The sequence below is a fragment of the Mus caroli genome, unplaced genomic scaffold, assembly GCF_978045245.1.
Source record: "Mus caroli unplaced genomic scaffold, Mus_caroli_1 scaffold_12, whole genome shotgun sequence".
Classification (NCBI taxonomy): Eukaryota; Metazoa; Chordata; class Mammalia; order Rodentia; family Muridae; genus Mus; species Mus caroli.
Genome location: NW_028227267.1, coordinates 73,135,255 through 73,279,433, shown reverse-complemented (window position 1 = coordinate 73,279,433; position 144,179 = coordinate 73,135,255). Strand labels below are relative to the sequence as shown.

General features: G+C 40.1%; 2 protein-coding genes across 9 annotated transcripts; one reads left to right on the top strand and one right to left on the bottom strand.

Moving 5' to 3' along the window:
• Positions 1 to 27,721: 27,721 nt before the first annotated feature.
• Ccdc122 (coiled-coil domain containing 122) lies at positions 27,722 to 93,730 on the bottom strand. 4 transcript variants are annotated; one of them, XM_029469201.2, is made up of 7 exons: positions 93,503 to 93,717; positions 67,651 to 67,744; positions 66,683 to 66,795; positions 60,788 to 60,832; positions 50,607 to 51,005; positions 49,789 to 49,905; positions 27,722 to 30,403 (listed from the first exon to the last, which is right to left on the bottom strand). In XM_029469201.2, exons 2-7 carry the CDS (start codon positions 67,694 to 67,696, stop codon positions 30,206 to 30,208), a joined length of 918 nt encoding a protein of 305 aa, XP_029325061.1. In that variant the 5' UTR covers positions 67,697 to 67,744; positions 93,503 to 93,717; the 3' UTR covers positions 27,722 to 30,205. The 4 variants fall into 4 exon arrangements, with proteins under 4 accessions (XP_029325061.1, XP_029325062.1, XP_021038055.1 ...); XM_029469202.2 differs by lacking the exon at positions 93,503 to 93,717 and adding an exon at positions 93,141 to 93,260; XM_021182396.3 differs by lacking the exon at positions 60,788 to 60,832 and having other exon boundaries at positions 93,503 to 93,730.
• Positions 93,728 to 112,726, top strand: Lacc1 (laccase domain multifunctional purine nucleosidase 1). Of its 5 annotated transcripts, none has more exons than XM_029469198.2 (8): positions 93,728 to 93,977; positions 95,096 to 95,708; positions 96,320 to 96,498; positions 97,147 to 97,312; positions 99,517 to 99,742; positions 100,037 to 100,197; positions 110,966 to 111,010; positions 111,950 to 112,726. In XM_029469198.2, the coding sequence occupies exons 2-6, from the start codon at positions 95,147 to 95,149 to the stop codon at positions 100,194 to 100,196; spliced, it is 1,293 nt and encodes a 430-aa protein (XP_029325058.1). In that variant the 5' UTR covers positions 93,728 to 93,977; positions 95,096 to 95,146; the 3' UTR covers position 100,197; positions 110,966 to 111,010; positions 111,950 to 112,726. The 5 variants fall into 5 exon arrangements, with proteins under 5 accessions (XP_029325058.1, XP_021038054.1, XP_029325060.1 ...); XM_021182395.3 differs by lacking the exon at positions 110,966 to 111,010 and adding an exon at positions 94,520 to 94,671; XM_029469199.2 differs by lacking the exon at positions 110,966 to 111,010 and adding an exon at positions 94,520 to 94,671 and having other exon boundaries at positions 93,738 to 93,977; positions 95,186 to 95,708.
• The last annotated feature ends 31,453 nt before the right edge of the window (positions 112,727 to 144,179 follow it).

The following is a 144,179-nucleotide window of genomic DNA, read 5'->3' as shown; positions in this document are numbered from 1 at the left end:
TTCTGAGCTAGGGCATAACCCGCCGTAGACCACTTTGAAGTAGCTCTTAAGTTGTGTGGGAATTTGTAGTCCCAACATTGGGAAGGCAGAGGTCCAGGCTGACAAAATACTGTCTCAAAAGTCAAAAAGAAGAAGGAGGAGAAGGAGGGGGGAGGAGGAGGAGGAGGAGGAGGAGGAGGAGGAGAAGAAGAAGAAGAGGCACATGTAACTGTCCCCTGAGATTGTCATCTAACCTTTACACATGTGCATACTTGCTTACACACACACACACACACACACACACACACACACACACACAAACAAGGGGTAATTTGGGAGAAGGAAATTTGGGAAAGAATGTACCTTAAGCATTACTCACTTTACACTGATGCTTTCCAACCCAATGGACATATTCTCATTAGAGTTAGGAACCATGTCTTGTTTGTATCTCCCAATCACTCACATAGAACTACACAGTAAATATTAGCTCATTTGATGCAACTTTATCCCTCACTTCTCCTCTCAGACATAATAAATTAACAACAATTTGCTAGCCTGCTCGCTAGCATTGATTAGCCATTCACATATAATCCAGACACTTTGTGTACTAGGCAAAACAGGATGACAGGCTGAAAGCTAGCTCCTGCTACCATATTCATTGTTAATGCACAATGAAAGTCCTGGAAACAGTGCAAAGGAATAAGTTAGACACATGTAGAACTTAGTAATAAGTTAGACACATGTAGGACTTTTGCATCTTCTGAAGATGTGTCACTGCAGAGTCACAGATGGGAAATGTCTCAGGTGGCAGGCACAGTCACTCCCCAGACCAAGCCTTTCTGACTTGGAGATCCAGCAGCCTCTTCTACCACTCAGGATGGGCCAGCAGGCTTCCCCTTATATAGACCTGACAGTCAATCTCATTCTCTGAACATGTTCCACCCATTCTTCGAGTGTCTCAAAGTCATAGCCATGCCTTCTTCTGCATGGCCAGTGGATCTGGTCCAGTGGATCTCCACTCTAGCTATGCATTAGAAACATGACTTTGTAAAATGGTTGTGCTCAGGTTCCCTAAGTCAGTTTGAGTCATTTGGCCTGCAACCTTGCCAAGGACTTAATGTTTTAAACATGTTCCTGGGTGATTCTAATGTCAGGGAACATGGAGAGCACTCTACTTTCTGACTTATACTGTGCTCTGCTAAGGAATCCTGCTTTGCCTTTCTCCTCACACTTGGCCCACAATCCCAGGTGAAGGTTTGCATGTTAAAAATTAATGCATATGAGTTCAGTTATTTACAAAAATCAAGCAAACAGGAATATAGACTTCCTGAAATAAAAAATAAATTACATAAACACAATGTACAATAAGCTTATACTCTGACCTACTTCGGACATCTTCTGGAAATAGCTAGAGTCCTTGGCTACTTTAAAGTTTCAAGGTTTGACTTTCCCAAAACAAGTTAACGAACTTGCCTAGTTAATGTATAAATTATAAACTGATGTGAAATAGTTCTGCTAAAACACAACCTTGAGACTTTCTGCCCATGCTCCTTGTCTTCCAAAGCATGTCAGTCAACATCTACTGTTGGTAGAATCAAAGTTAGGAGATGTGATTTTTTTTTTAGGGGAATGTAACTTAGGCAGAATTTAGAGCCTTTCTCCCCACTCAGATGTCCTGCCCAGCCCATGATGAGGCCAGTGACTGTATCAAACAGGGTTACTGCCCGCTTTGCTCTGTTGCCAGGATTTTAGATGTGAATTGCCACCGAGTACCATAGCGTGGGATAACTCTCAGCCTACCGCTATATCTTGCTTGGTACACAAAGTGTCTAGGGTATATGGGAATGGCAAATAAATGTGTGTATAATGGACTTCATTAGGATAAAATGACTCACATTAAGAAAGAGTACCCTCCTATATAATTTGAAATGGCTTAATTGCATTCAACATGACTAGAACACTAATATTTTGGTCGGTAATCAATTGGAATGATAATAATATAAAATCTACATGTCTAACATCTAGCTTATCAGGAAAAATTAGCTACTATGGAATGCATAATTGGTTTATAAAATGTGTTTTTGAACCATTTCAAGAATGAACATTGATATTTCCCAGTTTCATTGACTAGGCCTTTATATGTGCACAGGGAACTTTGTGCACAATTGTAAAAGAATTCCTAACTAACTGAAGGATGTGTCTTGGAGAGACACATCCACTACTGACCTAAAATGATAGGAAACCATTTCACCATCCTAACATATACGTGTGCAAGCTAAGAACAGCCACTTCTTTCATCTGCTTTATTTTTTTTTTATCCCTTTCTATTTTTTTAAAATAATTTTATCAGAATTTGCTAGGTTTAGATTTTGTTGCCATGCTAAAGATTCAGATGTGTAGCTGAAAAAAATATCAAAAAGATTTGATAAGTCAGAAAGAGGAAAAGACATGAGGCACAGGTGAGAGATTCGCAAGAGGCCCCCAACCACGCTGCTTTCTTTTTTTTTAATTTTTAATATTTTTTATTACATATTTTCCTCAATTACATTTCCAATGCTATCCCAAAAGTCCCCCATAGCACCCCCCACTTCCCTACCCACCCATTCCCATTCTTTTGGCCCTGGCATTCCCCTATATTGGGGCATATAAAGTTTGCAAGTCCAATGGGCCTCTCTTTCCATTGATGGCCGACTAGGCCATCTTTCCATACATATGCCGCTAGAGACAAGAGCTCCGGGGTACTGGTTAGTTCATCATGTTGTTCCAACTATAGGGTTGCAAATCCCTTTAGCTCCTTGGGTACTTTCTCTAGCTTCTCCATTGGGAGCCCTGTGATACATCCAATAGCTGACTGTGAACATCCACTCCTGTGTTTGCTAGGCCCCTGCATAGTCTCACAAGAGACAGCTATATTTGGGTCCTTTCAGCAAAATCTTGCTAGTGTATGCAATGGTGTCCGCGTTTAGAAGCTGATTATGGGATGGATCCCTGGATACGGCAGTCTCTAGATGGTCCATCCTTTCATCACAGCTCCAAACTTTGTCTCTGTAACTCCTTCCATGGGTGTTTTGTTCCCAATTCTAAGAAGGGGCACAGTGTCCACATTTTGGTCTTCATTCTTCTTGAGTTTCGTGCGTTTAGCAAATTGTATCTTATATCCTGGGTATCCTAAGTTTTGGGCTAATATCCACTTATCAGTGAATACATATTGTGTGAGTTCCTTTGTGATTGTGTTACCTCACTCAAGATGATGCCCTCCAGGTCCATCCATTTGGCTAGGAATTTCATAAATTCATTCTTTTTAATAGCTGAGTAGTACTCCATTGTGTAAATGTACCATAATTTCTGTATCCATTCCTCTGTCGAGGGACATCTGGGTTCTTTCCAGCTTCTGGCTAGTATAAATAGGGCTGCTATGAACATAGTGGAGCATGTGTCCTTTTTACCGGTTGGGACATCTTCTGGATATATGCCCAGGAGAGGTATTGCTGGATCCTCCAGTAGTACTATGTCCAATTTTCTGAGGAACTGCCAGACTGATTTCCAGAGCGGTTGTACAAGCTTGCAATCCCACCAACAATGGAGGAGTGTTCCTCTTTCTCCACATCCTTGCCAGCATCTGCTGTCACCTGAATTTTTGATCTTAGCCATTCTGACTGGTGTGAGGTGGAATCTCAGGGATGGTTTGATTTGCATTTCCCTGATGATTAAGGATGTTGAACATTTTTTCAGGTGCTTCTCTGCCGTTCGGTATTCTTCAGGTGAGAATTCTTTGTTCAGTTCTGAGCCCCATTTTTTAATGGGGTTATTTGACTTTCTGGAGTCCACCTTCTTGAGTTCTTTATATATATTGGATATTAGTCCCTTGTCTTTGAAACTGGCTACGCTGCTTTCTTTTTAATTCACAGGCTCCTTTGTGTAGGTTCCTTCTCTTTGCTCTTTGCCTTTGACCCAGCAGCACTTGAGAGCTCTTGAGAGATAAAGTGGACGGCAGTGACACGACGGCAGTGACACGGTAGCATCATATGCTTTTAGGTGTGGATCCCTGCTCCTTTACCACTGTTATTAATATTGGATAAATGCCCAGATTTCCCCCCCCCCCCCCCCAGAGCAGAACAAAGGGCTTCCTTGCTGGCTTCTAAATTAACATAGAAGATAAAGAGAACAGGAAGTAGCTGTCAAAGCATAATGATCCTCTGCAGCCATTTCGAGGACAAGGGAAAGCCAAGAATATACCTGATGAGCAGAGCCAGCTTTGTGACAATTAGTAACTAACAGTGACTTGAAATTTTCAGACTACTGATGAAATGACAGGAAGTAAATGGGGGAGGGGTGCGCAGGAGAGGAGGAGAAAAGAATCAATTTCGGATGAGAGGGAAAAGGAAGCCATTTCTCTCTACCCCATGGAGAAATTTCTAAGATGGGCCCAGTGGTGTTGCCCTGTGATTTAGAAATTTCTAAGATGGGCCCAGTGGTGTTGTCCTGTAATTCTGACCATTCGGGAGGCTGAGGTCGAAGGCTCCCAAGTTCAAGAAGAGCATCAGCTACAGTGGGAGTACAAGGTCAGTGTAGGCAACCTAGACCCTGTCCTCTAATTTAAATACGTAAAAAGGACTTGGACACAGCTCAGTGGCAGAGCTATTGCTTAGGCATATGTTCAGTCCCTAGTACCACAAAAAGAAACAAACAAAAATATTTATTCTTAAGCACCTGAGTGAAAAACTCGATTTTCTTCATTGGCTCTCATAATTTTTAAGGTTACAAACTGGCTAAAAGCATCCCTTCAAGGCTAAGAATGACACTCAGTTGGTTTGGTGTCCATTAAGTGTGCATAACATATTGGGGATTGGTTAATCCCTGCCTGGCTCTAGTAAGTTGATTGTACATGCCTGTAATCCCAGCACTCGGGAGATGGAGTTAAGAGAATTCAGAGTCAAGGTCATCCTTTGCTACATAAAGAGTCCCAGGCCAGCCTTGAGTCCCGGGCCAGCCTTAGTATACACACTTATAATGGAAAGGAAGAAGACGAGGAAAAAGAAAACGCCTTCTTCCTCTTCTTATTAGACAGTGGAAATCAAGTTGTTCTACAACTATGGCAATGTAAGCCAGCGAATGTGTCACTGGTCTGAGACCCTTCTAGTACCAAGTGTGTACTAGAGGGGAGCCAATCACCTGCAGGGGCTGAAATGAAAAGTCTTGGGCAGGAAACCTGTGCAGCTGAATCACCAGGGCAGAAGAGGAGCCAAGGGAGCCACTGGGAAGTGGCCGTGGGAGAAACACCGGACCATGCAGAGGGGAGGAGAGAGGCAACGCTCTTATGACCTTCCAGACAGATCTATAAACAACACAAGTTAAGTGAATGGGCCCTTGCTTTTGAAATCCCAGCCTTCACCCTCCAATGAGGTGGGAGGAGCATGGTGGTGCCTGAAGCTGGGATTTAGAGGACAGCAGTTAGGAGGAGTTTTTCAGTCCCCACTCTTCACAGCCCAACAAATCATGGGGTCAACCCTTAACTGAAAGAAAGAGAGAGTCAGAGTTATATTTAGAATTCTATAAAACTATACTTGAACTGTGATTCAAAATGGCCAGCAATGCTTGGGAGAGCCATATGGAATGTGTCCAAGTGATGGGGGGTGGGTGGTGGTGGGAAACAGTCATCTAACATAGATGAGACAAGTCGTAACTCACTGATTTTTGTCTGTAGAGAGTGTGTGGCCTCTTTCCATACGCATTGCTCCTCTGAACTACAGATGCTGCTCTGGGATGCCTTTGTATCCCCTTTTCTCCCTCATCACAGCCATCATCTGAAGCCATTCCACACTAGGCCTGAACCAAACTACCCCCCCCCCATCTTCTCTGTGAGGAAACCTGGAGATTTGGGGAGCTGAATAGATTCCTCAGTGAATTACTGAGGTCTCCTACAACCTGCCAACTATCAGATGCTTTGTGATTCAGGGCCACTCTGTCATTATGTGTGACCTGCTGCAGATTTCAGGGTAGAGGATGTATCCTGACAGGGTTTGCTCAATCATTTATCAAAAGCAAAACTCCCCACACTATTTCTTTTTGTATTCTAGAGGTAGTGTGAATCCATTGGCTGCTATTTGATATTATGTGAAAACTTCACAGTTTGTTTTTCTTTACCATGCCATCTCATAATACTTATTTTGCATGTTTTAGGACTTCAAAACGAAAGAAGTTTGGGTCTGTTACAGGCCTCATTCCCTGCTCCAAAGTTAGTGAGCTCCCTTTTAATTTGAAGCAATAAGTTACTCAGCCGAGGGTTGCCTTGTGGACAGGATAAGCTTAATAGTGCGAAGTACAGCAACCTTTTAAGATCTCATGTTTGAAGTACAGTCTGACAGAATTATTGGAGGTAGTCATATTCACAGACCACTGTATAACAAGGGATGCTGTGGTTGATTTCTTGTCTGAAACAACCTGATGGCTAAACCTGCTTCTAGCTATTAGCAGACGAGGCAAAGTTGTGGCTCCTCAGAGGCATGCCCCTTACCCTACTCTCTCCTCACTGAATCTCTGACTCAAAGATTCTTTCTTCCTTCTCCCCCATTACACACTATCCAGCCTCACCACCTCCCAACCGCGACTCCACCCAGCATGGCAAACTATGGCTATTCCAGCACACAGAAGCTCTGGTTTGACATAATCTGTGTTTTCTTTTTCATCCAAATATTGTCAACCGTAGCCAATGTTAATTTTTCAGAAAATTCGGGACATACTGGGAATTTCACTCTATTCATCTTTTCTGTGTTGCTGTACTTTTTCAAGTCTTACTAGCACACTAGGGTGTGAGATAAAAGAGAAAAAGGACTAACAGTGTACATCATATTGTGTTATACGGATATGTACTTATTGCATGAGCAACTGCTGAATAAATGACTCAGAACCATACCACTTAACCAGTCAGGCTACATATTTATGTGGTGTTCTTGAATAGTTCTGCAATATCTTAGGTGTTCAGTAAACATTCGTACTCTACTTAGAATCTGAGACATCAGATTTGGTTTTAAAATAAATTGGCAAACTAGCAGCCGAGAGATGGATCAGGCAGGGGGTAAAGGTGCTTGCTGCCCAGCCTGATGATCTGATTGGGTTTCTGGAACTCAACTGTGCAAAGAAAGAACAGACGACCGTAAGCATGCCTCTGAGTTATAGTATTTCAATAACTCCTCTGTCGTCAGAGCTCCCATGCTCTAGAAAGTCCTTTTCTTGATCCATCTTGCTACCTCATAAGTAACTTTTATTTCTAGTCTGGTGCTTACTGTCTAATTTTTAAAAAAATGAACAAATAGAAATCAGAATGTTAACTCCGTTACTGATGAAGTTGATCGGGGGACATGGTGTTAGATAGTTGGTCAAAAGCTTTGTTATATTGAATTTTCTCTGACAATAGCAGCCCAGAATGCACTTGGTGTACAGGGTGCTTTACAGAAGAGTCACGAGCTAAGCTAAGCTAAGCCTTCTTACAACCCTACAAAAACAGAAATCATTCTCCTACTTGAGATAAAAAGGCAGATCCGAGATAAGCTGGCAGCATGCCTCTCATAGTTTCCATCCCTGAGGGGAAGTGTGGACATTCTCTCCCCATTATGGAGATGTGAGTGATGCCTGAGGACTTCATGCTCATGCTCCACACTCTCCAACCCACCCATCCCCTCTGTCAGGGCTTCCCAAGTCCTATTGTGTGGGAGGCCTGCCTTGTCTTGTCTACTCCCGATCAGCTGCACCAGCCTTGGTGCTGTTGGAATACACCCACTACTAGGTCACACACAGGGCTTCTGCTCCACTAAGCCACAAGACCCTGGAGACCCAGGCAGTGGCCCCTTCTGAGGCTATGCCTTATCCTTAGCTCTAAAATATCCCCAATGATCCTAGGAGGAGGCCATGCACAAGGCTCTGAACACAACAGTCCTTGTTTAAATACCACCGTTTCCTAGTCATGAAGGTAACACATGGCCACACAAGTCTACTCTAGACATCTCTACGGTCAGCATCAAGTAAGCCTTGCTCTTTTTACTAATGAAATGAAAAGGTAGGGATTTTGAAATAAAAATAGATTGTAGCTCAGGTTTTAATTCCAATTCTGACACATACTAATTATATGACTTGATTTCTCATTACTTTTGTAATTTCATTTACATGTTGTGGATTAGTGACGGGCAACATTAGTGATTAGCATTAAAGTTTCAACTAGCATTACAAGTTTTTATAACCATTATCATATTTAATATTATAACTTCATGAAATAAATTCTATTTTATTTCTACATTATAGATGTATTTTTTTGAGGCAGGGTCTTGCTATGTAGGCCTGGCTGGCTCATGCTTTACAGATTTAAAGTCTGAGACCTCGTAAATATTAAGAAACTTTTTTCAAATTTGCATGACCATTAGGTGACATAGGTTGGTATTAAATCTAGTATTAGAACTCAGGCAAATGAAACTAAAATGAAAACTCCTCAAAAAGGTTTCTTCGTATCTAAAGATATGTGTGCAGATACAGAGAGCATGTAGAGAGTACCAGGTATAGACTATGGAATCCGAAACTTCCCCTGTCAGCATTAACATTACTATCATCATTGCTAAGGACAAAGGTTGCATTCCAACTTGGTAACAGTCTTTCTGTCATCTTTCCGATCTGCTGTGTTATCGTAGTGTGGTGGTTTAAATAGGAATGCCCCCTGTAGACTCACAAATGTGAATGGTTGGCCCATAGGGAGTGGCACTGTTAGGAGGTGTGGCCTTGTTGGAGTAGGTAGGTGTGGCCTTGTTGGAGAAGTGTGTCACTATGGAGGTAGGCTTTAAGGTCTTTAAGGTATGTTGATAAGCTCAACATACACAGTGTGACATACAGTTTCCTTCTGCTGGCTTCAGATCAAGATGTAGAACTCTCAGCTCTTTCTCCAGGACATGCCCATCTGCACACCGCCATGCTTCCTGCCATGACAATAATGGACTAAACCTTTGAAACTGTAACCCAGCCCCAATTAAACGTTTCTCTTTTTAAGACTTGTTGAAGTCATGGTGTCTCTTCACAACAATATAACCAAAATTAAGACACCTGGATTTACTAAAAGAGGTCTTTTTTTCCTCCAAATACTTTATAATAGAATTGAAAACAGTAATTGTTGGATGAATGATATGGTGGTTTTTATATGCTAGAAGGAAATATCACCACATTTCTTCATAACCCAGGTACAACGAGGAAAGTGATTGTGCAATTAAACTGCATAAATTAAACAAACTTTGTATGGAAAAAGTAAATAGTATAAACAAGGTAAAAAGGCAAAGACAGTCTGAAAAACAGCATTACTTCTGTCACAAATAAAATGATTTGTAGCACCAAAACAGTCAGCTCCCATTGTAATAAGCTCTTAGAAGGAAGCCCTTACAGATACAATGATCTTGGGCAAGGGGGCCAGGAACACTTAATAAAGAAAAGACAGCTTTTTCACAATGGTGCTGAGAAAATGACTTAGACAGATGCACAGATTAAGTTGAAGCCATATGGACTCTAGCTTAGACTTCATACAAAAAATAAATTCCAAAGGTCTAAATATAAGACAGAAAACCTCTGGGGTGGTTAGAATGAGAGGGTCCCATAAGTCCTGGGCATTTGCAGGCTTAGTCCCCAGTTGGTGGCTATTTGGAGAGGATGAGGTGATATGGCTTTGCTGAGGGAAGAATGCCACTGGAAGGGAGGGGACAGCTTTGAGGTTTCAAAAGATGTCTGCCTCCTGCTTGTGGTTCATAATGTGAGCTGTGAGCTGCTGCCTGCTGCCTTCTACCTCAGCTTCCTCATCATAAACTCTAACCTGAAACCTTAAGCCCCCAGGAAACTCTTCTAATGTTACTTTGGTCATGGCATCTTATCTCAATAATAAAAAAGTAATTAAAATAGCTGGGTAGTGGTAGTGCATGCCTTTAATCCAAGCATTAGGGAGGCAGAGGAAGGAGAATCTCTGTGAGTTCAAGGCCAGCCTGGTCTACAGAGCTAGTTTAAGAACAGCCAGGGCTACACAGAGAAACCTTGTCTCAGGAAAAAAAAAAAGTAACTAATACAAACTTAGCTTTGTGCAAAAAGATTGGGAAAGATTTCTTGACTATAACACCTAAGCACAGAAATAAGAAATAGGTGAATTGAACATTACAAAAATTTCAAAATTCAGTAAGTCAAAGGACTCAATGAACAAAGTGAAAGGCAACTATAGAATGAGAGAAAACATTTGAAAAAAAATCCCTTTCCTTAGGAAGAATGCAGTAACAATGGGAAAGCATCCTGATTTTTTAAATAGGCAAAGAATTTGAACAGACATGTCTTCAAAGTAGAATACAAGGAATAGTGTATATCAAAACTTCTCTTTTGAGGGCCACAGCTCTAACGACTTTGTACATCCATGTCCACAGACAGCAGCATTATGCTCAGTGGCTAAAACACAGAAGCAACCCAGGGTCTGTCGAATGCAGATAACCAACAGTCACTGGATAAGCTGTGGACACAACCTGGGAAATATAAATCAGGACTGCAATGGGATCCTGCATCGTACTCAAAACGATGGCTGCCATGGGAAGATAAGTGTTGGTGATGTGTGGAGAGCCCAGAACCATTGTTTTTCTGATGGAAGTATGAGCGGTGCAGCCAGTGCAGGGAAGGTATGGGAGTTCCTTAAAATCAATGAACACACACAAATCTGCAGGAACATTCCAGCATATGATCCGTGCACGCCATACTTGTGGTATTCTAGTCTGCTTTGTGTTACAATGATAGAACTCCTGAGGCTAGATAATTTAACAAGGAAATAATGTTTGTCTCTCAGTCTTGGAATCTGGGAAGACCAAGATAAAGGCCAGGGATTGTGAGGGCATTCTGATTGCATTCTCACATAGCCTAAAGTAGGACACAAGAAAGATATATATCTCTGCCTTCACCCACTCAAGACAGTCCTTTTTATAAGGCTATTCATCTTCATATGAGTTCAATGTTCTCATCACCTAAAAGTTCCCCATTAGGCCTCTATACTGTCCCTCTGGAGATTGAGTTTCCAACGACATGAATTGGGGAAGGGAGCACATATAGACTTATAAACCATGGTTGAAGTCAGGGCTCAAGGAAATATTTGCACATCCATGTTCATAGGGACATTACATCCAATGGCTAAAACACAAAAGCAACTTAGGGTCCATCAATACATGAGTGGGTAAGTAAAGAATATAGCCACACTTGGCCTGAAAGAGGAAGGAAACGCTCATGCACACCTAAGTCTTGAAAGCATCATGCTACATGAAATAGACCAAGCAGTATAGGAGTCTACTTACCAGGGGTTCCTAGCACAGTCAGACCCATGCTGATACAACCTCAAGGCTGGTTTCCAGAGGGACAAAAAAGGGAGCAGAGACTGAAAGAAAGGCCACCCAGTGACCAGCCCAACTTGGGATCCATCCCATGCATGCACACCAAATCCTGACACTATTACTGAGGCCATATCATACGTGCAGACAGGAGCCCAGCATGGCTGTCCTTGGAGAGGCTCTACCAGCAACTGACTGAGACAAATGCAGATACTCACAGCCCACCGTTGGATTGAAGTTGGGGAGCCCCATGGAAGAGTTAGAGGAAGGACTGAAGGAGCTGAAGGGGATTGAAACCTCATAGGAAGAACAACAGTGCCAACTAACCAGGAGCCCTCAGAGCTCCCAGAGACTAAGCCAAAAACCAAAGCATACATGGGCTGGTTCGTGGCCCCAGGCAAATGTGTAGCAGGGGACCACTTGTCTGGATTCAGTGAGAGAGGATGAACTTAATCTTGTGGAAACTTGATGCTCTAGGGAAGAGGGAAGCTGGTGGGGTTGAGGTGGAGGTGGGTGGGCAGGTTGGGGGGTATGGGATGAAGAACTCAGGGAGGAGGGAACAGGAAGGGGCACAACTTTTGGAATGTAAATAAAATAATTTAATGAAAAAGAATATTCCCGGGGCCTAGCAAACACAGAAGTGGATGCTCACAGTCAGCTATTGGATGGATCACAGGGCCCCCAGTGGAGAAGCTAGAGAAAGTACCCAAGGAGCTAAAGGGGTCTGCAACCCTATAGGTGGAACAACATTATGAACTAACCAGTACCCCAGAGCTCTTGACTCTAGCTGCATATGTATCAGAAGATGGCCTAGTCGGCCATCACTGGAAAGAGAGGCCCTTTGGTCTTGCAAACTTTATATGCCCCAGTACAGGGGAATGCCAGGGCCAAGAAGTGGGAGTGGGTGGGAAGGGGAGTGTGGGGGGGGAGGGTATGGGGGACTTTTGGGATAGCATTGAAAATGTAAATGAGGAAAATACCTAATAAAAAATATAAATAAATAAATAAAGAATATTCTTAAACTGTATCTTACTGTTTAGAATAATATTTAGTTTCAAATTAAAATAGACATTATCGGAAACAAAATTTTATTTTCAAACATTTTATGCCACTTGCTCTTCCAAAATGTCTATGGTGAGCTAGTAATATTCCTACATGGCACCAAATAATGCTTCCATGAGCCAGGAAAATGTTAACCCTGTGTATGCCAAAATGACTTGCTGGGGAACAACATGAGAGGGTTACCATTAAAACCCAGGTAAACTTGGATTATATTAATAGAAAAGTAAGAAGAGATAACATCCATACTTGGCTGACAAGACTATACCTTAAGAAGTGCTTTTTATTGGCATTTTTCATAGGATAAATAATGTTAAGACAAAATATATTTATGTGGTAGAAATACTGGAAGTTATACCACACATAGTGTGGTAGAAAACTTGGGAAAACTTAACCATGAGAAAAAATCCTACAAATGGCCTAAATTCCCAGCTCTTTAAAATACAATTTATACTCATGTTTTTAGTGAAAATAAGTAGAATATATATTATTCATAATATATTCAGGATGTTTTATAATCTACTTTTCCTTTTCACTAATTTAATGAGTTCATATTTTGTCAATATTTATAACTATTTACATATGTAATATTTGGACTTTATTTGTACCTACCCTATGAATAGTGTTATATTTTAAATTCAAATTAATATATATTAGCAATTACATAGGTAATAGTATACAATACATATGTTTGTTTATATTAATGTATAAGATAATGTTAGTATATAGCTAGCATATAGTATATGGTATATAGTATATCAATGGTATATAGTCTGTACAGGGTGGGTTACTGATTGGTTATCCATTGTTGTCCCATTTTGCTGTACATAGTATTCCTCAAATATCCTTGATTATAGCAGTTATAATTATACTAAAGTGCATCTGAAAATTAGCACATCTGGGAAACATCCTAATGAAAACCTCAAAATCCCTTTGTACAGACAATTAGTCTCCAAGGCTCAATGAACATACTTAAGGCTCCTGCGAGAGTCTAAACACCAAAAAAAATATCCCAAACCCTCAAACCATTAGCTAATGGAATATTGTTATTTGCAGAAGGGATTAAGCATATTTAAAAGTAATAGAATGAGTTATTTTCAGGGTGCAAAAAATAATGCAATTGGCACAGAAGGCTAATTTCTTGATGATGTTTTTGCTACAGATGTAATTAGAAAATATACAAATTATATCACATGAAAAAACTATATTAGAATTACAGCTAAATTCTATATTTTTCCTAAGCATGTGGAAACACAATAAAACACAGCGATACTTTATGGACTCATCTGAAATATTCAGTACTTTATGATTAATTTATACAATTATATTCAGAGAAATCTCACAACTTCCAGTTTTAATAACCTCCTTTTTACTCCCCTAATGTCCTGTTTGTTCCCAGTATTTTCAGAGTTCATAACAGTTTTCTCTTTGAAAGGATGGAACACTGTGCCTATGTTTCCTCTAAATAAATTCCCTTCAAAGCATGCTTCAAAATGTTTATAATGAAGAAATGTAAAATGCGTATCCTGTGGTTTGCTAAGCACAGCAATCTCACTATAAAGCTACCAGCAAGTGTCACTTCACTCTCCTAAGAGGCGTTCTCCCGAGACATTTTATACTGGTAAATGTTCATACAATTTGGTCTAAAGCATAGAAGTAGTCTTTGGAAGTAGATGAGATTAGTTTTCACATTTTTTAGAGCCTTGTGTTGCTGCTGTGTGTGTGTGTGTCTGTGTGTGTATGTGTCTGTCTGTGTGTGTCTGTGTGTCTGTGTGTGTGTGTGTGGTGTGTGTGGTGTGTGTGTGTATGTGTTGTACTAAGGATGGATCCTAGAGCTTCATTTATGCTAAACTAATGAACAATATTGAGCTATACATCCATAGACTTGGATGCCACCCTTTAGCATTATACCGCGAAGCCCAGAATATCTTTTAATGAAGCACAATATTTTAGGGTTTAAAATATTTTAACTCACTCCAAACAAGAAGTGCTACATCAATTCTCTAGGCTGTAATCCAGTTATTTTTATCCCAGAAATCGTGATATAGATTTCTAGGTAATTCCAAACTGTGAGATTGTAGAACAATTGAACCTTGCTAAATGGTAATTCAGCTTTATAGTAGACATAATTGAACTTGGTCCTAAAGGCTGAGTTGATGTTGACCCCCAGGTGGTGGAGAGAGTAATTTCAGCCAGAGAATAGTTTGTGAAAACATGTACTTATGCAAGAGCTAGAATATTGTTTTGGCTGAATTATAGGGTTTATTTGTTGGGTAGAACAGGATACAGTGAGAATGGCAGGGCCGGCTGCTGACAGAGTTTTAAGTGTTTACTATTTGCTTATAAAATGGATTTTGCTTTCTTTATTGAAGAAGCATTGCATCCATTTTTATTTGAAACCTCTTCAGTATTAACAGTACACTTTGAGTGAGGAGAGGCCAGAGAGGAATGCTGGGAGATCTGTGGAACAAAATGAGTTGAATGACAAGCTGGTTATGACACTCACCCTTCTTCCAGCATACATCAGAACACTTGATACTGCCCTGCCTGGTATCTTCAGCTAGTTTAGAAGCAAAGGAGAATAAAATAGAAACTTTCTGATTTTAATGAGTGGAAAGATCTAGGAGAACAAACACTTTCCTTGAAACAGTTTCAAAAGTCACCTCTTTGTCATAATTAGTTGCTTCTTAATCTGTGTTTCCAACTTAAAAAAAAAAAAAAAGCCCTGGTTCTCTGCATCCTTTCCGACTATGGATACAGTGTGACCAGATGGGTGCCTCACCCTCACTGTCCTGGTGGAACACCTTCCCCACCAGAATGGACTGTGTCCTTAAATTGTACCAGAACAAATTCTTCTTTTCTGGAAATTGTTTCTGGCCAGCTACTATGTCACATGGATGGGGGAAGTAACAAATACAGACTCTGTTTCTGTCTCTCTGTCTCTCCCTCCCTCACTGTGCATGTGTTTGCATATGTGTGTATGTGTGTGTGTTTGCGTGCGTGCGTGCACAGCATATCTATTTCTACAGTTTCCTAACACACAGAAGGTATAATATACAGGAATAATAACTAAACTGTGTGGAGGTCTTCTCCGTCAGTTCTGTCTTAAGCCTACTTCATATTAGTCTGCCTTCCACTTTAGGTTACATAACCAATGATAATAGTCAAGGTATATTCTTATTCCTGTTCCATACTTCTGTGTGACATTGTTAATAGTTTAAAATTATACTATATTACATATATAATTATGTTATATAATTTATATATATAATGTATATATGATCTAATTTTAACTTATACATATATATTTGTGCCGTAGATTTTGAGAACTGTGAAGTAATAGTTTTAAATTATTTTGTATATTATATATATACATACATACACATGTATATATATATATATGTAATCATTAAGAACATAATCTATATAATTTAAAACTCTATATATGCTATAGGTTTGGGGAACTAGCAATGTTAGTGTTTTGTGGTTTAGAACAAAGGTTATACTGAATTGATATAGTGATGAAAAAATCATCCCTACAGTGTGAATTGCTCTCTATATACAGGTGAGGGCAGGCACAAGATAAAGGTGAAAGCCTGTAATTAGGTAGTAGAAAAGGAAGACAGAAGGCTGAGAATTTTAGAGATGAGAACAGAGAGACAGAGGGGGGAGAGGAAGGAAAGGAGAGGAAGAGATAAGATGGATCCTATAGGAGAGAAAAAGGAACCAGAACCACAGAGTCCTGGGAGCCCTAAGTATTGGGGATTTCTTAGATAAATAATAAGTGGGGTACGTTTGCCCCATCTTGCTGTATAGCTTGTGTTTATTTCAATTGAGTTTTGAGTTCATTGTGCGGGTGTTTCGTGGGTTGAGAATTTACTAAGAAAAATCTGACTGATAAATTACAAGCCTCTAGAGTTTTGATTTTACCAGGGCTGGGAATGTGAGCAGAATCTGCAGCAAGAGAACTGCAAGATGGGCGGTCACTGCACGGGGTGAGCTATGGAGCAGCAAGATCGATGGGGCAGAGTGTTGCTGGCAATAGCTTGGGATGGTGCCTTTTTAAATATTTCCCACAACATACAGCACTAAAAATTATTTTTGATAAATCCTTCCTAACGTTAAATTTTGACACAGTAAGAGCATCAGCAATGTATCTGATATTGTTGGCAGTGAATATTGTTAAAGGTGTTGTGAATTGTCTGGTGCTATGATCTTGGTTGCTCTGGCTTTGGCTTTTTTTTTCTTTTTTTGAAGTTCTGCTCTACAGATCCACATTTACTTGTCTTGCTGAGTTCATTGCTCTCGATAGGCACCAGATCGTTACCCTAGTGTTCCTGAGCTAACGTTAAATGGTAGGGAAGATAGGAAGATAGGAGAAACCAGGATGCTAACTCGAGGATACAGTGTTGGGGAATGTGCACGGTTAATTTTGTCATCTAGATGAAATGAAAAGTAGTTGGAGCATTTCCCTAAATATTGCCTTTTTGTAAAACTGCTTGTATAAATTTTCTAACAAATCTATCTACAGTTATGTGACCTTGTCACAGTTGAGAACTACACTAAAGCTTTTACCTTAGAGTTTCTGGGTCAAGATTTATCTATTTAATTTACTGTTTGTCACAACATTGTACTTCTTTAGGACATTAATATTAAAAAATGAAATAGTGATGATTTTGAAAGCTAATAGTGTACTGATTACATATAACACTGTTAATACCTGTCAGCTTGCCTTTTTACTTAAAATAAATAAATCATATTAAAATCACACCAGATAACAGAAGGCCAGTGATTAGACTTCTAAGTTTCACGGGTTTTTCTTGTTTCTTCATTTTTTTTTTCCTGTTGTGAATGAAGCTGACCTGGGGGAGGGATAAATAGGAACAGAACAAGTCATTGCTTTGAAAAAATAGAGATCTCAGTGTGGTATTATTTTTGCAAGGCAACTTAGCTTGGGATTCCCCACAGTCAACCCCGAGATGAAAATTCTTGAGTAAGAGATTTGTTCTTGAGGCCTTCCCAGGAGTAATCAGTGAGAGAAGCAAGACTGGGAAGGAAGGAAAGACGATTCAAAGCTGCAGGAAAGTGCTTCTTGGGGAAAACTCCTTCCTAAGAAAGTCTCAGGCAAGAGCAGCCAGAGGCAAAGGAGCCTGGATTGGGAGGGGGCAGCTCAGAGAGGATCAGAGCAGAGCTGCTGGAATCTGGGAAGAGCACTGAGCCTATTCTGGTGTTTCAGTTGTCCTCTGAGAAGCATTTCAAGTCATGGTCCCTGCCATTGTCCACATGGGCTGTAAATGAAGACAATGCTTGCAGTGTGTGGGATCTAACGCCCTGTGAAGCTTCTGAGTACCTGCTGGGCAGAAGCATGAAAGGTCTGAGTGTGGACGTGCTGCTTTAGATCCAAGCAAACAGACAGGTGTGGAGGAATTAATCATTAAGAATCTGCATAGGTAGCCGGGCGTGGTGGCGCACGCCTTTAATCCCAGCACTTGGGAGGCAAAGGCAGGTGGATTTCTGAGTTCGAGGCCAGCCTGGTCTACAGAGTGAGTTCCAGGACAGCCAGGGCTATACAGAGAAACCCTGTAAAAACAAAAACAAACAAACAAAAAAGGGATGCTTTCTGAGAATGTGTGTGTGTGAGAACGTTTCTGAGAAAGGAATGTGTGACCCATGAACTAAAATGAAAGTGAGCTAATGGTCTGGCCGAGTACAAAAGTGACATATAAGGGATGGACGTGTCCTCAGAAAAAACTCCCCTAAGGAAGACTCTGAAGAATGGTTGTACCATGATAACGTGAAGAGAAGATATTTTCAGCCAAGTAGATGTGCTCACAGCTGGCTACATCTGTGCATGAGAAACTTAAATCTGTTGTCCTAGAGGACAGAATAACTTTACAAGCTGTAAGCTGCTACGTTTTTCTATGTAAAATATACAAAGAACTATAGACTCAAGGAGCAACTATAGATTCAAAGAGCTTCTGCAAGATAGTTTCAGAAAATATCCTGCAGAAACTCTTCAAGGATTGAATGTCTATCCTACGTAAAACAATGCCCAGAGATTAAGAAATGATAGCAGATGAAGCAGATGCTGTGTCCTATTTACTTTTGGAAATGTATTTGGACATTTATCTTAGATTGACAGTGTGTTATCACTGCCTCTTAACTATCTTGTACTGTGTGAACGAGCAGTGCTGGCAAATTCCTGTAATTTAAGGGTTTCGTTCAAAGTTTGACATGATTTTTATGCCGGAGTATACTAGGGAAGAAATCTTTTAGAAAGTATTTATCACACGAACTCTGGCTTTGCTTTTGAATTGTATCATCTCATTAATTGGAGGTTGAAGTCTCCTTACTTTGTGTCTGTCTTCTCAGGATTATGTAAACAGCAACCCTGTCATTACCAAATCATACACTGTTTTTCTTTGTCTAAGGAGCTAGAGCTCATAGCTACCACTTAAAGGTACTATGACAAAAAATAAGAAAGTAATGTGTGGCATCTTGTTCTTAGCTATATGTTGGATGGATCTATTCTCCTATGAGAACCTGCTACCACTTTTTTCCCCTTGGTTTTGGTTGGGGTTCAGCAATACTAAAGAGAAAGAGTTATACTGTGGCTAATATGATTTAGAAAACCTCTTTTCATTTGACATTGCCAGATTTATCAGCAAAGGACAAAAACGATGCAGTTAGAAATGCATTATATACCTTCCGGTCCACTCGAGTATCGGGGTGCCTTGCCAGAGGAGTCTCCGGACACCCGCAAGGACCTGCACAGGATTCCCCATGGGATCCTAAGACTCTTGGTGAGTGGAACACAGTGTCTGCTCCAATCCAATCGCGCGGAACCTGAGACTGCATTAACTAGGGAAGCAGGCAACCCAGCCTGAGGTGGAGCACAAGTCCCTTCCGGTCCACTTGAGCACTCGGGTGCCTTGCCAGTGGAGTCTCCGGACACCTGCAAGGACCCGCACAGGACTCCCCATGGGATCCTAAGACCTCTGGTGAGTGGAACACAGCGTCTGCTCCAATCCAATCACGTGGAACCTGAGACTGCATTAACTGGGGAAGCAGGCAACCCGGCCTGAGGTGGGGCACAAGTCCCTTCCGGTCCACTCGAGCACCGGGGTACCTTGCCAGAGGAGTCTCCGGACACCCGAAAGGACCCGCACAGGATTCCCCATGGGATCCTAAGACTTCTGGTGATTGGAACACAACTTCTGCCAGAAGGCAGGTTCGAACACCAGATATCTGGGCACCTTCCCTGCAAAAATAGAGCTTGCCTGCAGAGAATACTCTGACCACTGAAACTAAGGAGAGAGCCAGCCTCCCGGGTCTGCTGATAGAGGCTAACAGAGTCACCTGAGGAACAAGTTCTAACCAGAGACAACTATAATAGCTACCTTCAGAGATTACCAGATGGCGAAAGGCAAACGCAAGAATCCTACTAACAGAAATCAAGACCACTCACCATCATCAGAACGCAGCACTCCCACCCCACCTAGTCCTGGGCACCCCAACTCAACCGAAAATCTCGACCCAGATTTAAAAGCATATCTCATGATGATGGTAGAGGACATCAAGAAGGACTTTCATAACCCACTTAAAGAAATACAGGAGAGCACTGCTAAAGAGTTACAGGTCCTTAAAGAAAAACAGGAAAACACAACCAAACTGGGAGAAGTCCTTAAAGAAAAACAGGAAAACACATCCAAACAGGTGATGCAAATGAACAAAACCATACTAGACCTAAAAAGGGAAGTAGACACAATAAAGAAAACCCAAAGTGAGGCATCACTGGAGATAGAAACCCTAGGAAAGAAATCTGGAACCATAGATGCAAGCATCAGCAACAGAATACAAGAGATGGAAGAGAGAATCTCAAGTGCAGAAGATTCCATAGAGAACATTGGCACAACAATCAAAGAAAATACAAAATGCAAAAGGATCCTAACTGAAAACATCCAGGAAATCCAGGACACAATGAGAAGACCAAACCTATGGATAATAGGAGTTGATGAGAATGAAGATTTTCAACTTAAAGGGCCAGCAAATATCTTCAACAAAATAATAGAAGAAAACTTCCCAATCCTAAAGAAAGAGATTCCCATGATCATACAAGAAGCCTACAGAACTCCAAATAGACTGGACCAGAAAAGAAATTCCCCCGACACATAATAATCAGAACAACAAATGCACTAAATAAAGATAGAATATTAAAAGCAGTAAGGGAGAAAGGTCAAGTAACATATAAAGGTAGGCCTATCAGAATTACACCAGACTTTTCACCAGAGACTATGAAAGCCAGAAGAGCCTGGACAGATGTTATACAGACACTAAGAGAACACAAATGCCAGCCCAGGTTACTATACCCGGCTAAACTCTCAATTACCATAGATGGAGAAACCAAAGTATTCTATGACAAAACCAAATTCACACATTATCTTTCCATGAATCCAGCCCTTCAACAGATAATAACAGAAAAAAAAAAAACAATACAAGGACGGAAATCATGCCCTAGAAAAAGCAAGAAAGTAAGCCCTCAACGAACCTAAAAGAAGACTGCCACAAGAACAGAATGCCAACTCTAACAACAAAAATAAAAGGAAGCAACAATTGCTTTTCCTTAATATCTCTTAATATCAATGGACTCAATTCCCCAATAAAAAGACATAGACTAACAGACTGGCTACACAAACAGGACCCAACATTCTGCAGCTTACAGGAAACCCATCTCAGGGAAAAAGACAGACACTACCTCAGAGTGAAAGGCTGGAAAACAATTTTCCAAGGAAATGGTCTGAAGAAACAAGCTGGAGTAGCCATTCTGATATCGAATAAAATCGACTTCCAACCCAAAGTTATCAAAAAAGATAAGGAGGGACACTTCATACTCACCAAAGGTAAAATCCTCCAAGAGGAACTCTCGATTCTGAATATCTATGCCCCAAATGCAAGGGCAGCCACATTCATTAAAGACAGGTTAGTAAAGCTCAAAGCACACATTGCACCTCACACAATAATAGTGGGAGACTTCCACACACCACTTTCATCAATTGACAGATCCTGGAAACAGAAACTAAACAGGAACACAGTGAAACTAACAGAAGTTATGAAACAAATGGACTTAACAGATATCTACAGAACATTTTATCCTAAAACAAAAGGATATAGCTTCTTCTCAGCACCTCATGGGACCTTCTCCAAAATTGACCATATAATTGGTCACAAAACAGGCCTCAAAAGATACAAAAATATTGAAATTGTCCCATGTATCCTATCAGACCACCATGGACTAAGGCTGATCTTCAATAACAACATAAATAATGAAAAGCCAACATTCACGTGGAAACTCAATAACACTCTTCTCAATGATACCTTGGTCAAGGATGAAATAAAGAAAGAAATTAAAGACTTTTTACAGTTTAATGAAAATGAAGCCACAACTTACCCAAACCTATGGGACACAATGAAAGCATTTCTAAGAGGGAAACTCATAGCTCTGAGTGCCACCAAAAAGAAACTAGAGAGAGCACACACTAGCAGCTTGACAACACATCTAAAAGCTCTAGAAAAAAAGGAAGAAAATTCACCCAAGAGGAGTAGACGGCAGGAAATAATCAAATGCAGGGGTGAAATCAACCAAGTGGAAACAAGAAGAACTATTCAAAGAATTAACCAAACGAGGAGTTGGTTCTTTGAGAAAATCAACAAGATATATAAACCCTTAGCTAGACTCACTAGAGGGCACAGGGACAACATCCTAATTAACAAAATCAGAAATGAAAAGGGAGACATAACAACAGATCCTCAAGAAATCCCAAACACCACCAGATCCTTTTACAAAAGGCTATACTCAACAAAACTTGAAAACCTGGACGAAATGGACAAATTTCTGGACAGATACCAGGTACCAAAATTAAATCAGGATCAAGTTAACAAGCTAAACAGTCCCATATCCCCTAAAGAAATAGAAGCAGTCATTAATAGTCTCCCAGCCAATAAAAAAGCCCAGGACCAGATGGGTTTAGTACAGAGTTCTACCAGACCTTCAAAGAAGATCTAATTCCAGTTCTGCACAAACTATCCCACAAAATAGAAGTAGAAGGAACTCTATCCAACTCATTCTATGAAGCCACAATTACTCTGATACCTAAACCACAGAAAGATCCAACAAACATAGAGAACTTCAGACCAATTTCCCTTATGAATATTGATGCAAAAATACTCAAGAAAATTCTCGCTAACCGAATCCAAGAACACATTAAAGCAATCATCCATCCTGACCAAGTAGGTTTTATTCCAGGGATGCAGGGATGGTTTAATATACTGAAATCCATCAACGTAATCCATTATATAAACAAACTCAAAGACAAAAACCACATGATCATCTCGTTAGATGCAGAAAAAGCATTCGACAAGATCCAACACCCATTCATGATAAAAGTCTTGGAAAGGTCAGGAATTCAAGGCCCATACCTAACCATGATAAAAGCAATCTACAGCAAACCAGTAGCCAACATCAAAATAAATGGTGAGAAGCTTGAAGCAATCCCACTAAAATCAGGGACTAGACAAGGCTGTCCACTCTCCCCATACCTATTCAACATTGTACTTGAAGTCCTAGCCAGAGCAATTCGACAACAAAAGGAGATCAAGGGGATACAAATTGGAAAAGATGAAGTCAAAATATCACTTTTTGCAGATGATATGATAGTATATATAAGTGACCCTAAAAATTCCACCAGAGAACTCCTAAGCCTGATAAACAGCTTCGGTGAAGTAGCTGGATATAAAATTAACTCAAACAAGTCAATGGCTTTCCTCTACACAAAGAATAAACAGGTTGAGAAAGAAATTAGGGAAACAACACCCTTCTCAATAGTCACAAATAATATTAAATATCTTGGCGTGACTCTAACCAAGGAAGTGAAAGATCTCCATGATAAGAACTTCAAGTCTCTGAAGAAAGAAATTAAAGAAGATCTCAGAAGATGGAAAGATCTCCCATGCTCATGGATTGGCAGGATCAACATTGTAAAAATGGCTATCTTGCCAAAAGCAATCTACAGATTCAATGTAATCCCTATCAAAATTCCAACTCAATTCTTCAACGAATTAGAAAGAGCAATCTGCAAATTCATCTGGAATAACAAAAAACCTAGGATAGCAAAAACTCTTCTCAAGGATAAAAGAACCTCTGGTGGAATCACCATGCCTGACCTAAAGCTTTACTACAGAGCAATTGTGATAAAAACTGCATGGTACTGGTATAGTGACAGACAAGTAGACCAATGGAATAGAATTGAAGACCCAGAAATGAACCCACACACCTATGGTCACTTGATCTTCGACAAGGGAGCTAAATCCATCCAGTGGAAGAAAGACAGCATTTTCAACATATGGTGCTGGCACAACTGGTTGTTATCATGTAGAAGAATGCGAATTGATCCATTCCTATCTCCTTGTACTAAGGTCAAATCTAAGTGGATCAAGGAACTTCACATAAAACCAGAGACACTGAAACTTATAGAGGAGAAAGTGGGGAAAAGCCTCGAAGATATGGGCACAGGGGAAGGATTCCTGAATAGAACAGCAATGGCTTGTGCTGTAAGATCGAGAATTGACAAATGGGACCTCATGAAACTGCAAAGCTTCTGCAAGGCAAAAGACATCATCAATAAGACAAAAAGACCACCAACAGATTGGGAAAGGATCTTTACCTATCTTAAATCAGATAGGGGACTAATATCCAATATATATAAAGAACTCAAGAAGGTGGACTCCAGAAAAATCAAATAACCCCATTAAAAAATGGGGCTCAGAACTGAACAAAGAATTCTCATCTGAGGAATACCGAATGGCAGAGAAGCACCTGAAAAAATGTTCAACATCCTTAATCATCAGGGAAATGCAAATCAAAACAACCCTGAAATTCCACCTCACACCAGTCAGAATGGCTAAGATCAAAAATTCAGGTGACAGCAGATGCTGGCAAGGATGTGGAGAAAGAGGAACACTCCTCCATTGTTGGTGGGATTGCAAGCTTGTACAACCACTCTGGAAATCAGTCTGGCGGTTCCTTAGAAAATTGGACATAGTACTACCAGAGGATCCAGCAATACCTCTCCTGGGCAAATATCCAGAAGATGTTCCAACCGGTAAGAAGGACACATGCTCCACTATGTTCATAGCAGCACTATTTATAATAGCCAGAAGCTGGAAAGAACCCAGATGCCCCTCAACAGAGGAATGGATACAGAAAATGTGGTACATTTACACAATGGAGTACTACTCAGCTATTATAAAGAATGAATTTATGAAATTCATAGCCAAATGGATGCACCTGGACGGCATCATCCTGAGTGAGGTAACACAATCACAAAAGAACTCACACAATATGTACTCACTGTTAAGTGGATATTAGCCCAAAACTTAGGATACCCAAGATATAAGATACAGTTTGCTAAACACATGAAACTCAAGAAGAATGAAAACTGAAGTGTGGACACTTTGCCCCTCCTTAGAATTGGGAACAGAACATCCATGGAAGGAGTTACAGAGACAAAGTTTGGAGCTCTGATGAAAGGATGGACCATCTAGAGACTGCCATATCCAGAGATCCATCCCATGATCAGCATCCAAACGCTGACACCATTGCATTCACTAGCAAGATTTTGCTGAAAGGACCCTAATATAGCTGTCTCTTGTGAGAGTATGCCGGGGCCTGTCAAGCACAGAAGTGGATGCTCACAGTCAGCTAGTGAATGGATCACAGGGCCCCCAATGGAGGAGCTGGAGAAAGTACCCAAGGAGCTGAAGGGATCCGCAAACCTATGGGTGGAACAACATTATGAACTAACCAGTACCCCGGAGCTCTTGACTCTAGCTACATATGTATCAAAAGATAGCCTAGTCGGCCATCACTGGAAAGAGAGGCCCATTGGATATGCAAACTTTATATGCCCCAGTACAGGGGAATGCCAGGGCCAAAAAATGGGAATGGGTGGGTAGGGAAGTGGGGGGTAGGGTATGGGGGACTTTTGGGATAGCATTGGAAATGTAATTGAGGAAAAGATGTAATAAAAAATAAATAAAAAAGAAATGCATTATATATTCAGATAACAGGAGTTATTTGTGACAGACACGTGACATTTACTTTCTCATCATTAGCTTTGGCAATCATTAGCTTGATTAATAAAAATTAAAATATTAACAATACTGAATGAGCAATTGAAACATAAGCATACAGCAGATCAAACTAACACATAGTCCTGAATCAACAGACTACCAATATGTCAGCCCCCAAGCACATCACCACAGGCCTTCAGTAACACTTATGGATGGACAGTCAGTTCTGTACTTGGTATGAGTGGCACCTTCTGAGTGAACTTTAAAAGGTTGCAAAGCAGCATCTATAAACCGAATACCATTTTCCTTAACCCAGATGTTTTCCAGATGCTGACCCTCATGCAGTGTTACTTGTGCTTTTCAGTGCTGCTCAGTTTTAACCATAAAATTTTCTTTGGCTAAATTTGTTTTATGCCTATAGTCTATCAAATGATATAGACAAAAATATTATTGCCTATTATAGTTAAGTTGAAGTTTACTTTTATAATCATTTCCTTATAGTACGTGCATATATACTGGGACTTTGAGCTTCAACTCTGTCCCTCTTGAACTGATATCTTAGGCAAGTCTTGTGTAAGCCTGTGTTTGCCCACCTATAAATCAGAGATAATACTATGTTCACTCGGCATCTTGCTATTGCTTGTGTTATTTCAGACAGGCAGTGTAGTGGAAAATAGCAGCAGTTGTCAATTGCCTGGACGAGATCTGGTCTAAAGATAATATGTAGGAGTCATTTATATCAGCCATAAAGGCATCCGAATATCTGTCATGACTGCCTTTTTAATCTGGAACCACTATTGTTACTAAAATTGAGTTTTCAAGAAAATACCAATCTCTTCACATTGGTTAACTCTAATTTGCCCAAGGAGTACATATTTTGAAAGTTAATATTGTGAGGTAGTAATTGCAGTTTTCTTTTCTTCCCACTGTTTTCTTGCATTTCTTACCTGGTTCTGATCATTTAGGTCTGAGCACCTAGCAGGCTCAGGGCAGATGCTGCTGAAATCAAAGAGCTCCCTCGCTGGTGTTGAGCTTCATATTAGGATGTTTAAAGTCCACAACAGAAATGATACCTAGCAATCATAGTTTTGGAAGATTGTAGCTTTGGGGAAAGAGAAAATTTGCCGAGTCACACAAAGGAAAAAGAACTACAGAAGAGTCAGTTTATAGCAGACATCAGAATAAAAGAATACAAGGATAGAATAACAGTTTTCAGTCAGATGAGAGTTGACAAGCACACCCAAGACCTGAATGGAATGGGGGAGAAGAGCATCCGTGGTTGCGCATATATGGAGCATTTTGGAAAAATCAAACAACCAGTCAAGAGACTGGATGTGAAGAGGCGTGATTTTAGAAAATGGACCATTTCTCTTGTCCATGACTACAGCAGTCACTGCAGGTACAGCACAGCCAGGTGATGTTTGAGGCCAACTGGAAATACACTTCTGCAGAGGTCACCAAGGTTTAAACATGGCACTTGACCCAAGAGCCTCACCCCTGCTGAAAAAGCAGGAGCTTAAACTACCTCTAAAGAGAAAAAAAAAATAAGGAAAGTATAATTATAAAAGGAGTGTTTACACAAAAGGGTTTGAAGCTGAAGTCTGCATGAGAAATGCTTGGTCAGAGTTTGGCTAGCACTTGAATGTGTCCCCAGCAGCTTGGGCCTTGCTATGGTAATGCTGAGGTCATAGAGCCTCTAAGAGATAAGGCCTAGTGGCAGACCCTTACTCCTTCAGTGATATGCCCTCAGAAGAGATTGATACAGTTCTCCTAGAAGTCCAATCCATCCCCAGTGGCTCCTTGAGTTGATATTTGACAGTGTAGTCTGCCTTTCTGCATGTGTTCCCAGCATGAGGCTACACACCATAAGAGGTAAGGAATCCTTGACCAGAGAAGGAGTTGTTCTGTGTGGACTTTCAGCTACCAATACTGAGACCTAGATGATTTTTTTTCTATAAAAAACACTGGCATTTTGTTACAGTAACAAAAAATAGCCTGATATAGTTCCATATGTGTTATACAGGAATAATAATAATATAATTTCTATAAAGTCTTTAAGCTTTATTGATGTATTTAAGCATTACTTTTAATACACTTCAAATTTTAGGGATATTTTACTTGGTTGGTATTCTAGTTTGTGTCTTATTGCTATAGTCAACAGCATAACCAAAACCAACTTATAAAACAAAAGGTTTATTTCATCTTATATCATAAAGGAAAGTTAGGGCAGAAACTCAAGATAGAAACCTGGAGACAAGAACTGGAGCAGAGGCCATAGAAAAATACTGCTTACTGGCTTGCTTTCCATGGCTCGCCCAACCTGTTTTCTTATATCTCTCAGGACTCAAGGGTAGCACTGCCCACAGTGGGCTCAGCCCTCCTATACTAATTATTAATCAAGAAAATATCTATGCACAGATTCCCCTACAGGGAAATCTAATGGAGACATATTTTTTTCAATTGTGGTTTCCTCTTTCCAGATGATCCTAGCTTGCATCTCAAGTTGACCCAAAAACAAAAACAAAACAGAAACAAACAAACAAACCCCAAACCCCAACCAGCAATTTGGTTCTTTAGTTTCTTTGTTTGTTCCTCCATTTGAGATAATGACCCACACTGAAGTTCACTCAGGCTGGCCTGAAATACACATGGCCCACAATAGCCTGAAGCTCCTTTACTGCCCCAGTCTAAAGCCTTGCTAAGTGCTGGGATGACAGGCCTCAGCTCCAATACCCAGTTCCTGTTTCTTCTTGATTACTGTGAAAGGCCTCCATTATCTGAAATAGTTCTTGTGCTTAAAAAGAACAATATGTCTTTCACATAATTTAACTATTATAAATTGAAATTAAGTGCATGTATCATTATACAATATGTTGAACATTGTTTTCTCAAATATGATACCTCATCTCAAATAGCTTTATTTAAAAATGGAGTTTCAAACATATAACTAGAAGGTTCCAGTTTGACTAGACTTCAGCTCAGGTCTTGAATTATAATTACTTTGGTTGTCTCCAAGAAACCCTGGCTTGCCCTCTTACCCCCGGCCCCTGCAGAGTTTCCTAGCATAGTTTTTGTTCATAGATAAACAAAAATATAAGTGTGTTATGTGGAGTTATAAGACTAGATATGGCACCATCAGCAGCATGAGTGTGCCTGATGTTGATGCTAGCTTGAGATAAAACTTGGTCTACCATGGCTTAGAAGAGTAAACTGAGCACTGAACATGCATGTGTTCAATGTCCTTCTGACTGTGGGAGTAATACAGTCAGCCACATTAAGCTCTTGATGCCCTGGCTTCCCTGCCACGATGAACTGTAACCTGAAACTATAACTAAAATTAGCATTTTCTCCTTTACATTGCTTTTGTCTGAATATGTAAACAGATTAATAGGATAAGAGCCGCCAACAACCCCACTAAATCATACTTTGCAACCTCAGATGGACTTGGCTCTGGTTTCCTTAGCATCTTCTGCCTGTACCTGTTCTTCCACAGTGAATTTTCCTAAAATGATAACTCAAGCTGTTAGCAATCACAATTAAAACCTCAAAAGGAGATGAGTAAACTGTAACTTTTATGTGCATATTATGCTAACATACACCTAGACATGCAGCATCTGGTTCAGCCCTGTCTCCAGCTGAGCACAGTGAGCGCTCCCACAGTCTGTAAGCCTAACCATTTCTATTTGGAGTAGCTTGTCTGAGTGATGAACAAAGCTGATATGTTACAGGAGCAGCCATCTGTACTGTTACCTGTGGTAAGCCAGCTCACCTATGCTAAGACTATTAACACCAGGCAGGATGAGGTTCCAGCATTAGGCTTTCTATCAGCTATACACTTACTAAGCGTTAGGAAGGTGAGACGATGAATTCAAAACTTCTCAATGTTGCTTCTTTGAAAGTCTTTAATCCTACAAGGGAATATTTTAAAACTGTATCTATAGTAATTAATATTTTAGTTTTGCTTCTCTGTAGTTATGATCAACAGAGCATGAAAGAGAGCAATCTTATCTTCAGAGGTGTTTTTACATTCAATTTATTGCCATTGACAAAAAAATTGCCTTTCAATGTGGAAAAATCCTCTTTGAAGAGCTTTATTTTATGCCTGCCTCATATGCTGCTATAACTTTATTTTAGTCACAATATAGGAATAAAGAATTTATAGACTGAAGAGTAAACACAAATCTTATGGACTATAACACTCTAATATATGTTATTTAATAACAAAGGAAAATGATTGCTACCTTTTGGAGAAAGGAGGAAACAATAAAACAGATAATGACATTATCATGAATATTAATATTTAAGGGCTACTTTGAAGACAGTTGTAAAAAAAAATTCTTAAACAGACAACTATTTATCTCAGGAACTTACGTCATTGAAAATCCAATTGTTTCTTCCAAATTTTTAATTTGTAAGATAGTGAATTCAACAGTTATAAACAAGCATTCAGGAATGCACATTTGAAATATGCACATATAGTGTTCTGCTAGTTTCCTGTAAACACTGCTATTGTCTGCTATGCACTATCGACAGGAAGACACTTTAACCAACAGATACCTGATTCAAAACAGAAAAAGAAGGAAGAGGAGGAAAAAAAGGAAAAAGACAATATATGTCATTGAGACAGGCCTCTGATACTGTGTGTGGGCTGTTAAGAGTCCAGAGGTTCTTCACAGTATTCTCTCCCACAGTGCTGCAGGCCTGCTCTGTATTTCACTGGCTTCCTTCTCTCTGATCCGCTTTTTTAACTCAGCTGCAGTTTTTTCCAGTTGTTGGATGTTCCATTGCCACTTCCTCCTATTTAACTGAATCTTGTTCATCTGACAATGCAAACGCTTAAGAATTGCATCATATCTCTTATGTTGTACCTGTCAGAAAACAGTGAGAACAAATCAATAGACATAACAGACACTCTGACTCCTCTAGAGAAAGGCACTCAATTAGAAATAATTAGAATAAATAATCAACAAGAATTATGTTAACAGTCAACATATTACCAATGCTGAAAGTTTTCAACATAAAATGACCATAATACCTTACGTTATGAGTACTATTCCCCACCCCCACCTCGTGTTTGTGTGTGTGTGTGTGTGTGTGCGTGTGCGTGTGCATGTGTGTGTGTGTGAAGAAACTGAAAGTCAGTATAATTTGAACACCATTTCAAAGCTTACAAGTTGCAGTGTTTGAATCCAAATTCAGCATGGAGATGAATATCTTCTTCTTGTCAAGGTCGTTGTCCAGTGTTAAGTAAATGTGGCCTGACATTGCCTCTTTATTGGTTCCTATCTGATGAAACGCAGTCTTGATATGTAAACTGTGAGTTTAACTTAAAAGTATGCATTGGTAGCACAGCTGATTCTCACCCAGTGCAGTCGCCTTGCTGCAGTAATTCACAGCTGCCAGCTGGTAAGACCATACCCATTCAGAATGGTGAACAGCTGGTAAGACCATGACCATTCAGAATGGTAAACAGCTGGTAAGACCATACCCATTCGGAATGGTGAACAGCTGGTAAGACCATACCCATTCAGAATGGTAAACAGCTGGTAAGACCATGCCCATTCAGAATGGTGAACAGCTGGTAAGACCATGCCCATTCGGAATGGTGAACAGCTGGTAAGACCATGACCATTCGGAATGGTGAACAGCTGGTAAGACCATGACCATTCGGAATGGTGAACAGCTGGTAAGACCATGACCATTCGGAATGGTGAACAGCTGGTAAGACCATGCCCATTCAGAATGGTGAACAGCTGGTAAGACCATGACCATTCAGAATGGTGAACAGCTGGTAAGACCATACCCATTCAGAATGGTGAACAGCTGGTAAGACCATACCCATTCGGAATGGTGAACAGCTGGTAAGACCATGACCATTCGGAATGGTGAACAGCTGGTAAGACCATGCCCATTCAGAATGGTGAACAGCTGGTAAGACCATGACCATTCAGAATGGTAAACAGCTGGTAAGACCATGACCATTCGGAATGGTGAACAGCTGGTAAGACCATACCCATTCGGAATGGTGAACAGCTGGTAAGACCATGACCATTCAGAATGGTGAACAGCTGGTAAGACCATGCCCATTTGGAATAGTGACCAGTGGAGCGGTTCCTGCATCTCACTTCCATTTATGTCCAACAGTGCTGCTGGCCCACATCTCTCCCAGCTTTCTGCACCTCCTCTGGCTCTGAGGCCTTAGCAGTTCATGAGTTATCCACTGTCCTATTACACTCAGTTGAATTTAATTGCTCTAATGTTTGTCTTATCACTAGTTAAGAGAAATGGTTCTGTTTTCTATATCCAGCTTAAAAGATCTAAGACAGTGGTTCTCACCCTTCCTAATACTGGGACTGTTTAATACAGCTCCTCATGTTGTTGTGACCCTCAACCATAAAATTACTTCCATTGCTGCTACAGAACTGTAATTTTGCTACTGTTTGGATTGTAATGTAAATACATGTTTTCTGATGGTCTTAGGCAACCCCTGTGAAAGGGTCATTCAACCCCCAAAGCAGTAGCAACACAGAGGCTGAGTGCTGGTCTAAGAGATGATGTGGTCTGTTGTTTCCTTGCCATTAAGTAACTGAGAAAATTGCTTCGGAGCCAGACAATGACACACGGCAGGGTGAAGAAGCATTGAAATGGCAAGTGATGTGGTGTCATGATGTGGAGGCCAGAAGAAGGCAAATAAAACAAGGCATTTATCTGCAATTTTCTTCTGTTAACAACTGAATAGAATGCATTGTGTACTGCATTGTCATTACCCATTTATCAGTAAAAGGATATTTAGTTTTTTTCTACTTCCTAGCTAGTTATTGTGAATAGAGCAGCAGTGAACACGGCTGAGAACGTGTCTGTGAAGGAGGATGTGAGGCCTTGGAGCATGTGCCTAGGGTTAGAGCTAGGTCAGATGGTAGATCTACTGCTAGCTTTTCTGAGGCTTTTCCACGCTGACTTCTAGAGTGGCCACACCAGTGTGCGATCTCACCTGTGAGTCTCCTTTCCCACATCCTCACCGGCCTTACTGTGAGTTGTTTCCTTGATTTCAGCCATTCTGACTGGGGTAAGATGACATCTCAGAGCACTTTTAATTTGAATTTCCTTAATTGCTAAGGATACTGAGTACTTTAAAGACTATTCTTAACATATTTTATGTCTTCTTTTGTGAACTCTGTGTTCAGATCCATACCCTAATTGGACAATTGTTTTTTGTTTGTTTTTTAACCATTTTATTTGAGTTATTTGTATACTCTGATTAGCAATAATTTATTAGATATAGAGTTGGCAAGGATCCTCTCCTATTTTGTGTGTGAGAATGTGAAGACACCACACACTTCAGATACAAGGCTTGGAGGAAACAAACCGAAACTGACCTGGAAGCCTTCTCCCGGAGGCCTAGCTCTCATGGTGTCCAACCATGCCAAGAGAGGAAAGAAACTACAAGTCTTCCCCAGCTGTAAACTCTATGAACCGCAGCAGTGACCAGCATGATAAGACATAATCTATGGTGCAAAAGTAACACTCTTATCTCAGGGTAATCAGCAGCCACCTAACTGGACCCAATGCCCGCTCAATGCTTGGAGAGAATTCAGAGATTCACACCTGTCACTGTAAACCTGACCAACTACTTAGAGCTGGTGAGGTCATGAACCCAAGAGGACAACTTACTGATGCTACTTTCCTGAGCCCATGTAATTCCCATGCATTCTGAATATATATCTGTATCCACAGATAAGAATAGCTCTTATCCCTCAAAAAGCTTTATTTTGCAGCAAAATGAATATTTCTACATAACTGATAATCGTGTAGAGAACAATGGAATATGTGGTACCTATTCCCAGCAGATACATCTTAATACAACACCTACACCTAAGTTCAGAGGACAAAGCCACAGAGGGAGAAGAAAGACTATAAGAGCCAGAGGACCAGGGTGTGTGCTACAAAATAGTGTTCCCTATATATGACAGAGTCACGTTCATGAATTCTTAACAATATGGTCCCCTAAAGAAGAGCTACACAGTGAAAACAGAACATGACAATTCAGTATTGATAGGAGACATCTCATAAGGCCTCACTCCTAAAGGAAAAGCTATAGATAATTAATGATCACTAAGAGAGGGAGAATAGGCCTTCTCCAGGGACAAGCTCCCCCCATATGTTATCCAGTCCCAAGCAGTCATCCCTAAACAAACATATTAATAATTACAGAAGAGCTGGTCAAGAAATTGAGAGGGAGTGAGGGGTCCTGGGAGGGCTTAGAGTGGAGAGAGTATGGAAAGGATGTAACTATAGTACTCATGTACGCAGATCCTTTAAAAATAATAATAGCATAACCCCCCAATAATATAAAGTTAAAAACCAAACCAAAACAAAAAAGTTTCTATATTAGAACTGACTATACAAAGAACACCTATCTTATTTGTCAAAGGCAGAGGAAGTGTCAGTGAATGACGTTCTGAGTGAATGTATCTTGTTGAAATGGGTATAGCCCTGTCATGGACACCAGTTCTCCATATGGCCAGCCTGAAGAGGGGTACTAAATAGTGTTTGACTGCTTATGAACAACTGACTAGAGTGTTCAAAGACTAACAACTGCTGCTTTCCCCTCCTGAATGTTCATAGCCAGAGACTGCTCGGCCACATAGAACCCCCCACCAAGACTAGCTAACCCCTTTTCCTGTATCTAGGAAACATATGGAGGACCTGATTATGGTAATAGGAGGTACCCTTCATTGGAAGTAGCAGACTCCCCAACTTCATCCTGGCTATACTGCGCATGTGCTGATGTCCCTAGTCAGGATTTCACAATGCAAACCACATGGGTCAATACTCAAGAAATAGGTTGTGGAAGTTAAACAATTCACATATAATCCAGACAAATTACTTTTAGCATATTCCTAGAACTACACAAACATGAGCACTATCTGTTTGAAAACATTTTCATTATCCTCCTGAGAACACAAGTAACCACTAACAATTTATCCCATTCTCCTACCCCATTCTTTGCACTAGGCAACCACTAATCTAATTTTCCTTTTATATATTTGCATATTTTCAACATTTCATATAATTAGAATCATGCAAGAGGTTTTCTCTGTGACTGGCTTTTATCACCTAGCATAATATATTTAGGGGTCAGCTCTGATGTAGACGCTATCAGTACTTCATCTTTTTTATTGCCAAACAATATTCCATTGTATGAGGAATCACATTTTACTTTGATTCACCGTCCAACTGTTGGTGAGCATTTGAGTTGCTTCCCATTTTTAGTTATCATCATCATACTGTTATGAATATCCATGTATAGGCCTTGATGTGTATATATGTTTTTACCTTTCTTGGCCATAAACAGAGGTATAGAATTCATAAGTCCTGCTTAACCCTCTGAAGACTTATCTTCCAGAATGCCGGCAGCATCTTATATTCCTACTCGTAATATATGAGGGTTCCTACTTCTATATACCCTCAAAATATTTATTACTATTTGCCATTTTTGTTAACAGCCATCCTTATGTATCTGAGGTGATATCTCATAATCAAACATTTATTATTACATTTATTTCGTGGTAGTGGTGGTGGTGGTGGTGGTATGTGGGTGTGTGGGTGTCTGTGTGTGTAATTGTCATGGAGCATGTGTGTGAAAGTCAGGAGAAATTGTGAAAGTTGGTTCTCACCTTCCACCATGTGGATTCTGAGAAATAAGCTTGACAGCAAATGCCTTTACTTACTGAGTTTCCTCACCAACCCAATGTTTATCGTAAATAAAGCAATACAATTATGTAATAATAGGGCCGAGATAGACACCTACTATATATACACACACACACATATATTATGCATAGTTATAAACATATATAATCTCATATAATTATATTATATATGTATAAACACACAGGTGAATACTGCAACAAGTCAGAATGTGGCAGCTTAAGTAAATTCAAAGTATCAAGTTGTCAAATAATCAATTTGCCCAGTATGTGACAATGACTGACTTGCCATGTCTATGTCTAATAGCTGAAGAGAGCTTTGGGGAACAAGGATTCTCAAGACTGTCCCCAGTCTCTCTTTCTTTGTACTTCTCAGTTTTCCTCCTAGGACTCAGACTGGGCCAGGTGCTCACTCTCCCCAGCTTCTGTCTCTTTCTCAGTCCCGCTAGTAGTGCCCAGGAGTTCTTTCCTGTGCTTACAGACTGGAGATTTCTGATAGTAAATCAATACTGTAGACTATTTCATCTTCATAGAAAATATTTTTAAACACACAAAGTAAAATAGAATGACCAAGGGAAGCAATCATGTTGAAATATTACTATGCATCACAGAAGAACTGGAATGGCAATATAAACATTTCATAATACTGATATAATGTTAGTTGTCAACTAACATTTCAAATAAACTATAATGAATTATATAATATATACATATATTCAATTCTTGTTAATTTTGCAATTCAGATAATGCATGCTACTTAGCAAACCAGGTTCATTAATATGTTAGCAAAACAAAACTGACTTCATATGGATTAAAAATAGATTAATATAGATCCTGACCAGGTAAACAGGGACCTCACTGGAGATCTTTACCTCTCCTTCTGGCTCCTCCAAACCCCAAACCCCAGTCTCATCTACAGCTATGCAGCAGACGAACCAGTGGTGGTTGCCTTCCCTCACCCCTGCCCCCTCTCCAAGAGATCACGCAGCTTTTCCACTCCTAACATCTCTCCACATGTACTGCTTTATCTCAGACCCCAACACCATCAGTCATGTCCTGGGACCCAATAGACTATTCAACCAGGGAAGTAGATAGGCTGACTGGAGATCTTCATCTCTCTCCCTTTGCTCCTCCAAATCCAATGCTCAGTGCCACTCCTAACTCTGCCACAGAAAACCTGCTGCAGTCCCCCTTCCTCCCCTGGCCCATTTCCTGTGGGTCAGATTTCCCCTATTAACCTCCTTACCCCACCCATTGCCTTATCCCTGACTTCAACTCTAACAGAAGGCCCTGGGAACCCACAGGCCACTCTCACAAGTGAAGGAAGTAGGCCAACTGAAGATCTTCACCTCTCCCTCCATTCTTCCAAGTCCAATTCCTTGGTCTCATCCACAACACTGTAGAAGACCTTTTGCTGTAGCCTTTCCTCACTCTCTGCCCCATTCCCAGGGAACCAAGCAGATTCTGGTAGAACACCCCACTTCCTCCTTCCCCTCTCTAGCCCAACTCTATTCTTTTTTTTTTTTTTTTTTTTTCGAGACAGGATTTCTCTGTGTAGCTCTGGCTGTCCTAGAACTCACTTTGTAGACCAGGCTGGCCTCAAACTCAGAAATCCGACTACCTCTGCCTCCCAAATGAGTGCTGGGATTAAAGGCATGCGCCACCACGCCCGGCTTCCCAACTCTATTCTTAAATTCAGTTTCTATTACCTAGAAACACATTTTGGATGGAACCTTCATTGGCCACACCTAACAGATCTCTAGACGAATTGCCTACCAGGCAAAACACAGCCAACAAACTCTCCTAAGAACCAGAGAGGAACAATGAACAAAACACTCACCCAACAAAAGCAAGACCTGACAACAGCACCTAGGATTACAATTTTCCTAATCCTACATGCCTAGATGCCAGCATAAACGCACAATCAATAAGACACTAATGTCTCCACGAGAGCCCAGCAAACCTATGACAGCAGCCTTTGAGTATTCCAACATAGCTGAAGCAAAGAGAAAGACTTTAGAATAGCCTTTATGAAGATGATAGAGGCCCTTAAAAAGTAAATGAATGCATTCTTTAAAGAAATCTAGGAAAATACAAACAAATAGTGGAAGGAAATGAATAAAACAGTTCAAGATCTGAAAGTGAGAATAAAATCAATCAAGAAAACCCAAACCAAGGGAAATCTGAAAATTAAAAACTTGTGTACTCGTACAAGCATGTCAGAGGCAAACCTCACGAAATGAATAAAAAGATAAAAGAGAGAATCTCAGACATTGAAGATGCTATAGACAAAAATAGATATTTTGGTCAAGGAAAATGTTAAATCTACAAACTGCCTAGCATAAAGCATCCAGGAAATCTGGGGCATTATGAAAAGAACAAATCTAAGAATAATAGGAATAGAGGAAGAAGAAACCCAGATCAAAGGCCCAGAAAAAAGCTTTAATAAAACCATAGAAAAAATTTCCCCAGCCTAAAGAAAAAATGTCTGCCAAAGTACAACACGCATACAAAATACCAGATGGAATGGACCAGAAAAGAAAATCTCCTCTACACATAATAATCAAAACAATAAATGTATAGAACAACAAATAAGAAATGCTTCAAGGGAAAAAGAGCAAATAACATATAAAGGCAGACCTATGAGACTAAAACTGGACTTCTTAGTGGAGACTCTCAGAGCCTGTAAAGGTGTGCTGAAGACTCTTAAAAGACCACAGACGCCATTCCAGACTATTATATCCAGCAAAAATTTCAATCACAAAGATGGAGAAAGTAAGACATTCTATGATAAACCAAAATGTATGCAGTATCTATCTACAAATCCCGAACTAAAGAAAGTGTTAGAAAGAAAACTCCAACCCAAAGAGGTTAACTACACCCAAGAAACCCAGAGAATAAATAATCTCAGACCAGCAAATCCAAAGAAGGGAAGCAAACACACACACACACACACACACACACACAAAACACATGCATACACACCACCACCACTACTACCCTGATCACCAACACCACCTTCATCACCACCACTACTACAAGTAACAACAAAATAACAGAAACCAACAAACTGTGCTCATTGATATCTCTCAACATTAACGGTCTCATTTCCTCAATAAAATGGCATAGACTGACAATGGAGGTGAAAATAAGCTCCCTCTGTCTGTTATATCCAAGAAACAAACATCCTTTAACATCAAGGACAGTCATTATCTAAGATATTCCAAACAGTGGACTTCAAAAGCAAGCCTGACATAATAGACCTCCAACAAAAACTAATCAGAAAAGATAGGAAAGGAAACTACAAGCTTATCAAAAAACCAAAACAAACAAGCAAACAAACAAAAACCAACCAAACAAACAACACCTACAAATAGGACATTTCAATTCCTGACATCTATGCACCAAACACAAGGGTACCAAAGTTCATAAAAGAAATATTACTACAACTTAAATCACATACTGACACTCACAAGACTGTTATTGGGAGACTTCATTTCCCTCCTCTTGACAACAGACAGGTAACCCAGAGAAAACTAAACAAAGAAATGCTGGAGTTAACTGATGTTGCAAATCAAATAACCTAACATATATTTACAGAATATTTCATCCAAACACAAAAGAATAGACCTTCTCCTCAGCACTTCATGTAACTTTCTCCAAAATTGATTACATACTCAAACTCAAAGCAAGTCTCAAAGCAAGTCTCAACAGATACAAGAAAATTGAAGCACAAAAAAACCACAGGACAGTTGAAAACAATCTAGAATAATAAAAGAACTGAAGGAAGTATCACTATCTCCAATATCAAGTTGTACTACAAAACTATAGTAATAAAAACATCCTGATATTGGCACAAAAACAGACAGTTTGATCACTAGTGTTGAAATGAAGACCTAGACAGAAATCCACACATGCATGGTTATCTGATTTTTTATAAAGAAGCCAGAAACACACACTGGAAAAAAGGGCAGCATCTTTGACGAATAGTGCTGTTATAACTAAATAGCTACATGCAGAAGAATCCAAATAGATCCATACTTATCACCAGACAAAACTTAACTCTAAATAGACCAAAGACCTCAACATAAAGGCAGACACACTGAACCAGATAGATGAGAGAGTTGGGAATAGCCTTGAACTTACTGGTATAGGAGACAACTTCCTGAACAGAACACTGATAGTGCAAGGACTGAGGTCAACAATTAACAAATGGAAGCTCTTGAAGCTGAGAAGCTGCACAGCAAAGGACAGTCTCATTAGGACAAAGATGTAGCCTGGAATATGGCAAAAGATTTATACATCTGATAGAGGGCTAATATCAGGATATAGAAAGAACTTAAAAGACTAGCTATTAAATCAAACAAACAAACGAAAAAAAACAATTAAAAATGGAGTACAGGGGGCTGGAGAGATGGCTCAGCAGGTAAGAGCACCGGACTGCTCTTCCAAAGGTCCTGAGTTCAAATCCCAGCAACCACATGGTGGCTCACAACCATCCGTAATGAGATCTGACTCCCTCTTCTGGTGTGTCTTAAGACAGCTACAGTGTACTTACATGTAATAAATAAATAAATATTTTAAAAAAATGGAGTACAGATCTAAACAGAGAATTCTCAAAAGAGAAAACTCAGTAGCTGAGAAGCCTTAAAGAAACACTCACAATCCTTAGTCCTCAGGGAAATGCAAATCGAAGCTACTTAGAGATTTCATCAAACACCAAAGTGACTAAACAATACAAGAAGCAGCAACTTATGCTGGGAAGGATGTAGAACAAGGGACGGGCTCATCCCTTGCTGGTGGGAATGCAAAGAGCCACTATGGAAATCAGTGTGGCAATTCCTCAGGTGGATGTGGATGAATCCGCCTCAAGATTCACTAGGCAACTCTTGGGCATCTACCCAAAGCACACTTCCTCCTGCTCCAATGTGCTCATTGCTGCTCTACTCATAATCGCTAGAAATTGCAAACAAAGTAAATGTCCCTCAACCGAAGAATGGGTAAAGAAAATATGGTCTATTTACATAATGGAGTATTATCCTGCTATTAAAAAGTGGCATCATGTAATTGCAGGTAAATGAAAAGAACTAGAAAAAATATTCCTGAGTGAAGTATCCCAGCCACAGAAATACTAATATGGCAGGTATGTGTTTACATGTGGATATTAGCTATTAAGTCCATGATAAGCAAGCTACAGTCTGTAGGATCACAGAGCTTAGGTGTAGAGTAAGGGACAAAATGGGTATACAGATCTTGTTAGGAAAGGATAATAGAATAGTTATGGAAGGATGGGGACTGAAGGGGAGGATCAATGAGAGGGGAAAGGGAGAGGTGGATGAAGGAGAGAATACAGGAAGAGTATTGCTTAGCTTGCTCAGCTAAAATTAAGGGACACTTAAGTGGTAATATGGAAACCTAATACAATTCCTGAAAAAAAGATATCTAAAGGCATTCTATATGAAACCAACGAATATAGATTAAATAATGAAACTATATCTAAAATAAGCTTTTCAATATATCGAATTTCTTTAAAACAGTGTAGATCTGTATAGTGGGCTTTCTGCTGCTGTGATAAAACACTCTGACCAAAGCAACCTGAAAGGAAAGAGTTTCTCTGGTTCATCTGTCCAGGCACAAGTCCATCAGGTAGGGCGGGCAGAGCAGGAGCTCAAGGCAGGAACTGAAGCTGAGGCTATGGAGGAATTCATTTCTTCAACTGAGGGTCCTGCTGCTTACTGCCTTGCTCCTCATGACTTTCTCAGCATGCTTTCTTTTACCTCCCAGAACCATCCACACAAGGATAGCACCGCCCACAGTGAGATAGACCCTCCTACATCAATCAGTGATCAAGAAAATGCCCCCACAGACTTGCCTACAGGTCAAGAACACTGAGGTGCATGTAATTGACTTGATTTTCATGCATGTATCAAATCTTGTGATAATGTGGCTTCTAGCAAAGTATTTTCCATAAAGGAGAAGCAGTGACTCACATAAATTACTCATCTCCTTGAAAGTTTGCTTTTTTTGTAATGATATGGAATACCTGACTCTAAGATGCTAACAATGTTAAATTTCTAAGCTTACAGACTGAAAAGGAGTTTTGGCCTAGGGGTGACTTCATGAAGGGCAGATTACCTAGTAAGCTTCTTAAAGTCCCTCCAGGTGGTATTATGACTGATAGCTGTAGTAAAATGAAAAGGATGGGAACAGAGAAAAAAATGGCAAGGTGTGAAGGAGAAGGCAGGAAGATGGGTTGAAGACAGGAAAGGCAGAGAGACTATGTAAGTGGAGAAATGCAGATGAGTAGGTGCAGGAAAGAGAGAACTAGCAAGATGTATATATTCTGATGAGACAAAAGCAAAACCACCATAGCTTAACAGTGTACAAACTGCAAATAACTATAACATACACAACAAGAAGGAATAACTAATTAACTCATTAGGTGGAGGCGGGTGTGTGTGTGTGTGTGTGTGTGTGTGTGTGTGTGTGTGTGTGTGTGTGTGTGAATGGTGGTGAGAGAGACAAAAACACCATAAAACCAAAACTTATAAACATAGATACAAAACAACCAAAAACAAATAACTTGCAATAGAAGACACTGGTCCCACTTTTTCACTCAGTGAAATATGAAATTCCTCCCTTTCCTAGTAATGCCATTTGTAGTACTTTTCACAGGAGATGGGATCAACTATTCCAATGAAGCCAGTGTGGCCTTCCAGATAGGCACTTCTGTAAATGTACATCTGGCTTTGGATCCTAAGGCAGGGCAGTCATGGTGACTACAGGTCTGGCATCCATTGCCCACTACCGGCTGAGGTGGGCATGTCAAGCTCTTTCTGGGAACAGTGGTAGGGAGAGGACAGTCCTTTTACAGCAGAAACTCATGGGTGGTGCAGCTTCTGTGGGCTGACTGCCAGCATGCACACACTTTCTAGGTTAGTTCAGAGATTATCAGAGTGCCCAGGGAGTGTCCCAAATTGCGGCTCCTGCTGCAGCTGCTGAGCTGCAGTATGTCAGCACTCACTCACTTCACTGTCATTAGGTCTTTAAGGATGAGTGGCGGGCATGGTGGCAGTTGCTAGTCTGAGCAGGATAGTGGTCTAGGTGTATCTGTTTCACTTATTATAACCATCCATTTGTTCAGAAGTGGTTTGACTATGTCCTGATACCTTCAATCAACTTCTAAGCAATTCAAGAAAAGTACTCCTTTACTCATCCACATGTTTTCCACTTCAAGTCTTTTGCAGGACCATTTCCTTACTGCATTAAAAATGTTATTTATCATTTTATGCAAATCAAAATGACCCTAAGATTCCATCTTATACCCATCAGAATGGCTAATATAAAAGGAAAAACAAACTCAAGAGATGACACATGTTGTTGAGGATGTGGAGCAAGAGGGAACACTCCTCCATTGCTGGTGGGTGTGCAAACTTATACCACTCTGGAAATCAATTTGGCAGTTTTTCAGAAAATTGGGAATAGGTCTACCTCAAGACCCAGCTATATCTATCACTCCTGAGCATATACCTAAAAGATGCTCCACCATCCCACAAGGACACTTGCTCCACTATGTTCAAAGCAGCTTTATTCATAATAGCCAGAAACTGGAAACAACACATATGTCCCTCAACTGAAGAACAGATAAAAAAATATATGGTTCTTTTACACAATGGAGTATTACTCAGCTATTAAAAACAAGGACATTAAAAAAAAAAGCTGGGTGTGGTGGCGCATGCCTTTAATCCCAGCACTCACTCGGGAGGCAGAGGCAGGCAGATTTCTGAGTTTGAGGCCAGCCAGGTCTACAAAGTGAGTTCCAGAACAGCCAGGGCTATACAGAGAAACCCTGTCTCTAAAAATAAACAAACAAACAAAACAAAAAACAAAACAAAACCAAGGACATTATGAATTCTGCAGGCAAATGAATGGAACTAGATAACATCATCCAGAATGAGATAACCTAGACCCAAAAGGACATGCATAGTATATACTCACTTCTAAGTGGATATTAGCCAAAAAGTACAGAATACCCATGCTAAACTCCACAGACCCAAAGAAGCTAAACAAGAAGGATGACCCAAGCAAGGATGCTTGAATCTCACTTAGAAGGGAGGATAAAATAGTCATAGGAGGCAGATGGAGAGAGGGAACTGGGTGGGAGAGGGGATGGGAAGGTGTGTGTGTGTGTGTGTGTGTGTGTGTGTGTGTGTGTGTTTAGGATCAAGTGTGGGGAGAGATAGAAGAGAGAGGCAAGGGCCAAGAGAATGAATGGAAGTGAGTGGCTGGCTGGAGTAAAAGTGTGGAGGTGGGGCAGGGGGAGGGCATCTTTAAGACATGCCAGAGACCTAGGATGTGGAAGATTCTCAGAAGTCTATGAAGTGACTTTAGCTAAGACTCCTAGCACTGGGGACATGGAACCAGAAGTGGCCACCTCTTGTAACCAGGCAGGATCCCCAGTGGAGGGATCAGGAACCAACCCACCAACAAAACTTTTGGCCCAAAATTTATCCTGTCTACAAGAAATGCAGGGACAAAGATGGAGCAGAGACTAATGGAACAGCTAACTAATAACTGGCCCAACTTAAGGCAAGTACCAATCCCTGATGCTATGAATGATACTCTGCTATGTTTGTAGACAGGTGCCTATCATAACTGTCCTCTGAGAGGCTTCATCTAGTAGCTGACTGAAACAGATGGAGAAACAGACAAACATTGGGGGGAGCTCACAGAATCGTACGGAAGAGTTGGGAGAAGAATTGAGGGACCCAGAGAAGATATGAACTCCATAAAAAGACCAAGAGAGTCAACTAACCTGGACCTTGGAGCTCTCAGAGACTGAACCACCAACCAAAGAGCTTACACGGGCTAGACCTAGGCACCCTCCAAATAAATGTACCAGACTTACAGCTCAGCCTTCATGTGGGTCCCAAACAACTGGAGCAGGGGCCTGTTTTGGATCCCATTCCTCTCATTGGGTTGCCTTGTCTGGCTTCAGTAGGAGAGGATGCATCTATCCCTGCAGACACTTGATGTTCCAGGGTTAGGTGACAGTCAGGGGAGGGCTCCACCCTCTCAGAGAGGAAGGGGAAGGGGATGTTGGGGGCAGGGACTGTGTAAGAGGGGGACTGGGAGGAGAGGGGCAGCGATGGAGATGTAAAATAAATAAATGAATGAATAGGGGAAAGAAGGTTACTTAGCATTTCTTAGTGAAAACACACTGGAAATGAGGTTTATCGGCTTGGCTTATTTGAAAATTTCATTATTTCACCTTTACTTAAGAAAGAGCATTTCATAAAATATATAATTCTTAGTCAATAGATTTTTTCATTTTAATACTTCCACATGCTTTCTGTTGTTTACTAGCCATCAGTGTTTTTGACTTTAAAAATCAATTATCATCATTCTTGTGTAGCTAATGGTTTTATGCCTGCTGTAAAGTCTATTCTTTATATTTAGTTTTAATAACTTTAATGACCTCAGATACTTTTTACTCTATCCTGTTTTGAATTTACTGAGTTTCTTAAATCTTCAAGATATACTTTATTTCATGATTAGATTCTTGGCCAATATTTCTTCAAATTTTTTTTAGGTCTCATTTTTATCTCTTTTTGTTTCTGGAACTAAAAGTATAGAGATGTCAAACTGTTTAATCTGGTCCCAAGGTCTCTGGGCTGTTTCAATTTCTTTATTTTTTCACTCCTCTTTCTCTCGGTGCTTTGACCAGTGACTTGAACTGTGTTCTAGATTGGAGAAAATCTGTGTTCTGTTGTGTCTAATCTATTAATTCCATTTTTCATTTCAGAAATTCCTCTTGTCCATTCTGATTTCTGTGTGGTTCTGTTACTTGATAGTTCTCTTCGCTCATCATACCCATCAGGACACTGACATTTTCCCTGTAGAATGCTTAATAGCAGTTCTCACTCTCTAGCAACTGCCAAGACAAGCAGAACTGTATTTTCAGCACGCACATATTCCTCTGCTACAAGAGGACCGTTTTCTCTTTCTTCACATCTACTACTATTTTATTATTAACAAATAGGAGTCACATGTTGCAAACTCTGAATTTTATTATTTTTTTCTGAAAGTATTGAGTTCTGCTCTAAATTCAATTAAACTATTGATGACCGTCTGAATGTGTAAGATTTTAATACTTAGTAGAGTATCTATTTCAGTTTTGTCCTGAGGTTTAGGTCTTTAGACCAGCTGTTGTCTTAGTTATCATTATGGTTGTTATAATTTGAATGTAAATGCCCTCACAGGTTCATTTTGAATATTTGTTTCCCAGCTCATGACATTGTTTTGAGAGACTGTAGGACATTTTGAGCATGGAAGCTACCTGGTTGGCACAGGGTAGTAATTGTGGCCCTTAGAGAGTTTCAGCCTGGTCATCCCTCCAGCAGGAGATCTCTGCATCCAGTGTGCAGGCAAGATGTGAGGAGTGCCAACTGCATGTTCCTAATGATATGAACTCGCTGTGTCTTCCCTGTCATAAAGGATGTATTAGTCAGGGTTCTCTGGAGTCACAGAGCTTGTGGAATGTCTCTCTACATTAAGTGAATGTATTGTAATGACATACAGTCTGTAGTCCAACTAACCCAACAACGGTCAGCTGTGAATGGGAAGTCCAAGGATCTAGTAGTTGCTCAGTCCCATGAGGCTAGTTGTTTTACCTGGTCTTCTGTAGAAGTTGGAATTCTGCAGAAGTAGGCGCCAACAGATGTGCTGGCAAGTAAGTGCAAACAAGCAAAGAAGAGTGAATTTCCTTCTACCTTGCCTGGGCCTAAGGTTTTCATGGCCACTATACCTCAAGATCTCCGTGTCAAGATCTGGGTCAGAAGCCTGTGTCTTCCAGCATCAAGATCTGGGTCACAGGTGTGCCCTCCATTCCTGGATTGTAGTTCATTCCAGATGTAGTCAAGCTGACAACCTGGAGTAGCCCTCACAAAGGACCATGCCCCCTGAACTGGGAGGCAAAGATAAACCCTTCCTCCTTTAAGTGGCTTCTTTCATGTATTTGGACACAGTGAGGTGAAAAACAGTTGTCTTTACTACTAGGGCTCCCCAGAAAACTTCTCTTAAGAGCAGATGCTGAAATCTCAGCTCAGCAACATTCTAACTTTGTTTCCAATTGAGGACCTTGGAATTTTACTCACATATGCAGCTCAAATTACAGATATAGCTTTGTAAGGAACTAATATTGAAAATGTGAGGTTCCTTGTAAGGCCAAATTTAGTATTGACCCAAATAACATCATAAGGAAGCAAGTTTATAAAACAGTATGAAATTATTTTAAATGTAGGACATTTTTTTCATAATTATTAAGAGAAAGTATATTACTAAAAACTTATTATTAAGAGAAAGTAGCAGAGCCTAGATCTAGTACTAATGCCTGGTGCAAAGGATTTTGTACTATGGTGTTTACTCCAACAGTTCTTTTAATAATGAAATTGGTTAAATGCTCATCAGTTGTGGTAGGGTGATAGAATCTAAGGTGTAGCAGCAATATTGCTGGCAGCTTTACAGCAATTAAAATATATATCGTATATAGTTTTTTGAAAATACTAGGAACCAAAAATCAATCCAATAGTAATAATAATAAATTAATAGTCAACATTTGTAATTTCTATTGATTAATAATTTTTTACCACATTATCTTGCCAGAGGCATCAGATTCCCCAGAGCTGCAAGCAACAAGCAGTTGAGAGGTGATGTGTATGCTGGGAACCACACTCAGGTCCTCCATAAAGAGAGTAAGAGCTTTAACCCCTGAACCATCTCCCCAGTCCTGCTTGGACAGCTCTTTTATCACCAATAAATACATATATGACCAATAAATAGTTTTGAACATGTTCAGTGTCTTTAGACATCATGGAAATGCAAATTAAAGCTACTCTGAGATTCCATCTCACCCTGGTCAAATCGTATCAAGAGAAGATACAACAGGAAACACTAGAGATGCTATGGGAAAGAGGAGCCCTTATTTATTGCTGGCAGAAATACAGCTTAGTATATCCACTATAAGGAACAGAGTGGATGCTTCTCAAAGTATTAAAAATAGAACTTCTATCATCCCTGGCCATATGCACAAGGGCTCATCCTATTGCAGAGATTTGTACAGCCATGTTTATCACTACTCTTTATCATAATGATAAAGAAACAGATGTCTAAGAACATATGAATGGATAGTGTAATGTGGCATATATATATGTATGTATATATATATATATATATATATACACTCACACAATGAAAGTTTATTAAGTTAAACAAGAAAAGTGAAATTATGACATTTACATACAAATATATAGAACTGGAAAATATTATCATTAAGTGATATAATCCAAGCTCCAAATGACAAATACCAGACTTTATCTCCCATATATAGATCCAAGCCTGTAACTGTTAATTATGTGTCTCAAGGTGAGGACAAATATAAAAGCCAGGAAATTAGAAAGGGGCCAAGAGGCTAGAGAAAAGAGCCTTTAATGGAGGCATGGGGAGACAAGAGAACAAAGTAAAGGGGATTACTGGGGTGAAAGTGCACAGTGGTGAAAGGGGTAGGAGATGAGGGAGGAAGAAGGAAGGATGGCCATCCAACATGAAATGCATGCACAAATCACACTGGAAACCTAAACTGTAAGGTAATTTGAAAACAAAATAAAATATTGTTTAAAAAGAAAATACAGGAAAAAATTGTTGAATTGAATGCTCATTTATTTGTTGCTGATTTTTGGTTGTTGTTTAGATATACATGCTTAAATAATTAATTAAGTATTTTCATGTCACATACTCATGGGTTTCCATTTGTTTAACATGTCCTTATCTTTTTCTCCCTATTTTTACGTATTACAAATATTTTAAAGAGCTGCTCATCTTCTCTATTGCTATGAAAGTAAAAGAACTTAACCAACGAGTTTATGAAGGTATTTCTGTCTTTTAAAATGTTTAACACAACTAAAATTATTCTTGTATTTCTTGAATGCTCTTAAGAGAGTATGCATAGGTATATGAGATGTGAATTCCACCTAGCACTCTGCACATAGTTAGCCAATGTTGTGTTTATTTGTGTGTGGAGGGGATGGGCATGGTGCAGTGTGGTGTGCCGTGATGCATATGTGTGGGCAAGTGCATGCCACAATGGCTCATGGGTAGAGGTCAGAGGATAACCTGCACTCAGGTTGTTGGGCCTGGCAGCAAGCACTCTCAGCTGCTGAGCCATCTCACTGGGAGTCCAGCTTACTTCACTTCTGCCATTCCTGCATGGGGACTGCTTCCACATCTCTTCTCGGTTTCATCAATTGCTTTTCTTTTCTTTTTGTTTTTTGTTTTTTGTTTGTTTGTTTGTTTGTTTTTTGAGACAGGGTTTCTCTGTAGAGCCCTGGCTGTCCTGAAACTCACTTTGTAGACCAGGCTGGCCTCGAACTCAGAAATCAGCCTGCCTCTGCCTCCCGAATGCTGAGATTAAAGGCGTGTGCCACCATGCCTGGCTTCATTAATTGCTTTTCTATTTTCATACCACTCATGTACTACCTTACTACTTATAACATTCTAATAAATTATTATACAAATAATATATAAAAGAATATTACAGAACAAAAATAAACAAAATGCCTACTCTAATTTGAATACCTACTAAACTATAAGATAAAATCAGTGTTTTATGTACTGAAAGTGCATAAAGGTAAAGACTTTTTAATCTTCAGATTATTTAGATGTTTTCATATCATGCCAAGTTAGTTACAAATAAGTTAAAATCAACATTTTATTTTCTAAATTGTGTTAAAGGTAAAAAATATTTTCCATACTTGGTCTCTGTCCATCCAAACCAGAATGACAAAAGTCTAGGGCGCGACCTGGCATGTTAGGAATGAGTTTCCCTTTTGTTTTCCTTGCTGCTTTATTTTGGTCTAGAGACAGAGTCTCACTCTGCAGCCTAGACTAGCTTGGAACCTGTGCAACCCTTCTGCCTTAGTAGCCCAAATGCTGGGATGATCGGCAAGAACCCAACTTCATCTTCATTTTATCTATAGTTGTTTTGAAAGTTGAAAATATCAAACCAAGACATGTTGAACAGCAATGCTTTTTAATGGCCCTTAGTCTATTTTCAAGATTCCAGTGTCTAGAATGGTCATCCCTTTAAACCATCTAAGCCTCTGCTCTCTAGCCATTAATTAGGTACTAAGTGGTAGGCAGAATGAGACCTGGAGGAACTCGAGAGAATTCTAAGTCAGATGTCTTTTTGGACCAGGTACTGCTTTATAGATTGGCTTCAAACTCTGTTCTTCCAAGTGCTAGCATTAAATAGGCATGTTTCATCCCATGAAGTGTTTAATGTGAATGAACACTTGCTTTGTTTGAATGCTTTCACATGTTTTAATGGAGTGTTATCTCTTGTTATATTTTAATGGCCTATATTTACTCAAGTTCTTTCTTGTTCCCTAGCTGTTTTGAAAATCAAGAGTAAACTGTGGAAATACAAAGATGGTATAAGTCTAGACATAGTCTCATGAAATATTTAAATATAGATAATTAAGACTCACCTCTATTTCTTTTCTTAAGTTTTCATGTGTCTTTTTCTCTTCTTCCAGAAAAGATGTTTTCTCAATGATTGACTCTTTTACTGTCATAATTTTATTCTTTATCTCTGAAATGTCTTCCTGGATATTTGTAAAATTTAAAAGATACAAGTCAAAATGAGTCTTCCAAGACTTTTTCAGGGTTTTCCTAATTTATGGAAACTAGCAAAATCAAAATTTAAATTTGGAAAGTAGGATTAGAACATTGCTTCTATAGCTATACAACATAAAGAACCATTGTTAGCACAAAGCAAACCTGGACTTCAGACACAAACTGAAAACCAAACAAAACATGAAGGAGAGCAGAGGTGTGCTGATGTTCCCTGACAGCAGTACACAGGGTGCTTTTTAATGCTTAGCAATGACTAGTGGGTATTTTAAGTTGCTTTCCCTATGGTCCTCTAGGAATAGTGAGAGGAATACAAAGATATCCAACAGGCAATTATGAATTCAGCTTGTGTGCATTAATCGCATGAACTGATTTGGTCAGCATTCTTCAGAATAGAAGCTAGAGGCTGAACCTTTTAGATTAATTGTTCACTGTGATTTTGACCATATATATTTATAAACCCACGGGTGATCTATAAATACCTTAGGCATCTGCACATTCAGGAAATTGCTATTTAACTTATATATCTGATTGCCATATTACTAACTTAAGTTTTAAAAATTGTGAAAATAGTTCCTGAATGTAGAGCTATACACATTTTCTTAATTTGATTATTATTGATTAGGTATACTTATAGAAAACAGAAAAGGGCTTGATAAGCATCATTTCAAACCTGTAATTGTATTGTGCAGTTCCCTTGGGAATCTTGGAGGTTTTCCATAAGATCTTCTTTCATTGTCTTTAGGTTTTTTATGAGATCTCGTTTTTCATAGAGTTCAGTCATAAATGGACATTGGCTTTTTATCTCTCCTAAATTATCTTTATAAGCTTTTATTTTTACATAATATGCATTATATTTTATCATTTGCTCCTCAAATTTTTCTTGGGCTGTTTCTGTATCAAATTTAAGTTTTAAACTTTCTGAATATAAGGACTCAATTTGAGCTTCTAAGCGTCCACACTGAAGTTTAGAGCTCTCCATGGCGGCATCTTGCCGATGCATTTGCCTGTCTGTTTCTTTAGCTTCTTCAGCAATAGTCACTATTTGTTTTTCAAGATCATGAAGTTCAATCTGTAATATATTTTATAAATATCATTAATGATTAACTGATTGTTTAAGCTGAGAGGAAAATTATTATTTTAAGTCATAATGCACATAAGGAATCACAACATAAAAACGTACATTTATTAGATATAGAGAAATGATTCATACTAGAAGACATGCAATAGCATAATATACACTTATTTTAGAATTAGAGAACAGTCTCAGTTGTGTATTTCTTACTTGCTCATCTAATTCTAAAGGATTAAATGATATAATTTTAGCATCTTATGTGGAAAGCAGATACTTGGTTACTCTAAAATGCTTTTATAGGTACCTGAACTATTTGTTCAAATAAGACAGTGTGGTAAAAATTATATAGCCAGAGTTAAGTAACCCAGAGACTAGTTTCCTCATTTTTACAAATCTCTAAGATCACACGAAACAAGCTTAATTATCCCATCCAAATGTCAGTTTCTTCATTTGCAAAATAAATACAAAGTACCTACTTTGACTTCAGGGGATCAGCCATGGCTCACTCGTGCCTCCTTACTAACACCTGATTCCATGTGACCAGTTTTCTTTGGCTCTTCTGACTCAGGTCTCACTATTTCTTCTCAGTGTCAGCAACCCCTTCAAATATGGGGCTGCCTCGGTGTTTACTCACCATATCTTCTCATCATTCTCTACATATTAAACAGTCAGGTAAATGGTCCCATTTTATTGTATTTTCTGCTGACGGTTCACAGACTATATGTGGTTATTAAGTTCTGTATTCAACTGCCATGGGCCACTTCAAATTCATGATGTACACAAATCAGACTTTCCTCCTCCCTCTATAACCTATTCTATTTGTATCAGTTATCAGTTGCCATTACCATAAAACCTCAGTGACATACAAGACAGTGGTATTTATCATGAACATGCCTGGGAGACACTGGTGTTGCTAGGTGATGCATATGCTTGAGAGCAGGGAGCTCTTCCTGATGGTTCTGCTGACTTTGGTTGGGTTTGCTCTTATGCTCGGGGTTGTACTTCTTTGTTAAATGGCTTTTAGGGGAATTAGACTCTTAAGTCCTCTTAAACAGGGATATGTATTCATCGGGTTCCTTGTCTTGGCATTTCTGAAAAAGGAAAACTAAATTGTCCTATGTGAAACTAAGCAGACCTCTGGTGCAGGCTACCCATGTCAAAGGTGACAGGGAAGGTAGGAAGGCTCCAGTGAGCTGCTAAACCCTCACCATTTACCATTATTATCACTACTGTACAAAGGGTAAAACTGAAGTACAGGGATGTTAAATAGGAAAGGCAACAAACTGGAATCCTGACTGAACCTAGGAATATTTGATCCTGTGGTTTGCAATTTTCATTTTATTTGCTAGATCAATAAACATATGAGGTATATCTTTTTAATAACATATATAGATCGAAAGTTTAGTTAATAAAAATAGAAGTTGGTAAGAATGTTATATCTAACAAAGCCTTTTTCAAATTGAGAGATAAATATATTTCAAGACAAGCACAAACTAAGGCAGAGCATGACCACCAGCCCACTACTCCACAAGATATTTAAAGGAATATTATGCAAAGAGAAGGAAGAAAGGCAGTCTTGATAATGAGAACATAGAGAAGAATACATTTCTGAAGAGGAATGGCTAAGCAAAGGAATCCGTCATGCTCAACCCGATAAGCTAGTAACCCTCTGGTACTAATAGGAGGGAAAGTACAGACAATTATCCAACTAGCCATAAAAAATAACCAGCAAAGTTACAGGAACATCTGTCTATAATAACCTTAAATGTAAATTATCTCAATTTACCAGCAAAAGAACATGGGCTATCTGACTGATTTTAAAAACCAGATGCAACTTTCTGTGGTCTTCAGGAAAAACACTTTACTGGTAAGGACACCCACACTGAGGGTCAAAAAATGGAAGATAATCTACCCAGCAAACAGAAACTGAAAAGATATTGGCATATCTACTCTCGTACATGATAAAATAGACTTTGAGCCAAAATTATCGAGAAAAAATGAAGAAGACCACAACATATTAATAAAAGGAAAAACTACACAAGGAAGACAAAATAATTTGGTACATATACATCAAACATTGAGGCTTCCATAGTGGGCATAAAACATCAGATAAGTACAGCTACGGCAGTGGTGAGCTATTTAAATCTTTCTATGTAAGTTATCTGAACTAAAAATGAACACAGTTCAAGTAAATATAAGTTAAATTATACCAGACTTAAACTCAGACTTAACAGATATACATAGAGAAGAGTCCATCCAAGAGACACTGAACACACATTCCTCTTAGCAGCTCATCAAATCTTCTCTAAACAGCCCATATCCTAGAACACAAATGAAGTCTTACCAAATATAAAAGAATCAAAGTAAGTAACTGTATCTAATAAGAGCTAACAAATAATAAAATATATAAAGAGTACAGAGATACGCAGAGATTCAACTGTGCAGTTCTGAATGATGAGTGAGTCAGTGGAGAAAGCAGGGAAGGACTGAAAAGTGCCTTGAGTTGAATTGCGCTGTTTTGAACAATAAAGGGCTCCTAGGCTCAGGCACTTACACACTTGGTCCCCCATTCAGGAGTTTTAGGGGAGGTGGTATGGCCTTGCTGGAGGAACATCTCCCCACTTCCAGTTTACTCTTTATCTTCCGGTTGAGAATAAGATTTCTCAGATTCCTGCCCTACTTACCTGGTGTCACTCCTTATAGCCATTATGGGCTCTCCTCTAGAACTGTAATCCAAAATAAACAATTCCTTTTGTAAGTCGCCTCAGGTCCTGATATTTTATTATAGCAAAAGAAAAGTAACTAATACAGAAGAGAAAATAAAAACAGGGCTTACTAGAACCTTTGGGATACAGCTAAGTCAGCTAAGAGGAATGTTTATAATGAATATCTACATAAAACAATTTAAAATATCTGAAATAAATTAATGATGTACCTCAATGTCCTTGAAAAATCAAGAACAATCTAGTCTTAAAAGTAGCAGATGGGAGGAAATAATAAAGATTGTGACATAAATGGAGTTTAAAAGAAAACTCTTACAAGACTACTTACAAGCTCTTTGAAAAAAATGAATAATATTGACAAATTCTTAGCCAAACTAACAACAACAACAACAATGCTCTGGGCTAGCAAGATAGCTCAGCAAGTAAAGGTCAAGGTGCTTCCTGCCAAGCCTGAATTCCATCTTCACAAATCAAATGGTGAAAAGAGAGAATGGGTTCCTCTAAGTTGTCCACAGACCTCCACAATGGGATGCGAGTGTGGATACACACACTTTCACAAATAAATAAAAACAATGAGAGAATACATAAATTAGAGATGAAAAGGGAGAAATTACTACATAAAGCAGTAAAATACAAGATATAATTAAGGAGTACTTTGAAACTCAAATGCCAAGAAACTAGAAAATATAGAAAAAAATGGATACATTTCTAGATATAGATGACCTATCAAAACTCAAGTATGGACAGATATTAAGTAGTGTGGATAGCCCTGGAGCTAATTATATTTGATGTTAATTCCATTCTCCTGTGAGTGGTTGTGAACAAGGAATGAGTCAGCGCTTAGGTTTCCTGTAAACCTGCTTCCCACCTTAATTTGTAAATTAAAGGAGAGCTGATGATTGGGCAGATAAAAGGAAAGGTGGAGCAGAAGATGGGGAGAGAGAGGAGAAAATGGAAGAGGGAAAGGACTCAGAGGAGGAGGAAGACGAAGAAAAGCTGAGCAGAAGCACATGGCCTGGAGAAACCACAAGCTCTAAGGGGTCTCATGGGATGGGAAAGATGGTAGTGTAGTGGTAGATTTGCTCAATCTAGGCATACAGCATGTATGCATATTAACTGAGTTGTGTTTTCATTGCTCGGGCATATCTGGGTTGGAGATTTACTGCAACAATAAAGTATAAACAGATCCATAATCACCACTTGGATTAAGGCAACAAGAAAGAAAACTTTCCACAATGAAAACTCCAGGTCCAGACACATTCACTGACAAATTCTACTGCCCCTTTAAAGAGCTAGCACTAAGGCTAGTTCTTTCTTTTAAAGATGGCTGAACTGACCATCTTCTATAACCAGGAAAAGCTTCCAGCAATGGGACTGGAACACCAATCCAGCTACAAAACCTTCAGCCTATAATCTATCTTGACTCCAAGAGCTTCTGGGAATGTCTGACCAATAGTTGACACTGCCTAGATGGCCAGGAACGGGAGGCTGGATAGCCCAGAGACCCAGGATAAAACAGACTAGGAAAAAATTCCATGAAATGTGTACTAATGATATTCTACAATATATACCCATAGATCGGTAGCTAGTCCAACTATCACCAGAGAGGCATCATCCATCAACAAATGAAGGCAGATGCAGAGACTCACAGCAAACAAACACTAGGCAGAGGGAGGGGACCCCAAAGAAGCAGAAGGATTGCAAGAGCCACAGGGGTTGAGGATACCAGAACAGAGCCCACAGAGTCAACTAAGTAGGGCTCATAGTGTGTCACAGAGATTGAAGTGACATCCATGGGATCTGAGTTAGGTCCTCTACATATGTGTTGTGATTTTGTAGCTTAGTGTTCTTGTGGCACTCCCAAGAGAGGGAGGGGGAGGGGAGAGGGAGGGAGAGAGAAAGAGAGGGAGAGAGAGAAGGAGGGAGAGAGGGTAGGGGGAAAGAGGGAGAGGGAGAGGGAGAGGGAGAGAGAGAGAGGAGAGGGAGAGAGGGAGAGAGGGAGAGAGAGAGAGAATGGTGTGTGGGGGGGAGACTCTGACTCTTTTGCTTGCTCTTGGGACCCTTTGCTTCTACTGTCCAACATTAATGTAAGGGTCTGTGCCTAGTCTTATTGTAACTTGTTATGCTGTGATCTGTTGATAACACTGGGAGGCCTACTTTTCTTTTTCCTTTCCTTTCCTTTCCTTTTCTTTTCTTTTCTTTTTTTTTTTTAAAGAGAAACACAGGAGGTGTGGATCTAGAAGAAGTCAGGTGGAACTTGGAAATATAGAGGGAGGAGAAACTACTTTGGGAACTACTTTATACTGTTAGTATAAAGGAAAGATAAAATAATAAAAAAGAATGCATCGTTTAAACAATATTGATATCTATTTTAAACATAATTTATAGACACTGTGAGTTCCATTTAGTAGGCTTTTATATAAGGGCATGTAATAATAGTTTTCATATTTTATAGTATGTATATCTGCATTTATGTTTTCTAGGAGAAAACAGTAAATTTTGCTCAGGAAATCACTCATATTATTTCTAAATTTATGTTTTGATACTTCTCCTTAGTATAATAAAGTGTCACAGTTGCTATGACAAAAAAAAAAAAACAACCAAACAAACAAACAAACAAAAAACACTAAGGCTCCTTAAGTTGTTCCAAAAATAATACCAGAAAGAATGCTACCAAATGCTTTCTATAGAGCCAGCATCATCAGGATGTCAACAGCAGACAGGGCCAGACACAGGGACCAAAAAAAACTGTAGATCAAGATCCCTGAGGAACATAGGTACAAAAACTCTCAATAAAGTTCTATCAAGCTGAAGTCAAAAACACATTAGGATGATGTGTGATGACCAAGTTGACTCCACTGCAAGGATGCAAGAGTAGCACAAAACATGCACATTGGTAAGTATAATTCGGCACACAAGTGGATGTAAGGAGAGAAAACCATAAGCTCACCTCAGCCAATGCACAAAATCATTTGTCAAAGCTCAATAGATAATAATAATTCATAATAAAATCACCAAAGAAATTAGTAATAGATGGTACATACATCAACAAAGTAAAGGCTATATTTCACAAACATACAGTCAACAGTATATTAAGTAAGAAAAAGCTGAGATCGTTTATTCTAAAATCTCAAGCAAGGATGGCTACTCTTTCCATTCTTTAAAGTCTTTCAATTTTAAAATATTTTGATTTTTAATTACACACACACACACACACACACACACCTGTGGGTGAGTTTGTGCAGACAGGTACACTATTCATGGAAGCCAAAAGGCATAGATTCCTTGGAGCTAAAGTTACAAAGGGATCCATCCCATATACAATCACCAAACCCAGCCACTTTTGCAGATGCCAACAAGTGCATGCTGTCAGAAGCCTGTTATAGCTGTCTCCTGAGAGGCTCCATCAGTGCCTGACAAATACAGAGGTGGATGCTCATAGCCTACCATTGGACTGAGCACAGGGTCCCCAATGGAGGAGCTAGAGAAAGGACTCAAGGAGCTGAAGGAGTTTGCAGCCCCATAGGAGGAACAACAATATGAACCATCCAGTACCCCTAGAGCTCCCAGGGACTAAATCACCAACCAATGAAAACACACTGTGGTACTTGAATATGAAGCAGAGGATGGCCTAGTCGGTCATCAGTGGGAGGAGAGGCCCTTGGTCCCGTGAAGGCTCTATGCCCCAGTGTAGGGGAATGCCAGGGTCAGGAGGTGGGAGTAGGTGGGTTGGTGAGCCAGGGGAGGGGGAAGGAGATAGGTGAGTTTTGTAGGGGAAACCAGGAAAGGGGATAACATTTGAAATGTAAATAAAGAAAATATCTAATAAAAAATAATTTACAAACAAAAAAGGAAAAATTAAAGACAAGGTGCACAATTATCAGAGATTGTCTAATTTAGGGAGATTAAGTATTAATAAAATTAGCTAAGGATTCTGTGTCTTCTCTAGTAGTTTCAAACCACTAGAAAATGTACAATTTAGGTAGCAAGGCTGAAAACATTGTTAACTATTAAATGTTAGATCTCTACCTCATTATAATTCATACTCAAGTAAAACCAGCATAGTAAAACTAAATGGTTCACTTGTCTATATATAAAAAAAAAATTGCATGACTGAAAAAAAAAAACACAAACAAATACTTGTCAGCCATTTGACATGGGTTCTGGAAACTGCACATTGGTCCTCTGCAAAGCAGTGTGCTCTGTTAACTGCGGAGCAATCTCTCTAGCCCCTTCTTTGCACACCTATTCTAGACAGTGCTCAGTCTTAGCTACTCCAGTAAGGGGAGGGGGAAAGGGGAACGGGAAGGGGGAGAGAGAGGGAGGGGGAGGGAGAGAGGGAGAGGGAGAGGGGAAAACGTCAGATTATCCTTACTTGTAAATGACATAATCTAATACATCTGAAAGAACCTAACGATTCTATCAGAAAAGTCTTAAAGCTGATAAGTACTTCCAGCAAAACAGCAAGGCAATAAAAAATGTCATTGTACAAAGACTAGTACCTTTTTAAGTATAAAAAATGCACCAAGAAAGATATGGAAGACAAAAATTTATTCACAATAGCTTAAAATACCTAGGAACACTCCTCTTGCCCTCCCCAATGGACTGAAAGACAGCTTGGTGGTGGTGGTGTTCTTATTCTCAGTCAGGGGCAGAGCAGGTGGCTGTCCTTTGTTCATCCTAGCTTGATGCCTGGCTTGGTGGCCGAAGCTGTTTTATACCTAGGACTCACAAAAATCAAATCAAACCCAGGCAGTGCAGTGTAGAAGGAGGAAGATAAGAGAACTGCAGATGCCATGCCGCCTACAGACCTGACCTCCAGTGCATGGCACAGGCAGGCCAGAGATACCTGCTTGCTGACATGTCACGCAGTGTGACTAGAGGATATTGCCCAGGGGACCACCAGCCACATGGCCAGCCCTATCACCGGGGCCACGGTGAGGTCCCAGCTCCCACTGACTCTGACAGACACGTCTGAGTCCCTGCCTATGCAAAGACAGGGCTCAGTGCCCATGTCCATGGCTCATATTTCCATTAGAGAACATGGGGATGCCCTGGTCTGGGTGCCAGGGACCACCTGGATGTCCAGGGCCGTGCAGAACTAGTGCTGGCCCTCACTGGATGCAACACTCAGGAGAACTGGCCTTATCTCTCACTGCTGACAGCACTGAGAAGAGTTCGTCCTGCACCTTTCTTGGCAACATAGTAGAGTAGTGCTGGCCCTGGTAGAGGGAGGAGACATGGGCAAGCCAGCCCTGAGAACAAGAGCAAGGAAGTGCTGGCTCTGCCACTCATCTGCTTGAGGAGGTGTGGGGTGGGATGATCCCCTCCACTGCCGCACACCACCTGTGGCAGTTGGGAAATCTGCCCCTGGGGTCATGAAAGCAGGTGAGCTTGCCTTATCCCTTACTGACTGCAGCACTCAGGAGAGTAAGCCCTGTACCTCTCCTGAGCAACACAGTGGAGCTGGCCCTGATGTCACACACAGGCTGCAGTACTTGGGAGAATGGGCCCTGTGCTTTTACTAGGCAGCATAGTAGAGCTGGCTCTGGAGGCATGGGTGTGGGTGAGCTGGCTCTAAGGGAATAAGCAAGAGAGCTGATCCTGCCTCCTGCTGATGACTGCTTTGGGTGGCCTAGCCAGAGCCATACTGCAGAGCTTGCCCTGATAGTGTGAATAAGGAAGAGGCAGTATGCTGACCAGTTCAGCTACCACCCAGGCGTGGATCCAGGGCTCTGAGACAGCTCACTCAATCATCTGTGAACAGTCAGGATACATGAAAGGGCTAGACCTGCTGTTCCAAAGCTGCAGGAACTTCACGACACAGAGCAACAACAGGATAACTAGGAGTCCCAGTGAGGACCCAATATTGATTTCGAACAGACACCAGAGATCTCGAACCAGACCAGTGACTCACTGCAACGAACATTTGCAAGTGAAGATGTGTGGACAGAGGGATATACTGTGGAACACACTGTGACACACTACATCATCCAGGATGAGATGTGTTCTATACTTTGGTTTGGGGTGTGTGTGTTATTTTGGGGAGGATATTGCAAGGGCATAGGGCAGATATGAGGGGACAATGGGGAGATAAGCAGGACTGGGGTACATGATGTGAAACTCACAGAGAATAGAAAGTTTAAAAAAATTAAATATCCAGGAATAAACCTAGAAAACAAAGTAAAAGAATTCTACAGTGAAAACTCAGCCCTGTGGTAGGATTGGGACAAAGACAAGCAAATCTCTAGAGCTGGCCAGCTATCCAGCTTAGCCAAGTTGGTGACCTCCACATTTGTTGAGAGACCCTGTCTCAAAATATAAGGAGGAAAATTACTGTGGGAAGACACCTGATGGTGACTTCTGGCCACCATGTGCACATGTGTACACATGCATGGATTCCCACTATGCATGTACACATGCACATACACACACACACACAGAGACACACACACACACAGAGACAGAGAGAGACACAGAGAGAGAGGCATAGACAAGGATTTTTCTGACTAGGTTTCTAATAACACAGGAAATAATTCCAAGAACTGGCAGGAGACTGAATGAATTACAATGGTTCTGTTCTGCAAAGGAAACAGTCATCAACAAACAGAATGGGTAAAATTATCTTTTCCAACTTGACATTGGACGAGGATTAATGTTAAGGACATACAAAGAATTGCAAACGTTAAAAATCAAAACCTCAAATCAATAAATGGGTGTATGGCATGAATAGGCAGTTCTCTAAACAAGAAGTACAGATGGCCAATAAATCCACAAAAAAGTATTCATCATCATTAGTCCTCAGTGAGCTGCAAATCAGTATTGCTTTTAGATTCCATATCATCTTGGTCAGAATGGTTCTGACCAGTAAACCAAAAACAAACGCTGGGGCGGACACAGGGAAAGATGCAAGCTCAATCTCTGCTAAAGTGAACGTCACTTTGTACAGCTGAAAGATCTCTGCAAATAGAGCTATGACTTGAATCAGCTGCGCCACTCTCCTGTTCATACCTGAAGTAATCTAAATTACACATTCATGTTTGTAGCTGTACTTACCTCAATAATCAGGAAGTGGAACCAGCCAAGATGTCTATTAGGTAACTAGATAAAAAAAAATAGCACACACAAAAAAACAACAAAAAAACAAAAAAACATAATTTTCTGTAGCAATACAGAAAAATTGAATTATGGCATTTTCAGGAAAATGTATGCAACTGGAAACCATTGTATTGAATAAAATAAACTAGTTTCAGAAAGACAAGACACATTTTCTCTTGTATGGGGGGGAAGAATGTGCGTGTGTGCATGTGTGTCTCTGTGTGTGCGTGTGTCTGAGTATGTGTAGGTTATGAAAGTAGAAAGAGGATCACGAGAGAGGAAGAAGATATCCTAAGAGAGGTGGGAAATAGAAGAGATAATGAAATACATGTAAAGAGAAAGCAGAAATGTAGACTGACTGGGAAAGAGAAGAAACCACTCAAGGGGGAAGAGGTAGCGCAGAGGAGTGGGTGAAGGAAATGACTGATTTTTGTTTTAAATGAGCAACAGCTGGTTGAAGACCATTTAGGCTGGCTTTCATCGGCCTGGCTGAGATGTCTTGGTCTTGTTTATAAGCATTAAGCTGCAGAGACATGTCCTTCTCACAACAGCAAACACAGAAAAGTGGAAGTATGACTATGTAAGAACTCTCCTAAGCCTTTGCTTGACTCACTTGGGCAACACTCTAGATAGTCATATGACCAGAGTCAGGCTCAAGGGATGGAAATGTGTCCAGCACAATGAGAATACATAAAACTATCATACATTTCAAAAGAAAACAGGTTCACTGATAAAAGCTAACATGAATTTGCTCTTCAGAATGAGCCTTATTAGGAGAGTCCCAGGTTCATGGTCATAGCCAGCCATAATGAGGGACTTAAAGTAGGAGACCTTTAGGAGAGTTACAGCATCATACCATAGACAGCCATGGGGGTGCTCTGAAAGCACGTGTGGGAGCCTTAGGTACCCAGTTCCCTTCCGATCCTGAGAACAAAGGGAGGTTTTTTAGAGAGGACAAGTAGAGAGTGGAGATTGGGAAAGCTCCACACTATATGACCTGTCTGGCTTGGCCTGGCCTACATGCTCTAAGTTAGGAAAACACTGATAAATACAACGCTGTAATTCAAGGTTGTCCCAGATCTCGGGATCAAGGAGCCTGGGCATCACAGTTATAAAAGAATTCTTTGTAAGATCCGTGAGGTCACAGCCCACTCTAATCAACTGTGGGTAGCAATTATCTGAATTCTGAAATGTAACTAGGGATCTGTAAACTAACAATAATAATATGACACAGTGTGTATTTATAGACAAAGAGTTGAGACCAAAAGTATGCATTAGCACAGCCTGAAATCACAAACGTAGGTAACAGGACCCACCTTGAGAAACAATCTTTATTTTGTTTAATCGATATCCTTTTTGTTTATTTCTGAATTTAATTGTTCATTCAATTCCATATCAATCTGAACTTAAACAACTGCAGGACACTCATCGACCTTCTGTGTTGTCCCTATTACTATTGTCGTTCCCTTTAAATCAACTGGAAGTACCAGAAGGATGGCATTATAGTAAGTCAGTGAACTCCAACTCCAAGCCTTCTATGAGAGACTCCTTCATTGCTTTCCAGGCAGAGCCATGGCAGCCGCCATATTCAGCAGGTGCACAGCACCCCAAGTGCCCACCTCACAGTCCTCCTCTGCCGGTTTCACCCAGACAGTCAGGACCTGAGAGCTCATTCCTCAGTCTTTCTCTTTACCTCTACAACCTACTTTCCAAAAACACCCGTGATGACTGACACACCAACATAAAATCTAAAATTTAGGGATGAGTGGGAGACCATTTGTATAACATACATTAGGCTCTGGGTTCCATCCGTACCTACATTGTAGCATGTGTGTGCCTGAATCCACATATCATATAAACATGCAATCATCATAAACAAAAATTGTTTAAAATCCTCCATCCCCTTACTATTCATGCTCAGCTGTTCTTATTCCTCAGGACAGCATTGGTTAAATCAGAACAAGCAGTAAGTACTCACAGTCTCCCCATTACTCTCTACGTATTAATCACCCTACCATATATTTCAGCTGTATCTCTTCTTTAACCGTTTACCTTATCTAACTAGAAAGTAAGCACTATGACTACAAGAACCATATCTTATTCTTCATCACCATCTTCCTCTTTAGAGAGTGCCTGTCAAAATGTAGCAGCTCAATAAATGTTTATAAAATGATAGACACATACATAAGAAAATGGCTGTTGGCCACAATCAGGTTATCAATGATAATAGCATGTTAATTTGGTATGTGGATACACAACATTTCTCCTAATTAGGACACCTCTTTTCTTTCTTAAACTCATAAAGCATAATATTTTTACTAGCTTTAGCATTTTCTTTGGTCTATTTCCACCCTTAAACTAGAAATACCCTGCTACCACTACTTTTCCTTTTCTCCCTCTGTCCTATCTCATTAAGATAAAAGCAAGGTTAGTGAGTTCCAAATCTTTACATTTTGCAATGTGATGAGTTTTGTGTTTTACATTTTATCTATCTATCTATCTATCTATCTATCTGTCTGTCTGTCTGTCTGTCTGTCTGTCTATCTATCTATCTATCAATCATCTATCTATCTATTATCTATCTATTATCATTATATGTATAATGGTTAATGTGTGTATGTGAAGGCTGATGCTAACATCAGGTAGTGTCACAATTAAATCAAATTGTTTAGATCTAGTTAATATTTGGAAAATTAGAAAATTGGCTCTCAGTGCTAGAAAGTAGTCCAGACAGTATAAGAATTCTAACGCTGTTCTTCAGGGTCGCTTTGGCCATTTTTGAGTTCTTTGTCTTTCTGCCTATTTTAGGATCAACTCATCACAAAACAAAATGGAAATAGAATTTTTGCTTGGGATTTGTTTTACTATATGGGGAAAATAAATAAAATACTAGAGCTAACATTTTAATGATTTATGAAAATGGTATAGCTTTCCATTTTTTAAGTCTTTAACTTTTCTCATCAATATGTGGCTTGTTTGACCATTTGCCAAGTTCATCTCTTCTTAACAGCACAGTTTTGGTACCATCATAAATGGTGGTTTTTTTCTTAATTTCCGATAATTTCTTGACCATAAACATACATATAGTTTCTAATATTAATCTTAGTATTCTATTACTTTTAATATCCACTTACTCATATTAATAGCCTTTTCAATATTCTTTAGCATTTTTCTAAAGGTAACTATGCCAAGTATAACTTTTAAAAAGTTTAATTCGGGCTGGAGAGATGGCTCAGTGGTTAAGAGCACCGACTGCTCTTCCAGAGGTCCTGAGTTCAAATCCCAGCAACTACATGGTGCCTCACAACCATCCGTAATGAGAACTGATGTCCTCTTCTGGTGCATCTGAAGACAGCTACAGTGTACTTAGATATGATAATAAATAAATCTTTAAAAATTAAAAATAAAATAGAATAAAAAGTTTAATTCACCCTGCCTGTATACATTCTATTTCTTCTCCTTACATGATGCACTGCTTTGAATTACTGATACCACTTTGAATAAAACAAAAGCAAACTTCTTGCTTTGCTCCTGATCACTAAAGGGAGACACTCGGTCTTTCAGCCTTGGGCATATGGCTGTTCTTACACAGATGTTCTTTTCCTCTAGACTGAGGAAATTGTCGCTTATTCCTAATTTGCCGTGAGTTTTTGTCACAAATAGATGTTGAAACAAGTACTTTTTATAGACTCTAGAATTCTCTTTCTATAACAAAGTTTTTAATTGAATCTTTGCTTTAAAATGCATGTGAATCTGATCAACTCAGAAATAAATACAAGTCTCTTATTACTGGGTATAGCTCCCACCACTCCTCCAAACCTTCTCTATGCTATGCTATTTCCCAAGTACGAGTGCTGTGAATGTCCCAGTGCTCCATCAAGCCTCGATGGACTCTCTGAAATCTTAGCCCCCACCCCCTCTTTCTGTACACTTGTCCCGGTAGTCACTACTCCAGCTGTCCTCTACAGCGGGATTTGGAAAGATCACTTCTCTAGTCCTCTAATGTTGATGATGCCATGTGTCAAGCGGTTATTTGTTTGATTTTTTTTTTGTCTCCTCCCCAACAGGGCACGAGCAGTGTAAGAGTAAACACAATGTTCTGTAAAATTTTTACTCAAAAATAGGTTCTCGGCATAAATTAAAAAAAATGTCTAAAGCTTTATTTTTAAAAGTTGTTATAAGAAATTCTTTAAGAAATCTAAGACATTGCTTTGCATTATATCCTATTTCTCAAATATATTTTTAGGAGTGACTAACATAAGGAGAATATTTATAAAAAATCTATACTATATTAACAAAATTATTACCATTATGTATCTATGAATATGCTAGTACTTAAGTAAATGTCAAAATCAAGTCCTACTGCCCACTGGAATTACAAGTTTGCTCTAATACAAACCCCTTACAGCCATACTCAGTCATCATCTCCATTTTACAAAAGAGAAGGAAGAGGCAATGGCAAATTCAATTGTAGAGCTCAATATGCAAATCTAGCCTTGAGAGCAGGGCAGTTCAACTCCAGAGCCTACTCTCCATTTCTGTGATCCATTTAATAGTCTGTACAGACATGCCTTCCTCTTTTTTAATCACATTTCTAGAATGTAGTTATGTTCAATTTTGCTGCATGCAAGACCAAGATGGCCCCCATGTTCCTTGCAGAATGATGAGAGACCATCATGAAGAGGAAAGAACATAGAGAAAAGCTACTTGACATATTCACTGACAACTAATGTTTTATGGAGGAAACACCACCAGGATGAATTTAAATGAGTCTATGTGATGTGTTGGATTTTATGTATTTACACTACAGCCATGATGACAATGTAGCTGCAATGACACCGTATGGGAGTGTAAGATATTTTTTAAGCCCAAATCATTCATATAGACTACTGTAGGAGAACAGAAAAATTGAGGGAATAAATATTAATTTAAAATGAACCTCCTAATACTATATTTTTCTTTGTGGTGGTGCTGGTGTGTGTGTGTGTGCGTGTATGCTTGTGTGTGTATGTATGTTTCTGTGTGTGTCTGTGTGTTTGTGTATGTGTGTCTCCTGTGTCTGTGAACATGCGCATATGTGTGTACATAAATGTGAAAATTATAGGACAACCTCTAGTGTTCTTCCTCAAGCACCATCCACTTTATTTTACGAGTCAGGGTCTCTCAGTGGCTTGAGGCTTGCCAAGTAGGCTAGGTTGGATAAGCAGTAAGTCACAGGGATGGGCCTTTCTCCATACCCCAAGGCACATGCCAACATCCCAGCTTTATTACATGGGTCCTGGCTAACAAACTCAGGTTCTCCTGCTTGTGTGTTATAGAGAAATGGCCTGAGGTGGCTGCTCCCAGCCTGCTAGCTCCTCAGTGACACTGAGACACTAGCACACTGGGACACTGAGAAAGCATACTTTCTCAGCAGAGAATCCTGATGTTCTGCCAAGTAAGCTGCAGGCCTGAGGAAGTGGCCTTCATGATCTTCTCATGAGAAAAATCTTTTGTTTTACTTAAACTATGCAACACTTAAAAGAATGAGATCACAGACATATTTCTCAGTCTACAAGGAGGTTTGGGTCACCTTAAACCTAGATAAACTACTGTTTGAGAAACAGAAGCTGTTGAGAATTAGAAGCTGTGAGAGATCTTTATTGTGCTTGCCTATAAAAGATGCTGGAGAATTCAATAAAGTATGCAGTGCTCTGCACCCCGAGTCCTGATTACTGTGATCCCACCCAGGGACCCTGATGCACTAGACGTTGCCAGTGTGTCAAGCACATCACTGACTGAACTGTCACCTGTATTTTCTTTGTAAGTTACAGATCACTAAAAAGGGCATTTAAAAGATATGAAATTAATTACCTGCAACTGGAACAGAATTTTTTTATGTTTTTCTATTTCTGATGTTTGTGACTGTTGTTGTTTGGCGACTTGCTCTACAGCATCAGTTAATGCAGATGTGTCTTTGACCGCAGCTAGACAAAAGGAAAAGCTATTTAATAAAAATTAAACGAAGACATTTTAAGAAAGACATGTTTCTTTCTATAAATTCATTAAAAACTTGATTTTTTTCTTATAATAACTAAATTTAGGACTGACAGTCTCCTCTTTAAGTTCTAAAGAAAATCAAGAACAAGGCAGTAGTAATGGCACTGCAAGGCTGCTCACCTCAGTATGCTACCAGCTCTTTACAGGACAGAGTGAGTGTGATTTTCTGAATTTCTTAATATAGACATCTTGCACATATATTATAATTACAGTGCTACCATAGTAAGTGAAAACCACTTATAGTTTATTATTTTTCAGTATGGTTGATCCTGACTTTTAAAATCATTCACCTTTTTAAATTACGACTCCAAATTTACTCACTCTTTTTCCAAAATTTATAACCTTTTCCTATTAATTTTTGTTACACACACATATACACACATACATATATGCATATATATGCATCACACACACACACATACTACCAAATGTACAAGTACAGCCTTCTTGGTCTACATAATGTAACTTGCCCATATGTTCTCAAGGCTGACTACTTAGCACTGGATAACCAACTGATGTGCTCTACCCTGGGGAAGACCCCCCCACACACACACACACACTATCAGTATTTCTTATTTGTGTAGTCCTATGTTTTAAGTGCTATGTAAAACATATGAGCCCTCTGTGTGCTTATTCTGATGAACTATGACTGTGATCTTTTCCTCTCACTTGCTACCGGTTTTATCCTCTGGATACTTTCATTCCTTTCCATCACTGCTCCTGAGCATCCAGCTGTTCAGCTCAGATCACTTCCTTATCTGTTAGGCTAAGACACCTCTTACCTTTTGTAGGAATGACTTCATTCTTCCTTTCTGTGTCTCCTGACATTCTTTGTCTGGTAATTCTTTTCCCTGGATTGGTTTGCTTTCTTTTCTCCTACAAAACAATATATTGATAATGTTTCAATTTTTCTTTCTTCATGTCACATATTCATTATCCTGACAATTGTTAAATACATTACAAGGATAATTAAGGAGTGTTCACCATTACTACCAATAATGAAGTGAGACTTAGGAAGGAAAGAAAAAATATATTTAAGTTTTGGCTTTGCTTTTCAGCTGTTAGGACCTGGAGGAAGTTTTTTTTTGTTTGTTTGTTTATCTTCAGTGTCTTCACCTGTGAAGCCCCACAAGGCCAAGGTAATAATTAAAGATATTATAACATAATCTTAAATGTGATGTATATGTGTGTGTGTATGTGTGTATTACGTAAATATATGCACACACACACACACACACACACACACACACACATAAAATACCTGACATATGTTGGATAGTTATTCTGGATTAGCAGTAGGAATGTTGAGTACTGTGTTGAAATAGATTTAACCAGTTCATTTCAAGAACATCTGAAAATTTATGTCCAGTATTATTTTGACTATGGCAGGTCCTGATCCTAAGCAGGTTTGGAAGCCTACTTATCTATCTTTTATTTAGGAGCAACTGATAAGATGAAGGCAGAGGCATTATTCCATCAAAAAGAAAGAGAAAGAATCACACTAACACACGAGTGGCAAGGTTACAGGACAGGAATGTTGCGGGTCTCAGGAAAACATCAGAGTTTGCCTGTCCAGAGGAAAGATACAAGTTCTCATGATGAAATAAATGGATTCAATGTCAACAACTTCCACTGAGACCGGACATTATCACCTTTTATTTAGCATTTGTACATGAAGAATTTTCTAGTCAGTTGACTATATGTTAGCAAAAGCCCAAGATTTTTATAGATGTTGTAAATATTATCTAAACTAAAGTGATTCCAAACTTTGCATGACAAAACAAAAACAAAACAAAAAAAACTAAGAAACTTTATCCCAAAACTTGGCACATGTGAGAAAACATCCACAGAGAAGTTTCAGCTACCACCACGCATCTTTTGTGAGGATTAAATGCAACATAACACAACACAATACACACACACATTACAGATGCCTTCTAAGATAAAACTTAAATGACTAAGATGTATTCCATAAACAAAAAGAAAGAAAACCAAAATTGCTTCCTAGGTAAGGAGATTGAAACCTATGTATAAATATCTTACACTAAGCAGAGGAACCCTGAAAGTTTGGCTAGCAGTGCCGCAGACTGGACTCAGTCAGCCCCTCAACCCACAGGAGAATCAGGGTCCCAGTATTTAGGTGGGCAAGGAGTTGGCAGAAAAATGACAAACAGACACTGACACAGAGAGAGTACTGTATCCGAATGTAATTTCTCAAAACAAGCATCAGACTTAAAGAAGAAAACAAGGAAGTTAGGTGACACATTAAGGTCATCCAAGGTACATTGAGGTTACCCGATGCAAAATGACTCTTTACACAAAACAGAGAAATGTGCCGAGCAGTGGTGGCACATGCCTTTAATTCCAGCACTTGGGAGGCAGAGGCAGGTGGATTCCTGAGTTGGAGGCCAGCCTGATCTACAGAGTAAGTTCCAGGACAGCCAGGGCTATTCAGAGAAACCCTACCTCAAAAAACAAAACAAAACAAAACAAAACAAAACAAAACACAGAAATGCATACACAAAAACTGACAGGAACCAGGCAGTGTTTACAACTGGAATAAAATTCAGTGTTTACCACTGGGATCAAAAGCAGCCTCACCTAAGGTCAGCTTATTCTTAGAAGCCAGAGGCAAGGGCTTTATGCCCGTGCCATAGGTCCAATTCTAGTCTATTGTATAGTCCACCTTCCCCCTAGGCCATTGTAAATTCCTGTGTATGGGAGTGACTCAGCTGTTATTCTAAGTATTTACTCTAGTTCCTTCTTAGACCACAACCTTCCTTCTTCCTAGGCCATTGTAAATTCTTGCACATGGGCGTGACTTGGCTGTTATTCTAAATTTACTTTGTAGACTAGCCCTGAGATTTCTAGCTCTTTTCCAGTAAACTGTAATGCCTGATTTCTTTCACTGTACACTGGAGGCATTTAATCTGAATGAATAACATTCTTACTAAAACCAAAGCCCAAGGTTGGCTCAACAATTCCTAGGATATTGGAACACTGGTGGGGGCTAATCTAACTTAGCTATATGTCAAAAATCATTCCTTAGAGGCACTTATAATAAAACAATATTGAAGGACAAGTTTGGAGCATTCATGCTACGGGTTGCCAAGACTCCAGGAGACTAAGTTTCTGTGAAACTTTTTGCCTCAGAACCATGTTCAAGCTTTTGGGCCTGTCATACAGTTTTCACTGGAGTGGGTGTGGCATGGCAGATTGTCAGACTCTGGATATTTTCTTGTCTTCAAGTCACTCCCTTCAAATCTCACTTGGAACTTCCTTCCTTCCTACTGTCTTCCTGACTCTGAGTCCATTCCATTGTCATGCCTCTGCTCTGTATCCTTCCATCACTGCACACAGACCTGCCTCAGATTAACATTGGTGGATATGATCACATTCTCTAGCTGGCTTATTAGGTTTTGTAGTCAGAGACTTTAAAGTTCACCTACCTAACTTGAAAGCGCAAACTTTGTGCTTAGCCCAGTGCTTTCACTGACTACAGTCCTGAGCTTCTTTTATGCCTACTTGTGCTGGACACTACGTACTTTAGACCTTTATGTATTAATGTAATATTTATTCTGCTCTTGGTAGTGTTCTAAGTATTTTACTTATATGAACTCATCTGACCCTATGAGGTAGATATTTATAGAAAAGCTCACTGAGGCACCACATATAGTCAGGTAGCTATAGTGATGATACTTGAATTAATTTATTTTGGTACCAAAGTTCATATTCTTAATGTTATGTTAGAGTACTACTTTTGAGAGGGTAGAATCTTCACTTCAGAATCAAATTAGATTGTTAATCTTTTTCCCTTAGTTCTGGGGGTTTGAACCCAGGCATAATGTCTTTGTGTACACACATCCTACCATAGAGCATCTGCTTCCCCATTCATACTACCATCACCACTTTTCTGTTTGAGGAACTATTTCAAGATAGTGGCTTCAGCACCCCAATTTGCATGTTTGAATAAGGAACCTAATTTCATGCTATAATTTCCTATTAGGTGAGTTATCTTCCTAGTAACTTCAATCTCCCTCCTCCAAACCAGTGCCACTGGCACAATCGGCCTAAACCTGGATATTATACTTAATATCTATCTTAACTCAGTCTTTAGGAAAAGCCTTCAGGCCTTCAAATCATTCTTTACTACAAAGATGTATCTCCACTGAGCTTGATACATCCCTCAAATGGATGCAAGGACATGCCCCAACACATCCTTTGTGCTCCCTGAAACTCAAGCTCCACCTTCAGCAGAATCTCCAAGCTTGCTTTACCTGTTTTTGGTTTAAGTGAAACCCAGAAACACTGCCCCTTCATCAGGTCACTAGGTATAGTAGTGTCCTCAAAGGCCTTAGTATCAAAATACGTTCCTTCTTTATCTGGTTATGCACATTACCCCAAACCTAACCAACAGGAATGCCACCACAGTCACACGATGAGCTCTTTCAGATATCAATGCCTTTCTTTAATCCCTTTCTATCCAAGATACTTGCTATCCTCTTCCTTTCGTTATTCTGGAGCCCACTCAAGTATCTACCACACCATCTTTAATGTACTTCTGCATGGTATCTATGTCCTCCATGTTTCTACATTCAAAGTTCAAGCTTCCTTTTATTTGACCTATTGACAACATTTAACACATTTGATCGTGACTTCCTCCTCTGAAGCACAATACCTTGCCCCTTTTGCTGGTTCTTTTCATCTTCCTCACTTTTTAAAAAATTTTTTTTAATTAGGTATTTTCTTTTTTTTATTGCATTTTTTAATTAGGTATTTTCTTCATTTACATTTCCAATGCTATCCCAAAAGTCCCCCATACCCTCCCCCCCAACACTTCCCACACACACACTCCCTCTTCTTGGCCCTGGCGTTCCCCGGTACTGAGGCATATAAAGTTTGCAAGACCAATGGGCCTCTCTTTCCAATGATGGCCGACTAAGCCCTCTTCTGATACATATGCAGCTAGAGACACAAGCTCTGGGGTACTGGTTAGTTCATAATGTTGTTCCACCTATAGGGTTGCAGACCCCTTTAGCTCCTTGGGTACTTTCTCTAGCTCCTCCATTGGGGGCTCTGTGATCCATTAACTTCTGACTGTGAGCATCCACTTCTGTGTTTCCCAGGCACCGGCATAGCCTCCCAAGAGACAGCTATATCTGGGCCCTTTCAGCAAAATCTCTCTAGTGTATGCAATGGTGTCAGCGTTTGGAGGCTGATTATGGGATGGATCCCCAGGTATGGCAGTCTCTAGATGGTCCATCCTTTCATCTCAGCTCCAAACTTTGTCTCTGTAACTCCTTCCATGGGTGCTTTGTTCCCAATTCTAAGAAGGGGCAAAGTGTCCACACTTTGTATTCATTATTCCTGAGTTTCGTGTGTTTTGCAAATTGTATCTTGTATCTTAGGTATTCTAAGTTTCTGGGCTAATATCCAATTATCAGTGAGTACATATCATGTGAGTTCTTTTGTGATTGGGTTACTTCACTCAGGATGATGCCCTCCAAGTCTATCCATTTGCCTAGAAATTTCATAAATTCATTCTTTCTAATAGCTTAGTAGTACTCCATTGTATAATTGTACCACATTTTCTGTATCCAGAAAATTTTCTGTTGAGGGAAATCTGAGTTCTTTTCAGCTTCTGGCTATTATAAATAAGGCTGCTATGAACATAGTGGAGCATGTGTCCTTCTTACCGGTTGGAACATATTCTGGATATATGCCCAGGAGAGGTATTGCGGAATCCTCCGGTAGTACTATGTCCAATTTTCTGAGGAACCACCAGACTGATTTCCAGAGTGGTTGAACAAGCTTGCAATCCCACCAACAATGAAGGAGTGTTCCTCTTTCTCCACATCCTCGCCAGCATCTGCTGTCACCTGAATTTTTGATCTTAGCCATTCTGACTGGTGTGAGGTGGAATCTCAGGGTTGCTTTGATTTGCATTTCCCTGATGATTAAGGATGCTGAACATTTTTTCAGGTGCTTATCAGCGATTCGGTATTCCTCAGGTGAGAATCCTTTGTTTAGCTCTAAGTCCCATTTTTTAATGGGGTTATTTAATTTTCTGGAGTCCACCTTCTTGAGTTCTTTATATATGTTGGATATTAGTCCCCTATCTGATTTAGGATAGGTAAAGATCCTTTCCCAATCTGTTGATGACCTTTTTGTCTTATTGACAGTGTCTTTTGCCTTACAGAAGCTTTGCAATTTTATGAGGTCCCATTTGTCGATTCTCAATCTTACAGCACAAGCCATTGTTGTTCTATTCAGGAATTTTTCCCCTGTGCCCATATCTTCAAGGCTTTCCCCCACTTTCTCCTCTATAAGTTTCAGTGTCTCTGGTTTTATGTCGAGTTCCTTGATCCACTTAGATTTGACCTTAGTACAAGGAGATAGGAATGGATCAATTCGCATTCTTCTACATGATAACCGCCAGTTGTGCCAGCACCATTTGTTGAAAATGCTGTCTTTTTCCACTGGATGGTTTTAGCTGCCTTGTCAAAGATCAAGTGACCATAGGAGTGTGGGTTCTTTTCTGGGTCTTCAATTCTATTTCATTGGTCTACTTGTCTGTCACTATACCAGTACCATGCAGTGTTTATCACAATTGCTCTGTAGTACAGCTTTAGGTCAGGCATGGTGATTCATTCAACCAGAGGTTCTTTTATCATTGAGAAGAGTTTCTGCTATCCTAGGTTATTTGTTATTCCAGATGAATTTGCAGATTGCTCTTTCTAATTCGGTGAAGAATTGAGTTGGAATTTTGATGGGGATTCCATTGAATCTGTAGATTGCTTTCGGCAAGATAGCCATTTTTACTATATTGATCCTCCCAATCCATGAGTATGGGAGATCGTTCCATATTCTGAGATCTTTAATTTCTTTCTTCAGAGACTTGAAGTTCTTATCATAGAGATCTTTCACTTCCTTAGTTAGACTCACGCCAAGGTATTTTATATTATTTGTGACTATTGAGAAGGGTGTTGTTTCCCAAATTTCTTTCTCAGCCTGTTTATCTTGTGTGTAGAGAAAGGCCATTGCCTTGTTTGAGTTAATTTTATATCCAGCTACTTCACTGAAGCTGTTTATCAGGCTTAGGAGTTCTCTGGTGGAATTTTTAGGGTCACTTATATATACTATCATATCATCTGCAAAAAGTGATATTTTGACTTCTTCCTTTCCAATTTGTATCCCCTTGATCTCCTTTTGTTGTCGAATTGCTCTGGCTAGGACTACAAGTACTATGTTTAATACGTAGGGAGAAATTGGGCAGCCTTGTCTAGTCCCTGATTTTAGTGGGATTGCTTCCAGCTTCTCACCATTTACTTTGATGTTGGCTAATGGTTTGCTGTAGATTGCTTTTGTCATGTTTAGGGATGGGCCTTGAATTCCTGATCTTTACAAGACTTTTATCATGAACGGGTATTGGATTTTGTCAAATGCTTTTTCCGCATCTAAGGAGATGATCATGTGGTTTTTGTCTTTTGTTTATATAGTGGATTATATTGATGGATTTCCGTATATTAAACCATCCCTGCATCCCTAGAATGAAACCTACTTGGTCAGGATGGATGATTGTTTTGATGTATTCTTGGATTCGGTTAGCGAGAATTTTATTGAGTATTTTTGCATCAATATTCATAAGGGAAATTGGTCTGAAGTTCTCTATCTTTGTTGGGTCTTGCTGTGGTTTAGGTATCAGAGTAATTGTGGCTTCATAGAATGAATTTGGTAGAGTACCTTCTGCTTCTATTTTGTGGAATAGTTTGTGAAGAACTGGAATTAGATCTTCTTTGAAGGTCTAATAGAACTCTGCACTAAACCCATTTGGTCCTGGGCTTCTTTTGGTTGGGAGACTATTAATGACTGCTTCTATTTCTTTAGGGGATATAGGACTGTTTAGATCATTAACCTGATCCTGATTTAACTTTGTTACCTGGTATCTGTCTAGAAACTTGTCCATTTCATCCAGGTTTTCCAGTTTTATTGAGTATAGCCTTTTGTAGAAGGATCTGATGGTGTTTTGGACTTCTTCAGGAGTTGTTGTTATGTCTCCCTTTTCATTTCTGATTTTGTTAATTAGGATGCTATCCCTGTGCCCTCTAGTGAGTGTGGGTAAGGGTTAATCTATCTTGTTGATTTTCTCAAAGAACCAGCTCCTCATTTGGTTGATTCTTTGAATAGTTCTTCTTGTTTCTACTTGGTTGATTTCGCCCCTGAGTTTGATTATTTCCTGCCATCTACTCCTCTTGGGTGAATTTGCTTCCTTTTGTTCTTGAGCTTTTAGGTGTGTTGTCAAGCTGCTAGTGTGTGCTCTCTCTAGTTTCTTTTTGGAGGCACTCAGAGCTATGAGTTTTCCCCTTAGAAATGTTTTCATTGTGTCCCATAAGTTTGGGTATGTTGTGGCTTCATTTTCATTAAACTCTAAAAAGTCTTCCATTTGTTTCTCTATTCCTTCCTTGACCAAGGTATCATTGAAAGAGTGTTGTTCAGTTTCCAAGTGAATGTTCCCTTTCCATTATTTATGTTGTTATTGAAGATCAGCCTTAGTCCATGGTGATCTGATAGGATGCATGAGGCGATTTCAATATTTTTGTATCCGTTGAGGCCTGTTTTGTGACCAATTTTATTGTCAATTTTGGAGAAGTTACCATGAGGTATATCCTTTTGTTTTAGGATAAAATGTTCTGTAGATATCTGTTAAATCTATTTGTTTCATAACTTCTGTTAGTTTCACTGTGCCCCTCTTTAGTTTCTGTTTCCATGATCTGTCCATTGATGAAAGTGATGTGTTGAAGTCTCCCACTATTATTGTGTGAGGTACAATGTGTGCTTTGAGCTTTACTAAAGTTTCTTTAATGAATGTGGCTGCCCTTGCATTTGGAGCATAGATATTCAGAATTGAAAGTAGTTCCTTTTGGAAGATTTTACCTTTGATGGGTATGAAGTTTCCCTCCTTGTCTTTTTTGATAACTTTGGGTTGGAAGTCGATTTTATTAGATATTAGAATTGCTACTCCAGGATGTTTCTTCAGACCATTTGCTTGGAAAATTGTTTTCCAGCCTTTCATTCTGAGGTAGTGTCTGTCTTTTTCCCTGAGATGGGTTTCCTGTAAGCAGCAAAAGGTTGGGTCCTGTTTGTGTAGCCAGTCTGTTAGTCTATGTCTTTTTATTGGGGGCATTGAGTCCATTGATATTAAGAGATATTAAGGAAAAGTAATTGTTGCTTCCTATTATTTTTGTTGTTAGAGTTGCCATTCTGTTCTTGTGGCTGTCATATTTTAGGTTTGTTGAAGGATTATTTTCTTGCTTTTTCTAGGGTATGTTTTCCGTCCTTGTATTGGTTTTTTTCTGTTATTATCCTTTGAAGGGCTGGATTCATGGAAAGATAATGTGTGAATTTGAGTTTTTTCGTGAAATACTTTGGTTTCACCATCTATGGTAATTGAAAATTTGGCTGGGTATAGTAGTCTGGGCTGGCATTTGTGTTCTCTTAGTGTCTGTATAACATCTGTCCAGGCTCTTCTGGCTTTCATAGTCTCTGGTGAAAAGTCTGGTGTAATTCTGATAGGTCTGCCTTTATATGTTACTTGACCTTTTTCCCTTACTGCTTTTAATATTCTATCTTTATTTAGTGTATTTGTTGTTCTGATTATTATGTGTCGGGAGGAATTTCTTTTCTGGTCCAGTCTATTTGGAGTTCTGTAGGCTTCTTGTATGTTCAGGGGCATCTCTTTCTTTAGGTTTGGGAAGCTTTCTTCTATAATTTTGTTGAAGATATTTGCTGGCCCTTTAAGTTGAAAATTTTCATTCTCATCAACTCCTATTATCCGTAGGTTTGGTCTTCTCATTGTGTCCTGGATTTCTTGGATGTTTCGAGTTAGGGTCTTTTTGCATTTTGCATTTTCCATTTTCTTTGATTGTTGTGCCGATGTTCTCTATGGAATCTTCTGCACCTGAGATTCTCTCTTCCATCTCTTGTATTCTGTTGCTGATGCTCGCATCTATGGTTCCAGATTTCTTTCCTAGGGTTTCTATCTCCAGTGATGCCTCACTTTGGGTTTTCTTTATTGTGTCTACTTCCCTTTTTAGATCTAGTATGGTTTTGTTCATTTCCAGCACCTGTTTGGATGTGTTTTCCTGTTTTTCTTTAAGGACTTCTCCCTGTTTGGCTGTGTTTTCCTGTTTTTCTTTAAGGACTTGTAACTCTTTAGCAGTGTTCTCCTGTATTTCTTTAAGTGAGTTATAAAAGTCCCTCTACCATCATCATGAGATATGCTTTTAAATCCAGGTCTAGCTTTTCGGGTGTGTTGGCGTGCCCAGGACTGGGTGAGGTGGGAGTGCTGCGTTCTGATGATGGTGAGTGTTCTTGGTTTCTGTTAGTAAGATTCTTATGTTTGCCTTTTGCTATCTGATAATCTCTGGAGTTAGTAGTTATAGTTGTCTCTGGTTAGAGCTTGTTCCTCTCGTGATTCTGTTAGCCTCTATCAGCAGACATGGGAGACTAGCTCTCTTCTGAGTTTCAGTGGTCAGAGCACTCTCTGCAGGCAATCTCTCCTCTTGCAGGGAAGGTGCACAGATACTTGCCTCCTGGCAGAAGATGAAGGCCCAAAACAGGGCCTGTCCCAGAAACTGTTAGCTTCTGTAGTCCACACTCTCACCTGTGCAGATTAGTCTCAGAGGGATTCGGGAACCAAGATGAGTTCCCCTGGTGCTCTGGCAAAGCCTTCCCGTGTGGGGCAGACACCTCTCCTCTGGCAGGGAAGGTGCCCAGATGTCTGGAGCCCGTAAGGAGATCTGCCTCAGAAGCTGTCCTCTAGGGACCTTGGGGGTGTCTGCCGACTCTGCGCCCAAGGTGACCCGGTGCTGGTGCCAACCGGAAGGGGCTTGTGACCCTGATCAGGCCGGGTTTTCTGCTTCCCTAATGCTGTCTCAGGTCCCGCGTGATTGGATTGGAGCAGTAGTTGTGTTCCACTCACCAGAGGTCCAAAGATCGTGTGGAGAGTCCTCTAAGGATCTTGGCGGTGTCCGCCAACTCTGCACCCAGGTGACCCTGTGCTGGCACTGACTGGAAGGGACTTGTCTTCCTCACTGTTATAGAGTGTCCTGGTACTCATCTTCACCTACCTCCTTTCTGGTCCTCCTGATACAGTATACCCTTCAGTTCGATTCTTTAAGATCATCTAGTATGAGGCTGAGCATTCCTAAATCTATATCTCTACCCTGAACATCCTTTTTTACCTACAGACTCAGATCAGATTCCCTACTTCATATCTCCACTTGATTTTTGAACAGGCATTACTATTTTTAAACTCCTCACCTCTTTGTCCCCTCCAGCATTGCATATCTCAATAAATTATAAGTCCATTGTTGTTGTTCAGGACACAAATACTAGGTTATTATCTCAGAAGTCTCAAAAAGATAGAGATCTCAGGGCAATTTAGCTAGATTTGGAAAGATAATGTGAGTTCCTTGCCCCTTTGTCCTTAAAGATACACCACAAGTACAATGTCCAAGGCCAGAACTTTCTTTGTCTCACTCAAGGGACAAACCAGATTCTGATTATTTTTCTTCCTTTAGATAATACAATTCTTTCTTTTAAACTTATTACTTGAAGTTGGAGAGATAGCTCAGTGATTAAAAGTTCTGGCTGTTCTTCCAAAGGTGAGGCCCTGACTTCAATTCCCAGCAACCACATGGTAGCTCACAACCATCTATAATGGGATCCAATGCCCTCTTCTGGTTTATCTAAAGACAGATACAGTGTACTCATATACATAAAATAAATAAGTAAATCTTCTTAAAAACAAAACAACAAAAACAAAAATACCTTACTGGTCACATTTAAGTTATATTGGAATCCAATTTCCCTTAACTGTGTTAACAGGGAATCTTTCCTAACAGCTCTTCCTTAAGCATGGCCTTATTCTTTCATTTCTTTCTCTTCCTCTTTCTCTTCCTCTTCCTCTTCCTCCTCCTCCTCCTCCTCTTCTTTTCTTTTTCTCCTCCTCTTCTTCCTCTTCCTCCTCTTCTTCCTCTTCCTCCTCCTCCTCCTCCTCCTCCTCCTCCTCCTCCTCCTCCTCCTCTTCTTCTTCTTCTTCTTCTTCTTCTTCTTCTTCTTCTTCTTCTTCTTCTTCTTCTTCTTCCTCTCTCTCTCTCTCTCTCTCTCTCTCTCTCTCTCTCTCTCTCTCTCTCTCTCTCTCTCTTCCCCATCCATACGTGTGCACATATGTGGAGGCAAAGGCAGGCAGACCTTGAGTGAATGTCTTTCCCAATGACTTTCTATGTCTTTGTTTGTTTGGAAATAAACTCTCCCACTGAACCTAATTCACTGGTTAGGCTAGACTGGCTGGCCAGCATGGTCCAGGGACCATCCTATCTCTGCCTTCCTAGTGGCATATTACAGGCATATACTACTCTGCTTGGCTTTCTTATGTGAGCTTTGTGGGAACTAACTTAAGTCTTCATGTATGCAAACACACTACTGATTGAGCCATGTTTCCAACTCTATTGTTTTTAATAGCATTGATCATCACTGGCATCTTTTATACCTGTTTTTATATCCTTCAGCCAATGCAAACTTTAAAAGCATAGATACCAAGAAATGCCTGGCACATAGTATGTGCAGACCCATAATCAATCAATCAGTTTGTCTGTCTGTTTATCTATATATCTCTACTTCACCCTATTATGACATAATAATGTTTCTTGAGATAGTTCTGATCATGTCCACTGTGATGGTTTGTATATTCTTGGACCAGGGAATGGCACCATTTGGAGGTGTGACCTGGTTGGAGAAGGTGTGTCACTGTGGGTGTGGGCTTAAACCCTAGGTGCCTGAAAGTCAGTCTTCCACTAGCAGCCTTTGGATGAAGATGTAGAACTCTCAGCTCTTCCTGCGCCATGCCTGCCTGGATACTGCCATGCTCCCACCTGATGAAAATGGACTGAACCTCTAAACCTGTAAGCCAGCCCCAATTAAATGTTGTTTTGATAAGACTTGCCTTGGTCATGGTGTCTGTTCACAGCAGTAAAACTCTAAGATATCCACATTACAGTCAACCTTTCAATTCAACTCTAATTTAGATACCATCTTCTTCAAAAAGAAAGTATATCTAGGCAGACATGAATCTCTCTTTTTAGTATATTGTTTCTCTACATACTCTGCTAGATAACATTTTAGGCTCTACAGTGAGACTCTCTCACTTTAAATCTAGGTAGTACCATTTACCATATTAGGTGAAGCATTCAGCAAGTTCCCAACTATTCAAAAAACCCTTTTGTTCTTATACTTTTAATCATTTTCTTCTATTCCCCGTTAGACTATACTCTATAAAGGTAAATAGCATCCTACTCTTTTTGCACTCCCTCAAATATTTGGTGACATATAAAGAATGAAGAAAACTAGATTCATAAAAGAACATAGCTGGTATTTCTTGATCTTTATTTCCAAATCAACATCAGTTGAAGAACTCTTACATAACATTTAATAACCAACTATTCTTTTAAAAAAATGAAAAAGATTGAGTTGGATTTTTTTGTTGTTGTTTTCTTTGTTGTTTTTCTCCTAGATCTCTATGGTGGAACATGAAAAAGAAAAAGAAAAGAAAAAAAGAAAAGAAGAGAAGAGAAAAGAGAAAAGAAAAGCAATCTACTGCCATCTACTGATATTTTATTAAAATTACATAAATCTTTACAAAGAATCATAGCAAGCTAGATGCCAACCAAAAGAAATCCATAAATCATATTCATTAAAAATGTATTACAGTGGAAGCTGAGAATATTAATAAACACTTGACCTAGACTGATCATAAGATGGAAGGACAGATTTTCATTCTCCTTCCTGTCTTCCATTTTGATCTCTCCAGTCTCAGTCAGTCCTGTAGCAGATGGCTTGCAGAGGTTACTCTTCCCACACTACCTCCACTCCCTGGGGAGTCCACTCTTGTTGGGAGACAACTCAGTCTCCCCTGACCCCAGGCTTCCCTTCTAGCTCATCTCCATTTCTTTGTGTCAACAGATACCCAGAAACACTTGCTCCCTTGGACCAAGTACTCTTTCACTTTTAATTTTTAAGTTGGGTAGATGTGAGGTCCATGGTAGAGAATGCTTCCACAAGTTGTTTGGTGACAGAAAGGAATGGGGATGGGATAGGGCAGACCACAGGGGCTTGGACTCAAGAAGGTAATTTTTACTACCCCTCTGGTTCTCATCATTCTCTGTACAACAGAAATGGTCTTTCAGGAGCTCCTCCTCCCATCTCAACATCATTCACTGAAGACCACGACTGTTGGTATAGATTCAAGATCTCTCTAGCTCTTTCATCTCCGTGTCTCCAGATGTAATCTTCCTCTTAATACAGCCTACTTGCAAACATCCCACCTCTTACCACAATTCACTCGCTGGGTTTTCCACCTCTTGGTGTGAACCAGATCCCCCTAACTCTTTGCCATAGCTCCTCTCAGTCTTTCTTCCCTAGCCTACCCCCATTCCTTTCTGTCACCAACCAACTTGTGGAAGCATTCTCTACCAGGGACCTCACATCTACCCAACTTGCCTAGGATCCAGAAAGGGCAACAGCAACCAAAGAATAAGACACCCATCCAACAAAGACAAGACCATAGGTCAAAACTAGAAATACCTTAATCATCATAATTCCAGATACCTAGACTCTAGTATAAAAACACATTAACTACCAAAATAATATGCCTCTACCAGAAACTAATAACCCTGTTTCAGCTCAGCAGGCCTTAATAAATGTAATAAAACTAAAACACAATCCAAAATAGCAATTATTAACATATTCAAGGATCTTAAATGGGATATGAATAAATCCTTTAATAAAGACCATGAAAACATAAAGAAACAGTTGAATGAAATAATACAAAATTAAAAGCGAAAGACTTCAAAAAAGAAATACAATCACTAATGAAAACTCAACTGAAATAAAACTGGAAATACAAAATTTAGCAAATCAAAAGCCTCAGAGTTAAGCCTCACCAACAAGACATGGAAGATAGAATTTTGAGTTTTGAAGAGAAAGAAGAAATAAATAGTTCAGCTTTTAAAAATGTTAATGTCTTGAAAGAACCAAAAAAAAAAAAAAAGTTAAGCATCCAGGAATTTGGAAAACTATGACAAGACCAGATTTACAAATAATAGAGATAAAAAGGGAAGAGAAACCCAAGTTAAAGGCATAGAAAATACTTTTTTAAAGCAAAATTATAGATGAAAATTTTGCCAACCTAAAGAAGGTGCCAACCAAGGTATAAGGAGAATAGAGATCACAAGGTATAAGGTGAATACAGAACACAAGGTATAAGGAGAATAGAGAACACAAGGTATAAGGAGAATAGAGGACACAAGGTATAAGGAGAATAGAGAACACAAGGTATAAGGAGAATAGAGAACTCAAGGTATAAGGAGAATAGAGGACACAAGGTATAAGGAGAATAGAGAACACACGGTATAAGGAGAATAGAGAACACAAGGTATAAGGTGAATAGAGAACACACGGTATAAGGAGAATAGAGAACACAAGGTATAAGGTGAATACAGAACACAAGGTATAAGGTGAATACAGAACACAAGGTATAAGGAGAATAGAGAACACAAGGTATAAGGAGAATAGAGGACACAAGGTATAAGGAGAATAGAGAACACAAGGTATAAGGAGAATAGAGAACACACGGTATAAGGAGAATAGAGAACACAAGGTATAAGGTGAATAGAGGACACAAGGTATAAGGAGAATAGAGAACACAAGGTATAAGGAGAATAGAGAACACAAGGTATAAGGAGAATAAAGAACACAAGGTATAAGGTGAATACAGAACACAAGGTATAAGGTGAATACAGATCACAAGGTATAAGGTGAATACAGAACACAAGGTATAAGGTGAATACAGAACACAAGGTATAAGGAGAATAGAGAACACAAGGTATAAGGAGAATAGAGGACACAAGGTATAAGGAGAATAGAGAACACAAGGTATAAGGAGAATAGAGAACACACGGTATAAGGAGAATAGAGAACACAAGGTATAAGGTGAATAGAGGACACAAGGTATAAGGAGAATAGAGAACACAAGGTATAAGGTGAATAGAGGACACAAGGTATAAGGAGAATAGAGAACACAAGGTATAAGGAGAATAGAGAACACAAGGTATAAGGAGAATAAAGAACACAAGGTATAAGGTGAATACAGAACACAAGGTATAAGGAGAATAAAGAACACAAGGTATAAGGTGAATAGAAAATACAAAATAGACAGGACCAAAAAAGAAATTCCCATGACATATAATCAAAACACTAAACACAGAGAACAAAGAATGTATATTAAAACCTGCAAGGGCAAAAGACCAATCACCTATAAGCAGGAAGGTCAATCGGAATAACACCAGACTTTTCAATAAAGACTTACAGCATGGATAGATGTTTTACAAACTCCAAGAGACCACAGATGCTGTCCCAGACTACTACACCCAACAAAAATGCCAATCACAATCAACAGAGAAAGAAAAACATTCCATGATGAAACAAAACTTAAGCAACTTCTACCAACCTAGCATATAGAAGGCACTAGAAGGAAAACTTTAGTCCAAAGATGTTAATTACACCTAAAACCACACACAAAATACCCCACTAAGTTGAAGAGAGGAGAAAAACCTCACATCATAAAAACAAAACAAACACAGCTTATTGATAATTCTCAATATTAATAGTATAAATCTTCAATAAAAAGTCACAGGCTAGCTGATCGGATTAGAAAACAGGATCTTCCTATTGTATGTAAGAAACACTCAGCCATCAAGGACAGATATTACCTTAGGATAGAAGGATGGAATGAGGAATGTTATATTCCACACAAGTGGGCTGAAAAACAAGTAGGTGTAGCCATTTTAATATCTGACAAAATAAACTTCAAATCCAAACTGATCAGGAGTGGGAAGGATACTACATACTCACCTACGGAAAAAACATAACTCACTACTGAATAGAAAAATGGGTAAAGAGAGAAATCAAAAGGGAAATTTAAAAGTACTTTAGAATTGAATGCTATTGAAAAAACCACACATTCAAACCTATGGAACACAATGAAGGCAGATCTAAGAGGCAAGTTCAAAGCTTTAGAAGGATAAGACGATTGCAGACCCCTTTAGCTCCTTGGGTACTTTCTCCAGCTCCTCCATTGGGGGCCCTGTGATCCATCCAATAGCTGACTGTGAGCATCCACTTCTGTGTTTGCTAGGCCCCTGCATAGCCTCAAAAGAGACAGCTATATCTGGGTCCTTTCAGCAAACTCTTGCTAGTGTATGCAATGTTGTCAGCATTTGGAAGCTGATTATGGGATGGATACCCGGGTATGGCAATCTCTAGATGGCCCATCCTTTTGTCTCAGCTCCAAACTTTGTCTCTGTAACTCCTTCCATGGGTATTTTGTTCCCAATTCTAAGAAGGGGCAAAGTGTCCACATTTTGGTCTTCGTTCTTCTTGACTTTCATGTGTTTTGCAGTTTGTATTTTGTATCTTGTGTGTTCTAAGTCTGCAACCCTATAGGTGGAACAATAATATGAACTAACCAGTACCCCCCCACCCACCCAGAGCTCGTGTTTCTAGCTGCATATGTATCGGAAGTAGGCCTAGTCAGCCATCATTGGAAAGAGAGGCCCATTGGTCTTGCAAACTTTATATGCCTCAGTACAGGGGAATGCCAGGGCCAAGAAGTGGGAGTGGGTGGGTAGGGGAGTGGGGGAGAGGGCATGGGGGACTTTTGGGATAGCAATGGAAATGTAAATGAAGAAAATACCTAATAAAAAATAAAAAAGAAATTAAAAAAGAAGGATAAGAGGAGACAACACCTCAAAAGAACAGATAGACAGCAAGAGATCAATGAAACAGAAACAAATAACCACCACAACAAAATGACAGTCAATGAACAAAAAGTTAGCTCTTTTAGAAAATATGTAAAACTGAAAAACCCTTAGCCAAATAAACTAAACAACACAGATCAAAGGTCCAAATTAGAGATGACATTACAACGGACACTGAGGAAACCTAGAGAATCATAAGGATATACTTAAAAAAAAACTAGATGATTTTCTTGATATATACTTTGATTTTACACCAAAGTTAAATCAAGAAGCATTTTAAGCAGATCCATATCCCCTATAGAAGTAGAAGTAGTAATTAAAAGCCTTTCAACCCAAAACAAAACAACCCAAAAAAATGGATTCAGCTCAGAATTCTACTAGTACTTCAAAGAATTAATATTGGTACTTCTCCTCGGAGTATTTCACAAAATAAAAACTGAAGGAACACTTCCTAATTTTATGAGACCACTATTACCCTGATAACTGACCACACAAAGAACTAACAAAAAAAAGAAAATTACAGACCAATAGATCTTCTAAACATAGATGCAAAAATTCTAAGTAAAATACTTGCCAATTGAATTCAAGAATACTTTAAAAAATTATCCACCATGATTATGTAGGGTTCATCACAATAATGCAGGGACAGTTCAGCATACAAAAATCTATAAACATAACCTACCACATAAACAAACTGAAAGACAAAACCCACACAATCATCTCATTAGGTGCAGAAAAGGTCTTTGGGAGGAAAAAAATCTAACATCCTTTCATGATAAAAGTCCTAGGGAGAGACAAGGGGTACAAGTGACATGCCTCAAAGATAATTTACAGAAAGCCCACAGCCAACATTAACCTAATTGAAGAGAAAATCAAAGCATTTCCAGTAAAATCAAGAACAAGGAAAGAATGCCCACTCTCTCCCTACTTGCTCAGCACTTGAAGCCTTAACTAGAACAGAAGACTTAACTCGACAATTGAAGGAGATCTAGGTGTTACAAATAGGAAAGGGAGAAGTATCTTGATTTGCGGAAGACAAAGTTTTATACAGAAAAGATCCTAAAAATTCCACAAGGAAATCTCTAAGACTCATAAAAATGTTCAGCAAAGTAGTAGGAAACAAAAATAACACAAATAAATCAGAAGCTTTCCTATATACAAATGACAAATATATTGAGAAAGACATCAGGGAAGCAGCACTTTTTACAGTAGCCTCAAAAAAATGGTTTATTGCTATAAAGAGACACCACGAACACAGTAACTCTTGTAAAGGAAAATATTTAATTGGGGGCTGGCTTACAGCTCAGAGGATCAGTTCATTATCATCATGGTAGGAAACATGGCAGCATACAGGCAGACATGATGACATGATGTTGAAGAGGTAGCTGGGAACTCTTTTTTTTCTTTTTTATTGGATATTTTCTTTATTTACATTTCAAATGTTAACCCCTTCCCTGGTTTCCCCCCCTCCTAGAAACCCTCTATCCTATCCTCCCTCCCCCTGCTTCTATGAGGGTGTTCACCCACCCACACTCCCACCTCCCTGCCCTCAATTTCCCTTCACTGGGGCATCAATCCAGCCTTCATAGGACCAAGGATCTCTGCTTCCACCGATGCATGACAAGGCCATCCCCTGCTACTGCTACATATGCAGCTGGAGCCATGGGTACTCCTTTGTTGATGGCTTACTCCCAGGGAGCTCTGGGGGAATCTGGTTGGTTGATATTGTTGTTCTTCCTATGGGGTTGCAAACCGTTCAACTCCTCTATTGGGGACCCTGCACTCAGTCCAATGGTTGCCTGCAAGAATCTACCTCTGTATTTGTAAGGCTCTGGCAGGGCCTCTCAGGAGACAGCCATAGCCAGGCATGGTGGCGCACGCCTTTAATCCCAGCACTCGGGAGGCAGAGGCAGGCAGATTTCTGAGTTCGAGGCCAGCCTGGTCTACAAAGTGAGTTCCAGGACAGCCAGGGCTATACAGAGAAACCCTGTCTCGAAAAACCAAAAAAACAAAAACAAAAACAGGAGACAGCCATATCAAGCTCCTTTGAGCATGCACTTCTTAGCATCTGCAATAGTGTTTGGTAATTGTATATGGGATGAATCCCCCAGGTGGAACAGTCTCTGGATGGCTTTTTCTTCAGTCTCTGCTCTACACTTTATCTCCATATTTGCTCTTGTGAGTATTTTGTTCTCCTTCTAAGAAGGACTAAATCACCCACACTTTGGTCTTCCTTCTTCATGAGCTTCATGTGATCTGTGAATTGTATCTTGGTTATTTGGATTTTTGGGCTAATATCCACTTATCATCAGTGAGTGCATACCATGTGTGTTCTTTTGCGATTGGGTTACCTTACTCGGGATGATATTTTCTAGTTCTATCCACTTGTCTAAGAATTTCATGAATTCACTGTTTTTAATAGCTGAGTAGTACTCCATTGTGTAAATGTACCATATTTTCTGTATCCATTCCTCTGTTGAAGGACATCTGGGTTCTTTCCAGCTTCTGGCTATTATAAATAAGGCTGCTATGAACATAGTGGAGCATGTGTCCTTATTATATGTTGGAGCATCTTCTGGGTATATGCCCAGGAGTGGCATATCTGGGTCCTTAGGTAGCACTGTGTCCAATTTTCTGAGGAACCGCCCAACTGATTTCCAGAGTGGTTTACCAAGGTAGCTGAAAGTTCTACATCTGGATCCATAGGAGGCAGGAAGAAAGAGTGACACTAGGCCTGGTTTGAGCATTTGAAACCTCAAAGCCCACCCCCCATTGACAGACTTCCTCCAGCAAGGCCACATCTACTCCCAAAAAGCCACACCTCCTAATAGTGCCACTCCCTGTGAGCTTATGGGGGCCATTTTCACTCAAACAACCACACTAAGCAAGTGAAAGACTTGTAGTTTAAGACACTGAAGAGAGAGACTGAAGAAGATGCCAAAAGATAGAAACATTTCCCATGGATTGGTAGGATTAATATTGTAAAGTATCCACCCCACCAAAAATAAAATACAGACTGACCAAAATTCCCACCTAAATTCCAACACAATTCTTCACATCAACTGAAAAAAAATTATTACCTTCTAATGGAGACACAAAAACCCTGGAGAGCTAAATAAAAATCCTGAATAATATAAGGACTTTTGGTTCTATCATCATATCAGATTTTAAGTTGTACCAAAACTCTATAGCAATAAAAACAGCACACCATACCAGAAATGTTGATCAATAGAATTGAAGACCCAAAGATAAAAACATACATCTATGGACACTCCAGTTTTTACAAAGGACCCAAAAATATAAACTGGAGAAAGACAGCATCTTCAACAAATGTTGATCAAACTGGATGGTTGCATGTAGAATAGTTCTAATGCACCCATATTTATCACCTGCACAAAACTCAAATTGACCAAGGACCTCAACATAAGACCTTAAATATCTGCGAGAAGAGAAAGTAGGTTTGAACTCATCAGCACAGGAAAGACTCTCTGAGCTGAACTGACAGTACGGGCAGTTGGAACAACAACTACTGCATGGAACCTCACAAAGATGAGAGGCTTCTCTAGGCCAAAGACACCATCATGCTGGCAAATGATGGCCATGTGCCAGGCCATGGAATGAAAACAGATTTTACCAGCCATATGTCTGATTGTGGGATAACATCTAAAATAGATAAATAAAAATAACTGAACATTAAGAAAACAGATAACCCAATTAAAAATGAGGTTAGGAACTAATCAGAAACTTCTCAAATGATAAAAGAGTTAAGAAACACTTAAACAAATGTTCAATATCCTTAGCCATCAGGAAAATGTAAATTAAAGCTACTTTGAGATTTCATCTTATACAAGTCAGAATGGCCAAGATCAATAAAGCAAAGCTCATGCTGGGAGGATGTGGGGCAAGGGGAACACTTATTCGGTGTTTGTGGGAATGCAAACTTGTACTGCCACTATGGAAATCAGTGTGGCTTTCTCAGGAAGCTGGAGATTAATCTGCTTCAATATCCAGCTACAGCACACTTGGACATATGCCCAAAGGACTCTAAATCTTACTACACAAACACTTGCTCATCCATGTTCACTGCTGCTCTAGTCATAACAGCTAGAAAATGCAAACAGCCTAGAAGCCCATCAAATAATGAATGGATAGTGAAAATGTGGGATAGTTACACAATGGGATATTAATAAGTTACTTTAAAAAGCAGAAAAACAAAATTAAGAAAATTGCAGGTCAATGGATGGAGCTAAAACAAAGCAAAACAAAACAAACAACAAAAGTTCATCTTGACTAAGGTAACCCCTCCACACCCCCAAAAAGCCAAATACTGTTTGTATGTTTTCTATTATATGTGGATGTTAGATTTAGCTTTTAAGCCTTCAATATGTGTGCTAAAATTAGTATAACCACAGAGGTTAATTACTAAGTAAAGGGACTGGGGGAGGGGGGAGTTATCCCAAGGAAGGAGAAATAGAATTTATTACTAAGGACAGATGTAAAGGGGAGACTGGAGTAGGAGGAGAGGTATGGAAGAGATGGGTAACTGATGGACTATGGGGAGGGCCAACTAACACTAAAGGCCACTTGAGGGTTAATATGGAAACACTACTAAAGAAACTTACTATTTTAGGAATGTATATATTATGTGATATGTATATGTATTATACATATACATGTAATATGTATATGCTTTATATACATACTAAAGAAATATAAATGGAGTCTTCAAATAATAAGCGAGAGAATGCCCCAACTAGGTATCTTACCGAGTGAAACTTCTAATGCCATCAATTAGTTGAGTCACTGGCCAAAGGAACCCAAACATGTCAAGCTATTGCATAAATCACTGGTTGGTTTCTACAAGCTGATGGTAAGACCCTATTGGTGCAGACAACACTTTTATACCTCAGCAAACAGAGAAAAGTCAAGTTGGTGCTTAACTAAAGGCTTCCCCTCTACTGACTAGTACTAGTTCCTGGTACTAGAAGGTAATCTGCATTCTACCAGAGAACAAAGGTAATCAAAACCCAGCATGAACTGTGCAACCTACAATGGTGACCTGCCTATGTGATATGCTGCTGTAATAGTGACAAAGATGTGGCAGTAACCAATCATTCTGTGAGGTAGAATTTATGCCTGACATAGCTAAAGTGGCCAAGAACCTAAGATTGGATAGGCCAAGGATCTAGGGGAAAGCCAGATACTACTGTTCACCTGAAGGAACATAGCAATAAAATTACTTCTAAAAATGGTCTGCCATACCTATAGATCTGTACTTAGCTATTACCAAAGAGGCTGCTTCTTGAAGTAAATGGGGTCTAACGCAGGGACCCACAACTAGACAATGTGCAGAGCAAGAAATATTGGAACTCTCATTCCTACATGGGATGTCTTGATCATACTCTTCCCTCAATGCTCAGGGATCTATAGGGAAGAAGGGGCAGAGATTGCCAGCCAGAGGGCATGAATGACACCTAAGAAACAATGCCTTTCAGACTCAACAGGAATGATGCACATGTGAACTCACAAAGACTCTGACAGAATGCACAAGGCCTGCACAACTTCAAGCCAGCTGGGGGCTCAGCTCTGAGAAGGAAACGTTGACATGGGATTCCATGTCTCACCAAGAACTATCTCAAAGTGGTACCTGCTTGCAAAGGAAAAATTAGTCTTCCTCAATGGAGTCTCACTGGGCATTTAAACCATACATCAGGACAGGTCCCATGACCAGCACTAGATGCCAACATAAAACAAACTCAGTGTTACTTTGGTCTCCTATAGTTTTGTTTGGGACTCCCCCCCCCCTTATTGGCCTTTGGTTTTCAATTTTGAGTTTTTGTGAGGTGTGTGTGTGTGTGCTTGTTTTTTAAAGAGAGAAAGAAGGGATCCGGGATTGAAGTTGGGTGGGAGGGGAGGATCTAGGAGGAGTTAGGAAAGGGGGAAAGTATGATCAGAATATATTATATGAAATTTTTTTTCAATAAGAAATGATAGGAGAACAAAAACCTTTCAAATGATACAAGGTCGGTCGTGGCAACACTTCATTTACTATTTTTGTCTCTATAATTGATGAAGATCAAATTTCTGTTAAGTCATCCAGTTTGTGGTCATTTGTTTTGGCAGTCCCAGCAAACTTAGCAGGGGCTATTAACATGGAAATTGGTATAGGTTACATGGCCTATTCTGAAAAGACACAAAAACTTTCATTCAAATGGCTTAAAAATAACTGTTTAGGCCAGTGAGGTGGCGCAGTAAAGATGCCTGAAGCTAACCCTGATAGCCTGAATTCAATCGCTGAGATTCACACAGTGGAGATGAGAACTGACTCAAGGAAGATGTCACCTGACCTCCACATGCATGAGCTTGCTTTCTGTCTCTGTCTCTGTTTCTGTCTCTGTCTGTCTGTCTGTCTGTCTGTCTGTCTCTCTCTCTCTCTCTCTCTCTCACACACACACACACACACACAAATACTCACAAAATAAAGGTTATACACATTTTAAAAAATTGATCATAGCTTTCAAAATTTCTACCATCTCATAAGATTTACAATATAGTATGATATATAGCAATTTCCCAAGAGTTTTCCTCAATAATAAAGTCCCTTAAATACTGCCTCTAAGACATACCTTCAAATAATTAAAATACAGAGGTAGTCTTAGCCTATCTACACTTGGCTTCTAACCACCTCCCTTTTCCTACTCCGTTTGTGAGTCCTGGGTGGTTAGTTCCCACAGTACGCCTAATGAGCATGGTTAGAAAACTGCTCTCAGGTGTGTTGTCCTGGTTTGGTTCTACCAGTTGAACTATACAACCATATCATAAATTATATGTTTGCTATCAAACCTGTTCATGCCAGCTATACTTGATACTATGCTCTTATAACTTAAGTAAATATGATGCAAGCCAATTATATGGTATAGAAATAAAGTTTTTGCTTCTCCGTAGTCTGTTTAATGATTTCTAAAGACACAGTAAAGGGCGTGAGATAACTATCAAAGATGCTAAAGAGTAAGCTTGCATTCTCATGGCTTTAAAGGTGCCTTTAAACTATTTTCCTCTTAAAGAAACAGAATATTGGGGACTCTTTTATGTTTAGAGATAGAGATGTGTGCTTTATGCAAGAGATGCAATACAGGAAAATAAGTTGATCATGTACAAAAAGGCTCTGGGATTTCTCAGTTGATTGACACATGAGCATCAGCTAGATTAAAATAAGTTTACGATACTACGCTACATTTGTTGACAACATTCTGGCTTAGTTTTGTCTTCTTTTTAAAAGCTTTACATAGACCAAACCTCCATAACCTGTAAGAACTTTCATTGCTATAAAATGTGTGATTCAGGGTCTAGCCAAACTTTGCAGTGTACTGTTTGGCCATGAGTTCAGACTGTGTCTATCAGAGGGCTCCTTGTACATGAAAATCCCAAGGAAGCTATTCTTCGAAGTGAGGCAACCAGGCCTCCAGGAAGGTTAAGTTTAAGCTTGAAGGGTATTGAGCAACCGAGAGCAGGTCAGCTCACAAAAGAAATGTGTTCAAAGTACAACAAGCAGCAAATGTAAAGAATTGTAGATGGCCTACGATAGAACAGCCTTTACTTGCATGGCTTGAGGAGTTTGCTGTTTGTTTTTTTCTTCCAAAATGAATTATGCATGTGAATCATCTGCGAGATGAAAATAAAAAAGCAGAACAAAACAAGCCCAGGCCTGACTCCCATAGACTCTGAGTCAATCTGCAGCCGGGGTGTGGGGTACCCACTCTACTATTAAGTTCTACTTGTTCCCATGTGCAATCAGGATTGAGAGGCTCTGGAGGAGCCTGGAAAAGGGGAGAGAGTGTTAAGAAATGCAGTCCAGACAGACCAGATGCTGAAGGAAATGGTATGTAAATACATTATCACAACTTCCCTAACAACTTCGCTATTTTGCTATTTTGAAAGTTTTGTTACTGCCAGAGCTGTTGCATGAATGAATCCTGAGCTCTCACCCTTGGACATGAAAACAAGAAAAAAAAAAGCCTCTAAACTTGCTTTGTAAGTTAAAAAATAAAAATAAAAAATCCATTTTCCTTAACTGACAGCAAGTTTATGCCAAGGCATGCATGTCTGATCAGATCTGTGTTATCTATCCCTCAGGGTTCCTGGAAGTGTCCAGTGAGCATACAATGTGTGCCCTCTGAAAGTGATCACATGGCCTGGAGTAGGATCTATGTGGGCTGGTTACCTTGGTCGCTAGTCAAGTTGAGATGGGTGCACACTTAACAAGACTCTTCTACACTCCCAGATTCCCTAGAGCCTTCTCATTCAGGAAACACTTGAGCACTTGGAGGAAGCCCAAGGAAAACGGAGGGCCTCTCCTTCCTCCATTGCCAGTCCTCAGAAAATGCGCTTTCTCTTACCTTCTCATATATTTTGAAGAGTGGTTATTTTTCCATTTACAACAGTACTTGGTTTTCATATTGTTGTTTTTAAATAAATAACATTAAACCCTTGGGGGACAAAGGAGCCTTAATTTTTATCTTATTGCTACTGTAAGAATGAATGCATTCCGTCCTGTGAGGGGACACACTTTTTGGGGGGTGGGGTGGGGGGGGCTTAAGAGAAATCGACGTTGCCAGCACAAGGATGTTGGTCCCAAATGAAAGTACAGCCGAAAGGGGGGGAAAATGAAAACTAACTAGAAACTTAAAAACTAAAGAAAAAGTGAAAAAAAAAAAAAAAAACAGCCACTCCCCCACAAAAGTCACCGGAGTCCCCTTACTTGAGCCCGGATTGGAGGGCGCTAAGTGACAAGCTGGCCACACTGCTGGGTCAGCAGATCCTTCTGGAGTCGCCACGGCCCGCGGGGAGAGGGGACGCTTCTTCCCTTCCCTTCCGGGCGCCTCACGGGACGCGCTCGCCCGCGGCTCTCCGGGCCTCCGCGCCTCAGCGCCCGGGCCTCAGGCGGCCTCCACCGTGACTGCGGGCGCTGACCCGGAACTGCTGAGCGGCGCGGGAATCCCCCGCAAAGGGCTCGGCCTTGCGTCTCCAGGGCGCCGCCCCGCGGCCGTGGCGGGAACACCCGAACCCGGGCGCACGCCCGCGGGAGCCCGAGGCCGCCCGGAGGCCCGGGGACACGGTGAGGCGGGCGGACCGGCTGGCCGGTGACTTCGGGAGCCGCTGGGGTTCGAGCGCCGAGCCTGCAGCTCACGCCCCAGCTCGCGGCCGCCGAGGAGAGCGCGGGAAGCCGCCCCGCGGTGAGTCCCGGGCGGAGGGGAGGTCGGCGCGGCGACGGGACAGATGGACGCTGTGCAGTCCAGGCTCCTCCGAGGTCGCCTGCACGGCTGGCGGAAAGAATGAACGAAGGCGCCAGTGCCCTGCGGGGCGGGCGGAGGTTGGGGTGGGCGTCGGGGGTGAAGGCTTAGCAATGGTAGGGGTCAGAATTGAGGGGCACAGGGTCGGCAGAGGGGAGCTCCAGCCTGGACGGGGAGGACAGAGAAAGTGCAAGTGGTCAGAAATCGCCCCTGATCCAAGTTGCAGTGCCTTTTGGGATTATCCCAAGTGCGGAGGACTGTAAATCTGGGGAGAAAGCCCAGCCTATAGGCTAGCTTTTACCTTTAAAAAAATGAGTGCGTTTGTTTGTTTGCTTATGGTGACAGACACCTTTACTCTTTCTTTCTTTCTTTCTTTCTTTCTTTCTTTCTTTCTTTCTTTCTTTCTTTCTTATTTATTTATTTATTTATTTATTTATTTATTTATTTATTTATTTATTTATGGTGACATACACCTTTAATCCCAGCACTTGGGAGGCTCAAAGCCAGCCTGGTCTACATAGCTAGTTCCAGGACTGCTGGGGCTGTTAGACAGAGAAGCTCTGCCTCAAACCCCTGTCCCAACCGCAACTCCCAAATAAGGTTGACTGCTGATACTGCTCAACTTAATATCCTAAAGGTGAGACTTCAGTATTTCATGAGATGTGATTTAATCTTATAGACATGATGGGGATAATGACATAACAGATAGATGCTATAATTAAATAACAGATTACATGCTATAATTAAAAAAACTTGATTTCAGACCACAAGTAATTTTGTACTTCAAATCTACTATAAAGAAAACAAAGCATAATTTCTATTCTATAAAAATGTACCCAGCTGTTCACAAAATAAAAGATGACTCTGCCCTTAATTGTCAGGATGAATGGTGCACTGGCTTTTCTGCTCTGCACGCTACATTTATTTTGGTTACTTTTTGTATTGATGCAATTTACTTCCTATTTTTATTTTTATTTTTTTTTTTTTTGTCCACCACAAATTTCGGTTGTATCTATAAGAAGATCGAATTTATTGTTATTTGTGATCACTTTTCTTTACAGCTGCTATGGCATAAAAAGTCTTTGGGGCAAAAAAGAGTGCCTGTTTGAAGAATGGCAGAAGCAGTCTTGATTGATCTCTCTGGTTTACAGTTGGATGCACAGAAAAACTGCCATGAGACCTTACTGGAGACACTGGACGGTATTCACTACCACCACACTCCCAAGGCCAAGTTCCTTTGCATAATATGTTGCAGAAATGCCAGCAAGGAAAAGGATGGGGAGTATGGCCTCTGTGTATTGGAAGCAGGAAATGGCTTATCACGTCTCGAGGGAAAATATGAGACTGTTAGCCATCCCAGCCTGGCTGCCTCTTTGTATACAATTAAACAGAAAATTGATGAAGAAAACCTGAGTTGCATTAAGGTGATTGTCCCCGAGCACAGGAAACTGTTAATGAAGGCTTACGTTGGCCAACTCTTCACCGAGGTGTATGAGTTTGAGTTTGAAGATTTACAGTTAGCTTGGAGGGATGGCCTTTTGAAACCATCCACTGGAATAAACGTGACCACAACTCATGAACTAGAAGACATCCAGCGTGAAATAGAAACATACTTGAGAAGCCTGCCAGCGCTGAAAGGGGACCTAACTATTGTCACGTCTCCTCTGATCCCAGGTACCTTCCACGCTGTCCTCTGTATTGCAGTGAAAACCCAAACTTTCTTCAGAAGTTCCTCACTTCCCTTTTTCTTCTCTCTGTTGACTCTTGTGAACTGTTCATGTTTCGCAACATGGGGGGTTTAGGACATGTGGGTCAGCTGCATCAAGGGATGACTTCATCAGAGCTGCTCCTAAAAAACAAATCTGCACTATGCAAATTCAGCTCTAAGGCAAATCTCCCAACACTCCTAAAAAAAGTTCTTTTTTTCTGACCTGGAAAATCTTTTACGTAGACATGCTGAAACCCCAACTCTCTGGGCATTTTAATAGAAGAATAAACTTTCAAATAATCCTCTTTGGATACGTAGGATTAATTGTGAGCTGTATGTTACTTCTACCAGATGAAATGAAAGTACCTTGGGAAGAGCAGCAGTCCCACGGGGAGGTAAAACACACAGTACTGTGTGACATCACCTGGAGGTACAAAGAGCAGCCTGAATTAGAAACAAGATCAATTATTGCAGGCTGGGGTGACCAGGAAGGCCTGATGGAGAGGCTGTCTTTTGTATGCTGTTGTTTAGCCTTTTGTAGAACATCCTTTGACTCACTCCCACTTTTCCTCAACAGACATCTTCCTGCATGGATTTACCACACGGACAGGGGGCATATCTTCTGTACCCACTCTCAGCTCCCTCAATCTTTTCAGTAGTTCCAAAAGGAGAGATCCCAAAGTCGTTGTTCAAGAAAATGTTCGTAGGTTGGCAAATGCTGCAGGATTTAACGCAGAGAAATTTTACCGAATAAAGGTAGATTTTTGGTCTTATTCTCAGTATATTTATATAACCCTTAAGTTATTTAACTTTTGTTTCTGGTGCTTCGTCTAACATTTTACGATGATGCTGAAATTACCTTCTCTCTATATGTGTGTGCTCACATACATGTGTGTCTGTGTTTCATCTAGACCGCCTCAATTCTAGAAGTATAGTTAACTTTTGAGAGAGTATAAAACCCCTATGACCCTTTCAATATAGAAGAAAGGTCCCTGAGTGATCAGGGAAAAGTTTGGAGCCTCACTTCTTAAGTGACAAGCAGGGAGGACTAGGGCCTAAGAGAGGAGAAATCTGTTAAATAAGAACTCTAGATAGAACTGAGTCTAATAAAAGGGGGAAATCCCTCACTTGGTACTTTCACATTTCTGCAAAGAAAGTGAAACTTGCCTTTTGGGAGAAGTACTCAGAGTGAAGATGTGCTTATCTCTGATGGGGGATGGTCAAGACTTCTGAGTCTACTTCCCTAGGAACCACATCTGCAGATGTGGTTATATTTGTCATTTTATCACTTATGGAAGCGAATGATCATACCCTGACTACCTCATTTTGTGACCAGTTCTTGTAGAAAAGCTCACATGTAAGATGTTTCGTTTTCCAGACATTTTGCTCTGTGTTTCGTGTTAGACTGATCACGCCAGTGAAGTGTGGGTTATGGGGAAGAAGGAGCCTGAATCTTATGATGGGATCGTCACAAATCAGAGAGGAGTCACAATCACTGCTCTTGGCGCCGACTGTATACCCATCGTCTTCGCAGATCCTGTGAAAAAGGCGTGTGGGGTTGCTCACTCCGGTAGGTGTGTTAATCACTTAAGGTTTTCTGAATTTGCAATACAGGGTGGTTTTCTCATCGGCATAGATGTAAATTGCATTGCTTTGTGGTAGGATGAGGCCTGCATAATCTTACTACAGAAACAGATATAAGGAATATACAATTCGAATTAGACGGATCAGACTAGAATTCCCTAAGTAGGTGGTATCTTGTGATATTCAACAATCTATAGGTTTAAGATTGTCAATATTTCTAAGCAAAGCTATAGAATTAACATTTAGGGCAAGACAATCCTGAAGTACAAACTAAATTATCTTTAGTCCTTGCAGTTTTTAATGTGCATAATAACCATAGTTATTGTAATAACCAAAGAGCAACTCTTCGAGCGTTTCAAGATACTCTGGGCACCAGGGAATAGGGAATGTTCAGGATGTTATAGAAAGGAGTTCACAGAGGCAAAACAGCATGGGTAAAAGCAGTCAGAGGAAAACAAAACAAAACCAAGAACGTTTACATGCTTGTCTATATCCATGAATGGAAAAATAGAATAGAGAGCCCACGTGTTTCAGATAACTTCACTGCGGGTGAAAGCTTTTCAACAAAGATGCCAAACCAGTTATTCAATGAGGAAAGAATGGTCCGTTCCAGCAGTGGAGCGGGGAGAAGCAGACATCCACGTGCAAGAGAAGGATCTGGCCCTTACCAGACTACTATTTATTTAAAAATTAGGTCAGAATGGACAAGGACTTAAGTTGTAAGAGGCAAAATTATAAAACCAACATTGTAAGTATTTGTGTCTTTGGATTAGGTAATAGAGTTTTTAGGTCTCCAAAGCAGGAAAAAAAAAAAAAAAAAAAAAACCAAGATCATCCCCCCCCCAAAAGCATCAAAGGAGTCCAGAGGCAGAAATTTTTTTGCAAAATCCAACACCTGAATTATAGTAAAACAACAGCTGGATTTTACGTGGGTAAAGGCGTTGGGGTGTAACTCCACTGGTATGGTGCTCACTTGGCAAGCATGACAGGGTCTGTTCCGTATCTTGCATCAACAAACTGGGTGTGGTGGCACAAACGTATAATCCCAGCACTCAGGAGTTTGAGGCAGGAAGGTTAGAAGTTAAGGAGTAGAATTTTTCCTTTTCCTTTTTAAAATGATTTGCAAATGGCTAAGAAGCATAATAAAAGTTAATCAACACCATTCATAATTAAAGAAATGCTAATCAAAACCACCATCTCATCATTCATCCATTAGTGTGGTCTAGCAGACAAAACACCTCTCAGGTGGTGAGTGTGACGGAAGTGGAGAGTCACTCTAGACAGACCTTCTGGGTACAGTAACACTTCAGTCTCAGCTCTTGGGGGGCAGAGGCAAGCAGATCTCTGAGTTTGATGTACAGAGTGGATTCTGGCTACATAGTGAGACCCTGCCTCAAAAACAACAACAAAAACTGTCGATTCCTTAGCAAGTTCAAAATAGAATTGCCATTGGAGCTAGCAATTCTAATTCTGGGTCTGTGTCCAAGAGAACTCATGTCTGTGTGTACAGCACCCTGACTTATACGGCATGCAAAGAAGAAACAACTTGAATGCCCAGTGACAAATGAGTAAGTAGCAAACTGTGATGTGTTATATGGGATACAATGTTTTACCTTAAAAGGACAGTACATTCTGACACACGCTGCGACACAGATGAACCTTCTGGTGTTCATACTTGGTGCAATAAGGCAGTCGCAGAAAGACAAATTCAATATGGTACCCCTCCCATCATCAAATTCATAAACAACAAACACAACATTTATAGGAAGGGAGAAATGATTTTGTTTGTGAATATAGTTTCAAATTTGCAAGATGAAAGAATTCTCGAAATTGAACACTGCAAATATGAATTCTGAGTTGCACACTTGAAGTAGTTTAAATGTCACATTTCATGTGTTTCCTTACCCTAGAAAGAAAGGGAGAGGACTAAAAGGACATCATTCCAATGGAGGCTAAACATCAATACCACTTTCAAAAGAAACTCCCTTTAACCGTCCATTCTGTAAGGTGCTCTGTGTGGCTCATCTAATGGTAAAGTCAGTACTGTAATGTGGTCATTAGTTTTGTGGCTCATCTATTATACCTGGACTTTGAACACATAAGCCACAGCTGTTAATTTTTCACTGAGACATGAAAGCAGTTGAAGTTCTACATTTTTAACTTCCCTTGTCTTTTCTTCCCATTTACCAGGCTGGAAAGGTACATTGTTGGGTGTGGCTATGGCTACTGTGAATGCTATGATAGCAGAATATGGCTGTGATGTGGAAGACATTATGGTTGTTCTGGGACCTTCAGTGGGATCTTGCTGCTTCACTCTTCCCAAAGAGTCAGCAGTCTCTTTTCACAGTCTTCATCCTTCATGTGTGAGACAGTTTGACTCAGCGAGACCCTACGTTGACATCCGAAAAGCCACCAGGTGCGTTGGATTTCAATGTGGTGCTGAAAGTTTGACTACTGCGTATTGTTTCTGAGGTGAAAATGACTGCAAGGAACAGTAAGTAACTTCCCACACAATCCAGGTAGCAAATATTTAAGAAGCTGACATGCACACATGGAAAAAACCATTTTAATTGTTAATAGTGAATAGCTATTCCTGTTGTTCTGAGCTCTTTCTGGGAATGTGGCCACACAAGTACAAATACCTTTTTCATGTGCTTTCACCAGCTGTAAAATAAACTCTTGCTGTCTTTTGAAAAATCTTCCTTCTAAGGATTCTTCTAGAAAGAGGAGGAATTCTTCCACAGAACATTCAAGACCAGAAGGAAGATCTTGACCTCTGCACGTCCTGCCATCCTGAGAAGTTTTTCTCCCATGTCCGAGATGGCCTTAACTTCGGTACACAGATTGGCTTCATATCCCTTAGAGAATGAGGTACAGAACAGAGTCTCTGTTGTAGTGTCTCCCTCTGCAGTCGCCATAGCTCCTCCCACTCACCTCCCCTTCTCCTTTTTTCAGACTCTCTCTGCCTTCACTGAAAAAGGAGTTTAGTAACATTCCTTCCTCCCTATAAGAGTATCAAGTCTTCATTTTATTTACTGATTGATTGATTGATTGATTGATTGAGTTTTTGAAACGGGGTTTCTCTGTGTAGTTGTGGCTGTTCTGGAACTCTGCTCAGTAGACCATGCTGGCCTCAAACTCAGAGATTCACCTGCCTCTGCCTCTGGAGTGCTGGGACTAAAGGTGTGTGCCACAACACCCAGCTCAAATTTTAATTTTTAAGTGGAAAAATAGCATAGAAAAGTTCATTTTCAGCAACCTTCTCCATGGTGAGTAATGTTCATTTCTTTTTCTAGTACATAAAGAATAATTAGGCAGGTTTATGTTAAAGGCATAAGGTAATTTACTTTTTAAAAATTCGTCTATAAATAAGCCTTTGCCTCTGCTCTAACTTGAGCTATGCATGTTCTAGTATGACATCTTTATACCTTTCATTATTTTTTTATTTTCTGAAAAAAAAAATGGACTAATACTGTAGAAATGGCGATCCTACCAAAAGCAATCTACAGATTAGATGAAATCCCCATCAAAATTCTAACACAATTCTTCAAAGATCTTGAAAGGACAATGTTCAGCTTCATGTGGAAACACACACACACACACACATGCCAAAACAGGAATGCTTAGCCAATCCTGAATAATAAAGAACACTGGAAGTGTCACCATTCTGGATTTCAAGTTGTACTACAAAATTATAGTAATAGAAACCACATGGTCTTGGCATAAAAACAGACACCTTGATCAGTGGAATCAAATTGAAGACCCAGGCATACACCTACACGATTATGGACATCTGATATTTGAAAAGAGGCCAGAAATACACCCTGGGGGGGGGGACCAAAATCTTCAACAAAGGGTACTGGTCAAACTGGGATAGGTGCATGTTGAAGGATCAAAATATATCCATACTTATCACCCCACACAAAGCTTTACTGCAAATGGATCAAATACTTCAACATAAAATCAGGTACATTGGTAAAAGAGAAAGGGGGATAGCTTTTTTTTTTTTTTTTTTTTTTTTTTTTTTTTTGTGTTTTTTTTTTTGTGTTTTTTTTTTTTTTTTTTTTTAAATATTTTTTATTACATGTTTTCCTCAATTACATTTCCAGTGCTATCCCAAAAGTCCCCCATACCCTCCCACCCACTCCCCTACCCACCCATTCCCATTTTTTTGGCCCTGGCATTCCCCTATATTGGGGCATATAAAGTTTGCAAGTCCAATGGGCCTCTCTTTCCATTGATGGCTGACTAGGCCATCTTTCGATACATATGCAGCTAGAGACAAGAGCTCCGGGGTTCTAGTTAGTACATCATGTTGTTCCAACAATAGGGTTGCAGATCCCTTTAGCTCCTTGGGTACTTACTCTAGCTTCTCCATTGGGAGCCCTGTGATACATCCAATAGCTGACTGTGAACATCCACTCCTGTGTTTGCTAGGCCCCAGCATCGTCTCACAAGAGACAGCTATATTTGGGTCCTTTCAGCAAAATCTTGCTAGTGTATGCAATGGTGTCAGCGTTTAGAAGTTGATTATGGGATGGATCCCTGGGTACGGCAGTCTCTAAATGGTCCATCCTTTCATCACCGCTACGAACTTTGTCTCTGTAACTCCTTCCCTGGGTGTTTTGTTCCCAATTCTGAGAAGGTGCACAGTGTCCACACTTTGGTCTTCATTCTTCTTGAGTTTCATGCGTTTAGCAAATTGTATCTTAAATCTTGGGTATCCTAAGTTTTGGGCTAATATCCACTTATCAGTGAATACATATTGTGTGAGTTCTTTTGTGATTGTGTTACTTCACTCAAGATGATGCCCTCCAGGTCCATCCATTTGGCTAGGAATTTCATAAATTCATTCTTTTTAATAGCTGAGTAGTACTCCATTGTGTAAATGTACCATAATTTCTGTATCCATTCCTCTGTTGAGGGACATCTTGGTTCTTTCCAGCTTCTGGCTATTATAAATAGGGCTGCTATGAACATAGTGGAACATGTGTCCTTTTTACCGGTTGGGACATCTTCTGGATATATGCCCAGGAGAGGTATTGCTGGATCCTCCGGTAGTACTATGTCCAATTTTCTGAGGAACCGCCAGACTGATTTCCAGAGTGGTTGTACAAGCTTGCAATCCCACCAACAATGGAGGAGTGTTCCTCTTTCTCCACATCCTCGCCAGCAACTGCTGTCACCTGAATTTTTGATCTTAGCCATTCTGACTGGTGTGAGGTGGAATCTCAGGGTTGTTTTGATTTGCATTTCCCTGATGATTAAGGATGTTGAACATGTTTTCAGGTGTTTCTCTGCCATTCGGTATTCCTCAGGCGAGAATTCTTTGTTCAGTTCTGAGCCCCATTTTTTAATGGGGTTATTTGACTTTCTGGAGTCCACCTTCTTGAGTTCTTTATATATATTGGATATTAGTCCCTTATCTGATTTAGGATAGGTGAAGATCCTTTCCCAATCTGTTGGTGGTTTTTTTGTCTTATTGATGGTGTCTTTAGCCTTGCAGAAGCTTTGTAGTTTCATGAGGTCCCACTTGTCAATTCTCGATCTTACAGCACAAGCCATTACTGTTCTATTCAGGAATTTTTCCCCTGTGCCCATATCTTCAAGGCTTTTCCCCACTTTCTCCTCTATAAGTTTCAGTGTCTCTGGTTTTATGTGAAGTTCCTTGATCCACTTAGACTTGACCTTAGTACAAGGAGATAGGAATGGATCGATTCGCATTCTTCTACATGTTAACAACCAGTTGTGCCAGCACCATTTGTTGAAAATGCTGTCTTTCTTCCACTGGATGTTTTTAGCTCCCTTGTCGAAGATCAAGTGACCGTAGGTGTGTGGGTTCATTTCTGGGTCTTCAATTCTATTCCATTGGTCTATTTGTCTGTCACTATACCAGTACCATGCAGTTTTTATCACAATTGCTCTGTAGTAGAGCTTTAGGTCCGGCATGGTGATTCCACCAGAGGTTCTTTTATCCTTGAGAAGAGTTTTTGCTATCCTAGGTTTTTTGTTATTCCAGATGAATTTGCAGATTGCACTTTCTAATTCGTTGAAGAATTGATTTGGAATTTTGATGGGGATTGCATTGAATCTGTAGATTGCTTTTGGCAAGATAGCCATTTTTACAATGTTGATCCTGCCAATCCATGAGCATGGGAGATCTTTCCATCTTCTGAGATCTTCTATAATTTCTTTCTTCAGAGACTTGAAGTTTTTATTATACAGATCTTTCACTTCCTTAGTTAGAGTCACGCCAAGATATTTTATATTATTTGTGACTATTGAGAAGGGTGTTGTTTCCCTAATTTCTTTCTCAGCCTGTTTATTCTTTGTGTAGAGAAAGGCCATTGATTTGTTTGAGTTAATTTTATATCCAGCTACTTCACCGAAGCTGTTTATCAGGCTTAGGAGTTCTCTGGTGGAATTTTTAGGGTCACTTATATATACTATCATATCATCTGCAAAAAGTGATATTTTGACTTCATCTTTTCCAATTTGTATCCCTTTGATCTCCTTTTGTTGTCGAATTGCTCTGGCTAGGACTTCAAGTACAATGTTGAATAGGTATGGAGAAAGTGGACAGCCTTGTCTAGTCCCTGATTTTAGAGGGATTGCTTCAAGCTTCTCACCATTTACTTTGATGTTGGCTACTGGTTTGCTGTAGATTGCTTTTATCATGTTTAGGTATGGGCCTTGAATTCCTGATCTTTCCAAGACTTTTATCATGAATGGGTGTTGGATCTTGTCAAATGCTTTTTCCGCATCTAACGAGATGACCATGTGGTTTTTGTCTTTGAGTTTGTTTATATACTGGATTACGTTGATGGATTTCCGTATATTGAACCATCCCTGCATCCCTGGGATGAAACCTACTTGGTCAGGATGGATGATTGTTTTGATGTGTTCTTGGATTCGGTTAGCAAGAATTTTATTGAGGATTTTTGCATCAATATTCATAAGGGATATTGGTCTGAAGTTTTCTATCTTTGTTGGGTCTTTTTGTGGTTTAGGTATCAGAGTAATTGTGGCTTCATAGAATGAGTTGGGTAGAGTACCTTCTGTTTCTATTTTGTGGAATAGTTTGTGAAGAACTGGGATTAGATCTTCTTTGAAGGTCTGATAGAACTCTGCACTAAACCCATCTGGTCCTGGGCTTTTTTTGGTTGGGAGACTATTAATGACTGCTTCTATTTCTTTGGGGGATATAGGGCTGTTTAGATCATTAACCTGATCTTGATTCAACTTTGGTACCTGGTATCTGTCTAGGAACTTCTCCATTTCATCCAGGTTCTCCAGTTTTGTTAAGTATAGCCTTTGGTAGAAGGATCTGATGGTGTTTTGGATGTCTTCAGGATCTGTTGTTATGTCTCCTTTTTCATTTCTGATTTTGTTAATTAGGATGCTTTCCCTGTGCCCTCTAGTGAGTCTGGCTAAGGGTTTATCTATCTTGTTGATTTTCTCAAAGAACCAGCTCCTTGATTGGTTGATTCTTTGAATAGTTTTTCTTGTTTCCACTTGGTTGATTTCGCCCCTGAGTTTGATTATTTCCTGCCGTCTACTCCTCTTGGGTGAATTTGCTTCCTTTTGTTCTAGTGCTTTTAGGTGTGTTGTCAAGCTGCTAATGTGTGCTCTTTCTAGTTTCCTTTTGGAGGCACTCAGAGCTATGAGTTTTCCTCTTAGAAATGCTTTCATTGCGTCCCATAAGTTTGGGTATGTTGTGGCTTCATTTTCATTGAACTCTAAAAAGTCCTTAATTTCTTTCTTTATTCCTTCCTTGACCAAGGTATCATTGAGAAGAGTGTTGTTCAGTTTCCACGTGAAGGTTGGCTTTCTATTATTTATTTTGTTATTGAAGATCAGCCTTATTCCATGGTGATCTGATAGGATGCATGGGACAATTTCAATGTTTTTGTATCTGTTGAGTCCTGTTTTGTGCCCAATTACGTGGTCAATTTTGGAGAAGGTACCATGAGGTGCTGAGAAGAAGGTGTATCCTTTTGTTTTAGGGTAAAATGTTCTGTAGATATCTGCCAGATCCATTTGATCCATAACTTCTGTTAGTTTCACTGTGTCCCTGTTTAGTTTCTGTTTCCATGATCTGTCCATTGGTGAAAGTGGTGTGTTGAAGTCTCCCACTATTATTGTATGAGGTGCAATGTGTGCTTTGAGATTTACTAAAGTTTCTTTAATGAATGAGGCTGCCTTTGTATTTGGAGCATAGATATTCAGGATTGATAGTTCCTCTTGGAGGATTTTACCTTTGATGAGTATGAAGTGCCCCTCCCTGTCTTTTTTGATGACTTTGGGTTGGAAGTCAATCTTATCTGATATTAGAATGGCTACTCCAGCTTGTTTCTTCAGACCATTTGCTTGGAAAATTGTTTTCCAGCCTTTCATTCTGAGGTAGTGTCTATCTTTTTCTCTGAGATGAGTTTCTTGTAAGCAGCAAAATGTTGGGTCTTGTTTGTGTAGCCAGTTTGTTAGTCTATGTCTTTTTATCGGGGAGTTGAGTCCATTGATATTAAGAGATATTAAGGAAAAGTAATTGTTGTTTCCTGTTATTTTTGTTGTTAAAGTTGGCATTCTGTTCTTGTGGCTGTCTTCTTTTAGGTTTGTTGAGGGATTACCTTCTTGTTGTTTCTAGGGCGTGGTTCCTGTCCTTGTATTGGTTTTTTTCTGTTATTATCCTTTGAAGGGCTGGATTCGTGGAGAGATAATGTGTGAATTTGGCTTTGTCGTGGAATACTTTGGTTTCTCCATCTATGTTAATTGAGAGTTTGGCTGGGTATAGTAGCTTGGGCTGGAATTTGTGTTCTTTTAGTGTCTGTATAACATCTGTCCAGGATCTTCTAGCTTTCATAGTCTCTGGTGAAAAATCTGGTGTAATTCTGATAGGCTTGCCTTTATATGTTACTTGGCCTTTTTCTCTTACTGCTTTTAGTATTCTATCTTTATTTAGTGCATTTGTTGTTCTGATTATTATGTGTCGGGAGGTATTTCTTTTCTGGTCCAGCCTATTTGGAGTTCTGTAGGCTTCTTGTATGTTCATGGGCATCTCTTTCTTTAGATTTGGGAAGTTTTCTTCTATAATTTTGTTGAAGATGTTTGCTGGTCCTTTGAGTTGAAAATCTTCATTCTCATCCACTCCTATTATCCGTAAGTTTGGTCTTCTCATTGTGTCCTGTATTTCCTGGATGTTTTGAGTTAGGATCTTTTTGCATTTTCCATTTTCCTTGATTGTTGTGCCCATGTTCTCTATGGAATCTTCTGCACCTGAGATTCTCTCTTCCATCTCTTGTATTCTGTTGCTGATGCTTGCATCTATGGTTCCAGATTTCTTTCCTAGGGTTTCTATCTCCAGTGTTGCCTCATTTTGGGTTTTCTTTATTGTGTCTACTTCCCTTTTTAGGTCTAGTATGGTTTTGTTCATTTCCATCATCTGATTGGATGTGTTTTCCTGTTTCTCTTTAAGGACTTCTACCAGTTTGGTTGTGTTTTCCTGTTTTTCTTTAAGGACTTGTAACTCTTTAGCCATGTTCTCCTGTAGTTCTTTAAAGTCCTTCTTGATGTCCTCTACCATCATCATGAGATATGCTTTTAAATCCAGGTCTAGTTTTTCAGGTGTGTTGGGGTGCCCTGGACTGGGCGAAGTGGGAGTGCTGGGTCCTGATGATGGTGAGTGGTCTTGGTTTCTGTTAGTAAGATTCTTACCTTTACCTCTCGCCATCTGGTAATCTCTGGAGTTGTTATAGTTGTCTCTGTTCAGAGGTTGTTCTTCTGGGGATTCTGAGTATCCTCTGTCAGCAGACCTGTACAGACTAAGTTCGGCGGAGTCCCGGAGCCAAGATGGCGCTCCCTGCAGGGCAGGTCACTGTCCTCCGGCTGGGAGGGTGTCGGATGTCTGCGGCCCCAAAAGGGTGCTGCCTCAGCGGTTCTGTGGCTCCCGCCTGTCCCAGAAGCTGTCTGCCTCTGTGGTCCTCACTCTGACCTGTAGAGACTAAGCTCGGCGGAGTCCCGGAGCCAAGATGGCGCTCCCTGCAGGGCAGGTCACTGTCCTCCGACTGGGAGGGTGCCGGATGTCTGCGGCCCCAAAAGGGTGCTGCCTCAGCGGCTCTGTGGCTCCCGCCTGTCCCAGAAGCTGTCTGCCTCTGTGGTCCTCACTCTAACCTGTAGACTAAGTTCGGCGGAGTCCCGGAGCCGAGATGGCACTCTCTGCAGGGCAGGTCTCTGTCCTCCGGCTGGGAGGGTGCCGGAAGTCTGCGGCCCCAAAAGGGTGCTGCCTCAGCGGCTCTGTGGCTCCTGCCTGTCCCAGAAGCCGTCTGCCCCCGTGGTCCCCACTCTGACCTGTAGAGACTAAGCTCGGCGGAGTCCCGGAGCCAAGATGGCGCTCCCTGCAGGGCAGGTCACTGTCCTCCGACTGGGAGGGTGCCGGATGTCTGCGGCCCCAAAAGGGTGCTGCCTCAGCGGCTCTGTGGCTCCCGCCTGTCCCAGAAGCTGTCTGCCTCTGTGGTCCTCACTCTAACCTGTAGACTAAGTTCGGTGGAGTCCCGGAGCCAAGATGGCACTCTCTGCAGGGCAGGTCTCTGTCCTCCGGCTGGGAGGGTGCCGGAAGTCTGCGGCCCCAAAAGGGTGCTGCCTCAGCGGCTCTGTGGCTCCTGCCTGTCCCAGAAGCCGTCTGCCCCCGTGGTCCCCACTCTGACCTGTAGAGACTAAGCTCGGCGGAGTCCCGGAGCCAAGATGGCGTTCCCTGCAGGGCAGGTCACTGTCCTCCGACTGGGAGGGTGCCGGATGTCTGCGGCCCCAAAAGGGTGCTGCCTCAGCGGCTCTGTGGCTCCCGCCTGTCCCAGAAGCTGTCTGCCTCTGTGGTCCTCACTCTGACCTGTAGACTAAGTTCGGTGGAGTCCCGGAGCCGAGATGGCACTCTCTGCAGGGCAGGTCTCTGTCCTCCGGCTGGGAGGGTGCCGGAAGTCTGCGGCCCCAAAAGGGTGCTGCCTCAGCGGCTCTGTGGCACCTGCCTGTCCCAGAAGCCGTCTGCCCCCGTGGTCCCCACTCTGACCTGTAGAGACTAAGCTCGGCGGAGTCCCGGAGCCAAGATGGCGCTCCCTGCAGGGCAGGTCACTGTCCTCCGACTGGGAGGGTGCCGGATGTCTGCGGCCCCAAAAGGGTGCTGCCTCAGCGGCTCTGTGGCTCCCGCCTGTCCCAGAAGCTGTCTGCCTCTGTGGTCCTCACTCTACCCTGTAGACTGGGGGATAGCTTTGAACTCATTGGCCCAGGAAAAGACTTTCTGAACAGAATGCCGTTGGTACAGGCACCAAGATCAATAGTTTATAATGGGCCCTCACGAAATTGAGAAATTTCTGCATGGCAAAGGCTTTATCATGTAGACAAAGTGGCAGCCTACAGAATGAGAAGATTTCCCAACTCCACATCTGATAGAGGGCTAATATCCAAAATATATAAAGAACTCAAAAAATTGGTTACAAAACCAACCTAACTAAAATGGGGTACAGATATAAACAGAAAATTCTCAATAGAGGAAACTCAAATGGCTGATAAACACTTGAAGAAATGTTCAGCAACCTTAGCCACCAGGAAAATACAAATCAAAACTGCTTAAGATTCTATCTTGTACTTGTCAGGATAGCTAAGATCAATAATACAAGTGATAGGTCATGCTGGTGGGACATGGAGCAAGGGAAATACTTTCATTGCTGTGAGAATGCAAACTTGTACAAGCACTATGGAAATCAATATAGTGGTTCCTCACAGCAACGGGAGTCAATCCACCTGAAGATCCAGCTATACCACCATTGGGCATATACAAAGGATGCTTCCTTCTACCACAGGAATTCTTCCTCAGACATAGTCACTGCTGTTCCATTCATAATAGCCAGAAATTTGAAACAAACTACATGTCTCTCAACAGAAGAATATGTCAAGAAAACATGGTACATTCACATAGTATTACTCTGCTATTTAAAAAAATAACATCATTAAATTGATGATGTTAGAAAAATCATCTTGAGTGGTATCTCTCAAACTCAGAAAGACAAATATGGTATGTATTTACTTAGTATGTTTATATTAGCTGTGAAGACAATAATAAGCAAGCTAGAAATTCTAGAACCACAGAGGGTAAGCATAAAGTAAGGGACTAGAGAGAACAGATCTTGTTAGGAAAGGGAATTAGAATAGATAGGTATGGATGGAGTGGGGATGTAGAATGAAGATAATGGGGGAATGGGGAGAGGAGAAGAGGTTGTGTCAAGGAATACAGGAAGAAACTGCTAAAATAAAGGGGGACATTTGAGAGGTAGTATGGAAACCTAATACAGTAAAAATGTAATAAAATATGAACATATGTGAATGCAATGTAAATGAAATCAAACAAGGGGAGAGGCAGAGCCCCCGTGGCCATCTCTTGTCACCAAATGAAGCTTCCACTACTGGGATTGGGTTACATCTAATTGACTTGTTGGCTAAAGGAGCCCCACAGGAATCCCCCAAACAACCCCAGGCTGTTGCCAAGACTTTAGGTTTCTCTCCACAAGCTGACAGCAAAGCTCTATTGTTGAAAACAACACCCACACAACTCATTAAGAATGGAGATGACAAACCAGCACCTATATAGAGAGAACCTTCACCCCTATGTTCCAGTGGTTTTTATTACAAGAACATACTCTGCATGCTCACAAAAAGAAACATAAAAATGAAGATGGCCACAAAACCTTTCTCTATATATTGCCTGCAAAACACTAGAAAGCAATGGTGGCACAAAGCTGTTGTGAGGAGTAACCAACCAGTAATTGATTTGACGTAAGGCCCACTCCTCAAGATGGAACCAATACTTGACACTGCTTGGATGACTAAGAACCTAGGACTAGAGAGCCCAAGAACCTAGGACAAAAAAACCCACATAATACTGGTCTAAAGAAAAAAATGGAATGATGGAATGACAACTCCTAATGATATTCGGCTATGCTCATAGACTAGCAACTTGCTCAGCCATCATCAGAGAGGCTTCCTCCTGCAGCAGATGGGAACAAATACAGAGACACCCCCCCCCCCAGCCTGACATTATACAGAGTGAGAGACCTTGGAACTCTCAGTCCTAAATGGGATGTCTCCATCAAATTCCTCCCCTTGGAGCTTGGAGAACCTCAGAGAAGAGGATTTGGAAATTGCGTAAGAGCCATGAGATGGAGGACACCAAGAAAATAAGGCCCTCTAAATCAACATGAGCCAAGCTCATATGAGCTCAGAGACTGAAGCAGCATGCGCAGGGCCTGTGTCAGTCTGAACCAGGTCTCCTGCACTTGAATGATGGCTTCCAGTTTAGTGTTTTTACGGGATTCCTGAGCATCTGAGTGAGTGGGTGGGTCTCTGACTCTGTGTCCTCTCTTGGGCTCCCTTTCTTCTGACGGTCTGTCTTGTTTGGCTTTGATGTAATAGGTTTTGTCTTACTATATTTTATTTTGTTACAGTTTTTTTAAATGAATGAATGAATGAAAGAGTGAGTGAGTGAATGAACCTAGCCACTAGGGTAAAGGTTAACAACTGAACTGTCTCTTATACCTGAGAGAGAAAATCAGTTATCTGCAATGGAGTGACACTGAGCATGTCAACTATTCCAAAACAGGCCTCGTGTTCAGGAGGAGTTAGCAGACATAATTGGACTTCATAGGTATTTTTATTTAATTTTATTTGGTTACAATATGTTAGGTTTTGCTTGTCTGTTTTTCTTTTTTTAATGTAGTTTTATTTTGTTTTCTTGTATTTGGGGGCTTTTGGTATATTTCTCTTTCATGAGAAAGAACTTAAATTTGGGTAGTTAGAGAGGGCAAGAGCAACTTGAGAGAGGAGAATAATATGATCAAAATATATTTATAATTGTTTTAAATAATAAAAATATAATAAAACTTTTACATAAAATTCTAAATTATAGAATAAAAAATTACAAATATATAAACTAACTTTTCAATATACTGAATAACTCCTGCCAAATATGGTACTGTTGGAATTTTTCTTTAAAGGGGCAGAGAGTAAGTTATTTTTAATATTTTGTACTCTGTGTGTCTCTGTGTGTGTGTGTTTGTGTGTGTGTATGTACACATGCACTCATACATACTCATGGCATGTACATATGTGAAGGTAGATGACAAGTTTCAGGAGTCTGTTCTCTTCTATTACTGTAAGGCTTCCAGAGATCTGACTCAGGTCATTAAGGTTGGGGGAAGAGCCTTTAATCCGCTGACTCAGCATCTCTTCGACTCAATAAATCTTTTATGTTGTGTAGAGCATGGAGTTTCTGTCTCATCTAGTCAGCTCGGTCACTGGAGAGCAAAGGCAGATGCTGACAACAGAAATGAAGGCGTCCTAGCTCCCATTCAATGCTGTTTACAGAAAGAAAGTCCTTTAGACTTCTATAAAGCAATTTCATGGCGGTGACGTAGCACATACTCAGTTTCTCTATAGTTTAACTCAGTTGGTGTATGTTTTTACTCTTTAGGATGGCTTTAGTTTGTAATGTACAAAACATTTTAATGGACTTTATGATTCTTACCTTGATATTCTAAAAACACTAGCTAGGCGCTAACGTTTTATTTCTGTGTGTATTTTACAGATTCTTGGCTGGAATTTTGCATAAATGTTTCCTGCATCCTTCCACACTGGCTGCAAAAGAAAATACTTAGCTTTTTGATTTATATAAAACCATGAGGATTACAAAAGATAATTCATCTTTAGGGTATGCTCTCACTGTTATCCAAAGCCCAGTGATCTTGGTCTAATTCTTATGACAACTGATGAAAAAAACCCAATGCGATGTCATTCTTGAGTTTAATTCTCTGTATTTGTCTATAAATCAAGGCCAGGGCTGTTCAGTTAAGTATTTGGTAGATGCCAACTTTTGTTTAGGAATGGAGCCCAGCACAGGGAATTGAAATGAAGACAGCTTTCTCATTTGAAGCAGATGCAGCAGGGAGATACATACTTTCTTAGGTTTCCTTATGGCATTCTCAAGCGCCATGTTTTTGCTGATCCTTCCCCTCCCCTTCCCTGTCCCCTTGTGTCCCCTTCAACTCCCAGTAGCCCCTCTTTCCTGTCTCATGGGCTTTAATATTTCTCCCTTTCTCAGTCCTCTTTTTATGTTCCCTTTCTAGTATCAACACCTATATCCACACCTAGGACCACAAATTTACAGATACATATATATGTATGTTTACATAAACAGTAAAAGTTAGAATTTATATTTATATATAAGAAAAAAAAAACATGCAGTGTTTGTTATTCCCAGTCTGGATTATTTTGGCCAGCATAAAATAATTCCAGATCTCTCAATTTTCCTACAAGTTTGATAACTTCATTATGGCTAAATAAAATATTGTGTGTATGAACTGTATTTTTGTTATCCATTCCTTTGTTGATGATCAATGAGGCTAGTTCCAAATCCTTGCTATTGTGACTAGAATAGGAATAATTGTGCAGGGTTATGTGTCTTTGTGGCAGGATAGAGTCTTTTGGGTATATGCCCGGAAACAAACTAGCTGAGTCGCAAAGCTGTTCTGGTTTTTTTCCTTTATGTATAATCTTTTGAGAGTTTAATGCATGTTTAGAATGAAATATGATCGTAACCACCCTTCACTCTGCCCTCCAACTCTTCCCCAGATTGTCCCAGTATGTCACCCTCCCAACGTCATGTCCTCACTGTCTAGTTTGTGTGAAACCTCCATGCTGGTTTCTACAATGGCTGTCCAGTATACACTCCCACCAACAGTGAAGATGTGCTCAACTTTCCCCACACCCTCATCAGCACTCGTCATTTTTTTCTATTTACTTTATTTTTACATGTGTAGGTATTTTATCTGCACGTATGTCTGTGCACCACATGTGTGCCGTGACCAGAGAGGCCAGAAGAGAATGTCAGATCCCCTGAGACTGGAGCCGTCCCGTGGGTGTCAGGAATCAAACTCAGACGACCAGAAAGAGCAGCCAGTGTTCTAACCCGTGGAGCCATCTCTCCAGCTTTGTCTTTCTGACAAGGGTTATGTAGAGTCTTAAATTAGTTTTAACGTTCATGTCTCTGCTGGCTAAAGGTGTTGGATGTGTTTTCAGTATAGTTCTGGACATTTGTGATTCTTTTGAGAAGGATCTGTTCATTTCATGAGCTCATTTATTGACAGGCGGCTTTATTGTTTAGTTTTATGCCATGGATAAGTAGAGCTGGTGAAGGCTCTGTACTCTGTAACCTGCTCGTTCTCCTGCTGACAGTTCCCTTTGCTATGCAAAACCTTTTTTATTTCATGTAATTCGTTTGCAAATTCCTGTGCTATTAGAGTCCTATTTTAAGACTTCCAGTATCTGCTGGCTTTGGAATATTTTTCTCTAGCAGTATCAGAATTTCAGGTTAGGATCTTTGATCCCTGGGCAGTTGTGTTCCTGTCCTTTCTACCTGGTGGGAAGGTTGGCAGTGTTGGTGCTAGATCTTCCTCACAAGACTGGTAGACTTTAGCAGTGACTCCACATGGACCCAGGTTTTCCTTGGGGGGAAATCTACTTAGCACTTTGATCTCTTGCTCATTACAGGTCTGTTTAAATTGTTCCTATCTTCTGAATTTAATTTTGATAAGTCATAAACATTCTTCTTCGGAAGCCCTTGGCTGTATCCTAGAGGGTCTGGTTGACTGTGTTTCATTTTGCATTCGACCCTACAAATGTTTTTAAGTTCCTCTGTGATTTTCTTCCAGGGCTCACTCTCCAAACATTTGTATAGTTTCTGCATTTCTCTTGATGATTTTCAGTTTTATTCCACTGTAGTCTCATAAGATAGAAGGAATGAGTCCTTCTTTCCTCTGTATTTTAAGTTTCTGTATTTGCTAAGGTTTGTTTTGTGGTCAGTGTTAGAGGGTATTCAATCCCTGTCCTGCTAAGCATGTACTGACTGTCTGTTGGATGGACACCATTTAATTCCAGGTGATCTATGGTATAATTTAGCTTTGCAGTTTCTCTGCCAATATTAGATTGGGAGAGCCCGAGTCTACCTTCATGATTGTGTCAGAATCTGTGTCAAGTAGTTTTCCTACCTTTCAGCGTTTGTCTTATGAAATTTCTAATCCTAACATTCAGCGAGTGGTATTTGCAGTTGTTCTGTCTCCCCCAATGAACTGTTTCTTTTATTATATGTAGTGGCCCTCTTTATCTCTAGTTTTGGTTTGATATCTACCTTAACAGGTACAAGAATTGCTACCCTAGCATGTACACAGCTTCCATTTGTTTGCTATGCTGACTTTCACCTTTTGACTCTGTTTTGTTGCTGTTGTTTTCATTTTTTGTTTGTTTTGTCTTTGCTGGTTAAGTGTATTTCTTGAAGACAATAGATGTTCTTTGTTTTATTAATTCCATGAGTTATTCTGTGTCTTGAGAGTTGAGATCATTTGTACTTAAGGTCATCCCCTATGATGTTGTTAGTTGATTTTCTGACTGGCTAGTCATAATATTCCTGTATCCCTCCTCTGAGGTAGTAAGGTTTTCTGATTGTGCTGACTATTTTCTTTCAAACTCTTTTTGGTCTCTTATGGAATATATCCTTTTCTGTGTCTCTGTGGATGAGACTTTGTTTTTCCTGCATATTTAGTATTCCTTTAAAATTTTTCTACAATACTGCCTTTGTTGATAATAATTGCCTTAATTTATCCATCAGGTTAAAATATTTTGGTTGGGTCTCAAAACTTTGTTCACAGTCATTTTCTTCTAGAGCTTGAACTGTGTAATTCCATACACTCCCGCTTTTGTGTTTCTTATTAATGATTTGCTGTTGTATTCCCCCTTCGCATATTCCCCCTTTGAGCTAGAACTTTTCCCCTGTGTTTTTAGTCTTTGTTTTGTGTATATGACGTATGACTGTGGTATGTTGTGGAGAGTTTCTCTAATCACATCTATTGGGTTTCTAGAACCTTTGTGTTTAGATGTTGATTTCTTTCTCTAAGTTTAGGAAAATTTCTTCTGTAAGTTGATTGAATAAATTACCTATACCTTATGACATTATCTCAGTGCCTTCTTCTTCATTGGTTTGGGGGTTTTATCTTTTGAATGTACCCCAGACTTTTTGGAATTATTGGTTGTTTTTATTTTTTATTTTAATTTTTGTTATATTTTTCTGAATGTAGTATTGCCTTAGCTTAAAATTCATTCATTCTAATTCATCTTGTCTATTAGTGATGCTTTGTAATGGGATTTGGACTTGATTGTTTCTTCCATTCCCAGAATTTCTGTCTCATTCTCTGTTGTTTCAGCATCTTTGCTGGACATTTCCTCCATGTTTTAAATTTTCTTTTTGAGATAAACTATTTCTACAACTAAAACTTAATTTTAAAAACAGATGAGTGCTGAAGGCACTATGGTTAGTTTTTACAGAAAGGAGCTATTATAGAGAAAATGATCTATTATATGGGCCCAAAACATGTATAGATTTTTAAAAGAGTTTTTAAAATTTACATATATATATGTATATATCTCAGTGTGTCTATATGTACAAATGTATGCAAGATACCTGCAGAGCTCAGAAGAAGGCATCAGATCTCCTAGAGGTGGAGTTACAGGGTTGCTGTAAGCACCACCCAACGTGCGTGCTAAGAACCCACAAAAGTAGCAACCACTCTTAACCACAGAGCGTAGTCCAGTGGTTCTCACCCTTCCTGATGCTGCAGCCCTTTAATACAGGTCCTCATGTTGTAGTGGCCCCCTCCCATAAAATTATTTTGTTGCTACTTCACAACTATAATTTTGCTGCTATCATTAATCATAACATAAATATCTGGGTTTTCTGATAATCTTAGGTGACCCCTGTGAAAGGGTCCTTTGACTCACCTAAGGAGTCATAACCCACAGGTTGAGAACTGCTGCTTTTAGTCCCATATATAGTTTTTTGACCAAGTACAGTCATAGCAGAGAGAGAGAGAGAGCACCATGAAGCAGGACATGAAACTGAACGTTTATAACCTACCCAAGGCAGAGAAGAGTGTCAGGAGATGGACATCATGGAACTAGAACAGGGATCCCCAGTCACACGGCAGAAAGGGGGAGCTTACTCTTTCGGCAGTGAATAGGCATCAAATAGAGGTTCCCCCCCCCCCCCACGGCACAGCATCTTACTTAAGGAGATGGATTTAAGCAGTGAGTGACCAAAGATGTTGAATGGAAACAGGATATTTTTTTAAGAAGAACTAACAGTCTCAGTTGAGGCTGTAAAATTTCAAATGGATCTGAGGACAGATAAATTCAACATTTCAGAGGGGAGTTCAATAGATCTCTTACAAGACCTTGTAAGAGATCAATAGATCTCTTACAAGAAGTGCGAGGTGGGAAAGAATGGAGAAAGTACTTCTTTCTCTGAGTTTTGCTTAACCAACTACTGAGAGCTGAGCACACAGCGTGGGAGGAGGTTTGGGATTAGAGGAGGGATAAAGCCTTTCACCTCATCCAGGATGAATAGCATCCGCATGGAAACAGTCAACAATCGCAAGTACCGACCTGGCCCTTACAGTGGAGCCTGGGGCAAAGCTGACTGTGAAGCAATGGCACTTGAGTCTCTTGCATCCGACTGGGTTGTCTGCATGACAACTAGAGTGAGTACTGAGGTCCTAGGATGGATCTCACACAACACGCATTTGAAGAACAAGAGATAAACCAGCAAAAATAACTCAGTCCTAGGATTTAAAAGCTATGACTGTTTAAGACCATCAACAAATGTGTGAAAGGTACTCAGAAAGCTTCAGAGGAAAAGTGAGAACTGAAATGAAAGCAGGGAATTCAGGGTGGTAAAGTTGTTCTGTGAGCAGGGATGGGCGTGACTAATTTTTAAATTTCTTACAGAGTTCCTATTTGTGCACACAGACTATAGGTTTTTTGGTTTGGTTTTTTTTTTTTTTTTTTGGTGATTGCAAAGGATTTTTCTCATATATTACTTTACTGTGCCTTTATAGTTTCTATAAAACCACTAGGTCAGGTATTGACCCTTTATTCCAAAGGAGAAACTGAGCCTCGTTGAGGTAAAGGTTGGAATCGTATAATTTGTGATGACCTGTTTTACAACGTATAATTTCCTCTCAGGTTTTATGCCTACTAAAAGATCTTTAAATTCTATTTTCCACTTTCTGTTAGTATTCTTTTCATGTACTTGGTGCTTGGCTAGGTGAAAAACAGTTATGTGGCCATTTGGGATGGTCTTGCAGAGTAGCAGTCAGTAAGGGGCTGCCACAGCTGGAGAGTGTAGGGGCTGCCACAGCTGGAGAGTGTAAGGGACTGCCACAGCTGGAGAGTGTAAGGGGCTGCCACAGCTGGAGAGTGTAGGGGCTGCCACAGCTGGAGAGTGTAGGGGCTGCCACAGCTGGAGAGTGTAGGGGCTGCCACAGCTGGAGAGTGTAAGGGACTGCCACAGCTGGAGAGTGTAGGGGCTGCCACAGCTGGAGAGTGTAAGGGACTGCCACAGCTGGAGAGTGTAGGGGCTGCCACAGCTGGAGAGTGTAGGGGCTGCCACAGCTGGAGAGTGTAGGGGCTGCCACAGCTGGAGAGTGTAGGGGCTGCCACAGCTGGAGAGCCTTGCCTAGTGTAATCTTCTGGGTCTCTCCACATTCAAGGAAGGCATTGAATAGAAAAAGAAGATAGACATGTCACATTCATATAAAGTATCCTTTTCTTTATGAAAACATAAAGATGAAAGATTTGTCTCACACCTTTGAAAAGACTGAATATTTCTAAGTCTTCGCCATGTATTATTTTGTTTGAAGCTTATAAATTTAGGCAGCCATACTTTGCATTATATATGATATTATAAAAATAAATAAAGTTATGTTTCATTATCTATGCTTTTGGATTCATTGTATATTCAACTTTTAATTCATTTTTTATTGTTGTATACTTAGACACTTTCAAAAAATTACCCACTTTTTCATGACCCCCTCCATTTATAGTTAGTTGCCTTTTCGTCTGTTGCCACCCACTGGATGGGCGTAATAAAACAAATGGAATTATTTTACTACTAGGAGGCAGTATCCAACGTTTTAGAAGTAGATCGGGTGTTTCTTGAAAAGATAAACAAGTGTTTTCTCTATTATTTATTTGTGCAAAAGAGAAAGGTATTTAAAATGAATGAAAATAATTGTATTCCTTTAGGCACAACATATTGTAGTTTAAAAAGAAAGGTATTTAAAATGAATAAAAATATTTGTATTCCTTTAGGCACAACATATTGTAGTTTGAATAGAATCACTTAGGAACTCCCAACAGCCTCTACACTAGTGCTAGTAGTTGCCTTTCTCTAAGCAGATTGTGTGCATGCGTGCAAGCTTGCATGCCTGTGTGTGTGTGTGTGTGTGTGTGTGTGTGTGTGTGTTTAGCAGAGGGAAACTCAGATATTTAAATTGTGTCACATGACAAAAATGTAAATGCACACTGATTCAAAAGCTTTGATAAAAGTATAGTGACATATAAACTATATGATATTGTATCTCATAGTGGGATTGGTTTTCATCTGATTGCCCTAAATTTTTACTAATAATAGAGCCAATATCTTAACGTTTGAAGGAACTCTCAGAAAATCCAAGCACTTTAAAGAACCACTGGACAGCCATCAGTGTGCTGATGTGTGCATATGTATGAGTTTATATGGATTAGATATGAAACAGTAGTATATATGTTTCCAAGTGTGTCACTCAGCATCTTTCAATGATGCAAATTCCTATACACAAGCACTGGGTACCTTTATATTACAGTGACTGTTTTTAAAGTTTACCTTAATTTCAAGGTTGAGCCAGATGCCATTGGCTGTGTATTATCCATGTCTCAGGCCATTGCTCAATGAAGGAAAAAGCAAGCTACCAGTACAACTTTTCCCAAGTTACATTTATTTGAAACACAATGATTGCATGTCAATTGTGTTGTGAGGACGTTTTTGTACTTATATTTTCTTTGCAGAGAAAAGAAGGTCTTGGGTCCCACTCCCTGTGTCTTGGTCCAGATACCTAAGGTGAATCATGACCCTGCTGCATCTAAAGCTGGCTTTGTTGTTCTATGTAATTGTATGCAGTTACTCTATTAAGCAATTAAGACTTCCAGAAAATTCTATAGCTCATTTCCACATTCCTTTCTACTCCCCACCCTCTTGAGGACTTATAATGAATGAGAAACTTTTGTAGAAAAGGAATTTCTGAAGGTGACAATGAAAAGGATTTATTTTTCTCTAGGCATGGGTATATTATGTGTTCATGAGTGTGCGTCCATGTTCATATAGATGCACACGTACAGGAAGCTAGTACCTTCCTTGATTGCTCTCCACCTTTGTGGATGAAACAGGGTCTCTCACAGAACCCAGAATTTACTGATTCTGGCTAGCAAGCCTCCTGCCTCTGCCTCCCGATGTTGGCGTTACGAACCCTCCACTGTGCCTGGCTTTGGCTTTCATGTAGGTGTAGGGGATCAAACTCATGCTTGAAGAGTAAATGCTGTCCTAAGCCTTTTCCCCAGCCCCTGACACCTGGGTTTTATAGCCCTTATTTTCTGAGAACTCGAGTCATACCTGGCACATTTTGCATTTCGCAATGCTTTGCTCCTCTGTTATCTTTTACAGCCACGCCCCTTACAGTTGTGAGCTTCCCTAGGCTCGCATCATCATTAGTTTCCTACTTGCTCTTCCACAGTCAGAAAGTGATCATTCAAATCATTTTCTACTTTTAAATTCATACACAGATTTGGTGACAGAGTGACTTGTGAGTCATATCCTGTGACAACTCAAAGTAATCTGCAAATTTAACTTGTCCCCCAAACCCCTGCACATCCATCCCTCTGGTGTTCTATATCATAGATGAAAGCGTTCGTCATAGAGTCGCCCAGCCAGCTGAAGCCATGCAGGATTACCTAGGATTTCCCTTTACTTTGCTCTTCCTTCCATACTACTGCCTTGGTATATCAGCTACTTATTCTCATGTCCCTGTCTCCAATGCCACAGACATTCAGGTCACTCTATCTTACCTGCGTCATTGGTCATTTCCTATCAACCTGCCTTGCTGCTATGACTGATTGTTTAAAGATGCAGCTCTACTGACTTTACATCCCTCAGCATCATGTTAGGACTTTTTCTACTACCTACAAAACTAAGATACACTCACCCAAGTGTTGGAATGATCTCACCCCTGCCTGCTTCTTCACTTCCCACCGCTTCCCGCATGCTCTAACCATGCTGTCCTTTATAATTTCCTATTTCCAGTAAGCTGGGTCAAGACAGACAATCTGGCTTACATTCAGAGACTGACTAGAGCTGGGCATAATGTACCCCTTTCATCCCAGCACATAGGAGATATAGAGAGGCACATCTGAGTTCAAGAGCAGCCTGGTGTACAGAGCAAATTGCAGGACATCCAGTGCTACACAGAGAAACACTGTCTCAAAAACCCAAAAGGAAAGAAAAAAAACTGAGTAGAACTCAAACTTTGTCACTTAGGCATTCAACTAAATGTACAAAGAACATAATCAAGTCATATGTGTTGCAAGCATCTAAGTGAATGGATGTTCTACTCCTGAGTCCATGAATTCTACTCCATGAATGGAGATAGGGGAGACATGGGAACTGAGTAGTTTTTGCTCCTGTAGACTCGTGTGTGTGTGTGTGTGTGTGTGTGTGTGTGTGTGTGTGTGTGTGTGTGTGTGTGTGAGGGGGGCGGGAGAGGAGACAGGGAGGTAGTGAGAGAAAGGATGAATGAAAGAATTCCCAGGAGTTCTCACCATGGTTTTCAAAGCCATGTTTTCTTCTGATTTCTGTCCTTGTGGCCCACTTTGTGACTCTAGACATAAAAGTTTTCAATCTCACTTTTCATGAATCAATCTTTAACATCCTTTAAGGCTCATGATCTCAGAGAAGAGGTTACCTCTTGCAGGATGTTTTCCTTCGTGGTTTCTCTCATTATCAGGTCTGAATATACTTTTTAAGCTGTGCCAGACAAGGGTCTCATTCTTGTTTCCCTGCAGTATGGAGATCGAACACAGGGCCTCACACATGTTAAGCAAGGGCTTTTTCTCTCAGTTCCTATGTTCCTGCTCTTCTGAGCACTGTAGTCCCTAAATAGTTGGTGTGTTCCTCAGTGAACTAGTGAATATGAGTTCCATCAGTGTAAAGACCATATCTAATTCATTTTCATATTTTCAGTACCTAGGAAAGATTATATAATAGATATAATCACGTAAAACCCAAGAAGGAAGACGAGAAAGAGATCCTTTAATGATATAAAAAAAGGTCTAGAATCACATAGCTAATGAATCATTTTAGAGTATATCTTTTGTTAACTGTAACGTATCTATTCATTATTTACTTGAATTTATTGACATAACCATCACATGTTAAAGTCACTCCAAAGAAAGAATATATTATGAACCTATTTTTTTAAAGTATTCGGCTCTGTTTACTCATAACCTCTCTTGCAGCTTGAATAGCAACATAAACTTTAAAGTACTGCTTTAAAATATATGCCTTTACAGAAATCATGTATGTTAGAAACAAATATTTATTTTATAAACTAATCCCTTCCAGTTCTACAGGGATTTTTAGTATCATAGTATGCTCTGTTATCAGAATTTACTTATTTATATGATTTTAATAAAAATATCAACTATTGAATCAAGTATTTATGACAGTGGCCCAACACAGAAGATTAAACCTACAGCACTTTCCCATAAAAATTCTGACTTTTCTCTTGGTATTTGATAGTAAAGAATAAGAGAATTTTTAAATTTGAACGCTAGTTTTAGAGCAGTTCTTGATGGTCACTGCACAACAGAGTAACCTGGCAAATGTAATAAACCCTGATATCTAAGCCACTCTCTAGACCAAATAAAAGAATAACCTGGGACAGGACAAGCAACAATAGGTTTTTTTTTAAAAAGCTTTCTGGAAGATTCCAATGTGTAATAAATTTTAGATGAGATTGTACCTTTTAAGGGAAGATGATATCCTTCGGGTGTATATATCCTAAGAGTGTAATAGTTAGATACTATGTTTGTTCTACTGTTAGGATTTTCGGAAATCCACCCCTGATTTTCATAGCAGATGCATAAGTTTGCATTCTACCAGTGGCATTAAAGACAATTTTAGCTTGGCTGAACCCCTTAATTCCACAAGAAACTGTTGTCGCTACAAAATTCTAATGCCCCAATTCCAGGAATTGGACTGAGGTCACTGGGCTTATGTGGCGAGTACCTTTACCTGTTGAGGCGTCTAGCCCTCCCTAGTAAAATGTTCAAATCATTAGCTTTCGTTCCCCTTAGCACCTGGGAAGGTGGGAAGAGACTAGTGATTTTCTTTAAAAGCATTCTCACAACTCTTTTCATGCTAGGCCTTAATCTCTTTAGATAAAGGATGTTGATGGGAAGGGGATACCTCTTAGAAAGAAGTTTAAGGTAAAGTCCTTCTGTGGAGAATGAAGCTGTTGCTTTTAGTTTGGAGCCCTCAGGAGGAACTGCAGTGTAGGAGAAAAAGTCCCCGTGTCATGGTCCATTGTATAACTTCACAGCTTTCTGATGTCTTCACGATGAAACAAAGATTTCTATGCAGAGACCACCCCTGATTTATCACTCTTTTTACTTCATATTTTGTGATATATATATGTATATATATATATATATATACATACACACATACACACATATATGTAAGTATTTAGGTGTATATATACATACATACACACACACACACACACACACACACATATATATATATATATATATATATATATATATATATATATATTCATAGCCTTTTAGGAGTGCATCAATTTTCAGTGTGTGAAGAAAACTTGGACCTAATAACGTTCAACCATTTATTGCAGATCTTCCTCATCTGAAGGCTTCTGTCGTTATTTCTTTCCTCCTTACCTTACATTGCCCTTTCAAATCTGAGGGCTGAAAGGATCATTGGAACATGTGGTCCCAGATCCACAGATTTAAAATCTCATTGACCTTTTTCTTTTGTCAAGTCTTGAATTTCCCAGCCCTGCTTTCCTCTGCCCATGCTAACATGATGCTTCTATTTATCCTTGACAGTGTTGGCATCTAAATTCCATGATCAGTATGTTTAGTGATAGAAACCTATCACAGCACATGCACACGCACACCTTAAGTTATTTTACTAAGTGGTTTGCTGTAAGAGTTTATAGACCACAATTTCAGGGCTCCAAACTATAAACCAAACAGACTAAAAATACAGCAAAAGAGAGAGTAGTAATAACAGTTCAAATCTCTGAATATGTGAGTGGGTGTGGCCTACTCATCCAGAACATGGATGGGTGGGGCCAAATCACCAAAAGGAGCAGGACTTAGGATGAAGATAATGATATTGTAAGAATCACCGAAATCACAAAACAAAGTGATGGAGAGATGACTCAGCACTTAGGAGCACTGGCTGCTCTTCCAGAGAACCAGGGTTTGGTTCCCAGTGACCACATGGTGACTACTAACCACCTCTCTCTCCCATTCCAGGGGAACTGATGCTCCCTCCTGACCTCCAAGAATACTGCATGCATGTGTACACGGACATACATGCAGGCAAAACACCCATACACATAAAATAATCTTAAAATTTTTAAATAAAATGAATCTGTAGTTTATAGAAAATAATAATGAGAAAATAGCAAAGTCGATGGATTCAGCAGAAGGAACACAAATTAAATACCTTTATGAATAAATGGAAATAATTAAATCAAATATTCGACCCAAAAGATTATAAAATGGGATATTTTAACCTTAAAAAGGAAACATGGAGTAAATGACTGGATTGATATATAAAATAGAAGATTGGACCTGTGTTTCATAGATGAGCTATCCAGAAAATTTTTTTGGATAAAAAGAAAGAATTGCTTGGACAGACACACACACAAACACACACACACAGACACACACGGAAACAGGACATGGACAGAGAGATCTCTTAGACTAGCAGGCAAGCAGAATTTAGACAGAGAAATCTCCAGAGAGTAAGCAGAACATAGAAAGAAGCAGACTGGAAAAGCTGTATCAAGCAGCACACAGGCCATCAGCTTGGAACCACAATTTGACTTCGAGTCGTTCTTTTCACTGCTCCCAGAAACCCCTTCTCCATGCTGAGGCTGGTCCTTGGCAGATACACTGGAGACTTTGGGCAGAGAACCATCTTGTTTGCCATTTATTACAAGAACACTGGATTCCATAGACCAGCATTCTCAACTAGGACACAAATGTACTGTGGAATGGATATATATATATATATATATATATATATATATATATATATATATATATATATATGCGGTTTTCAATGGTGCCTCCCTAGGACTTGGGGGACAAAGGGAACAATGTAATGTTCATGCAGCTGCTAACAGTGAACAATGGAGTCTTCTGTCTCTATCCCAGGCATCTCATGCTTTCTACCACTATCCATAAAGTACTGACAGGCTAATGTGCTAACCTGTAGGTAGTGCGAGATCGAGGCATCCAAGACATGGTGAGGGAGAAGCACAGTATGGCATGGTTTCCCTAGCTAGAGGTGCTCCAAGAGGACAGGAAAACCTCACTGCATAACAGCTGTGAGACAACCTCTTAGCATTCCTGTGGACATTCAGTGCCATTCAAATCACACACGCTCCATTATTTGATTTTAGAGAACACAGTAAATAGGTTTCAGCTTCCCTCGAGAATTCATGAAGATTCTTGGATGGTTACTTCAAAAGAAGAAAACTGCTGTACCTGAGTTGAACAGCTAGGGCTTTCCTATATTAACCTGGCTTCGGCACATATTAAAATGACCTGACTTCTATGCAAGGGAAATTCAAGGTATTAAGTCAAGAATTTAATAAATACATCTTTACTATCACGTCAGAGCTAATAGCACCTCTCTAATTGAGTCTCTCTAATGTTTGCCTTGGAAGCTTGACTTTTTGTTTGTTTATTTGTTTGAATTGTCTTGTTTGTTTTTGCTTTTGGTTTTTTGTTTTTGACTTGTGGTAAATAACGTGCCCTTGGTTTGTCTTCCTAGACATTCGCAGTCATGAGTTTCACTTGTATTAAAGAGATTTTATTATTTACTGAGGTGGTAAGCACAGATCTCACATATTTTTCTCTCACTGCTGAAAGGCCCTGCTCAGGCCACTTTAAAAATAAATATATTAAAATTTACCCTAACATTACGAATGAGTGATGCCATCCAGAGTGTTACTAGGGATGGCAGGCAGTCTTCTCTGAACACAAAGCTTGACAGGAAGCCTCACAGTGAGAACCTCAGACTGAAGCATTCCTGTCAGAACCTCACACTGCCTTTGTTTTTGCCTTGGCCATTCCTTGTGCATTGTGCATATTCAGCCACTGGGTGGCAGTATGTGCTTAAGAATACTTAATGTTTGCCACCTTGTTTTGACAGAATTTAAGAAGTCAGGTTTTTTTTTTTGTTGTTTTTGTTTTTGTTTTTCAATCTTGTAAAATAACCATTGTATCAAATATAAGAAATACATGTATTTTCTGAATGCAACAGCCTACTCATAAAGTGACTGAAGATGCTTCTTTTAAAAATATATTTAATTTGAGTTTTACAGTTTCAGAGGATTGAATTCATGACCACCATGGTGGGAGACCATTAGGCAGAGAGAACTAACGGAATGGGGTGGGCTTCGGCACACTTTCTTCAACAAGAACACATATCCTAATCCCTCCCAAACAGTTCCACCTCCCGGGGACCAAACGTCTGAACGTACGTGCCTATGGAAGTCACTCTTGTTCAAATCTCCACAGTTAAAATGCATGGTGATGCTCCGCTTGGCTTTTCTCAAAGATGTTGGAGCCCAGCTAACTTTGTAGGCCTCCTCTCTAAGGAGCTTCTATTGCAGACTTGGGAGTCTGTACATAAGATTCCATCAGAACACCACACACCTTCTCCAACTCATGGGAGTGGTTTTCCGACACCAGGTCCTAGTACTGACAGGAGACACACACACACAAACACCCATCCCTAACTCAGATGTGATGTGCTCTGATGGCCAATCACAAATGGAAAATCAGTTCTTGCTAATGAATGGCAGTGGAATCACCCATAAGGCCAGCCACCATGGCCAGCTGTAGCTGGCCAACACAAAACAAAGGAATTGGCATTGTTGGAGGTTCTTTGTCTCAGAAGGTTTTAACAAGGCTGGGGCATTGTTTGTTTTATTACCTTGCAGGTCCTTTGCATATACATCACAGCTTCCTGTTTTCTGTGTGCATAAGCATGTGTGTCTCTGCATCTACATGTGTATCTCACACTCTCTCTTCGGCTCTTTTCTTCTGTTTGTGTCTTTGTTTTGTCCTGTATCTGCTTTTGTATATACATATATACAATTTTGTGTATATATATATATATATATATATATATATATATATATATATATATATGTGTGTGTGTGTGTGTGTGTGTGTGTGTGTGGTGTGTGTATACATATATGTGTGTGTGTGTGTGTGTGTGTGTGTACGTGCACACACACACACACACACACACACACACACACACACGCAAAATGCATTCGGTTTGCCTACCTGGCCTCTGGTTCTTGGCCACTAAAGCAGTGCTAGGGATGGGCTCCATTGCGTAGGCTTTAAGTTAAATCAGACAAGTTTTTTGCCACCATTGCACCGGTATATCTTGCAGGAGAATCAACACTGTAGATCACAGACTTGGTAGCTGGGTTTGGATTTATCTTTCTCCTTTCGTGGCATGCAGGGTAGCCTCCAGTACCATGAACACTAGTCTCTAAAGCTGAGAGCTCTGGGCAGGCACCAGTGCAACTTCTTTGTGCTTGATAAGCCTTGTAGGTGTTGACTTCAGCCCTGGTGCTCTTACCTCTCTGTCTGTTGCCTGATGATGGATTTTTCTCCTTTCACGATGTTCTCCAAATGTCGAAATACAGCCACAGTGATATCAGGAGCTAAGCCATTAGTCTAGCACCACACTGTGAACTTCCTGATATTTTCTGCCTTACCCTAGGCATGATACATGGAGCAGATGTTGAATGTCCATGCACTTAAATTAATTCTATCCCCAAAGCAGAACGAGACCAATTAATTTGTTCTGAATATAATTTCTCTTCAGTTCAGACAGTGTTTCCCGACCTTCCTCATGCTTCAACCCTTTAATACAGTTCTCCATGTTATGGTGACCTCCCCATCATAAAATTATTTCATTGCTACTTCATACCTGTAACTTTGCTACTGCTATGAATCATAATATAAATATCTGATATGCAGGATATCTGATATACAATTTCCAAAGGGCTCACAACCCATAGTCTAAGAACAGCTTAACTCAAAACACTATAAACATGGAATTATCAAAGTGCATATTTTTCTCTTTTGGTTGTTTGTGGATTTTTCCTATGTTTTACTTAATAAAAATAATATCTACTCTTAAATCCTGTTTTATCTTTCTCACTTCTCAACTGAATGTTTCTTGTTTCTCCTGTATGGTTTGCTATCTAATTTCCCAAGAGTTGTTTAATAATATTTTGGTGTTTCCTTGATTCACCACATGGCACTGGTTATTGCTGGTTATAATGGGAGATCTGGTTCATTTTCTTAAAACATTATTCAGAATAGCTTTCACTTTTACCAAAAATTGCAAAGATAATAGAACTAGTCATATTAACTACACTCCTAGTGTCTCCGAACATCTTACATTAGTTTGATTTACTTCTTGAAATTAATGAACTGGTATTAATACACTATTATCAAATAAAATCCATACTTCAGTAAAATTAAATTTCTTTTTACCTAATGTCTTTTTTGATGATCTAATATTTCAGCCTTTTCTTTTGGGACCCATGTAGGATCCCCCACTGCATCTAATCAGAACTCCTTGTGTTGTTCTTAGCTGTAACAGTTTTATGATTCCAGGATGTTGCATGATCACCGCAGCTGTGTTGGTCAGGTATTTTGTTGAGTATCTCTCAATCTGGCTTCATCAACTCTTTCTCCATGGTTTAATGTACAATGCACTCAGTTATGCTAAACCTCAGTGAGGGCTGTGGGATCCGCACAAATCATGTGAAACCCTATCTGGGACGTTTACTATTTATCTCATCATTTATATAACATGATCTTATGAGTATGTATTGCTTGGATTATAGACATATTAGTTTATTTTTGTTGCCCCAAAGAGCCATTTGGAGCTTCTGTAGATGGATTCCCACGCACCTTTGATATAATCCCATCTTTATTCCTTTTGAACTACAGAGCTATAAATCATTTTATTTACTAGAATTACCTGATACTTTTTAATGCATCACCACGATTCAATTTTTAAAAACGTTGAGTGTCTATTGAAAGCAGGGCCTTGGATTAGAAATATATTTTTTTAAATCTTTTATGGTACCTCTTCACGTTTAAGAACGAGTGTATCCTTTTCAGTGGAGAATCGTTTCAGTGTGACACCGAGGCCCACACAATTTACCCCAGCACGACCTAACTTGGGTGCTTTATTCACCTGGCTGTGTGCATAACCAGAGAGTCTGCATGCAAAGCTTAAGGACCCCTTCATTTTCTTCATGTCTAAGTATGCATAACAAAAGTCCAGAACTTTGGGAGTTGGGAGGAGGGTGCCAGCCCTGGGTCCAGCCCCAATACTACTTAGTTTCATGACTGTAGTGACAAAATAACACAAACTACCTTTTTTTTTTTTTAATGACACCTTGTAGATACTGGGTGTTGATTTTGGAATGTGCATTATTGGGGACCTAGGTGTCTCATGGCGCCCTTAAAATGAACACAGAAATTTGACCCTCTTGGTTTGCATGATGTCATGGGGCCGGGGGTTGGGGTGGGGGTGGGGGAGCGTTGTGTTGAATGAGAAGGAGCCATGTTTAGCAGTCAAATAAAACATTGGGTAGACTGCCACCAGGTGGCAGAAGCACTCGGATTGGCAAGGACACTCCTAAAGGACTTGCAGGTAATTATCCAGCTCTTCCTCTTAGTCACTGCTTCAAGTTCAGATGACAGGAACAGGTCTGAATGTACAATTGAGCTTTATAATTTCCTATCAAGACACCAGCGATCTTTCAGGTTCCCAAGCAGAAGTCTTTGAGTTATTTTTGTTACATCTGATCTTTTATTTATTGAGAGCTACTGCCTGTTCTGACCGACTCCCCCCCCCCCTTCTTTGCTCCTTTCGCAAAACCTCTGATTCAGATGTACCAAGAAAAAAAAAAACAAAACTTTAAACTGAATGCAACTTCCCAAGTCTGAGTCACTGCTTGTGAGTTTTTCTTTATTTGAGACCCTTCTTTCACCTCACCCATGCTCTGCATATAGGAGTTATTTTTATGGTTCAGGGTTGGAGGTATTGTATGCAATACACACACACACACACACATATATATATACACACGCACAATATATATATACACACACAATATATATATGCACTTATATATGCACTATATACACACATATACATATACACATATATACATATACACACATATCTATATCTATATCTATATATCTATATCTATATACACACACACACATATATATACACACACGCACAATGTATATATACACACAATATATATGCACTATATATATGCACTATATATACACACATATACATATACACATATATACATATACACACATATCTATATCTATATATCTATATCTATACACACACACACACACACACACACACACACACACCACTTTTGCACCAGACTCTATCTCTTACCTCCTAGTAGAAAAAGCCTTGTCACAACATGGAGCTCTGCTCTGTTACAGGCAATGGCCAGGCACAGTAGGGACTCATGTGCTTCTTGCAAAGGAAGTCACGAAAACATTGGTTCTGAGGTTGAGTCTGAAGGTAATTCAAACAGTTGAAATGATCATAGAGGTGGGTTGAGGGGAAATGGCGTGATCTTTCAAAGCCCGACACTGTTATTTAGGTGTATAGGGCAGTGGTTAGAAATGATATTAAAATAAAGGGGCAAGAGACCACATTATGGGGGTGGCTGAAAGACATGCAAAGAAGTTAGGACTTTATGTTTTGGTCATTGTTGTATGATTTAGAAAAAATAATAAGAAAGATAGACTGGCATTTCAGAACGATGCCCCCATGCTTTTACAAAGATTCGTGAGAGGGGAGTAAGATCTACCGCATGGATACCACGTTGGAATGACCACAGAGCCTGGATGGGTGGCAGGGATATTTAGACTTAAAACAAAGTAAGAAAGGGGCAGAATAGCACTCGTAAGTCAGCAAATAATCAAGTATGATTGAGGTAAATGGCTAGGTGGCCACCAGGTTCCCGGCTAAGGTCACTGGATGAGTGAGTGGTGATCTCATTCATTAGGACAGAGGATACAGCAGCTAGGAAGATTATACTGGTGATATGAGAAGCTTAAATTTATTTTGGGGGCATTTTTATCTTATTTATGCCAATCAGCTTTATATATATATATATATATGGCATCAATAAATGATGCATTGTTGAGCATTCATCCTAAAAAGTCCCCAAGACTGTTTCTTTCCCACGAGTTTCTTCTTTCTTTTCGCACAGTCTTCCCAACATGAAATTTCTGTGTACCTTTTGAAGCTTTTCTCAGAGGGGAGTTCCTCAGTCATTGTAAAGGTTTCAATATAAACTCTACAAGCAAAGAATCGGTCCTTAGTCTAAAGGAGCTCGGTGTCCATGGCAGAACTGTGGATTGGTTAACTGCAGTGTTTTCATGGGACATCTGGACAACGGGGATCTATCTCCTTTTGGGTAGGAGGAGTTGGAGAGAGCCGCTGGGGAGAAGCTAGGCCCGGGTAAAACACTAAAGGATGACAGCGCTGGAAACCTAAAGGATGCGCAGATGATCAGCATTAGGAAATGTGCAGCTGAAAATGCCTTCCCTTTGTGTGTTCAGCCGTGGCCCGTCTTTGCAGTCTTTTCTTTTGAGGCAGTGTCTAGAGAAACCTTTATATCCCTGGCTTGTTGATCATGAGTAGCTTTGAACTCATGATCTTCCAGCTTCAGCCTTCAAATTACTATATGCCACCGTGTCTAGCCAGCCTTGAGCCATCCAGATCAGCCTTTGGGCTCGCTCTCAGAACGACTGTTCACTTGACAGGTCGTATGACTCTTATTCCTGTCCTCCTATATCCACCCTGTACTCATGTTCCATTTGGTGGTGGGTTTTAAATGCCATAATGGAATTTTTCCAGCTTGCATTTCTTCATCCTTTCCCTGGCTTTTTTTTTCTCAAATTTGTATCTTATTCTCAGGTTAGCTATTCTGGACTCACTCCTAAAAACTCTTTGTAAATTTTACTACTTCCAAACCTCCCTAGCTTCCATTTTGGTCATGTCCCACTGGCCTGGGAGGTCTTCATGCGACCTTGTGAGGCAGTATTCCTAAAAGAAACTAACTGTATAGTAACAAGATATTTCTATAATATGTTCTGCGGCATTGTTATAGATTCAATAAACTCCTGATATTGAAAATCCACAGTGAAATCGGAATGAGTAGCAATGCTCCCAGCAAATAAACATTCAATAAATCTTCTGGAATGAGGGAATTTTACATAATAACCTGTGAATAATACTGGCTGCAGCGACTTTGCTATCTGTCTTGCATACATACTTCTTACTGCCAGAGCACTGAGGACAGCAGGAGTGGTTGACAGAGGGAGGCAGTCTGTTGGCCCCATGATTCTACAGATGATTTCCTCTGCTTCTCCTTTAGTCAAAACAAGTTCTGGCTCCCTGGGGCTCTGAGGTGAGCTGAGGGTCAGAGCATTGGAAGAGCCAACCATTCTCTCAGGGGCTCCCAGCTCAGGATCTTACTTTGTGCTTTCTGAGTAGCTGATGTTCACTTCTGCTATCTGTTTAGAACTCCGATGCTTTCAAAACAGTTTGTCCTTTAAAACAGATAGGCATTCCCTCTATAATTTGTTTACACTGCTCATGAATAAATTACCAGTGCCACTGATATAGACTCATAGACTCAAGCTTAACTAGCCTTACTTTGGCAGTTGATCATAAATTAGCAGTGTCTACTTAATGCGATTTTATTATCTACATAGACATGCGTCTTCACGGTATATGCATATGAACTGAGAATCACTGCAATTTAGTGTTAGAAGGAAACAAAAACAATTCGGCAGGCTGGGGTTGTAGCTCAGTTGGCAGAGTGTTTGTTTAGCATGCACGGAGCCTTGGCGTCAATCCACTGCACCACATAAAATGAGCATGGATGATAATAGAAACATGCAATTCAGCACTAGGGAAATGGAAGCAGAGAGGTCGAAAGTTCAAGGTCAGCCTGGGACACATAAGAAGACCATGTCTTCAAAAAACGAAACAAAACAAAGAATAATTCTGCATGAGCCTTACACTGTGCAGGTGAAGCAACGAACAAGTGGAAAATTGTTCTTTTTCTTCTACTCAAGAGACTAGCTCTATTTTAAACACAACTCCAAGTCTCATTTAGAGAGATGATTTGCTGCGATTCTATGCTCTGTTGAGAACGCTGCCTGTTACCTAACGCTGCTGCTGTGTCTTCTCAGCTCACTTGAGTCAACAGACACCCTGAAGACAGCTGTGTTTTATTTATCTTTCCATTCCTCATGGAGCCTCCCTGGCTATCGAAACTAGACAGTACTGGATTGGGCTTGGGCATTAAGCTGCAGGCAGCGCTGATCCTATACTGAAGAGAAGGAAGCAGACACCAGATGCTAGGTCTCCATGGTCTTGAAAAGCGTCCTTCCTCTATGTTTTCACTGGTTAGCCTTGCTTAGAGCCCTGGTGCTCCCCTTCTTTACCAGAGAGATAGAAAGATGAGTTACTGTGCCTCAGCTTTTCTTCTCTATTGTTTCCCTAACCCAAGCCACAACTTCTTGAACTAGGCTGGATTTTTGCTGCCGTTGGCTTACACACTTGACTTCATGTCTCTCAGTTCAGCCCTCTTGACTCCTGGTATTTTGTGGCAAATAAGTCAGACCGCCTGCAGTAACAACACTGAGAGTTGAACTTCTTTCTTCCTTGATACTTTTGACCTAAATAAGCGGGGGGTTAAATTATTACAAATTTGGACATCAGTGATTCATTTGGCAAATATTTATTGATCACTTAATGTGTAGCACAGTAGAATCTGTTCTGTCTGGTGAAGATATGAAGTAAGAAATAAAACCAAGTTGTGCTTTCGTGGAGTATACATTCGGGTGGAGAACGGATGGGGTAAAGGTGAGTGAACAGGTATGCACTGTGTAGACACCACCAAAGGACAAATGCTGTGAAGAAACAGAAAGGGAGAAAAGGACATAGAGAATCAGAGGATAAAGTGGTAGTCTTGAAAGGAAGACTAGAAAGGGCCTGGGTAGAGACATTTTGAAAAATCCTCTGTATCTAGGTGGCTTCTGAAGTCATATAGCAAATGAGATCATCTGGAAACGATGCAGTCATTATTGAGATGTATAATGACGTATCGGCTCTAGGGCATTTAGAGGCAGAAGATGGTGAGGAAGATTCAGAGGGCAGGTTGATAAAGAGCAGCCAATGATAAAATAAGCAATCGTGTTAAATATTCAAAGGCAAAATTGAGAAAGTAATTCAAAATCGAGCACTATCAAAGAAACCCGAAGAGAAAAGATAACTGAGAGACGAAAGCACATCACATCTCTGGGATCCACTGCTGCAAAGAAATCAGAAAATGATCAGCATCTACAGAGGGCTGTGCAACCAAGAAAACCATTTCTCTCATTTCTTATTTAACTGTGCATGTATGTGTGAGGTGGGAGGGTGTGGCAGGTCGTGTGTGTGGGCTCGAGCTCATGTGCACACGCGTATGTGCATGCTCAGAGAGGTCAGAGGTCAAGTTTTCTAAGTGTTCCCCTAGTGCCATCTACCTTATTCCTTCCAAGACAGAGTCACTCATTAGCATGGAACTTGCTGGCAAGGCTATGCTACCTGACCAGTGAACCTCAACACTACATTTGTCTCTGCCTCTCCAGCCCCGAGATGGGAAGCATGAGACACCATGCCCAGTCCCTCCACCTCAGTTCTGGGAATACATTCAGGTCCTCACACTTGCAGAGCTAACACTTTATACACTGAGCTATCTCCTTGGCCTATTTGTTCTCGACTTTCCTAATGCTGAGACCCTTTAATGATCCCCATGGAGCTGATCCCCAGCCACAAAATCATTTTCATTGCTACTTAATGTAATTTTGCTACTGTTATGAATCATAACGTAAGTATCTGTGTTTTCCAGTGGTCTTAGGCCTCCCCTGTGAAAGGGTCCTTTGTAGGGGGTCACAATTCATAAGTTGAGAACTGCTACCCTAGTTGCAGCTTTGATTTTTCTAAGAAAGGGGAAATCACAACATTTTTATGCACAGAGAGCAAAGATTCAGCGAGGAGGGAAAACTGGTAATGTACAGTAGCTGTTTGCTAGCACGCATTCCATCTCCACTGTGCTTTTCTTTCTTGTCATTGTAAAGAGAAACTGCCCTGGCCATAAGCGTGTCATTCCACAGGAACTTAGACAGGGCTCTTCAGTGAAGTCAGCGATATCTTAATGAATTATTTGCAGTTTCTAATCCCAACACAATTTAAAATTCCTCGTCCCCCATGCGTGATAAGTAATCTGTCCTATTATTGTAATTAGATCACCATATAATTAAAAGAACGGTGGCCTTTTCTCTGTGTAGTGCTTCTGTTAAATGTAGCTCTGTTCCCTAGATTAAAAAAAAAAAGTATTGGAAAACACAAATAAGAGAAAGGTATGTTCCCAGGAACAGAGTTAGAAACTGACCTAATGTCATATCTACTTTCTACTTTTTCTGTACGGATGAAAACTCCAGAGAACATACATAACAAACAAGAGTTTCAAGACACCAGAACGCCAGCTGTGGTCATCCAGTGTTCCTGTTTCCTAAGCATCGGTGGGATATTCTCTTACTAATGTAAAAACAGAGCTTTCTGGATCTAACAAGGAAGACACTAGAGATGTCTCTTTCCAGCCATTTATCTTTCAAATGACCAAGCTCTTACAAATAGTTCTTATACCGAAGCAGAGATGTGCTAGAGGGATGGCTCAGTGGTTAAGAGCACTTCCTGCCCTTGATGAGCACTGAGTTTGGTTCCCAGCATCCACAGGGTGGCTGACAAGCATCTGTAACTTCAGTTTGAGGGGTTGTGATGCCCTCTTTCGGTCTCTATGTGTATTGCACATACCTAGTACACATACATACATACTTGCAAACACACACATCAAATAAAAATAAATAACTCTTTTAAAAATGATGCAGATGTGACTTGGGACTGTCATGGGTAGTTTTATTACAATTAAAAAACATTATGATAATATTTACTATTTCTAGGTCCCAAGCATAGTGCCAGTCACTCTAAATTCATAATCTCATCTAAAATTTAGAGCCACTGTATGGTGCAAAGTGGACCTTAAAACCAAAAGCTATTTAACTGTCTTAAAGAGTTAACCACTTGTCTCTACTTCCTTCTTCATACAACAAAATGGGCGGGGGCTGTATCATGCTGACACCCAGGCATGTCATCCGTCCACACGCAGGCATGCTTTTGTGGTCATGGATATCACCTGAGAACTTAACAAGTGTACATCTTCACACCCAGTCAGAAACTCTTGGAATGGAATCCACAATCTTCATTTAAAAACCCACCCTCCCTCTGGGTGATTCTGATACTTGCCAAGGGTTTTGAAGCACTTTTTTAGAACAAAATGTTTTATAGGCACAAAATAGAAGTTTCTAGACTTTATACCTGGTCTTAAAAGTATAAGCCAAAGCCATACTTTACCATTTCATATAGACCATAGGGATCATTGCTACCATCAAAGACTTAGAACCTATGTTTGTTTCAAAAAGTTGCTATGCTTTAAATATGTCATCCAAAAAGTATGCTTTAAATTTGATCCCCAATACACAGGTTAGAGAATCTGCCTCATGAGAAGTGTTACCCTCGGATAGATTAACGTAGACTAGAAAAGGGCTTAAAGCCTCAATTCCAGTCTCCTACTCTCTTATCCTCTCACCCTTTGCTATCAGATAACAGGGAGAAACCCAGCCTTGCTTGATGCTACACTTTGATGTTGGACTTCCTGGCCTCTTACTAAGATGTATGAATTTCTTCTTATGCTATTATCCAGCCTGTGGTCTTTTCTTACAGCAGCACAGAATGAACTAAGACACAGTGATTCACCATCATATTTTCCTGAAAGGCATCATTTCATGACGTTTTGGTGAGTGATAACGGTTTAGTAAAACTCACTCAGTAGTCACTTCAGCCGAAGCTGCTAATGTCTGTATGATCTTCTATAATAAAGCAAATGGCTCCTGACATCTAGTCACTAAAGTGGCCCTTTTACCATATTCAAAAAGTGAACTTGGCCAAGGGTAACATGAACTCTGATTCTATGTCAAAACTACTCCCCAAAGGGCCTTAATTGTTTCAATAACCTCTCATAGGACAGCATATTAGTATACCACACCTAAGATAACATGTTGGTAAAACCCACATAGTAAGAATGACAAATACTTCAAATACTCATAAGCCGGTGTGTAGTTAGTACGTGGCAGATAAAATACATGAAACTGTAAGGAGCCACGATCTCAGAGAGTTCTAGAGTCAACTGTCTGCATCAAGTGCTGATCTTCTTCCTGGAGGAAGATGCTGTGCTCCTCATTTCCTACGACCAGGAGAGAAAAGCGACGTTAGGACATATTTTGAATTCTTTTTTATAAGGATAATATATTTGCTTATTTGAAATGTATTTATTTATTGAGAATTCCATATGAGTATCTAAGGGATTTTGGTCATATCTATTCTTCCCTCCTAACCCAACCACTTTTCTCAATATTCATACCAACGTCATGTCCTATTTTTATTTTATATTTGATAACCCACAAAGTTCGATTAGTACTGCCCATGTGTACAAAGGTGTTCGGTCACTCATTGGAGAGTGAGAAACCTGCCAGGGGCCAGACCCCTGAAGAAAATGTACGTTCCCTCTCACAGCTGCCAACTACTAATAACTCCTCAGCTAGTCATGAGCTCCCCCCCTCACCCATGTTGCAACATAGACTGCCTCGATCTTCATCAGGTCTTGTGAAGGCAACTGCAGCTATGGTGAGCCCTGTCATCTCCAGAAGACGATAGATCACAGCCGCCCTCCCTTGTCTTCTGATTCTGACAACCTTTCTACCTCCTCCTGGCAATGTTCCCTGAGCGTTGTGGAGAGTATGTAAGATATAGATGTCTCACTGAGGTCTTATTACTCCACAATCAGTTCTTTGCTACACTTTGGCCCATTGTTGGGCTCTGTATTAGCCACCACACACTGCAAAAAGAAGCCTCACTGTTTAGAGGTGACAGTCTCACTAATCTATGGATGCAAAAATAAGTCTGTAAGAGACAGTTTAATAGTATGCCCATTTAATAAATTCACAGCAATTGGTTTTTCCCCGTGACCCACGGTCTACCCAGATATCAGTTCTTGGCCAGGTTTTCAGTAACAAGCATTTTGAGTTTCTTCCTGTGTAGTGGGCCTTAACTCCAGCTGGAATGTCACTGGTTACCTCCCAACTTTCATGCTGCTATTATGCCAATGGGTATACCTTGATGGGTTGGTCATTATTCTAGGATTTACAGCTGGGTAAAACTATTGAGGATTTTTTTCCCCTTAGCAATCTACATAGTCCCTTCCAGTACTATGGAAACTGGCTACTAAGGAAGAAGATACTTCTAGGCCAGTTACAGTTTGATTTTTGTATGTCCTGTGAGCAAAGTGCACGGTGTTTTCAGTGATAAGGTCTTATCATTAAGTTCTGGTAGGCAACCAAGAGCAGTGACACTTGCCTATGTTGTTTTGGAGGGTCTCTGAATATCCCCTTTGACCAACAATAAAAAGAAGCAACTACATTTGTTGGTTCTGCTATGACTCACTCAGGCACTGCCTAAAGATACTTCCAGCCTTAATGGAGCCCAGATCAAAACAGATAAACAAACCCAACAACAATAAAAACCATTCCATGGTCTGTCAGATACCAATGTAAGAGTTTCTGCAATTTAATATTTTTTAAATGAGTGGACATATGGTTGTTTTATTTGGTTGTTTGTTTGGTTGGTTGGTTAGTTAGTTGATCAGTTAGTTAGTTGGTCGGTTTTGTTTCTCTGGCCTGGAACTGGCTATGTATACCAGCTAACCTTGAACTCACAAAAATTTGCTAGCCCTTCACTCATGGAGTGCTGGGATTAAGTGCACATGCTACCACACCTGGCAGCTTCTTTAAACATCTGGGGTAGCTGAAGAATTTGAATGGAATCCATAGCAAGAAACAGACAAAAGAATCAAAACTGTGAGCCTCAAGAATTTTGAAGCAAGGCACATTTTCCTTTTGAAAAACAAGCTTGTTACTTGCTACTGAGTTCTAAGAGGGATGAACATCCAGCCATAGGTTGGTAAATGACTTTGTGACCCCCAACTTTCTAGTGTGAGTTGGTTGCTTTTGACCCAGCTTATCATAAAGCCAGATACTCCTAGAGGGGCTCCGTAATCAAATGGAATGTTATATAGGCCATTAAGCCTAAGCAGACCTAAAAGCTGTGGTAAAATATTAGCATAACTCATTCCATGGACATTCACACTCATTGCCTTCTGTCCTTCAACTTGTGCTCATGGCCCCATGGGGAGTTCATTCCCTGTATCTTACAGGACAAAGGATTTGTTTTGGCTTACAAAACAGAGGATACAGTCCATCATTGTGGAAAGGCACTGGGACAGGAGCAAGAGGTGGATGGTCACATTGCATTTGTAGTCAGGAAGTAGACTGCAAACAGGAGGTAGGGCTAGGTTATGACATCTCAAAGCCCTCCCCAAGTGATACATTTCATATACTAAGGCTCTACCTCTTAGACATTTCTACAGCCTTCCCAAATGGCCTCACCAGCTGAGGGCCAAGTGTTCAAATACTTGAGCATATTGAGGACATTTAACGCTCAAACTCAAACAAGTTCTAAACCAACCTGGACCAAAGGACTCTTAGACTGAGTAGACTGCAGAGCCATCAGCAAAATAAGTTGTTTTCTTGTTTTAAGTGTCTAATTTTAACATTGATTACTGTGCAGCCCTATATAACCAGCACAGTTTGTCACAAGATATTTTCAGGTAGACCAAGCATTAAATATGATTGCTCCTTAATCCAGTATCAATTTTGAAATCTAAGAGAACAGATTGAGTTTAAAAGAGGCTATACTTTGCAGCAAACATAATTGGAGTTTAGTGCTTTGTATCAGATTCAAATCAGTACCCTGACACGCTTTAAAATTAAAAATGTCAACAGAAGCTAATCCTAGACGATTCAAATGATAATGTTCTTACAAACCATAGCTGTGTTAATGTTACTTAGATGTATGAGCACAGAGGTGACCCAGATCACATGAGTCTTCAAACTATACTTCTCTATATCCTTTCTCCAGTAGAAAAAAATGGAGTTGATGATACCTTATTGATATTTTTTGTCCCAAAATACTAGCATAGGAAAAGTGTTATTTGTTGTTGCTGTTGTTGCTATGACGATATATACAATTTAAAAGGAGGGGTTATTTTGTCTTATGGTTTTGGGGGGGGTTACAGTCTAAGGTCAGCTGGCTTCACTGTTTCTGGGTCATTGGCTGAAGGGCATCCTGGAAGAGAGTTGCCCCTTGTCTTGTAACCAGGAAACCGCAGACAAAGTTGGCCCCTGGGACAAAATATTGCCTTCAAAGGAATGGTTCTAGAGACCTTCTTCCTCCAACTAGATCCTACCTCCCAGTGTTTCCAACACTTTCCAACAACGCCATCCAATTATGTATTCACTGGGTTAGTCCATTCATTAAGTCAGAGTTTTCATGATCCACTTGCTTCTCAATGGTTAGGCTCACCAGCTGAGAACTAAGTCCTCGACATATAAACCTTTGGGCAGACATTTCCTATCTAACTCATATGAAATATGAGCAATAGTAGAAAGAGGAAGCCCTCACATTGGCTAAAACATTTTACAACAAATATTTATTACATGTATGGTGTGTGTGTGTGTGTGAGTTTATGTGCACCATGTACATGGAGTTGATGTGCACCATGTACATGGAGTTGATGTGCACCGTGTACATGGAGTTTATGATGTGCACCGTGTACATGGAGTTTATGTGCACCGTGTACATGGAGTTTATGTGCACCGTGTACATGGAGTTTATGTGCACCGTGTACATGGAGTTTATGTGCACCATGTACATGGAGGAGCCTGTAGAAGTCAGAAGAGTCTTTGTGTCTTTGGATCTGGAATTACAGATGATTGTGAACCACCATTTTGGGAATAGAATCTGAGTCCCACTAAAGAACAGTTAAATGCCCTTAGCTGCTGAGTAATCTCTCCAACCCCCAAGCTACAACTTTAGTTCAAGTCATGGCAAACTTGCTCAAGAGAAACATACTGGTTTTTGTTTTTGTTTTTTTTAAGATTTATTTATTTATTTATTTATTTAATGAGTCTGAGTGTTTTGCCCGCATGCTTGTCTGTGGTTCATATGTGCGCCTGATGACAAAGGAGGACAGAAGAGGGTGCCATATCTTCTGGGACTGGAGTAACAGACATTTGTGAGCTCCCATGTGTGCACTGAGAATTGAATCCTAGACCTCTGGAAGAGCAACCAGCGACCTTCACCACAGGGCCATCTCTCTAATCTCAGGGAAAATGTCTCATTAGAGAGATTGGTCTTAAGTCCTCAGCTTTAACCAGTGAACTACTTGAAGTATTAGGCACAAGTGGTACATTTACATCAGTAGATGATTCATTGAGTTCTATTTGAGAGATGGGCTGGTGAATGTGACAGTATAGCCTATATTTACAACTCATTCCATAACAAATGATGCACATGCTCTGACAAAGCACTCTCTGTATTAATCAATCTGTATAGTAATCTGTATTAATCAATCTGTATAGTAATCTGTATTAATCAATCTGTATAGTAATCTGTGTAGTAGCATTCTCTAGCTCACCACTCAAAAAAAGTAGTGCAGGATAATCAGCATTCTTAGTTGGCACGCACCACTCACTTCAGAATTGGCTGACCTAGATGGCCTTCAAGGAGAGGTCAGCATCCACCGCATCTCATTTCCCTTGGACTAGTATACCCATGGCATACTCTTCTCAGGGTGAAAGACAGGGTTCAGGAAAGCAAGCCTAATTATGCAAGGCCAGTTAACACATCTGTTCATGGCCATTAACATTCCATTAAGCAAATTAAGGCTCATAGGAAAATCTAAATTCATGGAAGAAGGAAATTTCCCATTGAGGGTGCTCAGAGAGTGAACAATAGTGTGAATTTAAGACTGGTGCTTTTGACTTGGCAAAAGTATTATGAGCTCCGTGTCGAAGAGCTGCCATGATGTGAGCAGCCTGTTCAAAACAGCTTAGCAAACATTTCTACAGTGCTCTGTTTTATAGGGGCTGTTTTAGGTACCAAAGACCCAGAAATCAATTACACACAGGCACTACCCTCAAAAAAATCAGACACGGGACCATTATGGCTATAAACCCATTAAAATTTGATGTGGATGACACCAAAACATTTATAACTCTTAGTATCATAGTTCCCATTTTATAATTTAAGTAGCCAAGTCTCAGAGTGACCAAATAGTTTGCCTACTTTTAGTACAAAAGACAAAAGCTAAAATTGATTTTCTTTGATGGTGAGAATGAAAATATCGTACAACTCTCCTGTTGGTCCATATACTTTGCCCAGACGCTGAGCAGAGAGGTGATCCAGCCCAATGGCTCATTTGATGCTGAGAACTCTTATCCTTAATGCTAGTGAACTGGGGCCTGTGACAAGGGCTGCAGAATGAGTTACGCTTGCCTCAAAAATGTAGTTCTTTTTTTTTTTTTCCCTACAGATGCTGTCTATTAAACTACTCTATCAAAAATACTGGCTCGATTCACATATATAGGCTAATAGAGATATTAGATACTACCAGATATTTTTAACCAATATTTAAGTATGAGACTCATAGGCTTTCTCATTGGGATTTATGTTAATATAAACTATTTTGATAATAAAGAATCGAAGAGTCACTGGGTCCTCTGTTCCTGAGAAACCAGACAAGTTATAGCCAGTTTTTAAAAAAGCATATGCATAAATATGACTTTCAACCCTGTTAGATACTATGAAACTATTACTGTAACCTTTTATTGAACTATTTTATGACTGTGTTATACCAGTGTCAATGTGAAACAGCTCTTCATATTTGTTTAGAAGAGTTAGCTATGAGCTTGAATACATGCCATGACTGTTATGGTAAATCAAAGATTTTTTTTTAAATTTTTAATATTTTTATTACATATTTTCCTCAATTACATTTCCAATGCTATCCCAAAAGTCCCCCATAGCGCCCCCCACTTCCCTACCCACCCATTCCCATTCTTTTGGCCCTGGCATTCCCCTATATTGGGGCATATAAAGTTTGCAAGTCCAATGGGCCTCTCTTTCCATTGATGGCCGACTAGGCCATCTTTCGATACATATGCCGCTAGAGACAAGAGCTCCGGGGTTCTGGTTAGTACATCATGTTGTTCCAACAATAGGGTTGCAGATCCCTTTAGCTCCTTGGTTACTTTCTCTAGCTACTCCATTGGGAGCCCTGTGATACATCCAATAGCTGACTGTGAACATCCACTCCTGTGTTTGCTAGGCCCCGGCATCGTCTCACAAGAGACAGCTATATTTGGGTCCTTTCAGCAAAATCTTGCTAGTGTATGCAATGGTGTCAGCGTTTAGAAGCTGATTATGGGATGGATCCCTGGATACAGCAGTCTCTAAATGGTCCATCCTTTCATCACAGCTACGAACTTTGTCTCTGTAACTCCTTCCCTGGGTGTTTTGTTCCCAATTCTAAGAAGGTGCACAGTGTCCACACTTTGGTCTTCATTCTTCTTGAGTTTCATGCGTTTAGCAAATTGTATCTTATATCTTGGGTATCCTAAGTTTTGGGCTAATATCCACTTATCAGTGAATACATATTGTGTGAGTTCTTTTGTGATTGTGTTACTTCACTCAAGATGATGCCCTCCAGGTCCATCCATTTGGCTAGGAATTACATAAATTCATTCTTTTTAATAGCTGAGTAGTACTCCATTGTGTAAATGTACCATAATTTCTGTATCCATTCCTCTGTTGAGGGACATCTGGGTTCTTTCCAGCTTCTGGCTATTATAAATAGGGCTGCTATGAACATAGTGGAGCATGTGTCCTTTTTACCGGTTGGGACATCTTCTGGGTATTTGCCCAGGAGAGGTATTGCTGGATCCTCCGGTAGTACTATGTCCAATTTTCTGAGGAACCACCAGACTGATTTCCAGAGTGGTTGTACAAGCTTGCAATCCCACCAACAATGGAGAAGTGTTCCTCTTTCTCCACATCCTCGCCAGCATCTGCTGTCACCTGAATTTTTGATCTTAGCCATTCTGACTGGTGTGAGGTGGAATCTCAGGGTTGTTTTGATTTGCATTTCCCTGATGATTAAGGATGTTGAACATTTTTTCAGGTGCTTCTCTGCCATTCGGTATTCCTCAGGTGAGAATTCTTTGTTCAGTTCTGAGCCCCATTTTTTAATGGGGTTATTTGACTTTCTGGAGTCCACCTTCTTGAGTTCTTTATATATATTGGATATTAGTCCCTTATCTGATTTAGGATAGGTGAAGATCCTTTCCCAATCTGTTGGTGTTTTTTTTGTCTTATTGATGGTGTCTTTAGCCTTGCAGAAGCTTTGTAGTTT

What these genes read in the sequence shown, in the direction of transcription:
- Ccdc122 (XM_029469201.2), bottom strand. Translation starts at nt 67,696, where the DNA reads ATGTCAGGAGACACAGAAAGGAAGAATGAAGTCATTCCTACAAAAG. An exon ending in AAATTCTGTTCCAGTTGCAG is followed by an intron (nt 60,833 to 66,682) that starts GTAATTAATTTC and finishes TTTTTTATCTAG; the next exon opens with TTACCTAATAGACATCTTGG. An exon ending in TCCACTTCCTGATTATTGAG is followed by an intron (nt 51,006 to 60,787) that starts GTAAGTACAGCT and finishes AATATATTACAG; the next exon opens with ATTGAACTTCATGATCTTGA.
- Lacc1 (XM_029469197.2), top strand. Translation starts at nt 95,147, where the DNA reads ATGGCAGAAGCAGTCTTGATTGATCTCTCTGGTTTACAGTTGGATGCA. An exon ending in AGAAATTTTACCGAATAAAG is followed by an intron (nt 96,499 to 97,146) that starts GTAGATTTTTGG and finishes GTTTCGTGTTAG; the next exon opens with ACTGATCACGCCAGTGAAGT. An exon ending in GACATCCGAAAAGCCACCAG is followed by an intron (nt 99,743 to 100,036) that starts GTGCGTTGGATT and finishes CTTCCTTCTAAG; the next exon opens with GATTCTTCTAGAAAGAGGAG.